General features: G+C 35.4%; 3 protein-coding genes across 4 annotated transcripts; 2 read left to right on the forward strand and 1 right to left on the reverse strand.

Moving 5' to 3' along the window:
- Nucleotides 1-22,136: 22,136 nt before the first annotated feature.
- Nucleotides 22,137-23,035, reverse strand: LOC128856543 (uncharacterized). 2 transcript variants are annotated; one of them, XM_054091848.1, is made up of 2 exons: nucleotides 22,610-23,035; nucleotides 22,137-22,501 (listed from the first exon to the last, which is right to left on the reverse strand). In XM_054091848.1, the coding sequence occupies exons 1-2, from the start codon at nucleotides 22,998-23,000 to the stop codon at nucleotides 22,299-22,301; spliced, it is 594 nt and encodes a 197-aa protein (XP_053947823.1). In that variant the 5' UTR covers nucleotides 23,001-23,035; the 3' UTR covers nucleotides 22,137-22,298. The 2 variants fall into 2 exon arrangements, with proteins under 2 accessions (XP_053947823.1, XP_053947822.1); XM_054091847.1 differs by having other exon boundaries at nucleotides 22,140-22,504; nucleotides 22,610-23,034.
- A 2,228-nt stretch (nucleotides 23,036-25,263) lies between these two features.
- On the forward strand, nucleotides 25,264-39,230 carry LOC128857544 (uncharacterized). The gene is made up of 9 exons (XM_054093296.1): nucleotides 25,264-25,381; nucleotides 28,834-29,675; nucleotides 36,019-36,147; nucleotides 36,393-36,749; nucleotides 36,868-36,936; nucleotides 37,416-37,481; nucleotides 38,052-38,129; nucleotides 38,199-38,258; nucleotides 38,474-39,230. Exons 1-9 carry the CDS (start codon nucleotides 25,264-25,266, stop codon nucleotides 38,834-38,836), a joined length of 2,082 nt encoding a protein of 693 aa, XP_053949271.1. The 3' UTR covers nucleotides 38,837-39,230.
- Nucleotides 39,231-49,785: 10,555 nt separating this feature from the next.
- LOC128857545 (uncharacterized) lies at nucleotides 49,786-116,534 on the forward strand. The gene is made up of 6 exons (XM_054093297.1): nucleotides 49,786-50,486; nucleotides 90,791-91,060; nucleotides 109,552-109,644; nucleotides 109,724-110,089; nucleotides 115,659-115,853; nucleotides 116,192-116,534. Exons 2-6 carry the CDS (start codon nucleotides 90,893-90,895, stop codon nucleotides 116,354-116,356), a joined length of 987 nt encoding a protein of 328 aa, XP_053949272.1. The 5' UTR covers nucleotides 49,786-50,486; nucleotides 90,791-90,892; the 3' UTR covers nucleotides 116,357-116,534.
- Nucleotides 116,535-144,179: the final 27,645 nt, after the last annotated feature.

Here is a 144,179-nt window from a genome sequence, read left to right on the forward strand (position 1 = left end):
GGGTATGAGTGAAAATATGATGAAAATTCGCTTGCTTTAAGTTTATGTTCAGAAAGTCTTTTAAAATAACCCAAGAGTCAATTATAAAAGACAAAGTTAGTTCAAGGAATGAAGCAAACATTATAATAATGGATTTAGTCCAAATTTACACATCTAAACTGAACAAACTTCGTTTGTGAAATTTGGTGGCGATCGCATAAAAAGAGTTGCCACCTATCCGAAAAATTAACAAGTAATTTAATTAAGCAAAATTTTACAAGATCGGCATTAAACGGTTGCTGATTAAAGAATTTTAAGTCCAAACATATTTCTGAAAAAAGCTGCGCCCTTAACTAAAAGGATTTCGCAACTAAGTTCTCGCTGTTTGTCAATAGATCCCACCAGCAGTGTGTGCTAGTCGATTGTAACATAACCTAAACGTCATAAACCAAGCTTAGACATATGGTAAACAAACTGCTTCAACACATTAGTGATATTGTTTTGGTATCATATACTTTGGGTTTTGTGAAAATGTCTGCTTTTGTGCCGAATAATCGTCATTTGGGGAAAGTGTTGATTTTCCTCTTTCATTCGAAAAAAACGGCGGCTGAAGCGAGCTACAAAAAATTTATGAAGATGCTGCTTTAAGTGAAACAACGTGGCGAGATTGGTTTCGTCGCTTCAAAGACGGTACTTTTAATGTTGACGACCGTCCGCGTGAAAGAAGGCCAAAAACCTTCGAAGACGCTGAATTGGAGGCATTGCTCAATGAGTATCCGTGTCAAACGCAAGAAGAGCTTGCTTCAGTATTAGGAGTTACCGACCAATCCATTTCCAAGCGATTGCATGCTTTGGGAATGATTCAGAAATAGGGGGCTTTGCAAGACAGCAATTCAAAGAAAAGAAAGTCATGGGGACTGCCCGGTCATGCTTCTACGTTGTCGCCTCGGCCGAATAATCAAGCTGCGAAGGTAATGCTATGTATTTGGTGGGAGCAAGTTGATGTTATTTATTATGAAGTGTTAAAACCAAACGAAACCATCACTGGGGATCGGTATCGACTTCAATAGATGCGATTGAGCCGAGCACTTCGAGAGGAGCGGGCGCAATACGCGGAGAGGCATGAAAAAGTGATTCGATCGGCCTCACGTAGTCAAACCCGTTAAAACCTACCTGGAAACACTGAAATCGGAAATCCTACCCCACCTGGCATATTCTCCAGATATTGCGCCGTCCGACTATCACCTGTTGCGATCGATGGCACATGGTCTAGCTGACCAGTAGTTCCATTCATTTGAAGACATCAAAAAGTGGGTTGATCCGTGGATAGCCTCAAACGGTGAACAGTTTTACCACGATGGTATAGGAGATCTACCAGAAAGATGGGGAAAAGTAGTAGCCAGCGATGGGCGATACTTTCAATGATTCACTTGTAACCATTTTTTCAGAATAAAGTTGTATTTTCATAAAAAAAAGCGAGAACTTATTTGCGCACCTAATAAAAATTTAAACTGAATTAGTTAATTAATCTATAAAAACTACCGGCCTCGGTAGTCTAGAGTAAGTGCACTAGCTTGCCATCCCAGAGATTGTGGGTTCGAACCCCACGTAAAGCACGGTCCTCGCTCTTTTCCAAATTAACCTACTTTCCTTGTTTCTAAAAAAAAATCTCATTCCTCAAACCCTCAGCGCATTATTTGCATTGTAGCTGCTAAAACAAGCAACAACAAACAGGCGCAGTTACACACTGCATCAGTAGCGCCAGCAAGATTAAGCAGGCAACCGCGGTAATAGTGCAGACACACTAAATTTAGCGAAGTCCTCAACCATCTGTGCGATTCTTCTGGCAGAAAAGTGTGAAACACAGATGGCGCTCCAAGCAGTAAGAAGGCGTTGTTCCTAAGCAACGATAGGTGGGCATTCCTACTATTTAGGACTGGTAGCGGCAGGCTAATCACCTACCCTGTCAGAAATCTAATAGATTAACGAAACCAAAGCAAGACAATTCTTGTCGAGGCTCTATGCTTCCGAGAGCAGTGAACAAGACAAAAAAACTATGTGATTATGACGAAAGTTCTTTAAGAACATTTTATCGCAGATGCATTAAATAATGACTGCTGAAGGATTTATTGGCATGTTTTAATCATGTTAATTAATTTGCTTACTATTGGATTTTATCATGATACTATTATTATTATGATACACTTTTTTTATAGTAATGAGATTTATTCTCTTTCAAAATCCATATATATATCCCATTTTAAAACATTATGCAGTTTAACGAAAAACAATTATTTTTCATCAACTTACAGCTTCAATGGCTGGGAATTTTATAAAAATTGGAATTTTATGTAGTGTTATATATATATATAATTGGCACGTACACCCCATTTGGGTGTTTGGCCGAGCTCCTCCTCTTATTTGTGGTGTGCCCTTGATGTTGTTTCACAAATGGAGGGACCTACAGTTTTAAGCCGACTCCGAACGGCAAATATTTTTATGAGGAGCTTTTTCACGGCAGAAATACACTCGGAGGTTTGCCATTGCCTGTCGGGGGGCGACCGCTATTAGAAAAAACTTGTTCTTCATTTTGGTGTTTCACCGAGATTCGAACCAACGTTCTCTCTGTGAATTCCGAATGGTAGTCACGCACCAACCCATTCGGCAAGGGGGCCACCATGTAGTGTTATAGTATAGAATATTATAGTAGACTTTTTACTTAATATCTGTGAGAAGATGGCCTCGGATTAAGGCCAGTTGTCAGAGCAAAATACTGCTAAAAATGAGCTTCTAACTTGAAATAGCCTGAATCTGATTGTGAACGGTACAAAGGAGGAGTATTCATCAGTCCCGGCAGTTTACGTTCACCACTTCCAAAAACTAAGCCACCTGATAGTGGGAGTAATAAAATATGAAGCACGCTTTCTTTTGCATATACAGGGTGGGCCATATAACGTTTTGCTTTTTGAACCACCTATTTTTTTGAGAAAGTTAACACAAATGACATGCAAAATGTGTTCATAATTTACTTAAAGGTTTGACATTTACGAAATGGGACGCTATACGCTTGAACAAAATTGGAAAATATTGAAAATCTATTTCTGAAGTGGTGAGTCTTCTTCTTCTTTTCTGATGAAGCTCATTTTCACATCGGTGGCTACGTAAATAAGCAAAATTGTCGGATTTGGGGCTCAAAAAATCCACACGTTACTGTAGAGAAGCAAATGCACTCATTCTCACTACAGGGATGGAATTCATAAATTGGAATCTCCTTGGAACAAGTGTATGGATGTTCAGAGATACTGAATAATAAAGGGTATTTTCAACCATAAAATTGTGTTTTTCTTAATGAACCGCAAAACTTATTGAACAACCGAGTGTGTTTGGAAAAAAATTTAATTCTTTGTTGAAAGTTTTTGGGAATTAATTTTCTGTAGAAAATTAGACTCTTCAGGTGTAACTGCGCAGCGTTTTGAATGGGAGTACTTACTTTCACATTTTAGATCTTGGAGTAATTTAGAGAGAAATCCTGTTTAGGTATGCGAAAATGCTCAAAATATATTTGGCCTCTTAAACGAAAATCAATCACTGAGTTAAACTGATATAATTTATGGTCGGGGAAAGGGGCCCTTCAAATTCTGTCAGCAGATATAATATATGTAATTTTATTGAAAGCGTTTGCTGTGTAGGTATTTACCTACCCACGAAAATCCTATGTATAACTATTCACTACGTAGTATATTGCCAGACCTGATATTCACTCTCTTGTATGTATAAGAATATTAATTGCACTGGACATTCACCTCTGTGGACGTAAGATATATCCATTTGAAAGGATAATATGGTAATATTTTCGAAAAGATTATCTTTCTTGTATTTTACATAGAATTCTTGAATATGCATACATATTATACAGCTCAGGAGGCAAATATCTTGTGCTCTGTTATGCCGTGTCATCCTACATTCCGTGAAGCTTTGACTTTCAAAATAAAATCAGTTATAAGACCTAAAAATGTTGTATGACAGATAATTTTCTCTGGACTCCTTGGGTTTTGTTTGTAAACTATTAATGATTAGTAAATGTAATGTTTACTTTTATTTTTATAATTTATAATTTTCGTTTTAATTTGTCACTGATATAGGTATTAGTATAGTTTATTGTAAAGTGTATATTTAAAAGCTATTAAATAAACCAAAATAATTCCAGTCTGCGAGTATGAATTTAAAGTAAAAATGTGTACATGTGTGTATTCGCCTTATTCAGTTGCGGGTTGGGTGTGTTTTTTTTTTCGATTATATTTCAAGCAAATCCTCTTCTTATGTCTATGCTCTGTGCAGCCTCGGTCGTTTCAAGGGAACTTGTATTATCAGTTGTTGGGGTCGTAAGTGAGTTTACTACAGCTGTTGTCTGAACTTCCTGAGAATTTGTTATTTTTTCGATTGGCGACGTAATTCCCTCGCTTATCGCGGTAGTTGCTATTGTAGTTGGAGTCGTTGTTTCTTTTGCGGTGCCAATAGCAGCTGTTGTTGAATCCATTTCCGCATCCTTCTTAGGACTACCCCCATTTGTATCCATTGGTTCTAAGCTCTCCCGCCAGTTATTACCAGGTGTTTTCACTCTGTCAGCAATTGTGTCCACCTGCTCGTTTTCTTCATTTGATTCGTCATAATCCGGCTTAAAGTGGCCTGCAGGCCACCTGCGATGATGAAACCTGTGCCTCCTACAAGGTGTTTTTGCTATGCCAGTAGCAGCTGTTATTGAATCAATTTCCGCCTCCTCCTTAGGACTACCCCCATTTGTGTTCATTGGTTCTACACTCTTCCGCCAATCATTACAAGGTGTTTTCGCGCTGTCAGCATTTGTGTCCACCTGTTCGTTTTCTCCACTTGATTCGTCATTATCCTGCTCAAAGTGGCCCGCATGCCACCTGCGATGATGAGACTTGTGCCTCCTATGTGGCCTTTGCACACGCCATGGATGATGTTGATCGTATGCGCCTATTTCTGTGTCCAAAGCATTTCCATTCAACGTCGTTGCTGGAAACGATCTGTCTCTATGAGCGAAACCATGGATAGGAGCATTAATGGTTGCTCTCGATTCCGTTCGGCATTGCACACATTCTTCGGAACTGGATTCACTTGTCTGCGTTTTGATATTCAAGTTGTCTTGGTGATGCAATGGTTGCCTTTCCCAAGGGTGTTGCTCCCGTGATGGCATTTGCAGGTATTCGCCATCGTTGCTATTTGCTATCAGAGCGCGTTGGTTGTGTGGCGGGTTGATATCATAACTAACGGGCAGATTTATGTATAACCCAGGCGGATGTGTAGAAACGATCGTAATGCATCTGAGTACGTAGTATAGCAAAAATATTGCCGAATAATTTTTTAGATTTGATTTCAGTGCATACATTTGAACCGCTTGAGTGTTGTTTTCACGGATGCTGTGTTTTGACTATTTAAAATGCTGACATCGACTTATTTGAAGCACTTCTTAACATTAAGCTGTTATCAGTTTTTTAAAGCGAACAAAAACGTGATTGAGATCATGAACTAAATTATTGAGAATGTTTACAATTATCTTATGCAAACATATATAGGTACATACATATATGCGGCCTACAGTGTGTGAGCGCTTCACAAATGGTTACTTTAGCACACCAATATTGAGATGTTCGAAAAATTTGTAAGACGCCGGGTCATCTCGCGTTCGGTTATTAGTTGAGTAGGTAGGTACGGTACATCTATCTTCCTATAAATAATAACAGAGTAAACGTCCAATGTAACGAATGTGCGTAAAAGCGAAAAATTCGTTAAATCGAGTAATTTTTTACCCATTATACCATCAAATTTTCATTTAAATAAGTAAATATATTCATTTAAAAAAGTATTTATTGTCTTTAAATCAACGACAAAGAATGTCCCAGAATGTTTTAATTTTTTTTACTGAAAAAGTCTCCATCTCGCATTTGCTTCTTAACAGCTTACAGGCTTTTCTGCCCTGTGATTGCTTGCAAGTCTCTTGGTACCAAAATTTATTGCTTTGTCCCGCCTATATAAGTAGTGGAACGCACACTATCTTCATTTCCGCTTTCACCTCAAGCTGAAAAACCATCAGCACAATTCCGTGAATATCCTCTATTCGAACCGAACATTGGCACTTAATGTGGAAAACAAAACTGATCGCTATTAATATAATTAACAGCATGGTTTTCCAATTGGAAAAACTGCTGCTATCAAAGTCAATATTGATTCATGGAAGGATGTTGATTTGCCGTCGCGCCTAATCAGTGCGGGAAGCATTTCATTTTCACTTGCATTGAAAACTGCATCGTGGGAAATGTTTTTTTCCACACTATCTGCATTCGATGACAGTTGTCCAATCAGTCGTCAACACGTGTATAGACTTTTTCCTATATCACCAACATAATCTCAGTTTTTTCGTAAACGAACCGCTGTTATGACCCACATGACGTCAGCCAATTGACGGTCTGATATTGGCTACACCTCCGAAATCTTTTCACCATCAAAAATATCAGCGAGATAGTTTTGATGATTCTTCAAACCGAAAATTCATTATTCCGAAAATTAATTATGCTGGACGTCCACAGTATATGAAATAAGTATAGTATATTTATAAGTTTTCTTAGAATACTTATATAAGTATAAGAAGTAAAAAAAACTTGAAAGTATCATACATATTCAAATACATTACTACACATGTGAACATAAATATGATAGAAATAAAAAATATGATCAACGTTCTACAAAAAAAGCATAATAAAATAACAAGAAAACACGTTTTTTAATAAATAAAGGGTGTTTTTTTAGAGGTTGGGTTTTCAAGATGAAATAAAACGTATATAATTTAATGTTATGGCTAAGAATTTAGCTTTATTATAAAGATAAGGGTTTGCCATTATGTTCTAAAAATGATTTCGGGCAAGTGGCCGCCGCGGCTGGCTCGAATACATTCCAGCCGAGAGGCCCAATTTTCGACCACTTTTTGCAGCAATTGGGGCCGTATGTCAGCAATAACGCGCCGAATATTCTCTTCCAAGACGTCAATCGTCTCGGGCTTATCTGCGTAGACAAGCGACTTCACATAGCCCCACAAGAAATAGTCCAGCGGTGTTATATCGCACGATCTTGGAGGCCACGCCACAGGTCCACGGCGCGAGATAATGCGCTCACCAAAAGTTTCCTTCAATAAATCGATTGTTGCGTTGGCTGTATGGCATATAGCGCCGTCTTGTTGGAACCAAAGGTCGTCCACATCAACATCGTCCAATTCAGGCACGAAAAAGTCATTAATCATGGCTCTATAGCGCTCTCCATTGACTGTAACATTATGGCCGGCTTCATTTTTAAAGAAATATGGACCAATGATTCCCTCTGCCCATAGAGCATACCAAACAGTGACTTTTTGAGGATGTAACGGCGTCTCAGCAATGGCTTGTGGATTATGTTCACTCCAAATGCGACAATTTTGCTTATTGACATACCCATTCAACCAAAAGTGAGCTTCATCGCTGAACAAAATTTTCTTGTGAAAATCGGGATCGGTGGCCATCTCGTTTTGGGCCCATTCACCGAACGTGCGACGCGCTTGATGGTCGTTCGGCTTCAATTCTTGCACGAGTTGGATTTTGTAAGCCCGCAAACCAAGATCCTTCCGCAAAATCTTCCATAAAGTGGATGGGCACATCTCCAATTGCTGCGCGCGATGGCGGATGGACTCATTCGGGTCTTCTTCGATACTCTGCTCCACAACAGCAATAGCGTCTTCGGTGCGCACTGTACGACGTCTCTGAGGATGCGTATTATCCACTAGAGCAAACGGGGTGCGAAACCGATCCATGGTTAATCGAATTAGTGACTCTGATGGACGATTATGTCGACCGAATATTGGACGCAGCGCGCGATGCGTCGCGCCAACCGAACCATTATTTTCGTAATAAATTTGCACGATTTGAAAACGTTGTTCAGGTGTAAGTCCTATCATTATGAAATGGCAAACCAAACTGAGCATAAATCAAGTGACAGCTGTCAAAAAGACCATCTACGAAAAAAGTAGTGCCAACTTGAAAACCTAACCTCTAAAAAAAACACCCTTTACAAACTAAATCCAAATCACAATGGAGCAAATAAAGACAATTAGTCGCATGGAAAAAAAGGAAAACAATAATTTGGCTTTGACTCGTCCATTGTGTTCAGCAAATGTTTGTAAAATTCTTTCACCTGTGAGAACTGGAGTCTTCATAGATATGGATATGTGCCATGCAACCGGTCTAGTAACATCGTGCTTCATATATACACTACATATCACTTGATTAAGGTAGTAGTCTGGTAACTTACACGTTTTTTGAGGCCATGTTTGGGACATTTTTTGGAAGGGTAAATAAAATTCAATCGGTTTGATTTTCTGATATGTTATTAAAGGTATCAGAAGGAGTACAAAAATTTTTTTTTTAATGTTTTGATACTATTTTTGTACACTGCAGCAAGCGGCAAAAAAAAGAGGTACAGTGGCTGGCCGGCGTGATTTCGTCACTTGTCGTCATCTGAAACAAAAAAAACAAATTGCTTATTAATCAGTGTGCTTGTCGTTCTGGCGGGTAGTAAAACTAAATGATTTTGACAAAAAATAACAAAATGGCGGACTTCGTAACAAAATTGCCTTTTTTAAAGTGGAAATCGGACTAAAAAATGGAAAGTTAGGGACGAAATAAATTAAATCTACCAGCCGCCAGAACTATTGATGTGTAGAAAAACATATCTAAACTTCAGCTCAATCAGTTAGATAGAAAATTTGTTTTCACGACGGCCATCCGGAAAAACGTTGTTTTGAGAAAAAACGCGTTTAAGGTTTTAGCAATTGAGCCGCGCAAGTACGAGCCGCTCTCATGTATATGCTATAATTTCGTCAATATTTCGAATTTCGGTCTAAAATTTGTCCGGTATATTACCAATATATCGCACTTTCAAAATATGTAAAAACCGAAATTCGAAATTTTCAAAATAAGTTACCAGACTACTACCTTAAGCCCGAATATTTGGCATTGGTATTGGATATTTGGCGTTGGATATTTCTTTTCGGAGTCCTGGAAAAAAAATAAATGTTTTTGCCAAAATAATTTCTTAAGAAAAGTATTTGCTAAGAAAGGCCTCTTAACCCGCTAGTAGTTCTAAATGAAAATCTACTTTTTCTGAACAAACGAAAATTTTTAAGTCACACGATTAAAGCCGCATAGAAATATAAAAATGTTATTCTTTACAATTACTTGAAAAATGCAATTTGATATAGAGTCATAAAGGGATGTAGGTTAGTTTAAAGAAATCAGGTATCTACCTGCTTTAGTCACATCAAAGTAAATCAATTACATCCCAATTGTTTTCCGTTCCCATACACTTTTTCCTTCATTCTTGCAAGTTGCTGTGTTTGGAGCTACTAGAATATTTGTTAAGCTATACGCGGCGGTTTATTAAGTCTCCGTGTTAGAAATGAAGACACCTTTTTAAAAATTTTTTTTCAACATAGGTCTCTTTTAGAAAGATACACTTCCCCCAACGCTCCGGCCATTTATTAACCCTTCCAAAAAATAGGATTTGTCGAACTCTTCAAAATACGCCTCTGTCTTGGCGATGACTTCCACGTTTGAACTAAATTTTTTTCCCGCGAGCCATTTCTTCAAGTTAGGGAAGAAGAAATAGTCCCAGGGAGCCAGATCGGTGAACGGTGAACAGGTGGTGCGGCAGCAATTCATAACGCAATTCATGTAGTTTGGCGGCGACAACTCCGGATGTATGCGCTGGTGCGTTATCGTGGTAAAACAGCATCATTTTTTCGCCAAATGCGGCCGTGTCTCCTTAAAGCTTTTGTGAAAGTGGACCAATAACTCACTGTGGTATTGTCCTTCTTGCTTTTCTAAAAAGTCCATGAGGATGGCGCCATTCGCATCACAAAAAATTGTCGCGATGACCACTTCGGCTGATGGGACTGTCTTCACCTTCATTGGAACAGATTCACTGGGAGAAATCCATTGTTTTGATTGTTTCTTAGTTTCTGGTGTGTAACGATGAGTCCAGGTTTCATCAACGGTGACAACTCGACGGAAAAATTTCTTCAGATATCGCTTAAATTGCTTCAAACACTGATTCGAAGTGAACAGCCGCATCCGCTTGTTGTTGCATGTGAGCAATCGCGGGCCAAGAATTTATTCATTGCCAACTTAGATATCATGTAAAATATTAATTGCCTTTCCATGCGAAACACATATGGCGGGAATCATGTCGTGCACTTTGTGAATGATTTACTCGGTAACCACGTCAGCCTGACGTCCTGGTCGCTCCTCATCAAAAACAGATGTTCGCCCACATTTAAATTGGTTGAACCAATATATAACTGTGACGGTGTAGCGTCCCTATAGACAGCATCTAACTTTGCTTTTATCTCCTCGCTTTTTTCCCCATCCAAAAGGGAATTACAGAACGATACTCGAATAACTACCAAATCCAAACTAACCTATAAATCAGTCTGAAATTTGCTTTGTCGCCATTTGATAGATGACAGCACACGATGCTAATACCAACTTCCCTCAGGAACGCCCTCTGTCAGCAAACACGGGTATTTATTGAACCCTCGTACATGTCGATTATTCCATCCTCGATATGTAATGATTCGCCGGTACCTTCACTATTCTATACCTCACTTCGTTACCGAAACACACTCTTCTTTGAATCACCAAAACTTCAATGATCCAAAGTGTACTTTGGAATAATAATTTATCAGATGCCATTGGCTTTTCATAGTATACTTCCTATAGTGCGCTTTTCATCATTTTCTATGTTTTTCTTCTTATTCTTCTAGATTGGCGATTTTGGCTGAGTTTAACAAAACGTGCTAGTCGTTTCGTTCTCGTGCTAACCAGCGCGATTTGAACGTACCAAGTAAAGTCAAGTCCGTATCCACCTGATCTTTCCAACTCAGAGGAGGCCTTCCTCTTCTTCTGCTGCCACCAGCTGGTACCGCAACGAATACTTTCAGAGCTGGAGCATTTGTATCCATTTGGACGACGTGAACTATCCAATGAAGTCCCTGGATCCATATTCGTCGTAAAGCTCAAACAGCTTATTGTTCCATCGCCTGCAATACTCACCATTGGCAATGTGCAAAGGTCAAAGAGTCTCCCGCAGAATCTTTCTCTCAAACATTCCAAACTACGCCTCGTTGTCAATTAGGGAGCGGTAACAAGAATGTCTTTTTCTTCATAGAATGAAGTTGAAGTTGGTCGAAGTAAGTCGTCGTTATGTCACTGTAAGTATCTCTTTTAATTTTTCTTTAAATAAACTAATAGGACTATGAATAAGTTCGTGCGGTTTTTTTTCGAAATTTGAAACTTTATTGACGTAAAATGGTTACAAATTTAATATTCAAAATATTGTCCATCGCTTACTACTACTTTTTCCCATCTTTCTGGCAATTCACGGATTCCCTTTGTGAAAAATTCGGTCGGTTTTGCCGCAATCCACGAATCGATCCATTTTTTGACTTCATCGTAATTACGGAAGTGCTGGTCAGCCAGGCCATGTTGCATCGATCGGAAGAGATAGTAATCGGATGGCGCAAGGTCTGGACTATACGGCGGGTGGGGTAGGACATCCCATTTGAGCGTTTCTAAGTATGTTTTGACCACTTGTGCAACATGTGGCCGAGCATTGTCATGTTGCAAAATAACTTTGTCGTGTCTATCGGCGTATTGCGGCCGTTTTTCTCGCAGTGCTCGGCTCAAACGCATCAATTGTCGTCGGTAGACATCCCCCGTAATCGTTTCATTCGGTTTCAGTAGCTCATAATACACAACACCCAGCTGGTCCCACCAGATACACAGCATAACCTTCAGGCCATGAATATTCTGCGCCGACGTCGATGTTGAAGCATGGCCAGGGAATCCATACGTTGCCCGACGTTTTGGATTGTCGTAATGGACCCACTTTTCATCGCCAGTCACAATTCGATGCAAAAAACCCTTTCTTTTGTGCCGTTGAAGCAGTTGTTCGCATGCCATAAAACGGCGTTCAACGTCTCTTGGCTTCAATTCATACGGCACCCAATGGCCTACCTTTCGGATCATTCCCATGGCTTTTAAACGTTTGGAAATGGTTGATTGATCAACTCCCAAAGTTTTTGCAACCTCTTCTTGCGTTTGAGCCGGATCTTGATCGAGCAATTCCTCCAATTCGGTATCCATGAACTTTGGCGGCGCACCCTCGCGTTCTTCGTCTTCCAAGCCAAAATCACCACTTTTAAAGCGTGCAAACCACTTCTGGCACGTTCGCTCAGATAGAGCATGCTCACCATAAACTTCCACCAAGATACGATGACTTTCGGCTGCTTTTTTCTTCATATTAAAATAATGAAGAAGAATTCCCCGCAAAAACACATTATTTGGCACGAAATTCGACATTTTCAAGTGTGGTAAAAATATTGTTGTTTACGCTTCAAATAAAAAACTTATACTGACGTTTGTGCCTTACGACAGTAGCTCTCCAATGAATGTTTGGAAATGTGGATCGATGGAATAATAATCAAGTTACGCCATCTGTTGTAAAACCGCACGAACTTATTCATAGTCCTATTACAATCTATCAATTTTACTTTAAAATATAAACTAACAAGATGCTTATTATAATCCATTATATCTTTCCTCGAACTTCATATTGCGAATTATTTTATATGAAAGATTTAATTTCATCTGAATTTCTGGAACATAGTATTTTAGGGCATCACTATGAAAAGTATGAAATTTTTTATTTTTAAGGCTTGCGTGATAATTCTTTCTAGGCCAGATCTGTCTACTTACCTCAAAAGTTGGCTTCAAGCTTCATCTATTCTTGAACTGAGCAATGTCGATCGATCTGATCCAGAGTATGTTTGAGGATAAAGTATCGTTTATATACTAGGTAGAGATGACTGATTAGAATCTTTGTGTATAGAATCCCAAGCAAGGTTTGTGTTGCACCGTTAAGGCAGCTGATTAAGAATATCTCTACATTCAATTGCTACCTTTTAGCTATTAACTCAACTTGAAAGACGCTGCAGTAGTCAAGTAGCCGTAGACCTAAGGTCAGCTGCAGCACTTCTGAGCGAACGACACTCCTCATCTATTGTTGAGCGTTCAATAAAAATAAACACTGACCCATTCACATCTATCTGGAATTCGTGTGCAGTTTTTTTTGTTTTTCACAACAGAATTGTGAAGCAGCTTAATCTAGTTCGCTATGTGTTTCCGAAAGAGTTACGGGAATTTTCGAGTGCCCAAATTTGAACTATTTTCAAGGGTGATTCCGTTGTAACTAGCCTGAAACTTGACTTGGGTGCACATAAATGTTGATAAAGGTCTAAAAGGGTATAAAAGGTCAAAGGCCTGAGTTGGGGTAGAAGGCAGCGCTACTGTGATAATCATAAATGATGCTTTTAACGCTTTCCATTTTGCTTTTGGATGCAATATTTCCCAATTTTGGCCACCAAACAGTAAGCCCATAGAATAAGATAGGCCTCATAACCGCACAGCCTGTGTACTATGCGCGGTTTTAAGTCCCATCATTTACCTATAGCCGTTTGGCATGCATACAGAGCTGTGAGCGCACCTTTTGGCCTGCCTTGGATGTTTCGGTGCCGTTGAGTTAACGGCATAGAATAATAAGCCCCACCCGACTTAGATAAGGGGCTTTGCTCTCTTACTTTTCTAGTGCTGTTAATGCAATTTGTCCGAATAAGCGATGACATCACAACCACTATTTTGTAAATTAATGAGTAGAGTATTTATAGTGTGACTCCACAGTAGGGGGAGCAGACCGTACTCAGATTCAAATTCAATACTGCGGATTCATTTCGACAATCCTGTACAAACTTATATTGATATGCACCTCAAATTAAAGAAATGGCTTCAGGAAAATTTGTTAAGATTAAAGTTTTAGTTATATTATCATTATTATATCTCTTGTGATATATGAACACTTTATTTGTACATTTAAAAGTCTCACAACTTTAATATCGCTTGAAAGTTAACAACTAATTAATTCATTTAAAATTAATTATACAATTTATCGTTGACCTTAGGTTTAGTGGGGAGAGGGTCGGGAAACTGTATCTGTGGATAATTGTGTCTTACTCTTAACACATTCCTCATGGCAATTTCATTTGAAAAATTGGTTAGACCTTGTTGCACACCCTCCGTTGTAGTCTGCTTTAATGGTACTTGAGTGGATGTATTCAAATTTGATCTCCTCCCCCAAATCCTTAATGGATCTATGGTGGTTGTATGAATAAAGGTGTGGCGCACAAAAACTTCAAATAAGATACAAATAACAATACAAAGCTGGAGTTTAAACATTTTAATGCACACTTGAGCTCAGTTAAAATTATTTAAGCGGCTGCAGCACCGCGAATGAGAAGAAAATGCAATCGCATTTTGACTTGAACTTTGCTGAGACGTCTATCAGAGCTTCGCTAATTGGACGCTGTTACTTAATTCCTTTAAAGATAGCACTGACTTTTCGTTTGCTTCTCTTATTTCATACTCAATTTAAGTCTAGTAGATATTTTTTATCACCTCGGTCTGTAGGCGCCAACGCAAGCTTCCGGTATGCATTTCAGGAATATGATAAAAGCCAGCCGACTACTGATTAATTTCATCATAAGATCAAGTTAACCTCTTCAGGGACATCGGCACACATGTGTACGTTTAGGATTTTTGAAATCTTTCCATTCATAGATGAACTCTACGCTAAATGGCCACATATATGGACATAATTTTTTTTTGTAAAATTACTATTTTCTATATTTTTCTTATCTTACTGAATTGTTATAAATGTAAGCTTAATAGCTCGTAATAAAATGAAAAATAAAATTAACGTTTTTTCACTTTAAAAAATTCGTCCCTGAAGAGGTTAATGGGTCTTTAAGAAAATGAGTTTTGGGTATTTGCCATCTAATCCACACTCGCTGATAAATGTGAGTTTGTTTGTTTGCTCGCACATAGTTCACGCATAGTTTACATCCCTATGTGAATCTTTTTTAAGTCCCGAAAAATTACGGGATTTCCGGGACTTGTATTTTCTTACAAAGCATATGAAATGGAGGCTGAACAATTACGGACTAATCCTGGGATCGCGGAATTGCAATAACGGTATCCCGAAAAACTCCGGGTCGTAAAAATTTTCAATTATAATAAAAATTTGATGATTTTTAAACAAGCGACTTCATGAGGTTGAAGCCTCTACTGGAGCTTGGATCGAGAATAATTCAAATATTTATATTTATATATGTACTTACAGGGTTTAATTGAAAAGTAATGAGCCTTATTTTTTTTAAGCAGTTTTATTAAACCTTTTTGGCTTATACAACTAATATTCTTCAAAATAGGACCCTTGAGCGTCAATACACCGCTGGTAGCGGTCCTTCGACTGCAGGAAACATTTTTTAAACTCATGCGCCGGAATCGCGTTTAATTCGGCTGTCACAGTTTTTTGGATCGCCTCGATGGAGTCGAAACGCCTCCCCTTCAGCTTCCTTTTCAGGCGCGGGAACAAGAAGAAGTCCGGAGGGGACAGGTCTGGGCTGTAGGGAGGGTGGGGAAGCACCGGAACCCCCATCTTGGCCAATGCAGAGGTGCAGAGGTAGACGGTGCGAGGCGGCGCATTGTCGTGATGAAGGGTCCAATTGTTGAGGAGGTCGGGCCGAACCCGGGCGACGCGGTTTTTCAGCCAATGTGCGGCTTCTTGGGTCGTGGCGACTGGCTCGTGTGCCACTCCGCACTCTCTCTCTTACCCTCAGGATCGTACTCAAAGCACCAGGTTTCATCTCATATGATACAATTGTCTAAAGTATTATCCTGTTCATTTAGCTTTACGCAAAATTTGATCGAGTAACGTTGCTCCAACGATCGCTGCATTTTCGCCACTGTAAAATCCTAACACACTTTTAAAAAAGCTTTCACGCGCGGAACGATGTTGACTGCACCGCTGTTGCCAGCGAACTGGGACCGGTTTCTAGTGATAGGGGAAGGTCCAACGATCATTTTCCCCCACCAGCCGATTCGGTTGATCGCTTGGCAGACACTCCACGAGGGAAGGCTCATTACTCCAATATACTTATATGGTAAGACTGAACAAACAATAAAATAATCAAACGTTGAATAATTTTGCCTTTCGACATAAGGGAAGAAAAAAAGTAAAATCGAAGCATGTTAGAGGATTTATTTCAGCTTTTTATTGTTAAAATGTATTAACATGGGGCAAAACTAATATTTAACCCAAGAAAATAATAAATCTTGAGAAACAACATAAAATAATTTTTAATAGCTTGTGTGTCCTTTGTTATTTATTTTAACTTATATTAATCGTCGTGGCATCGAATTTATTCGTGACTGAAGGACAATAAAGAGTTTTTTGGCGATTCCTATTGAACTGCTGTTTTGAGCTGGAGTAAGCTATATTAAAAACTTGTGTCAGCACAGGAATATTTTTCGACGCGAAAAACTCCTTTGTAGTCCTGTTGATACGTCTAAAACTCACCGTGAAATTTTTCGTCAACATTCAATCCAAGATCTCTGAGTAATTTTCTGCGTTCACCTTATGCGAAATTAAAGAAATAAGGTATTGCTACGGAAGCTAAAACACCGCAGGACATAATGCTACTACTGTTACTTGTCGTTCATCTTAGTCTTCAGACCAAGTCTCTTGATTTTCCATCAGGATTTTTCAAAAAGTTGAGGATAGTATTCTTATTTCGATTTATTGTACTTTCAGCTCTATTTTGCGAACTGAGACTCCCGATTTACTATACGATAGAATACTAGCTCGGTAGATAGCTGCGTTCCTCTTGGCATAGTGCCTTCAGAAGATATTTTCCCCGCATTTACTAATGGAAACTACTCAACTTACTGTAATGAATCTTTTGAATTGTGAAATGTGTATACAAATATTATGCAATTGCCACAACAAGAAAGTAAATCTTAACGAAAGACTTGTCTCTGGAATCTCTTGTGCTTTGCTGCTGCATTCCATACTGATTGTTGTCCATAAATAGCACACATTTTTTGGCTCTTGCTTCGACTCTTCACCTTCGTCGTAGTGGTGTTGAAGATCGTGGATTGAAGATTATTTCTTTTACTTCCAATTTGAAACGCTGAACTGGCTTTATCACTTAGGAAGCTGGGAAGAAAATTTTCTTTAGCGTATTATTACATTTAAATCTCCGTATCTATAGTGTGAGCCAATGCGATGTATACGTAGTGAGTTATGGCTCATTAAAGACATGTGAGAAAAACACACAGCTCTTTTTAATCCACCTAATTATTCTAATAAACTTTTAATAAAAAGAAATTTATTTTAAAAGCTTATTATGTTTGAACCTGTTTGACTAATAAATACAATTTTCTTCCTTGTAAAAATAATATGGTTTTATTACAATGATGAATATGAATAATCGTTCTTCCTGAATTTCATAATTTTTTTGTTTGTTTTGCGAATAAATCATTTGGGATAGTGTTTCGTTACTAGTCACGGAGAGTAGCCATATGAAATAAAGTGAGATATAAGCAGAAAAAATGAATAATTTCATACATAAACTTTTATACTAGGCTTCATTTAGCGTATAACTTACACGGTTGGGTTATAATACTTCATTCTTTTATCCCATTAGGGGTAACTTCGATTTCACATTTTAACTTTTGATTTAACCCCGGATGGTTGGTGTAATATTTATCTCCAAGGCGACACGCAAAAGATAATCTATTGGAGACTTAGGATGTGTCTTGAGGTGGTTAATTGATATTGCTGCTTCGGTTAATTATTTGATTTTCGCAAAGAGAGTGCGTAAAAACTCGAAAAACGCTTCCGCAATTTTTACCGAGCTTAACAAAGCGCGCTAGTTGCTTCTTTCTCATACTAACTGGTTTGCACTCCGATCTTATGGTCTTTGGTGCCCTATGCTCATCACAGTAGCACATCCAGACCCACTTCAATTATTAAACTCAGGATAAAGCTGGGTTGGATTAAGCGTGAATGCCTTCATCTGGCTGCAATTGGTGCTAGTTGGACATACAAAGTCAATTCAAATTTCTCTGTACCTGATACTTTCAACGCAACGGAGACCTTGCTCTTCTTCTGCCACCACAAGTTAGTACCGCATCGAATACTTTCAGAACCGCAGCGTTTATATCCATTTATTTGAAAGCTACCCAGAGGATAATTGAGAGGGGGAAGCCCGGAAGTTGTAGCTGCCAGAACCGTATGCACCTGGCCACTCCCAGGTGAATGGCAATCAGAGACTTTTCTCGATTGTGCGGACTTCGCTTTCCATATCAAGGTATGGTTATTACCACCCTAAAATTGGGACATTTTGTTCGTTAAGAAAACCGTTTAGGTGGAAAAGTGCTTCATACGAAAAGCTCAGCTTCAATCAAACATTCGGCAGTCCATTACATGAACCAAAAACGCATTAGTACCAGCAAAAAGTGGAACATTTTGAAAATGTCTAGCTATAAATTAAATTTCTGGCACCTTACAGTTGCCCTGCTAGCCGTCCAAGTTAAACAAATCGATAGTTCGAACTTCAAACACTAGGTTGTCCACGCTGTAGCTTATACGAGATTTTTGGAATTTCAAAGTTATATGAAGGTATTTAAATATCTTAATTTTTGGGACACAAATCCTGAGTTACAAAAAAGTCTCCACACTAGCATTGCCTTGATTTTGCTTTTTTTTTTTAACTTTCATGCTGCTGATAGCCTCTGATGCTAGCGCTGCATGTTTTTAGGTTGTACATATGTAAATTTACATTGTATAAGCTTATATAAATAAATAAATAAAAATAAATAACTTTCATGCTTTCAAATAGATTATACCACATTACTGATTACTGCTTTTAGATCTCTCCAAACTTTCTTATGCAATTTCGATCGCATAAAACAGTCTGCATCAACACTTTGATTGGCCCAATAAATATATCAGCTGTTTATTGTCCACACAAGTAGTTATAATAATACAAAACACCAATACCTTGATTATCTTAAATCAGTTGGAAATCGATACCCAGCAGGGAGAGACTACAATGTTAAGCACGTAACGTGGGGATCTAGGATAACCACCACGAAAGGAAGACACCTAGGCCAGGCCATTAAGGCAAATAACAACAGCATATTAATCACAGGAGAACCGACGTATTGGCCAACTGACACTAAAAAACTTCCTGACTTAAGGGGTTAGGGGTAGTCAGAATTTTCAAAAAATCGATTTTGTTTTTGCATTTTCTTAAAGTATAATGTTTTAAAAATATTGTGTAAAAATTTGAAGTGAATCCGACAAATACTTTTCAAGTTATTCAACAATTAACAAAGGGCGCTCGGCCGCTCCGGAGCCGATAGCAAAACTTTAAATGCGTTTTTCTCAAAACTATGTTTTTCAAACTGGTGAACACTGTAACTTAAAAACCGCTACGTAGATTTCAATAAAATTTATACAGCTTTTGAAAAACATAAAAAACTTGTGCCTGATCGAAGGATTTTTTTTTTTTCAAAAATTTCGATTTTTTTTTAACAATTAACTGTTGGTTTTTTCCCGAAAATCTGAAAAATATTTTCTGAGGCCGCCATTTTGTTCATTTTGAAAAAAAAAAACAAGCTTCGATCCGGCTCGAGATTATCTATCAATAAAAATAATTTTTCTCATCCGATTGGTTTTAGATGAGCCTGCAAGGACTTGTGATGTTCACCGCAAGGGACTTCTGGAGAAACGGGCTTCACACAAACAGCGATAACTTTTGCAATTATTAATTTTTTTTTTTGAAATTTTGGTGAAGTCAAGTTAAAACATGATGTTTTTATGCTATGTTTTTATTTTTGTTAAATAAATTAATTAAGTAGCAAAAAAAAATTCGTGAAAATCATCATTTTTTCGGGCCTCTGACTACCCCTAACCCCTTAATCGACTTCTGTCTTACGAAAAACCTGACTCATGAAAACATTGCAATAAAATCATGCATTGACTTATCATCAGACCATTCACCATTAATAATAACGCTCCTGTTAGAAAAATCATCACCTCGCTATAACCATAAGACGAACTGGAATATATTTCGTGATGTCATAAAAGAAAACATAGAATCTCGAGTCTATTTGAAATCCTCCTCCGAACTGGACAATGAAATCGTATACTTAACGACAACATAATAAAAGCAGTAACACATTCGACACCAATATTAGTTACCTTAATAACAAAGAAAATCCCTGCTTTTATTTTAGACAAAATCAAACAAAAATGCAAACTCAGGAAAGACTGTTCCCTATGGAAAGCAACTAAAAAACTCACTAAAACAACCACGCACAAGCCTCCAATAAAAACAAATTCCAACACATGGGCAAGAACAGCAAAGAGAAGGCTGAAACATTAGCTGAAATATTTACAAATAGCATGGATAATAAAGACATTGAGGTAGCAAACACAATTGAAAATGCAGACCACACAATACAAAACACGACAAAAGAAGAAACCAAATATTATATAAAGAATCTTAAAGACAAAAAGACATCGGGATATGACCAAATAAATGGAAAAATACTAAAGGAGCTACCCGAAACTATAATAAACGACATACGAGACCTCTTCAACGGAATAATTAGGCTACAATACTTCCCAAAAGCTTGGAAAGTTGCACAAGTTATAGCGATCCCCAAGCCAAACAAGAACGCCACTGTTGCTAGCTCGTACATACCAATTAGCTTGCTGTCCATCCTCTCCAAATTGTTTGAGAAAATACTGCTTGACAGAATTGACCCGATTCTAAAACAAAAAGACGTTATCCTCTCACACCAGTTCGGTTTCCGAAAACAACATTCAACTGTGCAACAGATTCCCAGAGTAGTAAACAAAATTACAGACAACTTCGATAAAAAGAAATATTGCATTACCGTGTATTTGGACATCGCGAAAGCTTTTGACAGAGTATGGCACAAAGGGCTTCTATATAAGCTAAAAAACATTTTACCACTTAACATATTTAATATCCTTAAAAGCTACATGACTAATAGACACTTCTTCATAAAATACGACGATGAGTGCTCTGCTATCTTGACGGCGTCAGGTGGAGTACCTCAAGGAAGCGTACTGGGCCCCATACTACACTTAGTATACACAGCAGATATAGCAACGCAAACTACTCGAGGATCAATGTTAGCTACATTTGCAGACGACACAGTTTTAATGTCAGCTAAACACAATGAAGAAGCGTCAACAAAAACACTGCAAGATACGCTATCAGCTACTTCACAATGGTTTGAAAAATGGGGCAGTGAGGTCAATAAAGACAAAACACAACAAAGAGAAAATCTTCAAGATATCCAATCCAAATTAACGGAAAAGACATAAAAATACACTCAAGTGCCAAATATTTAGGCATAACGATTGACTCAAAACTCTACTACTACAAACTCTACTGGCTACTAGGAAAACAATCAACCCTAAACTTATTTAAAAAACAAATGATATACAAATCAATAATCAGACCGACATGGACCTACGGACTAGAAATTTGGCGGACTGCCAGTAAATCAAACCAACAAATCATACAGAGAAGTCAATCTAAGATGCTAAGAACAATCACAAACGCAAATTAGTACATAAAAAATGACGATATTCACCGCGACCTCGGCATAGACACTGTCACTGAAACAGTAAGAAGAAGCAGCAGTAAGCACATCTTGCGACTATTAGAGCACAAAAACCAGGAAATGAGACTGATACCGGAAATGGAACTTGAACCAAGAAGACTAAAGCGCAAAACACCCGCAGATCTTGCTCGTACTGTATTATAAAATAAAATATAATAATATAAAATTATAGAAAGCTATGTTGTATTAGTAAATTGTAAATGCAACACAACAAAAACCACAAACAAATGACACTATTCCGATAACGGATTCGGGTAGAAGGGTTACATGGATCGGCATCCTTAAACTTTACGTGTGATTTTTGTTTTAGGGTGAGTCAAAGTTTTCTCCATTTGCAACTTTCGAAATGCAACTTAAGTGCCAGAAATAAGTCAAGACAAGAAATGTATGAGCTTTAATTTCTTTAGTATGTGGGGAGTTTTTTTTTAAATATAGTATATACTTATATATAAGTTCCAGCACACAAAGATATTTATAAGTTACAAAAAAGACTTCCCCATTTATTATACTCTATTCTTTCGATACTTGGTTTCATTAAACTTAAATTTATTCTCATACTATATTAACATGCTGAAGTACATAGCAACAAAATTAGTAGCCGCCATTTGTTTTATTTTTAATTGGAATAACATCGCGACTTCTATTTGGGTCACGTGGCCGAGTTTTAAAATTAATTCTTGGGGCCACATTGATTCTTGTAAGCACTGCACTCTCGTCTCGCTCAGTTTGTCTTGCTGCCTCAGTAGAATTAATAGTGGAATGTCTGCCCCAAATTCTTCTTTCATCTATTGGTACTGCTGAGTATGAGAATCAAAACACATTCAAGTTTGATTTTAAAATTTCGCGAGCATATCTATTTATGTCCATATGTATGTGCACTGAATTATAAAAATATCTCATACCTTTGGGCTTATCATCTTCCGAGCTAGACTTTTGCCTTTGCTGATACCCCTCTCTTCTTGCATGCCAGCCGACTGCTCCGATATATGTTGGTGAACTCAATTGGTTTCCATTTATTTCTCGCTCTTCCTCGCTTTCTGCTCTCCATGCAACGGCTTCGGAACTTCCCCTTCCAGAAGCATTATTACTAACATGTATTCTATCATTATGCCCATGAACTTCTCGCTTTTGTGGCGTGTGGTAACTATTCACCAGTGGGAGCACCACTTTTGTTTGAGGGAAATGCGTTGAGGCGTTTGCTAAGCTTGTTAAGATTGCGAGTAATAATAATACTGAAGCGCTGGTTTTGTGCCTTACTATTCGAGCACAAAATATAAGTACACCCGATTCCATATTGTTTTATTGACGTGAACTATATGACTGAAATATAATATTAATACTTTAATGACAAAGCTTATCAGCTGGTTTGTTGTTTTCAAAATGATGAAAATACTTTTAGGTTTGCTTATCTGTTAAAAAGTCAAAAGAAAAAAAAACCACAACTAAAAAATGTGGAAAATTGTAAATAAAAAATTTTGATATTGAATATTTCGGGATTTCAAAGAATTTATAAAAAGCAAACCCGAATCTGATTTTGCAATGCACATAAACACATATACGCGAGTATTACAAAAATGTGAGACATTTGAAAAAAAAAAAAATTAAAAATGCTTTTTTGTTTTTAAAGAAATCATCATCATTTAAAAACTGTTTTGGTTTGATTTTCCAAGGAATATTTTATGATGAAATTCAATGTTAATACTTGAGGGGTCAAGCTTAGTGGCTTAAATCGGGTATTTTATGAAAAGTATAAAAAATATATATTAAAAATGTTTTTTTTTTCATGAAAGTATGTACAAAACTACGAGTCGCAATTACTCAATAAGCTGTGTAGTCTCCATCGTTGTTGAGTATAGCCTGGCTCGTTGACAAAGATTGACACAGATTGTATTGTTTACCATATAATAAGAAATGAGGTAATTTACCTATTAAAGTTTCTAAGAACAAGAATGAATGACCAGTTGCGAAAAATGACAATAAAATTAACATATTAACTGAAATTTACTCTTAATCTTCAGTTCCTGAGCAATGGAATAAGTGATCATATGCGATCCGGCTCCATGATTCTTATTAAGATTTTTTACGTATGACCCCCAGTGTGTGGTCTACTCTCGACCATTATATTACTAGGTATTGAGTGGAAGCGTTTATGCCACAACTTTGCGTTGCATTCGAAACTGCTTTTTGTCCATAAACTGCATAAATTTGTTTGACCACCTGCTAAAACTTACTGCCTGATCGTAATGGTGCAGAAGAATGTGTAAAAATTTCTCTTAATTATTTTTACAGCCATTTTCGAATGCCGTAAACACAACTGGCTTCATCAAATACAAAATTGGAAAATCATTTTTTTTTTAAGTATCATTTATACTTTAAATTACAATTCCGAATGATAGTCACGCTCCAATCCATATACTAGGTGGCTGTTTAATATAGGCTGGTTCATATAGGCCACCTAGTCTATGGCTTGGAGCGTGACTACCATTCGGAAAGCGTCTGTTGGGGTTTTCGTGCATGAAACACAAAATGCTAGAACAATTTTTTCTTAAGGGAAAATCAGAAGCAGCATTGTTGTCTAGGTTAATAAATTCAATTCGAGCCTGAATATAAACTTATTATTGTAATATTTGTTAAGTAATTTGTTTATTGGAGAATTGAAAATTTCTCTAAATGATCAAAAAACTAAAAACAAAAAAAAAAAAAACATTCTTAAACATTTTAAAATTAGTAAAATTGTTTCCTCAAACATGACTCGTTATTTTTAATTCAATAAATATATTAAAACAAATGCTTCCTTGGATGTATGTCTGTGCGGCATATAATCAGATAAAATTTTACTGTATTGCTACAGGCATTCCAGGGATGGTTCAGAAGTTTATTTGAACCCGCTAGGTGGCGCTGGAGTTGAGATGTTTCTAAAAGTCGTGTTCCCGGTCCGATTTAGTTCGGAATATCAGCTTATCTGCTGTATGCTTCTTATATATTTGAATACGATTACAACAATTACTCGGTGAAAACCAAACACGCATTTTGCGTTGCCCAACATTATTGCAGTGACAATTCTCAATAGTAAATTAACCATCGGTAGACGCAATGGGGTGTGAGCTACCCCACAAAATGTTTGATGTGTTGTGGTTTGTTTATTTCTAATACCTGAAAATATACCCTTTAGCTGTATTCTAGCAACATTGAATTTACTCTTGGAATTCATGCAGTAAGTACTCAGTAATTGGTCCGCACCGAATTAATGCAGATCTAAAAAAGGGATTTTGTGAAATTTAAACCAGTCGGTAGTTAAATCTTGATAGCCGAAGTTTGAAGTCAATGCCAAAAAGTAGTCTCTGGTTGTTTACGAGATGTCATAAAGCGAAACAAAGTAATGAGCACAAAAAGCAAAGTAAGGGTTTATAAAACTCGCGTTCGACCACTAATGACATATGCCATTCTCACACGTGCAGGCATTAGAGCTACAGAACACACGTTCGAAATGTGAACTCTTAGAACTAAAACCAGCCATACTCTACGAGATCTTATGAGGAATAAAAGCATAAGAGAAATGTGCGAAAAACTCGATATAAATAGTAAAAAGGAGCCACAAAAGAAGACGAGATTGGAAGCAATATGTCCTCAGAATGACCGACGACCGCTTGGCAAAACTGGTGATGGCCGGGAAAGTAAACACTACAGGCCCGCGAGGGAAACCACCAAAGAGATGGAAAGAGTGCTAGACATCGGCATCAACTTTCGATCAGTAATAACACTGATTTTTGTATTGCATATTAATAAGTACAGGGTGAACGATATGAAGTGTTACCTATTCAAAACACCATAACTTTTTTGTGTGAAATTAGTTTTTATTGATTTCAAAGACAAAATTGTTCAAAAATGATTACAATTTTAACATATGTATATAAGCTTTTCGTAGAAACAGGATAATAATCATAAATAAAGATGGAGAAGAAGAAGAAGTAGTGTGGTTTTTTGCATATACAGTCAACGTCAAAAGATATATTGATTAGCTTAGGGTAATATCATCATTATCAAAATCACTTATTTTATCGTCTGAATCAGATAAAAAGTTTTCAAACTTGCTTTCTTATATAGGCCGACTTCTAGACCACATTGTGCACTCTTTGTAGAAAAGACATTAAAAAGACAAGAATTCACCTTTGACAAAAATAAGCTAAAGATATGTATGTAAGTACATACTGGCAGCGTCAAAGGGAAGTGCGCACCAGTAAATTGGAATATTCGTGAGTTCCCTTCGGTCTGTTGAACTTCGTTAGCAAGCACAAAGCAACTGCCTATTCCCTATCCTATGCAGGGCTATTTTGGCTATTTATTTATTTTTTTATTTAAATTTATTTTGTACAAACATATTGCAGCTAACTAATAATTTAGTAACTTATTTTTATGAATTTCATACTCTTACTACATATTTACTTTAGTTTTAGTTTATATAGTTTTCTGGAGTCCAAGATAGTTTTGCGTCCTAAAGAAAAAAAACATGTATGTGTCTACTGATGAACATAGAAAAGAAGAAGATTTATATGATCATCTCCAACAGGCCGTTTGAGTTCACGCGCGTATAGTTCCCCGTTCGTCTTGCTTTCCCCATGACAATAAAGTATGACAAGTATGGAATCTAGAAAATTCGTGTTTTTCGCATATCCAGTTCTATGCAGCATGCTTTCGAGTTGAAATTCCAAAAAATATATATATTTTTCGAAAGGAGATTCATACAGCTATTAAAATGTGTAGAATATCCCATGGCTTCTAGTACTCATAGAAATTACTGGAAACGAAATGTGAAATATTTAGTCAGATCCGGGAGCATACTCCAATTTGATTTCTGGGTTCTGTGGGGAGGAAGATGAAATCGCTATATATTATGTGCTGGCGTCATGCCCAGTACTGATGTATAAACGGCACAAATACTTGAATAAACATATTTTTAAATAATAAAATAAAATTCAATAAAATAGTGAAACTACTAAAATTTATTGAGGAAGTTCGGCCGAAAAAAATACTCGGAATCCATTAAGTGAGCACAATATATATTTTAAGTCACAGTGTTAAATACTCTCTTAAATATAATATTTGGTATGGGAATAAGTTTCCGCCCTCGTAAGAGAGGTGCCGCTGCTGATACTATTTTTGTGTTCGCTCTAATAATATACTGGTGATTTGAAGATGTATATGTGAGGTCTCGATCGCAGTAGTTGACATTCGTTTGAAGCGTAAAGATCATTTTCTATCGGGCGTCCAAATTGTCTACGTTCGTCCCGAAAAAACAGCATTTGAGGGAAGTTATGCTTCATTATCAGCTTCCATAGTGGCAATTTCGACGTGAGTGCTAAAGTCCGCGAAGGGCACCGAAAAAATTCGAAGATACTCAACGACAACAATTATTGAAGCGCATGTCCAACCCTTGATGATATGCCAAAAGAATTGGATGATAGAATAACCGTCCGGAAACGTTTGCACGCGATGCGATTGATCCAGTAAGCAGGTGACTGGGTACCACATCAATTGAAGGGGGGGGCGGGGGGGGGGGGATATCGAGAGACGTTTGGTGATGTGTGAGATACTTCTTAAACGGCATAAAAGAAATGGTTTTCTGCATCGCACCACGGCGATGAAAAATGGATCTATCTAGATAACCCTAAGTGGCGAAAATGTTGGAGCCTGCCAGGAGAACCAGATCCATCGACAGCGAAAAAAATATAAATGCTTCAAAGGTTATGTTGTGCATCTGGTGGGATCAGAAGGGTATCAGCTATTAGGAAATCCTTAGATGATCTGAAACCATCACTGGCGATCTTTACCGACTTCACCTAATGCGTTGCAATCAAGCTCTCAAAGAAAAGCGGCCGAAATGGGATGGTAGACATGGCAAACTGATTTTTCTGCATGATAACGCCGGGCCAGACGTTGCTAAATCAGTCCGAAAATATTTAGAGGGACTCAATTAAGAAATATTGCCCCACCCCCCATATTCCCCAGATATTGCACCTTCAGTTTACCATGTGTTCCGATCAACGCAGTCAGCCCTTATTGGAGAGCTGTTCACTTCTTACGAGAGCATCGCAAACAGGCTCAATGAATGGACCATGTCAAAAGAACTCGAAGTTTTCGTCAGAGGAATCCGTATGCTGCCTGAAAGATGGAGTAAAGTTGTAGCTTCCAATGGCACATACTTCACATAATATACTGTTTTATTTAATTGTTTAAATAATTCGAAGCTTTGGCTAAGAAAGGACGGAAACTTATTCCCATACCCAATAATAATAAATGTGAATACTTTATTTCCCAGGAGGAACGCTCAACTTTTTTTTTCAAGAAGAACGAAGTTGAAAAGTGAACACAATATTTTTATAAGCTCCCTTTCGTTCAATATCAATTAAAAATATAGGGTGGCAATAAGTGAATAGTATTTAAAACTATTTATTGAACATTTCGTCCCTTGAAAGTGTGAAGTCATTTAAATACTTAAATTGATGAGAAATAGAAAACTGAGTATTACGTGCATATGACATTTTCTTTTCATGATAGCTTTTACTTTTGCACTGTGTAATCTGTAAAATACAGGAAACAAAATATTTTTTTTTTTTTTTTGAAACTTGCCATCACAACATGGAAACATCGAAATTTCTCAGTTCAATATCCTATGAACCGATTAGTTGTTTTTAATAAATAAGAAGACATAACGTAATACCAAGGAATCAGCGAAGCGTTGCCGCACTGGCGCATTAATGCAGACAATGAAACACAATGAGCGCTACCAATTGGTGACTAAATTCATGTCATCAGTTTGGTAATATGTTTTGTGGCGCCTAAATTATAGCTTCCGGCTGTCTTTTACGTATACGAATGTACTTGTACATAAGACCATACCTATATTGTTGCACATGTTGCATGATTAAAGAAACGTCCAACTATTAGCCAAAATGATGCGCTTCATTGCACCGCACCCACTAAGCGTAGAAGATGCGGTGGTCATATAAATTGACTTGCTGAAAGCCGCACTAATTTAGTGCCGGTATATTGAAGAATAGTCGTGGTCATTTCAAATATTTTATGGTAATATTAGAAGGGATAATTACGCCTCAGCTTACTCCTTCAGATTTTCTACGTGTATTCGAAAAAATCGCAAAAATCGCGCGTCCTACCGCCACGCAACCGCTAATAGGCGCTCTATTGCGTTACTGGCGCAAAATGCAAAAACCCTTTCTTGTCGTAGTTGTAGTGCTACTGATAGTCCTGACGCAGGTTATCATTAGTGCGCCGGTTCGCAAGTCTATGCGCATCCAGCTGAATGCTGATTACTTACGCGCCATGGGTGCCTACAAGCGTCTCGAGTCACGGTTTCCTCGTGAAGAGCTACAAGTCATCACCACCATTGGAATTTTGAATGGAGCACAACACGCGGAACAGCAAATGGAACGTAATCTAGTAGCGATCGTTAAGGAACTCCTGTTTGGGGCTAATGAGTTAAGTGATGATGAGCTCGTCGCTAAAGTTGAAAATATTGAAAAGCAGCTGGTGCGCGATCATCGAGCGCTTCTGATACTTACAAGTGCAATGGATTTGGTGACGGGTGCAAAGGATGTGTACGATTTCAAGTCGGATATGCAGCAAACCCTACAACAAATACGTAGACACTCCGAGGGTGAAAAAGAGGAGAGCGATTCATCGCAGGCCACCGAAGTGCCTGACAAAATTAGCGAAGCAAGCACTGCGGCAGAACGATTAGCGGCGTTGCGGCGCCTAATAACGCAAAAAGTACGCGCAATGAAGATGTTGGTTGAAGAGAAGGTGACACACACACTGGACTACCTAATAGCAGAGGCAAATGAGGGTAGCCTCTTGGAGCAGGCCAGCAAGAAAGTGGTGCGGAAGCGAAATGTGGAAGAAGTACGCGAGGTGCCTGCTGAGGTGCGCATGATTAAGTCAATTTTGACGGAGGTGAATAATATACAATATGTAGTTGGGATTTTATAAAAAAAAAAATATAAAAAGAAGCTAAATTAAGTGAAAAGAATAATAAGAAATAAAAAAAATGTTATTAAAAATAAAAATATAAAAGGATATAAAGCAAAATAAAATTGAAAATAATAAAATGAGTAATAAATAAAATAAATAATAATAATAATAAATAAATAAAATAATGAATAAAAAAATATAAAAAAACTTAAGAAACCAAAATAATAAATTAAAATAAAACAAAATTAATAGTGGTATAAAAAAAACTTAACTACACAAATCATTGCTGACAAGTCACGATACCCCCTTAAGCACATTGCTGACAAATAAAAAAAAAAAAACTTCATTGAGAGTACTACAACTAGTGATAGGAAATATACTCAAAGTCACCAAGAAATAGAACTGTCAACAAAAGTTATTATGAAATTTCAACCTGTAATTAGGATACACTTCCCTGTTACCCTTCAAAAAAAACTCGCATCTACTAGTATTTTAGACGAATTACGAAATATGCAACGCGTACCCAATTACCAATTAATTTACATGGATATATTTACATCATTTAGTGCATATACTATATATATAATTGTCATATATCCCCCGTATTAGGTGTTTGGTCGACATCTCCTTCCTCATATTTGTGGTGTGCATCTTGATGTTTTTCAACAAATGAAGTGACCTATAGGTTTAAGCTGACTCCGAACAGTAGATGGTCTTTTACGGCAGATCTACTTGGAGCTCTCAGCCAACATAAGAAACGACCCAATCAAAAAATTCCTCAAAATAATGTAAAAAATGAAAGCAATTGAACAGAATGATACCAAACTGACGACTGATACTTACAAATTAACCACACAAAAACACCGACAAAATATTTCTTAATACTGAACAACAACTAAAAAATCAGACCAGACATCGTGAGAATTGAGCGTCTCCAGACAAAACAAAAAATTTGACCCATAAACATCAAATGACAAAGTCGAACCCAATATCCAGCCCAAACACAAGTCACCACATCCTCTAACCCTGTCCAAACTACTCCTTCCCTAGAAACAAAATCTACGATAATTGAAATCCATGACTTTTTTATCAAATTTCTCCGCAAATCTGTTCATTTAGTAATCAAATTCCTAAAGTACACAGACTTATACCACCAGATATAGTGAAAACAATTGTATTTTAAAAAGTAGTCCTTACTTCAACTTTCTTTTTTCCTAACAAATATGCACATAGCTTTAAGTTCCTCGTAGTTACTTGAAAATTTTCTTTTATAAGATAACCAATAAAAGTAAACCAAGTAAAAATAAAAAAATAAAACAAATTAATAAAATTTATTTAAGTGAATTAAAATTCAAGTATATAACGGAAAGTCAAAAAAGGACAAAAACTAATATAAAATAAAACCAAATGCAAGAAATAAATGAACGAAATAAATTGAAACTAATTAAAGTAAAATATAATTAAAAAATATTTTAGTTTAAAGTAAAGTGAAACAAACTAAACTAAAAAAATAAAAAAAAATTAAGTTAATTTAAATAAAAAAAAATAGTTTCACGTCAGCCTCGTAAAATAAAAAGATGAACAGAAAGAATAAAAACAATTAAAGTCAAATAAGGAAATAAAATCATCAAAAAAAAAAAAAATTGGAAAAAATTGAACTAAATTAAGATAAAACTAAGTAAAATAAGTCAAAATTAGTAACACAATATAAAATCAAAGTTACACAAAAATTATAGTTATTAATTCAGACCACTTTAGGTTCAATGGAAATAAATAGCAAAACCGGACAAAAAATTAAATAAAATAAAAAATTTAAAATATAATAAAAAAAGTCAAATTTAGAAATTATAATAAAGTAATAAAATAGAACGAGGAACCCTTTCTTAGGACAAATCAAACGCAGAAAGTGGCGATGGATAGGTCTCACACTGAGGAAACCACCAGATAGCATCAAGAGGATAGCACTGGACTGGAACCCGCAAGGCAGCAGAGGTCGCGGTCGTCCAAAAAACATAACAGAAAACAGAAGGTCGATGCTGCGCGAACTAACAGACGCCGCCATCTCATGGGACGGTGCAAAATCAACAGCACAGAACCATGTACGATGGAAGAGTCTTGTCGAGACCCTATGCTCTCGAGAGGAGTGAACAAGGAGCAAAAAAATAAAATATAAAATCATTATAAGCTAAAATAATATAGACTAAATAACACAAAAAATAGAATAAAATGAAATAAAATAAAAAACGGACAAATAATAAAAAAATGGAAAATAAAAATATGTGTTATTTATATGACCTTGCGACGTCTACTACAGCTGCCATGTAAAGGAGCGCAAATCCGGTGTCGGATTTGTTGTGGGAGAGAGACTTCGTCGCCAAGTACTGCCGTTCACTCCGGTGGACGAGCGTCTCGCAACAATTCCCATCAAAGCTGGTTTTTTCAACATATCGCTAATTTGCGCCCACACCCCGACGGAAGAGAAGGACGATGCGACCAAAGATTCCTTCTATGAGCGCCTGGAACGCTCCTATGAGCGCTGCCCCCGCCACGACATAAAAATCGTGCTTGGCGACTTCAACGCCAGGGTGGGCAAGGAGGGAATTTTTGGTCCCACAGTCGGAAAATTCAGCCTGCACAACGACACATCCGGTAACGGACAGAGGCTGATCGACTTCGCCGGGGCCCAAAACATGGTAGTCTGCAGCACCAGATTCCAGCATAAAAAAATCCACCAAGCTACCTGGCTGTCCCCTGATCGAAAAATGCGAAACCAGATCGATCATGTTGTGATAGATGGAAGACACGCTTCTAGTGTATTAGATGTACGTACGATCCGAGGACCCAACATCGATTTGGATCACTACCTTGTTGCAGCCAAACTGCGCACACGCCTCTGTGCAGCAAAAAACGTGCATCTACCTACGCAAAGAATGTTCGACATCGAAAAGCTGCAATCACAACAGACAGCCAGAAGATTCGCCACTCGACTCTCACTCCTGCTCTCAGAGAGTACTGCCCAACAAACCGGCATGCATGAGCAATGGAGCAACATTTCTCGTTCTCTACGTACCGCCGCCGAAGAAGAAATCTGATTCCCGAAAAAAGAAACAATTGGTACGACGAGGAATGTCATGCTACCGCAGAAAGAAAGGATGCCGCCTATAGAGCCACGCTGCAATCGGGCGCAACGCGAGCCATGTGGGATCGCTACAGAGAGCTGAAAAAGGAAGAGAGACGTATTAGAGATTGATTGATATTGAGATGCTGGCCAACAGGAACAACGCCCAAAAATTCTACCAGAAAGTTCGGCGGCTTACAGAAGGTCTCAAGACCGGGGCGTTTTCCTGTAAGAACAAAGACGGCGAACTGGTGACTGACGTACAGAGCAATCTTAAATTATGGAGGGAACACTTCTCGAACCTGTTAAACATTGACAGCTGCCCATGTCAGAGAGAATGTGAAGATCCCGATACCCCAATCGAGGACGACAGAATTGACGTTCCGCTACCCGACCATGACGAGGTGAGAATAGCGATAACGCGGCTAGAGAACAACAAAGCCGCGGGCGCCGACGGACTGCCGGCTGAGCAATTCAAACATGGCGGTGAGGAGCTGGTAAGGTGCATGCATCAGCTCCTATGCAAAAAATGGTCGGATGAAAGCATGCCTGCCGACTGGAATTTAAGTGTGCTCTGCCCAATCCATAAGAAGGGCGATCCTGCAATTTGTGCCAATTACCGCGGGATTAGTCTTCTAAATATCGCCTATAAGGTTCTAGCGAGCGTATTGTGTGAAAGGCTGAAGCCCACCATCAACCCACTGATTGGACCTTATCAGTGTGGCTTCAGACCTGGAAAGTCTACCATCGACCAAATATTCACAATACGCCAAATCTTGGAAAAGACCCATGAAAGGAGAATCGACACACACCATCTTTTCGTCGACTTCAAAGCTGCATTCGACAGTACGGAAAGGAGGTACCTGTATGCCGCGATGTCTGAATTTGGTATCCCCGCAAAACTAATACGGCTATTTAAGATGACGTTGCTCAACACCAGCAGCGCCGTCAGAATTGGGAAGGACCTCTCCGAGCCGTTTGATACCAAACGAGGTTTCAGACAGGGTGACTCGCTGTCGTGTGACTTCTTTAACCTGATGTTGGAGAGCATCGTACGAGCCGCAGAACTTAATCGCTCAGGCACAATTTTTTATAAGAGCGTACAATTGCTGGCGTATGCCGATGAACCGCGCTGTTAGTTCTGCCTTCTCCAAACTGGATAAAGAGGCAAAGCGAATGGGTCTGGTGGTGAACGAGGACAAAACGAAGTACCTCCTGTCTTCAAACAAACAGTCGGCGACCTCGCGTATCGGCACCCACGTCACTGTAGACAGTTATAATTTCGAGGTTGTAAAAGACTTCGTGTATTTAGGAACCAACATTAACACCGATAACAATGTCAGCCTTGAAATCCAACGTAGAATCTCTCTTGCCAACAAGTGCTACTTTGGCCTGAGGAAGCAACTGAGCAGTAAAGTCCTCTCTCGACGAACAAAACTAACACTCTACAAAATTCTCATCATGCCCGTCCTAACGTATGGCGCAGAAGCTTGGACGATGACAACATCCGATGAAGCGACGCTTGGAGTGTTCGAGAGAAAGATTCTGCGTAAGAGTTTTGGACCTTTGCACGTTGGCAACGGCGAATATCGCAGACGATGGAACGATGAGCTGTATGAGCTTTACGACGACATAGACATAGCGCAGCGAATAAAGATCCAGCGGCTTCGTTGGCTGGGTCACGTCGTCCGAATGGATACAAACGCTCCGGCTTTGAAAGTATTCGATGCGGTACCAGCTGGTGGTAGCAGAGGAAGAGGGCGGCCTCCTCTGCGTTGGAAAGATCAGGTGGAGAAGGACTTGGCTTCACTTGGTGCGTCCAACTGGCGCCGGTTAGCACGAGAAAGAAACGATTGGCACGCTTTGCTAAACTCGGCCAAAATCGCGTAAGCGGTTATAGCGCCAATTAGGAAGAAGAAATAAGATGAAAAAAAAAGAAAATAGAATGAAATAAAATAAAATAAAATAAAAAAAATAAAATAAAATTCAAGAGAAATAAATAATAAAATATAAATATAAATAATATAAAATAATAATACAATAATAATTCCAAGTAAATAACGTAAACTGATGAAATGGATCAAAAAGATTAAAACAAATAAATAAAATAAGGTCAAAGAGAAAGTAAATCTGAAACATTTAAGTAAAATAACATAAAATAAAATAAGATAAATGAAATAAAGGATGGTCAGTAATAAATATACAATAAACGAATAAACTAAAATAGAATTAAACAAATTCAGTTTAAATAAAATAAAATAATTTAGTTAAAATCAATTGACAATTTTAAATATTAAAATAATTTAATTAATTGGGATTAGATAACTAAAATGGAAAAAATTATAAAACTAAGAAATAAAGTTAAACAAAAGTTTAATAAAAAAAATTGTATTAAAATTAAAATACAATAATTGAATTTGATTTAATTAAATAACATAAAGGAGAAAATTTGACAGAAATTAAAGAAATGGTAAAAAATGAAATGCAGTTATATAAAATTAAAATAAAAAATAAGATAAAAACTGAAGCAATATTAAAAATTAAAGAAAATAAATAACTTAGTATCAAATGAAATAAAAACAAGTTTCAGTTTAAAAACAAACAAAATTGAAGTAAAAAAATTAGGGAAAATGGAACGAAATAAATTAAAATAAAATGAGTCGAAATTATATTAAATTAAACAATGTAAAGTAAAATATGGAGAAAAAATAACAAATGAAATATATTATAAGAAAAAAATGTAGTTATATGAAGTAAACCAAATAAATTAAATAAATAAATAAGATAAAATAAAATAAAATAGTTAAAAAAAAATATTTAAAATAAAAATTAAATAAACTATAGTTAGACAAATAAAGTACAATAAATGAACAATACTGAAATAGAAGATTAATATAAAATGCTATTTTATAAAACAAAATAAAATAAAATATATAAAGAAATAAAATGAAATGAAGTCGAAATAAATTACATAAAATAACGAGAAGTAAAAAATTAAAAAAATGATAAAAATTCAAATAAAATTATATAAAATAAAATACAAATCAAAAAAATAAACGAATCAAACGCAAAAAAATTAAATATTAATGAAAAAAATGTTAAATAAAGTACAATAAGTAAAGCGGAATAAAATAATACAATAAAAAATATAATAATAATAAAATAAAATAGAATAAAACTTTCCAAAACAATTTGTGACTTTCAAAGGCTCGCCTTTTTCAATCCCAGGAGGACTTCCGTAACAATCTGGTAGACACACAACTTGAAATGCGAAATAATGAGCTCTTCGACGATTCGCTGGAAGATAATTTTGAAGCGCAATCGAAGGATAATAAAGTGAGTGCGGAAAAGGTCTATATACAAATACCTACCTACATGTGAATGAACCGTCCAGCCCGTTATTGTTTGTTTAGTAGTTTTTGTGGCTTGTTTCGCTTATACTAACCACTTTCAAAGCATATAGCCTGCAAAAGAAAATACCATATATACACAACCACTAAAGATGCTTACATACATACATAATCATTTATGAAAACAACAAATTTAATCATTTAATTTTCAATCTCAATTCAACATTAAAGTTTAAGATTGTAATTGCAAATCGCAGCGATAGCAGTAGACCTCAAAAACAAAGCACTGATCCAACAGTAATAACAACAACTGCGACAACAACAACAACATTACGTGCAGCAAGAGCGACAAAAACGAGCAGTGCCCGAGCAGCAGTCACCAAATCTACTCCAATTGTGAGCCCCAGTTCAACAACTATCTTCATAAATTCCACAATTGAGGTAGATGGACTGAAGTTGGATAAACAGCAGGAAAGCTCCTCGCCACTTGCACCTCTCGAAGAAGATGAAGACTTTCCAGATGCTCCACCACCGCCAGATGGTGCTGGTGGTGGCGGTCTGGTGGGAATTATTAGCAGTTTGAGTGGAGTAAGTAAGCCAAAGTGGGAAATTTATAGATTCCTTATATTAAAAAAAAAAAAAAATGTGAGATGCAAAAATTCTACGCAACTGTATGTAACTGTTTATATGCTCGTTAACTTTGTAGGGCGAAGGTGGCTCGGATATTGGCGCTTTAATTGGAGCTTTAACTGGCGTCATTTCAACCTTGTTTGGGGTGAGTATATGGGATGGAAGCAAAGTAAAAAAAGCACATCGGAAAAGTTCTTTAATTAAAAAGTATGCAAACACATGATTGTTCAAAAATAAATTTTTTTTTTAAACTTTAACTAAATTTTAAAATAAAAATAAGTGGTTGAAAAAGACATATCTTTAGGCTGGCAACTTCAATTTTATTACCTACATTAACCGTAAACCTTTGAAAAAGGAGCTTTTTGCTGTCAGAAATACTCTCGATTGTTTACTATTGTCTGCCGAGGGGCAACAGCTATTAGAAAAAAATGTTTATGATTTAGTATTTCGAGCCCGAGGTTTCGAAGCCGGGCATTACCGAATCGTCATTATTGTGGTATCCAATTAAACTAATTAGTACGAAAGTTTTTTTATTAAGTGAAAGGAATCTCATATATCTTGAATTTGGATTTCTCAATTTATTTTATTTGCATAACCATCGCTTAACATTTTATTTTATTCCAGCCAGGCGGCTTAGATATCGAGTCCCTAATCAGCACAGCTACATCACTAATTTCCGGACTGTTAGCGGTAAGTAAAAATAGCTATCACGCATTGAAATTAAAAATAGTCTATTTTTTACATTTATTAGTACAAATAAATGTGAGTATATATTGGGTTGGGGAAAAAGAAATGTCGTATTTGTGATCGAAATATGACGCTTTATTTAATGTACTTAGAATTATCCGATTCAAGTCAAATATGCCCCGTTTTGTTCGCAAGGCAACTTCATTATGCCCCCTTTATAAACCCCCCCTCCTTATAAAATGTGTGCTTTAGCAAAACGAGACAGTTATGTTCTATATTTTAAATCAAAATTAAATGCAAATACATTTGTATTTTTTTAACTTTTATTTAACATTTCGAACGACCTTTAAGCCAAGCGAATGCTATAAATGCTGATGCATTCGATTTAGCTCTTCCACAAGAGCAAGCAGGTGTCGCCCGAGCCACAAGGCTTAATAATTTAATTAATTCCAAAAAAATTTTAACTAAGTTATGTTAACAAATAATTGATATCATTTTTATCTGACATTTTCGATACCTATAAATAAAATATTAAAAAATTTTAAATCTATCTTTTTTTAAAAATCCTTACAGGGCAACAAAAACTTCGGCACAGTGCTCGGCATTTATATAGGCACTGCATTCGATGGTCTGTCTGGCGGTGGTGGCGCGGTATATATCAGAAATTTACTATCTCTAAATTATTTGAAAAATGTTTAAAAACTCTTAAATTTTTTTTAGGTGAACAATGGACAATTTCTCGGAAATCTGCTCGGCACAGTTTATGCCCAACTCAGCGCAGTACTTATTATTCATTTTTTAAATTTATTCTCTAATAATTTATTTTGGTTGCATGCCATTCAAACTCTACAGCTTGACACTAATCCATAACTGTAAATAATCGCACGTCCATATGAATAACATTTGCGCCTAATTCTATAGAAACCAGCTATTTTGAAAAAGTTTATACTTTCGCATTAAATATTTTTCAATCTTACACTTTCCTTCTTCACTAGGACCCCGAAGATGACGACTTGCGTCCCAACCCATTACTCTTTGCACGCAATCTCATTAGCAGTTTTATGGAAGCGAAAAACCGCAAAGAGTCCGACGAGGAGGGTGACGATGAACGTCGCTCAGATTCACCACAAAAACATGGCGATAAACATAAGGGAGATGCGGGCGGTGGCTCTGATTCGGGCGGCTTCATCAAGCACATAGCTTCGCATATAGTTGGCAGTCTTGTGAGTCTGCTGTTGAATGCTTCGTTGGGTGCTTCCGGCGGCGCATCACATGCCTCCGCTTCGTTGTTCGGCAGTTCGAGCCATAAAAGTGGTGGCGGCGGAGGAGCAGGGGGAGGCGGTGGTCATAAGTATTAAGCGCTGTGCTGAGTCTGTTACTTTTTTAACTTTTTTTCAATGGGTGGGACTGCTGTTAATTTTGTTATTATTGTTGTTGTGTGTGCAGCAACACGATTTGGCATTAGTGGGATTATGAAACGTAATTTTTAATTTAAGTTCCGTGTATATTTTATTATTTTTTGTCTGGTTCATTTACTACGCCTTTTTTGTATTTTCATACCTACTTATATACATAATTTTATCTGTTTTTTGTGCAATCATCTGTATGGATAACCGGCAAGTGCACTTGTATATGCGGAGAGTTGAAAGTAGTCATGTAACTTCTTTGACCTGTAAGGTGATTCAGCATTTTCTTAAAATTAATATTATTCGCACTACCTACGAAAATGCGTGCGTTTTGATTTTTTTTAATTTTGGCTATGTATTTTGGTTTGTAGATATATATTTAATTGATTTAGATTTTAAGTTTTAATACCATTTAGATGTAAGTATATACGTTTTATAAAATAAACAATTAAATAAATTTTCTTTAAAACGTAAACTCTTTGAATTGCTTTTGAATATCACTGCTCAACCAAAGCGACAAAATATAATTCCAGGCTTCGGTGTTAAAACAAATTTCAAAAAATTTTCAGTTATCCGCTCGTAGAGCGCGTAAATACCGAAAAATGTGCTAAAATCAAGGAAAACTGAAAAAAAATGTATTTAGATAAAAAACACGCAGTAATGTCCGAGGCTTAAAAGCTAACAATTATTTTCAAATTTCACTTCCTAACTACCATACATTCGATGGAAGCATTGAATCGATGCCCTGCCAAGGGATCTAAGTATTAAATTTTTCGGAAAATTGCTTTATTTGTAAGCTCGAGTATAAAAAGATGTTAACAGAAAATATTTTGAAAACAATTTAATTTCGAAACTTTCTTAAGGTGGGGTAGGGTTAATTTCACTAAAAATATGCACTTATTTATGAATTTTTTTGGAAAGATGATTCATGTAAATTTGTTTATCCAATTAGTATACTGTAAACTCATATTTCAAAAATATTTTCAAAAATTTTCACAACAAAATATACAAAACTGAGCCGTTGACAGCAGATCTACGCAGACGTCTCGAAAAAAAGGCAATTAGCCGTGGACAGTTTTTCTCAGCATTGGATCATCTGAAATCAAAAAATCAAAGAGTTTTCATTAGGTAATCAATTGTCCGAGGTAACCCTGTCGAGTTTTTATTAAAAAATTTTTTTTTTTCAATTTTTTTTAACATTTGAAGTAGAAGTGGATAATCTCGGGTTCTTTTTAGTATTTCTTAGAATTTAAAAAAAATTTTAATTTCTTATTTTTTCATATAAAATATTCCTTAAAAAATTTTTTTATGGAAAAACTTTTGTTTTCGTTAAAAATTTTGGGAACAAATTTTGTTTGATCAGTTTAGAAACCTCCGATTTTTTTGGTTTTTTTTTCTTAAATTGGAAAATATACCAGCAATCAACTTTTATATTTGATATAACACCTTGATCAAAAAGTTCCCGGAACAACCGTCGGGTGACTCCGGTGTTCAAGGAAACGAAATTGCCGATGAATTGGCCAACCGTGGATCAGCGGTTCCCCCATAAGGGCCCGAGCCAGTAATTGGAATCAGTTCCGCAGGAATCATGAATTAGATCAGCGATTATGTAGACAATCTAGATAAAGAGCGATGGTCCGGTCTAGAACGCTGCAGAACTGCAAAGTGTTTTGTGACAAGTCCGAACAGAAAACTGTCAAACTTTCTACTAAAACTTGAAAGGAAAGACGTTCGGCTGATGGTCAGTATTGTTACAGGAGACAACCCATGTGGTCAGCATATGACCACCATTGGAATAATCGAGGACTCGATTTGCCTGTCTTGGCATATCTGTGATTAACACCCCTTCCAAAATTTGATCGCCATTGATTGGGATTTTTAAAAGTTACGTCGTTGCTCATGGATCAGTTCAGGACATTGCAGTTAATTATTTTGGTTTCCGCCGTGCTACTGCAAGGGTGGTCCCAAAGCATCTGAATTTCATGCAAAAATGGGACCGATCTTGTCAAAACACTCCTTCGGGAACGTCTTTCGACACCCGAAAAGAAGTAATGGAAGTACTGCAAATAGAGTTTCAGAAATGCTTCGAGAGCAGCATCAAACACTTTCACAAGGGCATTGCAGTTGAAGGGGAGTACGTTGAAGGCCATAATTTACTTTTGAGGATGTATTTGGAGTTTTCTAAATATATTCCGGTAACGTTTTGTTCGAGGTGGTATTATAGACACATTTTTGTGTGTTTGAAGATTTTGGTATTTTATATAGGGTTTTCCAGTAACAAGTGTTACGAGTGTTGGTGAATGGATTGCGCTATCGAGAGATGAATAACGATTTTTTATGGCCGGAAATGGATGTTATTGATCTGGACAAGGTTTATTTTCAACAAGACAGCACTACGTGCCACACAAGCAGCGAAACCATTGATCTTTTACGGAAAAGGTTTCCGAACCATGTTATCTTTTGAAGACGTGATCACAATTGGCCACCGAGTTCTTGTGACTTAACACCTTGTGACTGTTTTCTTTGGGGCCACTTGAAGGAGAAGGTCCACGCCAACAGCCCAGGGTCGATTCAAGACCTCAAAGATGGAATTCAAGAGGCTATCAAGGACATAGGGCAGCCACTTTGCAATTCGGTTATAGAAAATTTCATGAAAGGGGTATTGTCCTGTAAGCGTGGTCGTGGGGATCATTTGCCTAATGTTATTTTCCACTATTAACGGCATACCTTCCTCTTTATAATGAAATAAATATCTGATCATTTATATTAAAAAATAGCATTTTTCTTTGAATATCAAAACAACATATACCCTATATTTTGACCAAAAACCATAAAATAATCATATCTTAGCCAGCATATGCAGCCGACTTGGCCTCTGAAACTATTTCCCGAAAAGACCTGCGGTAGAGTGTAGACTTAACCCGACTTACCACCATCAGAGTGGTTTTATTTGTATACTTTTATAACATTCTTTCAGAGATCGAAAACGTGTTTAGTATGAGATTTGTTGAAAAAACGGGCTTAATATACTTAATGTAGATAATGTAGGTAAATGGCAGATAAATTAGCCAGTAAGGAGCTGCTTCCTCATTTATAGGCTCAGAGTCATGTTATGGTATAGGAAAGGTAACTTCTTCCTATTATGCAGGAATCATCCTATAATGAATCCGAAGCATTAGAAATAGGCAAAAGGGCGATCTTCTATGCTATTCTGCTATTCCAGGGGCAGGCCGCAGGCATATGAACTAACACGGGTACATTTAAATCCTGAACTGACCAGTTGTTAAGAACGCCACGAGGAGACATATTCAGAATAACGTCAACAATAATCGGCCACTTGCTTTTTGGAGACCATGCAAACAAAACGGGGTGGCTGTACTACGATAGATGTAGAAGCTGCAATCAAGGAGAATCTACGGAAACAGTCTTTCACTTTGTGTGTGAGTGACCAAGTCTGGGTGCTGTGCGTCATAGAATGCTCGAGAAATTATTGATGACTTCGGCGGCCACCGTAGCCGCATGGGTTGATGCGTGATTACCATTCGGAATTCACAGAGAGAACGTGTGAAACAACATGAAGACGCACACCACAAATAGGAGGAGGAGCTCGGCTAAACACCCAAAAAGGGTGAACGCGCCAATTATATATATATATACTTGAAAGGAATTGCAGAAAGGAGAATAGAAAATACAGGCACATTCATACTCAAATCAATACAATTCGACTAATTAAACGCTTTGGTTCTGGAAGTGGTGTATCAAAATAGTATCCGTTGTGCCAATTGGTTCTCGGCTGTGCCATTCAGATATCACCTCCTCCACCACCTCTCTTATTCAGAAACTAGCAGAAATACAAAAAAATCATACCAGGATAATCTATAGCTTTAACATAAACCGACTTAAAGATTGTATGGAATTAAATAAGAATAATTTTAGCATCATAACAAAAATTGTTTCAGTGCATTCTACATTGAAATATTTTTACTAGACTGGAAATAAACTCCGGTTGAATTTAAAGGCTCTGTAGGGGGGAAGATGAAACTGTCAAGCATGTGCAGGTATCTGATAAGAAACTTAAGTTACTTATTTAGTCCAAGTATGCATAATGCATTTAGTTTTTTTCATTTGCAAAATCCAATTCTTTATTCAATATTGACTTGTAAGTGATTGAAATTAAAACGCAGAAGAAAATTCAATTGTATCGATTAAGTCCAATTAACGAGTGAATGACTGTTACGTGAGTGACACAAAACAATAAACTGAAGAAAGTATGAACTAAATGTGGCGATGAAAGAAACAAGCATGAAAAGGAGAAATAATAAAATAAAAACGAATCGGTGAGTACAACTTATACCATATCGGATGAAAGAAATCATTCAAATGCAACGATGAAAATAAAGCGAAAGTAATATTGTGAGTGAGCCAACAGCAGAAGTGTACAGGCGAGAGACACAAATAATACTTTTTCTCTTTTATTTAAGGCAAGAAAAAAATAGGAAATAAAAAAACCAAGTCCATTGAAAGAAGTGTATGAAAATGCGAAATTAAAGATGATAATGGGGAAACATAAGTGACAGAGAGGAAGCGATGAAGAGAGGGAAAGAAAGAGAGAGAAACAGGCGTGAGCAAAAGAAAGCTAAGATCAAAATAAACAAACGTTAGCGCCACATTAAATTATAGCTGGGACAATAAAAGCAAAGCTGTGAGTTCAGAGCTCAATTTGCTGTATTCAAGCGTTCATACGCGGAAGTTGGTTTGGATGAATACGTGAATTGGTACGATATGGCTGCGCTTACAATCAATTGTTGTTAGAGATGAAAGGTTGCAAACCCATAAATAAAAGAGGCAAAGAAAATAGTTGAGACTTGTTGCTTAAATGAAGCGTGGATAATTAGTGTTGTGGAAAATGAGGTGGTACACTAAGAAAATGTAGTAATAAGCCGTTAAAGCTGTGCGAGTATATGGAGTACTTGTAAATTTTATAGCAATCACATTTTGTACAACTCGCGACAAAATGAAGGCACGGCAACATTTTGACCAATTTTGATAATTTTCCTTTTTTTTGAATTTATATTAGTTTTGTCTAAAAATATAGCTCATTGTCTACAAAAACCATGCAAATTCAATTTTTAATGGGGTATGCATTTTCTTCATATAAAAAAATTTCGTGCAGTCGATATATGAAGAAAAATATTAGAAGAAAATTAAAAAAAAATAAAAGAATTTTGCAGTAACTTTGAACTTTAACTTTATTGTATTAAAACCTAATAAGCTATAAAAGTGTATACCAAAAATTTTGCTAGAAATTCTTATTCAAAGCCGTGGAATTGAAATGGATAATTTTTGGAGATTTTCTAATTTTTACACAAATTTTTTTTGTTAGACATTGAGCTTTATTTTTATTAAAAATTATTTTTATACAAAAACGTGTATTTATAACTGTTTTTATAAAGTCAAAACGTATTCTGATAACGTAGTGGCAATCATTAAGTGCTGCTCATTTATAATTATTCATTTCCCTAATTGTTTCAGTATATTAAAATTTTAAAGAAAATTGTAAAAATATTACCATTCAACTATGCTATGAAAATGATTTCAATAGTTACGAAAAATGTATTTGAAAATAAGTTTTATATAAGAAATGAATACTTTATTACAAAACATAAGTTTATAAAATGTCTCACACTAACTTCTTCGAGCCCGATCACTGGATTGTGAAATAAAATGTCCCAAACTAATGGCAACACAACTCGCTTTACTTACTGAATCACTTTGTCACTTTACTTCACGTTTGCACGCTGGACTCTGACTGAATACCCTTTAGGAGTACGCCTCAGCTTATATATATGAGCTTAAGGGGGGAGCCTGGTTTATAAGGTCAAAAAAAATCATTTTTTTTTTCGTTTTAAGCGATTCCTAATATATTTCAAAATATTCACACAAAGTTACAGAGCCTAATTCTCAATATTTCCGTAGATACAAGCCAAAGGTAGGCGAGCGTTAGGTAGTTACGCTGTGACCGGACAGCTATAGTTCAAACTTTATCTTCTTTTCTCGACTTTTCATTTTTACGATTTCTTTGAATTGGCGTACATGAATGAAAAAAACGAATGAACCTTTTGAAATGAATCATAGATTGTTCCCTTCAGTATTAAATTCTCTTCTATTTGAACTAACAAAATAGATAAAAAAAAATTGTCAAGATTTTTATACCAAGTTGAAGTGAATTTTTTTTTATAGAAAGGCATATTTTTCTTTAAAACCTCCAAAAAGTTGAAATTTTGGAATTTCTCTCAGTTTTCTTAGTTCATCTAGAATAAAAAATCATGATAATTAAAAATCCATTTGAATTTTTTGCTTTAGATAATAATTACGAGCTGTATCTTGTACGCCAGTTGGAAACTCCAGCGTTGCAGCGCTCTACTAATTTCTATGTTAAACATTTTTTTCAACTTATTTTAACCAGTACAAAAATTTTTTATACTTTTCAAATGTTCATTAAAAGATAGAAAAAACTTTGCAGTGCTAAATTAATTTTTTCCTTAAAAAAAAATCGGAAAGAGATGCAATTTTTAGACCTCATAAACCAGGCTCCCCCCTTAATAACTATCATAATTTCCAGATTTGGCATCTCGTATGTTCTGGCGACTTTTGCCTCGATTTGTTCCAAGGAATTCCAAACAAATTTCAAGTTTTTTTTATTTCTATTGATTTTTTATTTAAGTTTCTGTTATTTTTTAATTTCTGTTTTATTAAAATATAGTTTACACTACCACAAAAGCCATATAACTTAAAGTTCCAATATTTGTGCAAAAAAAATAAATTAATTAATTTAAAAAAATTCAAACAATTCAAAATATGCTAGCTCAGAGGTTAAGTTCATCGCATGGAATAGTTCATAGGCGCCTGGTTCAGTTGGGTAAGGCTTCAAAGCTGGGAAAATGGGTTCCGCATAGAATTTCCGTCGCCAACCTTCAGCAGAAAGTGAATGTGTGTTCTCAGGTGCTGCAACGGCTTGAAAATGAAAGTTTTTTGAACCGTTTCGTTACTCTTGAGCTAATGCCGCATCCACCATACTCTCCCGATATTGCACCTTGTGATTATCACCTTTTCCGTGGACTTCAATCCCATATGAATAAGAAGAACTATTCCTCAAAAGAAGCTATAGAAAGGGATATCGAAGCGTATTTTGGCTCCCAGGATAAACAATTTTTTGAGCAGGGAATTAAAAATTTGCCTAAACGTTGGTAGACATTGTAAATAATGAGGGAAAATATATAATTGATTAATAATACTTAAACATCCTTTTTATTAATTTTAAAACCAATTTTCAAAAACGCACGAACTTATGGACTTACCTGATAAAATTTTACACTATAATGGATGAACGACAAAATATTAATTATTAATTTTAATACGCTTTTTTTATTTTTTTCAAAGCAGAGTCTTCTCTACATGGATGCTCATAGAGAACTAAATTTACATTCTATAAAAAATTTATTTTTTTATTTTATTTTATGCACTCAGAAACAATATAAAGCAACATATTTTGATTATTTGAATATTTAAATCTAATTTGTGTTAGGCTTTAATTCATCTATGTATAATCCGTTGCAGAATTATAAGACCGAACGATTTTACAGATATTATTTTCTATGCAACTTGAGTATTGCGACTCTGGTAATGCTCAACAATTTTAATAACATAATGAGATAACTTTGAAAAGTGGAAGAGAAATTGTGGTCAACTAAATAAAAAATATTTAATTTTGTTGTTTAAAAATCTTGAATAAATTGATATGGAATTACTCAGCTGTAATAGCGCAAATATTTAAATTTTGAAAGAACCACCTGATCGGGTGATGTAAGCGGAGTCATGACAGCGGTACGATAAAACTGAGATTGTGTTAGTGATACACGAAATAATAAACTTAACGAATGCTTATGTCACTTCCCTGCTGTCTGAAAAACGCACGGTGGAGAGAATAATGAGGTGGTGCCTGTCGTGGTGCCGTTACTTTGCTCTCAGCGAATTTACCAATATCAGATCTGATTTTCGTGGCCTCACTCTAGTTCGTTTAGTGATCAGTGTGACCAGATTACTTTTTTCGTAACTTGATGTGACTTTTTTTTTCTGTAGCCTCGGACTTTTGGTTTTTTCTTCTTGAAATTTTTGAAGCCTCTTTTAATTAAAATGTGGTGCTTATAATTATGTAAAATATAACTTTTTTTTTTAAATTAGTTTCATAATTCAATCAGTTCTATTTAGCTTTACTTTTTGGCTTGTCATCTTGTTACAAGGTTGCTCTTCTTCTTTTCCTTCGAGCAGTCAAATATTTCTCACTATAACGTGGCATAGTTTTGAATATAAAAAAGCAACAAAATGCCCATATAAAGAAAAAAAAAAAATACCAGTCTCTGTTTAAATTACTTAAAGAACTTTGTATGCGTGACAAATTGAATTTACTGTGTGGTTTTTTTAATAAATGTTTTATGTTTATTTTCAATAGATTTTATGAAGAAAACTTAGCCTAAAAAATGCATCCTTGTGATTAGATCCTGTGTTAAGAGAGTTTCTTCAAAAAAAGGGGAAAATAAAACCTTTTTCTATGTTTGAGGTCATGTAAGAAGATAAAGTACTCCTTTTTCAAAAAGGTCGTCAGGGTTTCTGCAACATTATCTTGTATTTAATTTTTTTTTTTACAATTCTTGCACCAGCTGTGTTTTGAAAGGCTTCACACCTAAATCCTTTGGCAAAATTTTCCACGTTGCTGAGTAACAGAGGCCCAATTGCTGCGAACGGCGACGAATCGATAATTGATGGCCATCATTAACACTGGCCGATGCAGCTGCGACATTTTCTTCAGTTCGCACTCTACGTAAGCGTGTTGGTGGTTTGATGTCCAGTAATGTAAATTTGGTTCTAAATTTAATCACAATAGCTCGAATAGCCGCTTCAGTGGGTCGATTAAACTAACCATAAAATGGAAGATGCGCGCGAGAAACTCTCTTAACAGAACACGCATTTTTATAATAAAATTCAATGATTTGCAAGCGTTGTTTGTTTGTAAGACGATTCATGGTTAAATTATAGACCAAACTGAAGATGTTTGACAGTGAAACAAAGCACGAAACGTGCATCAGCTGTTTAAACCAACTGTTTAAAAAGATATTAGCTAAAAAATCACTCGTTATAAAGTAATTTTTGCTTTGCACATTTCTTATAATGAGTTAGCGTATAAAGTCCCGTATCGAACACATAGATGGCTCTAATTTTATTGCACTCACCACTTTTTCAGTTATTAGTAACGTTAAGAAACCAGCTATATAAATTGCATGCTATTCTATTCATTAGTACGTGAGTTATTTCGATAAGAGTGACGTGACTTTTGTTATTTTAAAAAAAATGGATGCAAAAGAATTTCGTGATTTAATTTTACATTGCTTCTTGACGAGAAAAAATATCGGCCAAACGAAGAAATGGCTTGAAAAGTTTTATGGGGACTCCGCTCCATTAGAAACAACAATAAAGCGAAGGTTTGTTGACTTCAAATGTGGTCATAGAGACACCGATGATGCACAACGCAGTGGACCTCTAAATGAGGCGGTAACACCAGAAAACATCAAACAAGTATGCAAAGTCGTTTTGAATGATCGAAAAGTGAAGTTGCGTTAGTTAGCTGATATCGTGCAAATATCAAAAGAATATCTTGGTTGTATTCGAGTATTGCATGAGCATTTGACTATGCTTATTCTCTAAAGCTCTTTTCAAAGTGCGTGCCGCGTTTGTTCACTGCACCGCGATTGCACGGTGATTGCACCGTGTCACAAACCAACCAAAATAATGATAAAATTACATGAATTGAACTTCAAATTGCTCCCACATCCACCGTACTCAAATCTAATGACTCCCAGCAACTACTAACTATTCGCTGGTAAAAAATTTCGCTCGAATGAAGAAGTTATCGCTAAAACTGAGGCCTATTTTAAGGCAAAAGATAAATCGTTCTACTAAAGTGGTATTGAAATATTAAAGCCCCGCTGTAAAGATTGCGTTGAACGTGATGGAAATCACGTTGATGAATAATGCTAATTTTGAATAAAAAAACGTATTTTCTTTGTTAGGCTCGGGACTTTTTAGCTCACGTGTTACATAGCGTAGCCATATAATAATCCGGTCGTAAGAGCAGACATTAAGAAAGGCAGGTCTGCTAGTTATAAGTGAGTTACATTACAAACATTTTCGATGGCTAAAGAAAACAGAAAAGCAAGTGAGACAACTATTCAATGTTAACCCTTCATCCGATATAAGTAGACTGCGCATTCCGAAAAACATGAAACGATGAACTGCAAAAGGCAAAAATTAAACAGAACAAAAGAATAACAGACAAATTTGTGCCCATTCTACTTTTATTTTACTTGTAAGAATCTTCAAAACTTCATATAATTTTTGCCGAAATCTGTGCCATTACAGAAAACAATTTGCAATCGAATGTACACTCCAGTGGCATCAGCTATATCGAATTCCACCACGCGTGTTAAACTCATTATCGCTCTCGCTCTTAAATATTTTGTTTTGATTTTTAAAATTATTCTGATTATATTTTCTACCTCATCATATCACGTCTTACTTTCTCTAGTTCGTTTTGATTTCACCATACGCATTTACACTTGGCTGAGTCTTTCTTTGTCATTATTTTCTTTATTTGTATTTCTCCGCTCCTCATACGTATGTATGTATGTATTTACACAAGTATGCATTGTTGTGAAGTAATTACCTACATTCACATATAACACGTTTGCCACTATACCAGCATATTAACTTTTCACCCAACAGTCCTCACTTTCATTGAATTGTCGCATGCGCATGCGCAATTTGTTGCGCGCTGAAGTGGCCTCAGTTATACGTCGGCCTTTCACAAGTGACTACGTCACCCTTCAAACATTGACACGCCGCCAGTAACTGCAATCGTTAATGAATTTGCCTTAAAATTGTTTATTTATTTACATATTTATAAATTCGTGCAACAAAGTGGCGAAAAACTAAACGCGCCCCGTTTTTAGTTTGTTAGTTAATTTTGCAATGCGCTTGACGCTCTCATTTCATTGTCATTAATCCGTTTCCCAGGCATTTGGACAAATTGACCAATAAACAGCATTCAGCAATACTGTCAAGATATCGGTCACATCTTCAGCGTCATGCAGTGTTACATATATTTGTGCATACATACCTACATATTTATATGAATATATGCTCTAATAGCTGTCAAAGTGTGCTCGGACTTGTTTGTTGTTTGTGCCCAATTTTTGCCTTGCCGTGATAAATTGTTTTATTTTTATTTTTTTAAGGTGCAGTTAGTTACGCGGATTTAGTGTAAAAGGTTGCGCCGATCACTCGATTCAGGTGCGGAAATTTTAGTGATTCACGCTTGCACAATTTCGTATACAGTCGCGCGTAAGTGCGGTGTGTTTATGTGAAGCTCCTTTTTAGTGTTTATGCGTTGAAATGCAATAATACGCATCCATATTAGTGTTGTGCAAAATTTTTATAGTAATCTGAATATTTTGCGGTGATAGCAAAACTGCTTTAAAATACTACTGTGGTGAGTAAAGTCACATCGTATGGATATTAGCGATTAGTTAATATACTCATAATATCTGTAAATGGCGGTTTTTATATATTTCTTTTTCTTAAACTAAATATGGATACAAGCCCAATTCGATCATTAATAAACAAAAAAATTGCAAATTCTTTAGGATGTTGTCATTTCTGTGTGGGAGTCACGCTTAACGATGAATATTCGAAATACTTATGAAAAGAACTCGATTTAATTTTTCAGCTGATATTAGTTGCAAAAAAAAAAATTATATGTTTATATATACATATGTTTATACATATATATATATATATATTAAAAAATGCGCAACATTACAAAAAAAAAAAAAATATGAAGGGTGGTTAAATTTCAAGGGCCGATGTTGAATGTGAACCACACCTAAACGTCAACGACACCCTTGGACTTCTTTCTTTGGGGAAAGAAAAGGTGTACGCCGTTAAGCCAGCAACAATTCAAGAGCTAAAAGATGAGATAATTCGGCACATTAACGGCATAGAACCTCAATTATGCCTCAGCGTCATTGGACCATCGGATGGAGGTGTGCCGCCGAAGCCGCGACGGCCATTTGGCCGATATTTTGTTCTATACGTAATTGAGCCATACCAATATTATCATAATAAAGAGAAATGACAATAATTTCCTAAAACAATTGTATTTTATTTAAAATCAACACCGGCTCTTGAAACTTAACCACCTTTTATATTTCTTAAATCACTGTTGAGTGTGTAGGATATGTATAACTTCCTGACGCGTATGCCCCTCCTTATATTTGTGGAGTGTGTCTGGAAAATTTTCCACCTATGGAGTTGCCTACAGTTTTAAGCCGACTTCGAATAGCAAATGATTTTTTATGAAGAGCTTTTCGTGCACTGAGAGGTTTGCCATTACCTACTGAGAAGTGACCGCTTTTAGAAAAACACCTTTTCTATCACTTGGTGGGCCCAGAGTATCAACCTGTGCACCTGCGAATAGTAGTTACACACCAACCCATTGCACTTCGGCGACCGCAAGATAGATACTTTATGAGGTTTGCACTTTGACCTCATTGTCTTTTGTGTCCACAGCGACCGCTAGGTACCGGCAAGTGGTAATGGCAGTGTAATAACTACTAAATAAATAAAAATTAAAAATATTTTGCTGAAGACTACAAATATTGTACCAAATTAACATTTTAAATATTCAATTAATAATGCCATCAAATTCTGTAACTGATTAACTAAAAATTCAATATAATTGCATTTGAAGAAGTAGATATTCATCAAAATATGCTATGGGTCTAAAATAAATACAAATAAAAAATCAAACATTTATAGCCGCTCTTAAGTAAGTAAATGACATAACTAATTTTATTGCTGATATTTGCTAATAGATTTTGTGGACAAAGCGTCAGTTGCGAAATATGTAAAAAGAAGAGGCGAAATGTCGAAAAGAAGTCAAGCATATGAAACATCAAAGCAGAGATGTCGTATAGGTATATCTTTTTAATGAGAAAAAAAGAAAAAAAGTTGCATGAACCCTCGCGATATCACGCCTAAAATGAAAATTTTGCAATGTTGCAAATTTTTTGCAGAAGGTCAAAGTAGTTTCTCACACTTCACACACATATATCCATATATACATTTATATATCCATAACATTCCATAGAGACCTTAATGTCAACGATTTTGGTGTTAAAAATAAAATGGAAATTTTTAATGAAAATATGCTTTATTTCGTTGACATTTCAAGAGCAATGCATTTGAATAAAAATTAAATAATAATAAATTAAATAAGATGCGTGGTATAACTAATCAAAAGATAGTTTTAATTAAAGATGATTGACCGAAGTGCTTAAACTAACTGATATGTCATTTAATTATTTTGAAAATGGTATTCAAAATGAAATGGAGACAAGTACAAATCTAGTTTAATGGAATCTGATAAGCATCCCAAGGCTTTTTAATTTGTGCATGCGCACGCACGCAAACACTGCATGAAATCATTTTCGTTTTCTTAATGCTGAAGCTGCCATTTCAGGTAATCAAATGCGACATAAGCGAAAAAACAGGTTGCGCCTGTGAGGTCAGGAAGTTGACAATGGAATATTTACAGACAGGGAGGATGGATTTCAAGTGTAAGACATCATATCACTTTCAAGAACTGTTACACATACATACTGTGCATATTCATTCATGTTCGTAATATGGAAATCGGAGAGAAAAATCATTAATAAATTACTAAAATAGTTGGGTTGATTAATTAATAATGTTACAAAATATTCTCAAGAAATTTATGTTGTACATTTTTCCATTTTTGAAAATCATAATTCATTACAGTTTTACAGAAACCCAATCGACGTGGTCAACTTTCAAGGCCTTCAGATAGACATGAAGCCTAAACATTTTACATAAAGCTTTAGTACAATAAAAGCAATGGGTTGAAGTACGAAAAGTGTCTACATAAATTGCAAGATAATTATTTAAAAGTAATGTTTGAGTAAAAGTGCATAGTAATGCTATGCTGGATTCCGGGACATGAAGGACATGAGGGAAATGAAATGGCTGATGACCTTGCAAAACAAGGAGCAAATATGCAACTTACTGGTCCTGAACCTTTCTGTGGACTGATAAAAGGCCACATTAATGAATTCCTTAGGAAATGGGAAGAAAGAAAACTTGCCGCACACTGGCTAAACTGTGCCGGTCAGCGTCAAGCCAAACTATTCCTAAACCCTAACAAAGGAATATCTGACAAACTTCTCTCACTAAACAGAGTAGATCTGCGTCTTTTAACAGGATATCTTACAGGTATATGAGGTATCATCTAAATAATATTGGTCTATCTGAGACCAATGTCTGCCGCTTTTGCGAAATGGACATAGAAAGCTCAAAACATGTGCTTTGTGAATGTCCTGCGTTGGGCAGACAGAGACTTCATCACCTTGGTGGTATCGTAGTATCTCCATGCAATCTTTGGAACAATAAACCCAAAATTGTGCTACAATTTTTAAAAAGCCTAAAACTCTAGGGTTACAAAATAGGCCTTTCACAATAGATCAGCTCTGGTCGCAGTGCGTAATGGACTTCTAATAATAATAATAAAAGTGCATTCGTATTTATAACTTATATTTATAACTTTTATTTTCTAAACACTGCGTTAAACGACTATAGCAATAAGTCTTATGGATAAGATCGGGCAATTTTTGGCTTCTTATTTAACTTTAATATTTTTTTGGTGAAAAAATAGTTCATTCGTCTACAAAAACCACGTTTTAAACTTCGTGCAAAAAAAAGAAAGAAAATTTAAAAAATTTTCATCTAAATTTCACACATTTTAATAATAAATTAAAAAAAAAATCAAAAAAACAAATTTTACAACCCATTAAATTCTGACGCAAAAATGTATAAGTTTAAAGCAATAAAAAATCGTATTAATTACACTAGTCTACAAGGAAAAGTATCCGAAATAATTTAAACTAATATCTGCTTCTCTGTCCATGCAAAATTCGGATTGATAACTAAAATTAATTTATTAGTTTGAGTTTTCGAGATATCCTAACCTAAAAGTACAAAAAACCCCATTTTTGCCCATATTTGAGGTTATGTAGCCTTGCAGATGTTTTCTTTCACCAAAATTAAAGGATGGCATCTTTAAATACAATCCTTCTTTTTTCAAATGGCGTTTTGTTTGCTCAAATATCATTTTTTTTTCGAAGAGATATCGCATTTTGAAATTTTCATGTTTCGAAATTTTCCTACACCTGAAAATCGATTAAGATAACATAGACATGATATAGTCGATTACTAATTTTCTTGGGTTTGAGGGCCTGAAATATATGGATTAATAGTACATATGTAAATTTGGAGTTTGTGGGTTAGCCTGCTCGCGGTATGAAAGGGGTGGTTTCTAGGGGTTAGGGCTGTGTGTGACTCGGTACCCAAAGGTTAGATAGTGTAGGGGTGTGGTGAGTCAGCACACTTATGGTGTGAGACAAAATTTTAAGAAAAATAAGACTCAATTCAAATTAGTAATCGACTATATCATGTCTATGTTATCTTAATCGATTTTCAGATGTAGGAAAATTTCGAAACATGAAAATTTCAAAATGCGATATCTCTGCGAAAAAAAATGATATTTGAGCAAACAAAACGCCATTTGAAAAAAGAAGGATTGTATTTAAAGATGCCATCCTTTAATTTTGGTGAAAGAAAACATCTGCAAGGCTACATAACCTCAAATATGGGCAAAAATGGGGTTTTTTGTACTTTTAGGTTAGGATATCTCGAAAACTCAAACTAATAGAGCAATTCTGAGGCCAGATTTGGATTCAGCGTATCATAAACCTTCGGAAATATATAGTCTGGTTTCTGGGTCTGAATGTTGGTTAAATTTTGTCGGCCTGCGTTATTGAACAATGGGCTCGAACATCATCGACTCATCAAGCGACTTATTTAGCTCAACATTTTAAAAATATATATTTCAAAATGAAAATAACACCGAACTCGATTTGACTCATACAACTATTGCTCGTACACGATCAAATCATCAAAAAAACCTCACCATTTCATACGTAAATGTGTATGTTCAAACTCGATAATAAAAAAAAAATTAGTTAAAAAAGTCAAACCGCTTGTGTTTTATTCAAAAAAGTTCAAAAGTTGAAGCGCTCTTACTGAAAAATTCTATATATGCACATATGTAAATTCACGAAGGAAAACTAGAGTTTCTTTAGTGCATTTTGATGCCTCTACGTTTTCATGCGAAGCTTTTCCATGGCGATTTGGCATTGCTTGCCAAAAATTAGGATTTGAATTTATATATCCACAAATGCCATTAAATTTGGATCTAATCGATTCGCATCGTATAAATTGTATAAACCTACTCAGTCCTGACAATGACTTCAATCAAAGTGTTATCAAAAAATTGTTCAGTCGGTGCGAGTACCCGGGACAAACTGGAAGAATAAAATTTAAAAGTGCATATTTAAGTTTTGCTTATTTACGAACGACCACATACGCGTAGGTTAGGTTAGGTGGAAGCGGTTGTCCTGTGGGACACACTCTGGCTCTGCTAAAATCAGTGTGAGCCTTTTAAAAATTTTAGAATATCTCTGATTCCTGCAGAGCTGAGATCTTCCAATTCTTTAAAAAATTGTCTACCTAGAATAGTAAACCTGCGTCTGGATAGAGCAGGACAGTGGAGCAGTAGGTGCGAGATCGTGTCTTCCTCCTCCTCATGTAGATAACTTCTACAGAAGTCATGTGTTTGCACACCTATTCTTTGGGCGTGTCTACCTATTAGGCAGTGCCCCGTTATGACTGAAATCAGTGTGCTAAGACCATGATTATTTTGGCATAGCAGAGCTTCTGTGCGTTTAGCATTGAGAGTCGACCACAGTTGTCTGCCGACTCTGCAGGTGGTTTCATTACTCCATCTTTCGTTCGCTGCTCTTACAATTTCTTCAAGGATAAGTAGCTTGCATGTTTTTAAGGGTATCCCTACCACCAATGTTACCTTAAGAGGAAATGACTCTGCCCTCGCGTTAATAGATGTGCGGCACTCGATGGCTACCTTGGAGGTTGTCGACGGATTTTATCACCGCTTGGCTATCAGTGAAAATGTAGATATCATTTCCGGATATCGCATCACACTGTATCAGTGTCGCAGCTTTTATTTTTGCCACAGTTCAGCCTGAAACACACTACAGAAGTCAGGGAGCCGAAAACTGAAGGGAACCCCAGATGTTCAGAGTATACATCTCTTTCAGCCATCTATGTATACATGGATGTACTCGCCCTTTCTAACATCGTTCCATTCCCACTCTTCCCTGGAGGGTAGAAGGGTCATAAACGCTGTAATGGCCAGTGTAGGTGGGAGTGCATAGTCCACCAGTCCAGGAAGCCCCAAAGTGCCAGGCAGGATTTTACCGTGACCATAATCCGTGTTTGATCAATTACTTAGAGTGTTGAGCCTTATTGCCGCACTGCTGATCTACCGGAAGGAAGTTTAATGTTGCATAAAGCTCCATTTACTTTCAAATCACGTACTTACAATTCAATCATTAATTGTATACACTCGTATAGATGCAGTTGCAGTCGTTGATTTTATAAACTAATGGTGTTTTCAACTTCGAAGAACTGGAAAATAATAAGCCAGGTCTAACAACGATTACATAAGAGGAAAATGGCACTGTTAATGAAATAAAACTTAAGTAGACTGTCACAAAGCTATTGACATACTTACGTGTACGTAGATGTGCATCTTTTCCAGTCAAAATAGCTGATGCTCCAGTTTAAAGTGGCACTCGGACTTTTTTTACTGACTGTCATACTTTCGTTTTAGTGACATTGTGCGACAAATGCGAAATACCAAAAAAGAAAAAAAGAGAAAAAATACAAAATTTTACCTGCGTAACTATCGGTTTTACCGTCTGCAGCGTTTTACTATACACACGCATACGCACACACATCCGCGCACGTCTTCGGTGCTTACGCGCATTCGCCGAATTCACTCATTTGCTCGACGACCTTGAGACCATTACCGTTGTTTTCGTTTTTGGTTGGTGTGTTGTTGCTTGCTGCTATAAAAATGTAGGTACCTATGTATTTTTAACTGTTGTTGTCAACACAAATATGAATTCGTGTTCAAATTGTTGTTATAATGACTTTTGATTTTGTGTGGTCTTAGTGTTAGTGTTGGCAGCAATTCCAATTTGTTTTTATGCAGTTCATCTTCGAATCTACGTAACGTCTCGTCTATTGTTTGCTCATTAAGATTGGCATGTTAATCAATTTGTACGAATAACATAACCTATATTCACGAAAGTGATCTGAGCATGCATTAATACACCTACACTTCGCGACAAAACGATAACACACCAACATTTTCACTAGTTTCACTCTTAATATTAATTATTTTCTACTTATCAATTTAATTTAATTTTTATTTATATATCTGACAAACAGCATATAAATTAAGTTTCACAATTTTATAAAAAAAAATTGGAAAAAATCCCCAAACTTGCTATCCCATTTCTCCGGTTTTTAATTATAATTTCTAGAATTTTCTTTTATTTTTTTTATTTTATTTATTTATTGTCTTTGAATGGATACATTCTTACAGACTATATTAAGCTAATGTACAATAGTTTAGTAGTTACTAAGAAAAGAACGATTTAAGATGATTGACTAAGATGCCATACGGCCATGTAAAATGAGCACCAGAGGAATTGAAAAACATATTTAAATCTGCACATGCCCTAGGAATCGGAGCATTCACTCCATAGTTGGTTCTTGAGAAGCCAATTTTAAAGGTTTCCTACTGTCGGAGCCTCATATTGGGTATATTAAATTGAATTTTACTTAAAAGGGAAGGACAATCAATAGATCCAAAAATGATACGAATAATAAATGAGCACGATAGAATAGATCGTCTGCTATCAAGTGGTTTTAAGTCAATTAATAAACATCGAGAGCGGTACGATGGGACTGGTTCAGAAAAGTTTAAAAATCGGAGCGCAAAACGAAGAAAGTCTTTCTGAACTCTCTCAATCCGATTAGACAGACCTATTTTGTACGGTCTCCAAATAACAGCGGCATACTCTAATATTGATCTAACAAAAGCACAATACAATGTTTTGAGAGTGTGTGGGTTGGTAAATGCAGAACAATTTCGGCGAACGAATGCTAGCATCGCAAATGATCGTCTTAAGACATAGTTAACATGGCTGATGAAATTCAGCTTAGAGTCGAAAATAACGCCTAAGTCTTTAATTTCCTCAACGGATTGCAAAGGTAAGCCATCAATACTATACGAAGTATGCAAAGTATTGTTTGATTTAGCATATTTTACGTGAAAGCATTTGCTAATATTTAGTGACAAACGGTTTAAATAGCACCAGTTCCGGACATTGTGCAAGTCGGTTTGCAACTTTTCAGAGTCCCTAACACTGTTAATCACCGCGAATATTTTAAGATCATCAGCATACAACAAGTGTTTTGCAAACGAAAAGCAAGAACCAATATCGTTAATAAAGAGTATAAAGAGGAGGGTTCCTAGAACACTTCCCTGTGGTTTTTATCAACGACTACAACGCAGTGCCTGTTGGACAAATATGATTTGATCCACGACTATACATATATGTATACCCAATGATGCAAGCTTCGACAAGAGTATTCGGTGCGATACTTTGTCAAATGCTTTAGAGAAGTCGGTACGCAGTTTTATATAGATATATTTATAAAATTGGTGCGTACAACCTTATGGGGTGTTTGGCCGAGCTCCCCATCCTATTTGTGGTGTGCGTCTTGATGTTGTTCCACAAATTGAGGGACCTACGGTTTCAATCCGACTCCGAACGGCAGATATTTTTTATGAGGAGCTTTTTCATGGCCTGCCGAGGGGCGACCGCTATTAGAAAAATATTTTCCTAATTTTGATGTTTCACCGAGATTCGAACCGAATGGTAGTCACGCACCAACCATTCGGCTACGGCAACAGCAGTTTTATAGCTAGTTAAATTTTAGTACAACAAAGTACAAGTTTGAAGTTGTTGAAAAATCCCGTTGATTTTTTATAACTTTTCTCTTTGACGGTATTGTGCATCTTATCCATGTGACAAATGCACGAATTTTTTTAATAAAATGAATACCCAAAGAAAAAAGAAAAAAAAGAAAATAGTCCAAGCCGGTAAAAACTATTGTCTGTCGCAGGCTGTATGTGGTTGTTGCTATGTGCTTATCTATGCCAAATTTTGATTTGCAGATTTGAAATGCAAGAAACGGGTGATATTATTTCTTTTCGCTTACTTTTCGTGGGTGTTGTAAGCTTTAAGTTATGAATAAAAATTAATGTATTTCACCATTTCAGCGCTATTTTTTAATACACATGCACATATATATTCAGTTTGGTGATTTTCCAATGCGATCTCGATTTTTGCACTGCAGCATTTTTTATTTGATTTAATGAAAATTATCTGCATATATTATATTACATTATGTGTTTTGTGTCTTTTTTTATTTAAATATTCTCTTTTTGCATCTTTTTGCACATCACTCACACGTAGTTGAGCGTTGTCTTGTCTGTGCGTTATTTGTTTAATTTCGTTGCTGATTGCTGACGGCGATGAAGACATTATATTTGAGGTGAAGGTGGAATTGTTGATACCATCATCGGTTATTACGAAAATAATTAATTATCTGTTTAATTGCAAATGTTTGCCCCTCTTCTTGATTATGAAGTCATCGCCTAAAACAAACTGATGCTTTTTTTTGTTAAATATTTTTTTTTAAATGCTCCGCTTATGAAAGCAGAGCTAATATGATTTAAAATCGTGTAAAGCACACCGTAGCATAAATTCAAAATGGTAACACTTGTTCAAGCACTCGAGAGGACTGAATCGCCCCATAAGTGCATGCACCAAAATAGTTTAGCGGAGTTGTTGGATAATCAGGGATATCATAATATTTTTGATACTAAATGACCGCCAATGTTTTTGCTAAATCTTGGGCAGAAATTAAGTACTTACGTATTTACTGATAGAGGATAATATTTTAGTATTATAAACGCATGAGCCGTTTTTCATAATAAGATGAACTTCCACATTTCGGAGATGAATATCTTTAACAAACTCGGCTGCCACTAAAAATGGCACAAATATATAAATCTATTATGCAACGTCTCCGAGTGTATTTCTGTCTTGAAAAAACTCCTCATTAAAAACTATTGGCCATTCGGAGGCGGGATAAAACTGTAGATGCCTCCACTTTGAGCAAAAAACATGAGAACGTGCATCAAAAATAGGAGGACGTAAGCGCGAATTGTATGTAGTAATTTGGTAACTCCCACAATAGGAAACTGCAAAATTTGACCTTGAGCTTCGTGAATTATTATGGTAAATGCAGGAAGGAAACTTCTCTCATTTCTACATTATTCGAACTTTATTAGGCATATTTTGTTTGGTACTCACATTTGTACATGTACGAGTATATATGTATGTAATATATATCGAGTTATTTTATTTTTCCTTGCTAAATAATTATTTAAAAATTATTGAAAATACACTTGTTTATTAAAATAAAGATAGTAACCCTATTCAAAAATATCTCAGTGTGTAAAGCGTACCCTTCAATGGTATGTTATTTGGCTTAAAAACTATTCAAATAACTTAAAATAATAATAACATTATGAATTGCGAAGTGAAGGATTTTTCACACGAAGTTATTTATTTGTATTATGAGCAGCGAAGCGAATATGCATTCGACAAAATGTGATGAATGCGCGACGAAAGTAAATTTTAGATATCATAGCTATTTGTGATTGCTTAACTGGGATAGATTTGTCGAGGGTTGGACAAGTTCAAGCACTCAGTTTAGAAGTTCATTGTACGAGGGGTGCCTTTTATTTGACAGGATTTGGCAACCCTTGTGTTGCAATCTGGCAACTGACAGCTGTATCGCAAAGTTTGCCATTTTTTGGCTTTTACGTACTCAGAGCGTTTTGAAATACCAGCGTTATTTGTGTTGTTTACAGTAACTTAAAAGATTCATCTCGGTCCAAAAATGGAATTAAATCGTGAAAATTTTCGTGTGATTGTTTTTTACAACTTTCGACGTGGATTAACTCAGCAACATTGCATGGATGGATTTAATTCATTTTTTGGCAATGAAGCTCCATCAAGGACGAGTGTTTATCGATGGTATGGTGAATTCAATCGTGGTCGTAGTTCACTCCAAGACGAATTTCGTGAAGGTCGTCCAAAATCAGTTGTTGTTCCGAAAACCATTGATGCTGTGCGCGAACTGATATTGCATATTGGTCGAAGGAAATGCTCAGAAAATACGATCGCGGGGCTTCGAAACACGTCTATGACATCGTGACAGGAGATGAATCATGGATTTATGCGTATGAGCCCGAAAGTAAACAGCAGTCGACTGTATGGGTGTTTCAAGATGAGCCAAATCCAACAAAAGTTGTTCGCGCACGAAGCACTTCCAAGCAAATGGTCGCCTGTTTTTTCGGAAAAACTGGACATGTCGCAACCGTACCACTAGGACAGCGCAGAACAGTAAATTCTGAGTGGTACACAACCATTTGTTTGCCAGTTGTCTTCCAAGAAATTAGGAAAACCAATCGCCAAAGACGGATCACTCTTCACCAGGACAATGCGAGCTCTCACACATCGGCTCAAACAACTGCATTTTTGAGCACCCAAAACATCGAATTAATGGGTCATCCGCCGTATAGTCCTGACTTGGCACCGAATGACTTCTTTTTATTCCCGTACGTAAAAAACAAACTGAGAGGTCAACGTTTTTCGACACCTGAAGAAGCGGTTGCGGCATTCAGAATGCATGTTTTGGAGGTACCTCATTCAGAGTGGCAAAAGTGCTTCGGCAATTGGTTCAAACGCATGCATAAGTGTATAGATCTTCATGGAGAATATTTTGAAAAACAATAAAGTGATTTTCGATGATTAAAATTTGTTTTCGTTCTCTAATCCCGAAATATAAAAGGCACCCTCGTACTACACCTGGATAGACTGCATTAGACAGATTAGAAAAGAGCGAATTTGACGGAAGACATTGGTTTGAGGCAGCCATACCACAGACACTCTCAGGCCAGTACTCTCGGATCCTTCCTATTAAGTTTCAAGAGATAGGTCACTAATTTCCTGTTTGGTTCTTTCATAAATCACTTAGCTACTCTGCAGGATTCCAACTCAGACCAACGTCTTCTATAAATAGACCTCATGCAGTCATCAATCCATAGTTGAATTGATGCAGAATTGACACCTAGAAATGGTTTAGCACTTAGTCGTATGCTTGCATAGCCTTCATTAGCCGGTTTGTCAGCCAACTAATTCCCTGTAATACCACAATGTCCAGGCACCAAATAAGACAACATTTCTTATGTTTTGCAACACTCTTCAGTTTTGTCATACATCACCGACTAATTTCGAAAAGCAGCGTGGGTTAGCAAGGGCTTTCAGTGCAGCTTGACTGTCACTACCAAGTTCAATACTACTACTCCGCCACTTTTTTCAGTTAGCCAGTATGCTACATTCAAGACGAGATAGACTTCCGTTCAGAATACCATAGCCATCTGTCCTACACCGTAGCCGAACCTAGTGGCTTCATCGAAGCACCATTCAAATCCACCACCATCACTAATTTTGGATCCAATGGTGCATAAGTCTGAAATTCCGTTAATTGGTTCTCTGGACTTAACCATTGATATCTATCTGGAATCAAAATATAATACTTCCTACCAAAGCTAACATAAGGCACTCGATTCTCCGCGGGTACTGAGAATAGTATTTACCGCTCCGACAACAGGTGGTATATCTGACAGTGGCCAGTGTTTTCCTCGTTTCTCCAGACTCCGTTTAACTTTAGTCCGCGTTCTTCGCTCCCATTCGAATTTTAGTTGCAAGTTCAGGGCATCGTCAGATGTCGTACTCATAGCATCTGTGATATCCAAGCACATACTTCTATGCAGCCTGGTAAGGGATTCTACTCTTGATTTAACCATAATAGTCTTCCATCAAACAGCAGCGGCCTATGTAATTATGGGTCTAGGGTGATGTAGAATCAGTGTACTATCGCCGGTCTTCGAGCCCATGCCGTGCCACAAGTTCTCTTACACTGTGCTCGAGACATCTTCTGCTCGACGTGCGTCTTTCAGGCCAGCTTACTATCTATATTGTTTAATGCTCATAATATATATTTCTTGCTCAGAATAATTTGGCTTTGGTTTTGATATATACAACCAACAGCAAATACACGCGAATGTGTTCATTAGCCTTCATAATGCTCAGAATTTTCAAGTGAGCATTTGCTTCTCGGTACATTTTGGCTTTGCAACTCATAGTAACTCTTTAAATGGTGGATTTTTACGAATATTCTAAGGGATATCATCTAAATAGATTTGCCTTTTTTAATTTCTTTCATTTATTATCAACGCAATTATCGTTACATTTTAATTAAAAAAAAAATATTAAAGTAAATATGGTAATTTAAAAATGGGCTGGCAACCCTATATAAAATCTCAATTAAACCTATTGACCTCGAATCCAAGATTGCAACAGTTTCTTTACTCTGAAAATAATTTAGAAAAGCTGGGAATATGAGAGTCTCCAAACAACTATTTAGATATAACTTTTGTGACAGCTACGGATGCATGCCCAACGCACGCGAGCGCTGTTCGTTCAAAATCATTAAGCGGTTAAAAGAGGTGGTAACCTTGTTAACGTATATATTCATCCAGAAGAGCCAAGAACAAATAAAGCACGCCAAATTCAATCAAATGTCAAGGTTTTGCTCACGGTTTTCTTCGATTACCATCGCGTAGTCTATCAGGAGTTCTTACCACAAGGCCGTATGGTAAATAAGTAGTATTACCTTGAAGTTATTCGACGTTTGCGTGAAGCAATACGAAAATAACGCCCGGAATTGGGGGAAAAAAATCTGGCTTTTGCATCATGATAATGCAACTGCTCCCTCATCTTTGCTTGCGAGAGATTATTTGGTCGAAAACAACACCGTTATCATGCCAGATTTGGTCCCTTGCGACTTTTTCCTGCTCCCAAAATTGAAGAGACCCATGAAGGGACGAGGTTTTGTGACGGTTGAAGAGATAAAAAAAGAATTGCTGAGAGAGCTGAAGGGCATACCAAAAAGTGCATATCAGAACTGCCATGAGGATTGAAAAAACCATGGCACAAGTGTATTATATCTGAGAGGGTCTACTCTGAAGAAGAGAAAATAGAAACAAATGATGAATAAATAAATATTTTTTGAGAAAATTCGACTTATTTTTTGAGCGCACCTCTTATAGTATAAACAATAGTGGGTTTATTAACTATAGCAAAGGACTTATTGACAAGTTTTGACAATTTATTTTTAATAATCGTTAAATCAAATTATAGTTTTTTCTAACAAAACAACAAAACAATGTAAAGTCGTCTTCAATTTAATTTAATTTTGTAATCTGAGGAAAATACATAAGACCACCAGGAGAAAAGTGGGCGCTAAATAAAATTTTCTGTTGGTGGTTGTGTGCGTTGCCTGTATATAACAGGTACTAGGCATTTTGTATATGAAAGAAAGCATGCAATAACATCAGCAATATTTTGGTTTAATTATATAATAAAAATAACCAAAAATAATGATGTTTGCCATTAAGCCAATAATCAAATATAACCAAATAATTAAAACTAATCAAATAGTAATTATTTTTTAATTCCTTATTATTTCTAATTAATTTACTTTGCTGGTTTTAATTGGTGTCCCAAATAGATGAAGCTGTATTTGGCATGCAAATTTGTGTTATGTAGTTAAATTCCCCCTACGAGTAAATCTTTGCACTGTGTTTTAGAAGCATGAAATGAGTTTTTACAGACCTTATCTGTATTTACTATTAGTATAATAACTAATTCTTGCATATAAAATTTTGTGAATTTTGTTTTACGGACTATTTAACACAACTGTAAGCAAAGTTATGATCAGAAATAAAATAAAATAATAAAAAATGTTTAACATCAAAAAATTGTGCAGGAAATTTACAAAAGCTGGTTTAGTCAAAGAAAAGCCCATTGCAATATTTTGGGGTTATAGGTATATCGAATTTCTGCATAATTTTGGATGAGTAAATATTGATTACAAACTCGGTTTGAATATTGGTTCAATATAAGGAACAAGAGGTTCGGAGACTGCGTTTCGGAATATTAATACTAATCCTTTATAAAAGATAAGGACACTTTAGTATTCTTTGAATAACATTCGGGACATAAATTAATGATGATGTAGACCTACGGTTTTCGAGAGTTTTCCGGTGCTCTGTTTTGTTATGTAATTTGTGGTCAATTTTGAAGGTAATTTCATGAATCCTTTCTCATAGAAGTCTTAATCGTTATTAGCGCAAAACTCTAGTAATAGATTTTCACAATATTCTCTTGATACCAATTTCCTATCACTCAGGAAGTTTTGCAATGAGAGAAAAAGGCGGTAGCCACTTGGTGATAGGTCCGAACTATATGGTGGATGTAGTTAAAATTCGCAATCAAATTCTCGAAGGTTTTGTGGTTAAGCCCCTACATACGTGTGTGGCCTTGCGTTGCCCTAATGGAACACAACACCTCTCATGTTGGCTAATTCTGCCCGTTACTGCTCCATCACTTGCTTCGAATGGTCCAGTTGATGACAGTAGAGATCTAAATTTAGAGTTTGACCATACGGAAGGAACTCACAGTAAATGGTTCCTTTAAAGTCCCACGAAATACACAGTAGACACTTTCTAGTCGTTATTCCTTGTTTAGCCCCCGTTTGAGCAGCTCCATCACGCTCTGACTATGATCGTTTTCACACAATATTTTCGTATGTGACTCATTCTCATTCTCATCCCCAACCACCATCCGTTTAAGAAATGGGTCGATTTTATTTCGTTTGGTCAAAGCTTCGCAGAAGAAAGCTCGATGCATCATGTTTTTGGTGTTAACTGGTGTGGCGCCTTAACAACGAGCTTATTTTTGAATCCAACTTTGCGCAAATGCTTTAAAACTGTTTTGTGGTCGATCTTTAGCTCCTGGGCGATGCTATGATTACGAAAATGTAAGTAAACTTCGATTATTTTTGTGATTTTGTGATATTTGTGCATCTTTAACACCAAAATGCTTGTATGGAAATGCAAATTTGCCCTTAATCAGCTGTTACAGTATCGGCACCGTAAACACCATTCACACTTTCAGCGACCTGGCTTTGCATTTTCGCCTTTATCAAAGAAAAACTGTAAAATGTACCGATTTTTCTCATTGTTGACTTCCATTGTTAACACCCTGTAAGTCACAACTGAATGTAACAAACAGTAAAATAATTTTTTTAGTGCGAAATGCCACCTTGGCAATGAGCATAAGCTTTAAATTTTTGATCAATACTTTACGAGATATCGATCATTACAGCCATCTACCGACGTTTATTTATTGTAAAAATATTTTATTTGTGTAAAAGAGTTGAATGAAATCAACAAATGAAAAAAAAAAACAAAACGAAGTCTGGTTTAAATAGCTGCTTGTACAATTTTATGCTGCCTTTAATTTTTCTCTCCAAGGATTTCCATTTAATTCGATGCTTCCAATAGAAGTAGGGTATCTGCCATTGCAAAGGTACGAGGCAGTGCTCTGGTTACCTCAGTTATAAAATTCTGAATCCAAAATACTTATTAAATCGATATTCTGTACCATTGGCTAGTGAAACCTTGGCCTGCTGACTTTCAGCGAACTCTTAACTATAATTTTCTGTCATTGGCCGTCTGTTTTTGCCCATTTTAATGTAGCGAGCCAAATCATGTCTTTCTCATGCCCTTAAATGAGTTTGATATGTGTCTGATGGGAACGCATATGGGAATATATTTTGTTCACATATCATAATATACATATGTCTTTTCTCATATAACTATTATGAATTGGTTATCATTAACATTTGCTCTTTTAATAATATTTATGCTCTTCTAAGCTACGTTGCCTTGGAAAAGTAATAATAGATCAGAAATATTTTACACACTCATTACTAATATTTTATACTAACATTAAGGTGCCTTATCCACCTTACAATAATCGAAACTGCTTTTCCAGGCCCATCATAAAATTTGGGCTGTTATTTTGCAAGAATGATATTGGCAAACAAGATTTTCAGTGAGCTGCATCATGTGGGAAATTCCATTGAAAATAAACCGTTTTATGAATAAATTTTTTGTCGCAATTTTTTTGGTCTCCGATAATAGAAAAATATATACTTGAGAGCATATACCAAAGTATTAACCCTTAATGTGGACAAGCGGTCTCACAGACTGAAATGACCTCATGTCGAAGAAGACTAAAAATGCTGTGGATGCTAATATTGATAATATTTTTTCGCTCCTTAAAATAAGAATAAACTATTTCAACATTAAATATTTTGCTTTAAGACCTATTTACCGCTCGCATAGTCCCCTTTTTCCAGAAATTGTTGTCAGTGAAGTCCATGAGACCTCACGTTCTAGCAAGTGGTACGATAAATGATATTTCAAGTTAAAAAAATCCACCGATTTCAAATTAGTTGGATTTTTCACAATATTTTTAACTTGGAAATTTTGATACTTTGAAATGGAGCCCAAATAATTTTGTCGAGGCCAAAAAATTTCAAATTCAGCGAGCCACTTAGAAAAATAGTACCAACTGTTTTTTTTTTGTGAGACACCTTAATGTACATACACACACACATATTTATGTACCACAAACTTAGATGCATTCGTGTATATTCGTATATATTCAATTAAGCCATACAAAAATATGCGTGGAATCAAAGGTGAAGGTTCTGCGCGCATTGGTGTAAAGCATGTTGTTGTTGGGGTTACGCCTCAGTGCTGTTGCCTCACAAATCAATTAGCCTCAATGATTTAAGTAGCTGGCGTGGCAATTACTTTGGAATACTTTTCAATTGATCTTGTTAGGTCTTACAGGTTTTGCTAGACAAGATAAAATTAAAAAAAAAGACTGGAATTGTAATATATTTATTATTTATTATTAAATGCAATATATTTAGAAAACTAATTCGTTGTCGGATGTTTTTTTGTTTTTTTTTTGGGGTAAAATGCCTTGTTGAAAGATATGAGAATTGTTTCATTAGTTTTAATTATTGCTGTGTAAAATATAATGGTAGTGTAGTTTGAGGCTGTGCCAACAAAGGCTGGCTCAATAGGGATTTGAGATTCTCTTGTATGTAAGAGTATCAGTAATAAAAGTACTACAAATTACATATAATATGCTTTTATGTATATTACATACCGATGACTGTGTAAAATATTTTCATATTCACTTTTCATTATTTACTGGAAATTTCCTTAAAATTACAGCGGATATTAATTATTTCATTAACAAATGATATATAATTTATATGTACTGGCCTCGGTAGTCTAGCGTAAGTGCACTAGTCTGCCATCGCAAAGATTTTGGGTTAGAAATACACATAAAGCATGGTCCTCACACTTTTCCAAATTTACCTACTTTCCCTGTTTCTCAAAAAAAAAAAATTGCATTCCTCAATCCCGCACAATAGTCAGCGCCTTACTTGCATTGTGGATGCTAAACCAAGCAAAAACAAACAGTTACACATTGCATCAGTGGCGCCAGTAAGAGGAAGCAGGCAACCGCGATAATAGCGCAGACACACGAAATTTAGCGAAGTCCTCAACTATTCGTGCGATCCTTCTGGCAGAAAAATGGGAAACACAGATGGTGCTCCAAGCAGTAAGAAGGGTAATCAAAAGATTTGCGTTGGGGCTGTCTCACCACTGCTATGGAGCTTGACGGTCAATAGTCTCCCTTAAGATCTTGAATATATTGGAGGAAAGATAATCGCATACGCCTATGGTATTGTAATAACATTCTTGGCTAAACACTTTCCAACATTGTGTGATCTTCTGCAAAGATCTCTACTATCCCTTTGTTGTAAAAGAATAAATGCAGACAAAGCGTATCTGATACTGTTTAGCAGAAGACCTTGTGCTGAATACGAAGCTAAACTGGGGACTCAGAGTTGCAGCTATGGTATGCAATCAACGACAGCTTTAAAAATTTACATAAAAAATACTTATTGCCATTGCATGCTTTTTAATGTATTGCTTTTCATTCTTATAAATTCAACAAAAACAAAATTTTCCAATGTTGCCATTTTTGCTATAAAAGTAAATTTTGTATCCCTAATTCACATGGTTCGTAAAAAATCATGAATCCCGTAAATCCCCTGATTGACATCCGTAACGTATAGTACATAGTATAAGTACAAAGAGATAACAGGACGCGCAGTAGTGACTACAGCACTATTAGACTATTATGTTTTAGACCTTACACAACACAAGGTCCGGTACTCGAATTGTAGCTAATTAAAAAGGCCATAAATTTAGTTTGGAAAATTACTTTTACGCGGGTAATGCTGATGCCCGAACCTTGTATACCTCTTTTATGTAACTCTGGTGATAAATTAATTTCTATAGAGTCTTTCTTTCAGAGGAGCTGGAATTAACACATTAAAGCAATACCAATACAGTCAATCAATCAAAATGACGCTGTATCAATAACGTTCATATGAAAATGAAAAGAAAAAAGATTTTTACAATTTATTCAGTTCTTAAAAAATTTGGCATACAAAAATATTTTTAATATACACAAACTGAAATAGTTTTATGGTATACTGAAGAAATTTTTTTTTGTAATAAAATAATCTAAGATTAAATCTTTTTACCTTTCGGCATTATTGAAAAACCCAAACAAGAATAAATCATGTTAAAATATTTATTTCAGGCTTTTATTGTAAGCATTTAATAATTTTCAAGGGCATAAATTAAGAAAAACATTTTTCAAATAGCGGTCGCCCCTCGGCAGGCAATGGCAAACCTCCGAGTGTATTTCTGCCATGAAAAAGCTCCTCATAAAAATATCTGCCGTTCGGAGTCGGCTTGAAACTGTAGTTCCCTCCATTTGTGGAGCAACATCAACACGCACACCACAAATAGGAGGATCAGCTCGGCCAAACACCCGAAAAGGGTTTACGTGCCAATTATATATATAAATATATATATATAAAGCACACTAACGTTGATTTTTGCCCATTCTTAGTGAATAGCTTTTTTAAGGGGGTAGTATGGTTAATTCGGTGTAAAACAAGCATATTTTTCGAAATTTTTTTTGTCGACACAGTTGATTTATTCAAAATTTTAAAATTACTTCATTATAAAGTCATATTTAAAGAATATTGTGTGAAATTTTCATTGATTTTTATGAAGAAATGAGTTGGTGGCAGCGAATCTTCGCGGACGTCTCATAAAAAAGTTTTATTGTGGTGTCCCTCAGAACTCATTACTGGATCAACTAAAATCAAAAAACCAAATTGATTTCATCAGCTAATAAAGTTTCGCAGGTAACAACGTCGAATTTTTTTTTTTTTTTTTTTTTTTTTAATTTTTTAAAGCGCTTTGAAGTCAAAACACCGATTTTTCATAAAAAAAACTTGAAAACTTTGTTATTTTAAAATATGACAAAATTTAAAAAAAAAAAAAACTCGACGTCATTACCTCGTGAATAAAGTAAAGAAACAAAAAAACCAAATTTGAAAAGAATCGGTGCAGTAGATATGAATCTACAGTGGACACCGACCGTAAAAAAGGCAAGTGTGAGAAAAACGCGTTTAAAGATTTGTGAAGATTTTTACAGCGTGAAATCCGGTTGGAGAGGTAGATACTTAATCCTTTGTGTCTTTGTCAATTTTACTCTAATGCACTTCAAACTTTCACACAATAATCTTAAGATGTTATAGAATAATTTAAAAAAAAAAAAAAAAAAAATGAAAAAAAAAAAAAAAAATACCATACTACCCCCTTAAAGTAGAATAGAATATTGAACTGGCGTCCATCTTAAAAACTTATGCGCTAAGAATGCTTCAGATGTTCTCCATTTTATTTATATTAGGTCTGGACCAACTGCGGGCTACTTCAGCACAAGTATATTTATCGACACGAAAAACTCAACTCCTTTGTATTTTTAGCGCTGTGGATAGGAGTATTGCGCTGTTAATATTTATATCCAACCATTGCCGTTGAAATTCTTTGGCAAAATTCAATAAAAGATTACCCACGATGTCTACGTTCTTTCATCTATACGAAATGAAACAAATTGGGCTAGCTGACAGCACCCCAGGTCATGAGAGAGCCACCATGGAACTTTCGAGAGTGACGCATTTATCCCGGTTCGCGAATATCTCTCCAACACTTCTGACAAGCATCAGGTCTATCGACATTACATTGTGTTTTCATCGCTAAAAATGATGGATTGCCATTCACCAACCTAGAAATTATGATTACCAGCGAATACGAGTGTAGCTGCTTTGTGTCGTGTAGCTTCGGTTTAGAAAGTCTATTTTTGATATTTTAAATAAGCACCTTCACTCAAAATATGCTGTACATTTCTCCTCGTGAAATTGGAAAACTGTTCACATCTAAATAATTTGGTTAGGGCTGATGTTCTTATTGACACCCAAGCGTCCTATCTCTCTGTTACACTTGCCGTCAATCGTAGGCTTTGGACCAGTGCTTTTCATTTCTCCATAGCCATTAGAATTTTCCCGAAGGTTTGGTTGATATTTTCTTATTTTAATTGACTTTTAGCATCTTATTGCGTACTGGGCTTCCCGATTCACTATAAGCTAGCATACTAGCTCAGTCCTCGGTAGATCTTTGCGTTCCTGTTGGCATAGTGTTCTGAAAAGTTGTTTCCCTCGCATGAAAAATATTTATTTGCTAATGGAAGCCACTCAACTTACCTTAAAGAATCTTTTGAATTGTGAAATTTGTACAAAAATATTACGCAGTCGGCACAACAAGAACTAAAATCTTAACAAAAGCACTTAGCCCTTATAACTATTTTCTTCAAGAAACTGAAATTTCAAGGAATGTTCAAATATTAGGGTTTAGGGGTTGTTAGAACTTTCAAAAAAATGAAGTGTTTTTTGCATATTCTTAAATTATGATATCTTACAAATATTGTGTGAAAATTTGAAGTGATTCCGATAAATACTTTTAGAGTTATTTAACAATTAACAAAAGGAGCTCGGATGCTCCGGAGCTCTCGAGAGTAAAACATTAAATTCGTTTTCCTTAAAACTATGTTTTTTAACTGGCGATCACCGTAACTTAAAACCACATGGAAGATTTCAATAAGATTTATGCAGATTTTGAAAAACATAAAAACACTCGTACCTGATCGAAGGTTTTTTTTTTCAAAAATTTCGATTTTTTTAAACAATTAATTGTCGACTTTTTTCTCGAAAATCTGAAAAATATTTTCTTAGGCTGCCACAATGTTAATTTTGAAAAAAAGAAATCGTCAATGACGCACAAGATTATCTATTAATAAAACTAATTTCTCTTGTCCGATTGATTTTAGATAAATCTCCAAGGATTTGTGATGATTCCCGCAAGGGACTTCTGGAGAAACGGGTTCCACACAAACAGCGATAACTTTTAGAATTATTAATTTTTTTTGTTTGAAATTTTGCTGAAGTCAAGTCAAAATATGATGTATTAATGCTATGTTTTTATTTTTGAGAAATAAATGAGTTGACTAGCAAAAAAAAAGTTATACTTTTTTCGGGCTTCTGGCTATCCTTGACTCCGTAATGGGGTTTAAATCGAAAGATTAAATAAATTAAACCTACCGCTAGTTCGTGTACACATTTAAATACATTGTAAGCTAACTCAAGAAAATATTATGTTGCTATTTTAGAAGAAAAATTACGAAGTTGGTTTGTCCTATAGAGCTTTTTCGCTTAGTGTATATTCAAAAGCATAAGAAAGGTTGCTCGGCGAATGCTTTTGTGTGTGCTTATTGTTAAGATTTAATAGTATTATTAATATAGGTTTTTACAAATTGGCTTGAATATATATTTTGAATACACATTGAACTGTATTTAACTTTAAATAGTGTACAACCTTTGCTTTTTGACACATATCGTTAACTTTTAAAAATTACGGCTTAGCGTCACGGCGTATGAGTAATAAAATATGTTTTTTTTTAAATAATTGCAACATAAATGCAACGCAAATTTAGTTTTTGCTAAAGTTTGCATGCAATTCCTTTTAAAAATATTAAAAAAAACAATTCTGCAATATAGCTTTGCTGATCTTTTGAGCAATGCCAGCTCAAAACTTTTTTATCATATTATTTGGTTTTAATAAGTGACAAGTTATCATGCCGCCAGTCCGGTTTTCTTTAACATACATACATACATTCTATTCAAATGCGACTAGTTAGATACGGTAGCCGGCCAACTTGTAATCAGTGTCAGTTGAAAAGTAGACAGTGATTGCAGCAATCACACAGCAACACTCATTTTAGGTTCTTCTTGGAAAAATTATGAAATGTATAAAATGTGTATGCATATAAAAACGAGTCATTTAGTAAATATACATACACACACCCGTAATAGTTATGTGCATGTACACATACATGTATAAAAAACCTGCGTTTGAACTTTGTCTTTGTCGATTGCTTAATTGTAGCCGCTATATTCGTGTCAGGGATCTTATGTGAGTTAAAAATTTGCATGAAATGGCAAAGAGTTTAATCCAGCGATAGTGTGCAGAAATATGTTTTGTTTTTGTCTGCGGGTAATTATGAAATTAGCCTAAGTTATTTATCATTGATTGGCGGCGACGAGGCGGTGTGTTTTTTCTCTTTTCTCACTGAGTCGTTTTGTTTTGACAATCAGTCGGTTCAAGTTTATATTTGTACAAGCAATAAAATGAGTGTTTAAATAGAGTGCCAAGACTATAACTATTCAAATAATAGACGGAATTTCTTATAAATAATAGTTTTGGCACTACTTCTAAAGACAGATTAAGGTTTTTGTATGCAAATACTGAGGCGTACGCTAAAATATTTTCTATTATTAAGTACAAAGTTGTGTCTATGCATAAATTTAATCAAGATAATTTTTTTTCTTAGTGAAAAATTTCGTTGTTGGAAGATTGTTCAACTCTTAATTCAGAACATAATTTTTTATTGCATTTTTATATGTATGCTTATGTATATGTGTGCATATGTACATATGTATGCGTGCAAAATGATGTAACAAGTAAAAAGTCTAAACAACTAACATTTCCGCTTGCCATATGACCGAACTATAAATTGTTTTTACGAGCACAGATCAAAAAATTAGTGAGCCTTGAGTTGTTTATTACGATGCTGAATTACACAAAGTAGAATAAAGTGCATAGGAAATAGAGCTTTGCCGGCATTTACTGCTTGAGTTAGTTAAAAATTTAATAGAGTACGGCAAATGAGCATCAAATGCGAATGGTATTTTATACAACCCTAATCCAGAAATATTATGAAATATGGTTGGCAATCATTTTAAAATAGTAAGTCAAGAATAGACTAAAGATGGTTTAAATTATTTCGTTATATCTTTCGAAATAACTGTGTTATTTGGTATTCGATGTTCCATAAATGCTTTTCCAAGCTCTACTACAAAATCTATTCTTGCGGAGAGTGGTTTATTCGGAGAGTAGTTTATTACTATACAATACAAAAGAAAGAGTATTTGAGTTGACCATGCAGCTTGTCCCAAAACTATTTAACTCGTTTAATGGAAATAAAAAAATTACCAAAAAATAAAGAAACAACTCCCTCTATTTGTGGAGTAATATCAAGACGCATACCACAAATAGAAGGAGCAGCTCGGAAAACACACAAAAAGAGTGTAAGCGCCAATTATAAATAAATAATGGAAATATTTATCTCTACTCATCATCAACTCTATGATGCAACGTTCGATTGTTTATGCAAAACATCTTTGTACTTATCTAATAGGTCTATTTATAAGTTCGTGCGGTTTTACAACAGATGGCGTAACTTGATTATTATTCCATCGATCCACATTTCCAAACATTCATTGGAGAGCTACTGTCGTAAGGCACAAACGTCAGTATAAGTTTTTTATTTGAAGCGTAAACAACAATATTTTTACCACACTTGAAAATGTCGAATTTCGTGCCAAATAATGTGTTTTTGCGGGGAATTCTTCTTCATTATTTTAATATGAAGAAAAAAGCAGCCGAAAGTCATCGTATCTTGGTGGAAGTTTATGGTGAGCATGCTCTATCTGAGCGAACGTGCCAGAAGTGGTTTGCACGCTTTAAAAGTGATGATTTTGGCTTGTAAGACGAAGAACGCGAGGGTGCGCCGCCAAAGTTCATGGATACCGAATTGGAGGAATTGCTCGATCAAGATCCGGCTCAAACGCAAGAAGAGGTTGCAAAAACTTTGGGAGTTGATCAATCAACCATTTCCAAACGTTTAAAAGCCATGGGAATGATCCGAAAGGTAGGCCATTGGGTGCCGTATGAATTGAAGCCAAGAGACGTTGAACGCCGTTTTATGGCATGCGAACAACTGCTTCAACGGCACAAAAGAAAGGGTTTTTTGCATCGAATTGTGACTGGCGATGAAAAGTGGGTCCATTACGACAATCCAAAACGTCGGGCAACGTATGGATACCCTGGCCATGCTTCAACATCGACGTCGGCGCAGAATATTCATGGCCTGAAGGTTATGCTGTGTATCTGGTGGGACCAGCTGGGTGTTGTGTATTATGAGCTACTGAAACCGAATGAAACGATTACGGGGGATGTCTACCGACGACAATTGATGCGTTTGAGCCGAGCACTGCGAGAAAAACGGCCGCAATACGCCGATAGACACGACAAAGTTATTTTGCAACATGACAATGCTCGGCCACATGTTGCACAAGTGGTCAAAACATACTTAGAAACGCTCAAATGGGATGTCCTACCCCACCCGCCGTATAGTCCAGACCTTGCGCCATCCGATTACTATCTCTTCCGATCGATGCAACATGGCCTGGCTGACCAGCACTTCCGTAATTACGATGAAGTCAAAAAATGGATCGATTCGTGGATTGCGGCAAAACCGACCGAATTTTTCACAAAGGGAATCCGTGAATTGCCAGAAAGATGGGGAAAAGTAGTAGTAAGCGATGGACAATATTTTGAATATTAAATTTGTATCCATTTTACGTCAATAAAGTTTCAAATTTCGAAAAAAAACCGCACGAACTTATTCATAGTCCTATTACCTAAAAATCATCCAAAAGTAAGCGACCAACCGATATGGTTTTTAACAATTTATAGCCAGTAAAAAATCATTCCAGCAAATGGTTTTGGAAATGATAAATAATTATAAACCTCTGGATTGGACGCCTAACATTCCTCCTCTCGGGACCACAGGGGCTCGACAAGACTCAGTCTTGCGTGGATTTAGCCTGCCGCTAGATGATTAGCCGGAAGGTGATTAGCCTGCCACTACCTGTCCTAAGTAGTGGGAATGCCCACCTGTCGTTGCTTAGGAACAACGCCTCTTACTGCTTGAAGCGCCATCGGTGTGTCACATTTTTCTGGCAGAAGGATCGCACGGATGGTTGAGCACTTCGCTAAATTTCGTGTGTCTGCGCTATTACCGCGGTGGCCCGCTTAATCTTGCTGACGCCACTGTTGCAATGTGTAACTGTGTCTTTTTTCTTTTTGTGTTTTTTTTTTTTGCTTGTTTTAGCAGCCAGAATGCAAGTAATGCGCTGACTTTTTGTGGGGGAGTAAGGATTGGAGGGGCGATTAAGTTCAGCGGCTCGTACGATGCTCTCCAATATCAGGTTAAAGAAGTCACACGACAGCGAATCACCCTGTCTGAAACCTCGTTTGGTATCAAACGGCTCGCAGAAGTCCTTCCCAATTCTGACAGCGCTGCTGGTGTTGAGCAACGTCATCTTGCAAAGCCGTATTAGTTTTCTGGGGATACCAAATTCAGACATCGCGGCATACAAGTAACTCCTTTCCGTACTGTCGAATGCAGCTTTGAAATCGACGAAAAGATGGTGTGTGTCGATTCTCCTTTCGTGGCGATTGTAAATATTTGGTCGATGGTAGACTTTCGAGGTCTAAAGCCACACTGATAAGGTCCAATCAGTTGGTGGGCGGTGGGCTTCAGCCTTCTACACAATACGCTCGCTAGAACCTTATAGGCGATATTTAGAAGACTATTCCCGCGGTAATTGGCACAGATTGCAGGATCACCTTTTTTATGGATTCCAATAGGCAGGCATGTTTTCATCCGCCATGGTTGAATAGCTCAGCCAGCAGTCCATCGGCGCCCGCGGCTTTGTTGTTCCTTAGCCGCATTATCGCTATTCTCACCTTGTCATGGTCGGGTAGCGGAACGACAATTCCGTCGTCAACGATTGGGGTATCGGGATCTTCACATTCTCTGTGACATGCGCAGCTGTCACTGTTTAACAGGTTCGAGAAGTGTTTCCTCCATAATTTAGGTATGCTCTGGATGTCAGTCACCAGATCGCCTTCTTTGTTCTTACAGGAAAACGCCCCGGTCTTAAAACCTTCTGTAAGCCGGCGAACTTTCTGGTAGAATTTTCGGGCGTTCTTCCTGTTGGCCAGCATCTTCCCAATCACGTATTTCGGCCTCTCATTTCTTCTTTCCAATAATACGTATCTCTTCCTTTCTAAGCTCCCGATAGCGATCCCACACGGCTCGCGTTGCGCCCGATCGCAGCGTGACTCTATAGGCAGCATCTTTTATTTCTGCGGCAGCCTGACATTCTTCGTCGTACCAACTGGGTCGTTGGAATCTGATTTATTCTTTGTCGGCGGTACGTAGAGAGAGAGAAATGTTGTTGGTCCATTGCTCGTGCATGCCGAATTGTGGAGCAGTACTCTCTGAGGGAGAAGTGAGAGTCGAATGGCCAAACTTCTGGCAGTCTGTTGTGATTACAGCTTTTTGATGTCGAACATTCTTTGCGTAGGTATATGCAGTTTGGCTGCAACGAGATAACGATCCGTATCGATTTTGGGTCCTCGGATCAAACGAACATCTAAAACACTAGAAGCATTTTTTCCATCTTTCACAACATGATCGATTTGGTTTAGCGTTTTTCGATCAGGAGAGAGTCAGGTAGCTTGATGTATCTTCTTATGCTGGAGTCTGGTGCTGCAGACTACCATAGTTCGGGCCCCGGCGAAGTCGATCAGCCTCTGTCCGTTACCGGACGTTTCGCTGAATTTTCCAACTGTGGGACAAAAAATCCCTTTTTGCCCACCCTGGTCAGTTATTAGGCCGTAATAAAAAACAAGCACAGTTGAGCTCTAAACTCTTTAATTCGTTAACAAAGTATTTACTATACATGAACATACAATCACTGGGATCTAGCATTCATGTACATTAACCCTTAGTTTCAAAAGATGTTTGTAAAGGCAAAAACATTTTAATAGCAAGTTGATGGCATCATTACAAATATACACATATATGCACACATATACGTACACATACTTACATACATATGTTGTAATGTGTACAACAACCTCTACAAATTGATAAATATCATCCTCCTGGCACATTAAAAGGGGCTTTACGGCTTAGTGGCCGGAGAGTAATGAAAAATAAAGTATATTCGGAAGCAAAAACATTTGAAATTTTATACATTGCCATCCCAACTCTTTTACTAATACGACATTCTCTATAACTAGCTACTGTTTTTTATTTGACTGCCTTCTAATTCGAAAAAGACTACTCCATGCTTTAGTACATAGTAAAGCCTTTATAGGTTTGCAATTGCTAAAGTGATTGAAAGTGTACGTAACTTTATGAAATGCAAATTGAGGGCTTTTGTTCTGAGGCGGATATCTTTAATGTCTTGCACTGTTAAAGATTTTGTTTATTATTTTTGAATAAGCATTTATGTAAGGCCTGCAGTAAAAAAAACAATGTTGCTCATGTGGTCCTGAAAGGTATGACAGTATATCATTTTCTAATCTCCCATCATCGTTAAACGGACGCAACGAGTACGTGCCTCCAGTACTACCTGGAGGAGTTCACGCTAACTCAGATTGGCTGTTGTTGAAGATAATACCGGCGTTGAGTTCAGCTGTTTGGCCGATTGACCATTCAGATGCCAGCCATTTTTGTCCGGAGAAACAAGAAGTAGATGAGCAAAGCGCAAAAATTAAAAAAAAATAAAAGGTTTACATAAAATTACGCGATTTTTATAGCGCCATTCTCAATGTATCAGGAACGAAATTTGAAAGTTTTGGCGAATTTAATTTTCAGTCAGGAGTATTGCTTTTTAATGCAATCCTATTTGAATTAATCATTATTAAATCGCTATTCGAATACTTTACGGTTATTAAAGGTACACATGTGTATGTAAAGGGTGGTTAAATTTCAAGGGCTGATGTTGAATGTAAACCTCACCTAAACGTCAATGACACCATTCGACTTATTTCTTTGGGGTTATTTGAAAGAACAGGTGTACGTCGATAAGCCAGCAACAACTCAAGAGCTAAAAGATGAGATAATTCGGCACATTAACGGCATGTAACCTCAATTATGCCTCAGCGTCTTAAAAAATTTGGACCATCGGATGGAGGTTTGCCGCCGAGTTCACGGCGGCCACTTGCCCAATATTTTGTTCCATATGTAATTGAGCCATACCAATATTATCATAATAAAGGCAAATGACAATAATTTCCTGAAAAAATTGTATTTTATTCAAAATCAATACCTTACACCACAAATTATATCAGGAGTTCAACCGAACACCTAAGAGAGGTGCACAAAAAGAAATAATTTTTTATATGTAAATCAAACTGTAACTTGCAATGTGAGAAAAGATTTAGGGATTTTTTTTCAAAACTTAATTTTATCATGCACCTAAATTATTATCCAATTCTCTTGCTATGCTCGGTTTTGTTAGACGTCACTCATCGCACTCCACTGACCCATATACTCTTAAGATTCATATTATACTCGGCGTTTATTCGATCCAAATTAGATTATGCTGCTTTTATTTGGAGACCTTATCGTGCACTCCATTTAAATCGAGTGGAGAGGATTTAAAAAAATTGTGTGCGTTTCGCACTACATTCACTCAATTTCTCAGACCCGAAACCATCATACGAATCCCGCTGTCGTTTGATTAGTCTCTTTCCATTAAGTGACAGAGGTACTTTTCAGGCAGTATCATTTATCTTTGATCTCACTAATGGACAAATTGACTGCCCGGTTCTTCTAGAAAGAATACAGTTTAATGTTCCTCGCTGGCATTTTCGCTGTTTCAAGATTTTTCGCGTTGGCTTTAGTAGTGCCAATGCGCCTCTCGTTAGAACCTTGTCTGATCTTAATTATATCTCAACACTTTTGGCTTTAGACCTTTCTAGGGCCAAACAAGTATTTAAAATGCAATTAGAAAATTACTTTCTATGTAAGAAATCAAAATAATACCTTGTAGGTATATATTAGGTAGTCGAAAAAGTCTTTTCGTATTTTGTCAATAGATGTCGTTGGAGTCATCTATCTTCAGTGCTACCAATCAGATTGTGTTATATCATTTTAAGCTTCATTTAACCAAAAAAAAAAATTAATTCAGAGAAGTTGAAAAAAAGTTATAGCTGTTCAAAAATGAGTGAAAATATTGAAGAAATTCGCTATATTTTGAAATTTTTGTATAAAAAAGGGAAGAATGCCACGCAAGCCACCAATAAAATTTGTGAAGTTTACGGAGACGATGCTGTATCAGTTCGTGTAGCACAACAATGGTTCGCTCGCTTCCGTTCTGGAAATTTCGATGTGAAAGATGCACCTCGCTCCGGTCGACCTATCGCTAAAAAGTCGATGAAATTATGGAAAGATTGACCAGCACCGTCACATTAGCTGCCATGACATCCCCAAGGCACTAAAAATCAATCATCAAACGGTTTTGAACCATTTAAAAAAAGCTGGTTACAAAAAGAAGCTCGACGATTGGGTACCACAGGAATTGTCTGTGAAAAATTTAATAGACCGAATTAATATCTGCGATTCTTTGCTGAAACGAAATGAAATCAAACCATTTCTGAAGCGAATGGTAACAGGAGACGAAAAGTGGATCAAATACGACAATAATGTGCGAAAAAGTTCATGGTGCAAGGGTGGTGAAGCTCAACAAATGGTCGCAAACCAGGATTGACGCCTTGAAAGGTTATGCTGCGTGTTTGGTGGGATTGGAAAGGAATCATCCACTATGAGCTGCTCCAGCCTGCTCGAACGATTGATTCTACACTTTACTGTCAACAACTGATGAGATTGAAGCAAGCAATCGAAAAAACACGGCCAGAACTGATCAGCAGAAAGGGCGTCGTCTTCCATCAGGACAACGCTAGGCCACACACATCTTTGATGACTCGGCAAAAACTGGGAGAGCTTGGCTGGGAAGTTTTGATGCATCCACCATATAGCCCTGACCGTGCAACATTGGACTACCATTTGTTTCGGTCAATGCAGAACTCCCTTAATTGAGTAAAGTTGGCTTCAAGAGAAGCCTGTGCAAATTAGTTGTCCGAGAAACCACAAAAGTTTCACACTGATGGAATAATGTCTCTAGAAGAAAAATGGCAAAAGGTGATCGACCAAAATGGTACATATTTGGTTTAATAAAGTTCATTATAAATATGAAAAAAAAATGAGTTGAAGTTTGATTAGAAATACGAAAATACTTTTCCGACTACCCAATATTTGTTATTTTAGTTTCATAATTACTGATTTCGTTAAAACTCAATTATAACTTGTAAATATTTATAGCAATTTAATGCTTTCTTATGTTGGTAATCTAATTTTTCTACACTTCTTAATATTAAATATTGTAAATTATATTTTCGTTTTGAATTTATATCTTAAATGTCTGTTCTGCATTTTGTTAGACATTAATGCATAAATAAATGTTACATATGTTAAATAAAAAACGCAAAAGTAATTGAATTCTTCAATATTTCAAAATTTATTTGAAATTTTTTTCTTTCTAATAATATATTTTTCTTTAACATGATATATATTTGATATTGAAATCATCGCCCTTAACAATCCTGTTATTAATTCTCCTTTTCCTGGATAAAGAAGCAAAGCAATTGACCTTGGTGATGAACGAAGACAAAACAAGATACCTGCTGTCATCAAATAAATAGTCAGAAAAATTTGGTAGTTAAAAATTAAAAAATAGTATTTGGTTTAGTGACTTAAGAAGTTTACAAAAAAAAAATTATTGCTTGCAAATACTAGGACTCCAGTTAAAGGCCTCGAAAGATTAGTATGCAAATCTTATTTGCATATTTGTATATTTCCAATGAACAAAGAAATGGCGTGAATTGTGAACACCTTGCTACAATTTGGCAACAGTCGCTGCGGCAAATAATAATCAAAAAAGACAAAAAAACAAAAAAAAAACGGAAAAAATAAAGCAACTCTCCTGCAGGCAGCGGCAATGAGTGCATTTACCAAAAAGTATGCGCTCATGAGTCGAATAGCTGGTTACATTCTCGCGCTCCGCATTCATTAGCGACTCGGCTCAATTGTGAGAGCTTCACTCATGTGCGCTCCGCTTATCATGCTTTGTCGCTGCGCATGCGCTTGCGGTACACAACCACTAACAAATGCAATACCAACACTTTGACGCGGTCAACCATCAACTCGCTTACCTATCGAAGAGCTTGTTTAAATGTTTTAACGCCTGCGTATGTAGTTATTCAGAGCATTTAATACAATTTGATTACTGTGATAATTTGTTGTTGCTGCTTTGCTCACTGTCAACCGTAGTACACTCTTTTATACTGCGCTGGACAGCTCTTTAACTGCTTGCCGTGGTGTTGGTTGTAATCAGCTTGCAAATAGTCATGCAATTCATACAATACACACACACATACGTACCTCAGTGCAGCCATGCCAAGTATTACTACTTGTAAGTGCGGCTTGCTTGTCCACCCATGGTAAGCTTAGCTAACTTAGCATTGCTCTTTTGCACATTTGTTCCTCTTGGACACCATGCGGGCATAAAGTGGTACAGAAACAAAACAAAACAAAAAAAAAAACAATGCGCTGCGCCAGCTACTGCCAGCCACCAATAAGCAAAAACTGGCTGCCAATTGCTAACCAACACCAAGTGCCAATGTAAGCCACCATCAGCATACACACACGCACACACACACACATGCACTCATAAATATTTGTAAGTACAAACAACACTGCGTAGTAGTGGTAAATATTATCAAGTTGTATTGCACCGCTTCGGCTCTTGATCGACTAACTTACCTTCATAGTATATGCCGTTGTTGTTGTTGGCTGTATTTGGGGGCTGTTGTAAACGATTTTTGGCCACTGCTAAATCACCGAAGTTGCTTTCGTCTGCAGTCATTTGCTTAAAGTTAGTGAACGCGCTAATATCGTGTGCGTCCTGTTATATCGCTGCTGTTGCCGTTTCGCTGACGAGTTGAGTGCGCTTTGATTTTGTGGTACGAGTTTTGCTCATATAAAAATATTATTATTGGTTTCGGTTTCATCTTTTGTTTGTAGTTTTCTATGAACTTCATGGCAGGCTTTGGCCAAAAAAATTATTATATTATTTGCGTCTAGTAGGCGTGTTAAAGTTTTAAGGAGGATTACGGAGAGCGAACAAGAAAAATTGTGTGTATGTGTATATGTAATTTTAGGCTTGTCTTTCTACTAAAGTGAGTTAGTACCACTTGGTTTATTTGTTTAAATTTGTGTAATAAATGTATTTTTCTTTGCAAAGTGTTGCGGTTTGGGCGTACGTAGTGAGTGTGGCAACATTAAAAATTAATTTATTAAAATAATACATTGCAGAAGCCTATTATTAAGAGGAATTTAGTTACTTACCCTAACCACCATTAATTCTTACCGCTTACTGCTGCGCCCAGTTGCAAAATGATAAACACATCATTATTTTTTATCAAAATATATTTCATGCTACAACAAAAACCATATAACGCAAGTTTCAAACCTTCTATAAAATATTAAAATTGCTTGCTAAATTATATCAAACTCTTAACTTTATAACTAGAATTTTTCTTAGCATCCAGTTCCATAGCGCATGGAATTTCAGTATACAAAATTGCAAGGTTCAAGTGACTAGAAAATACCGTTGATTTTTGGTATTTTTTTTGTTGAGTAGGCATTTTCTTCGATGTGAAAAAATTTTGCGTGTAGTTTATATGGCAGAAATGGCGGGATTTTTGTTTTTGTTATAGTATGAAACATATTAAGGTTAGGTCAAATATATAAGTGTATTTTTATTAAAACATTTAAGTAACTAATTTGCAATTATTTAAACCTTTTTCGTTCTTTCACTTATATCCGCTTCTTTCTAAAAAGCCTGAAACTCTAGGGTTACAAAATAGGCCTTTCACAATAGATCAGCTCTGGTCGCAGTGCGTAATGGCCTTCTAATAATAATAATATATCCGCTTCATTTTCTCGTATACATATGTATATAGCATGTATTTATATATGTGCAATAAAAAATGCATTTTCTGAAAATTCAGATTTGAAAGTTTTGAAAAGTTCAAATAAAAACTTAGCAAATACCTGTTACCCCAATGAGAAAAAAAATGAACTGTCGGCAGAGGTGTACTGAGACGTAAAAATTTAATTTTTTTTATTGTGATTGACTCGCTTCAATCAGGGTTCAGAAAAATATTTAATACTTCAATTAGAAGTATCAACTTTCATCAATTGAAAAGATGAGAACATAAAACAAGGCTGTTAATGATAATCTTGCTGCAAGTCAATCAATTTTTGAAAGAGTTGTTGCAGCCTAGCGAAGATATTATAATACTTGAAAGGTTTTGTACCTGACCACCATTTGATAGGGCCCAGTAGAAGGAAATAAGACTCGCACAAAAAAAAAAACAAAAAAAAAATGTATCTGCCCTTCGTAGGCGGCATAAAATAGTTGTTTGTGAATAACTTTTCTACTATGGGTTATGATGATGGGGATGGAAATCTTTATTTTGAACTTTACGCGTTCTATTGCTTATTCGTTTGCATGGTGCAGCTGACTAGTTAGCAAGTGTCAAATGACTGACGTCCGACACCATTTGAGAAAACTGCAAGTATTCCGATAGGGTGATTAATTTTGCGCCACCTTGCAGAATGTTTTTTGAGTTAGAATTTAGTTAAATTTATTTATTTATAAAATTTTTAATTCCTTATTTAATTTAAGTTTTATTTAACCTCGGCCAAACACCCAAAAAGGGTATACGCACCAATTATATATATGTATATATATTTATTTAAAATTAAGATTTTTATTCTAAATAGAGTTAACTAAATACAGTTATTTAAAATTAATTAATAAATAAATTTATTTAATTGCTTAAATTTTTAATTATTTTTTTAACAATTTTTTTAACATTGTTGATGCATTAACCAAAACAATATACACCAAGCAAAATTTAGAAAAATTTAATAAATTTTTATCCAGAATTTTTAAAATTTTTAATATTGTAGATTTTTATTAAAAATTTTTAAATTTTTAATAATTTTTTTCATAAATTTTTATCCAAAATTTTTAAATTTTTAATAATTTTTTTAATAAATTTTTATCCAAAATTTTTAAATTTTTAGTTTGCATTTTTTTAAATTTATACTCATGACTCATAGAATTCTAGTAATCAAGTGCTAGTTTTAAGCGGCTAAAAATTACCCTGGATTTTTATTAAGTTTTTTTCTCTAAAGCTCTTTGAGCTTTGTTCCATACATATAATTGAATTTCTTTCAACACCGATTTTAATAAATTGCATTTGTTAATGAAAACGCTACCAGAACCATCAGCAAAAAAAATGTGTAAACATCAACGCGATTATTTAGCCGCTTCAAGCTTGAAATTTATTATACCAAAATTCGATGAACTGTAAAACTGCATGCTTGAACTTTTTCTTAAAATTTAGTTTAAAAAATTGAAAATTTTAATATTTCTAGATGTTGTATTAAGTATATATTATTCACATAATATCAAAAAAGAAGGTAAGGTAAAAAAATTTCTAAATGAGAAAATTGTAAACTATCTACATCTACTTTTTGCATCTTTTTTACATCTACTTGGAGGGCCAGATTAGTAGAAAAATAATACACTTAAATCACTGAAGAGAAGAAAATATTCCAAAGACTGTGAATGAGTATTTTACAATATATTCTTTAAAAAATTGCACTACATTTGAGGTGCCCTTATTCGACAAAGAAAAAGATATTAATTTAACAGCCAAAAACGATATTACGACATTATATTAAGTTCAGCGAAAACCGAACCGCTTAAGACTATACAACTATCAGACAAAGAAATCTTTGTTTTCCAATTGCTGTTATTTTGCCAACTATTGATTGGCCTAATTTTTTGTCAGTAATGCATAAGTGTCTAGAGCGGCCAGAGGTGGGCTTACAAACTAAGTTTAAGATAAAAGTAACAGACTCCGTTGCATTATGCTATTTGTGAATATATGTATAAGCACTTGTGTGCACAAAAAAAGCAGCGCGATATGTTGAAAAAGTTTTAATTCCGAATTTGACTTTGATTTAGCCTACTTTTTTCAAATATAGTTTACACCACAAAATTAAAAAAAAAACTTTTAAATTTTCATCAAAACTTCAAACTTCTTATTACACATTTTTTATTAGCTGTACACAGTTTTATATCGAATTGAATTTTGGTATGATAAAGTGGCTGTTTGAGATGGTTCAAAAATCGCGTTGAGTTTACTGGCGAACGAATGCCTGACATTTTTTAAACAAATAAAAGGCACAACCGCCAGCAAAAAAATTAAAAAAAAATTTCAAAAATCAACGCAATTTTTAAATCGCTTCAAACTTGCACTCGATTACTTCATTTTTAAATGGGCTACAAAACTGGATACACAAAATTTCTCAAAATATTCTGTCCAAAAATTGAAATATTGATGAACATTTGGTAAAAATTTAATTTTTTTTTAATTTAAAGTTTGAAATTTTGAGCTACATACATCGGTTTTATTGTACTATAGACCTAAATTTTATAAAAAAATATAAAAAAAATTGTCATAACTTGGCAATATGTCGCACTGCTATTATTATGAGCACTGGTGTACAGTACGTGGTGGTACGTTTGTATATGTTTGAAATTTGGATACTACTAGTAGTTAATAGCTTATAAAATATCATAATTAACAGATTTTAGTTGTACATACAAAATGTAAAAGGTGAGCGTTGCCATGAACTGGTTACACCTTTTACAACATTAATTTTTTAGAGCGAACTGAGAATGCATGCACAAGGTCAGTTTGCAATCGAAGTAGAACTTTCCAAGAGACTGGCATATATGTATGTATGTTTTAAATATTTCATAATCTATATAGGACGATTTTTACAAATATGTATATACATATAGGTACTTATATATATGAGGTCGTTATTAACAAAAAATTTTTTCGAACGAGTAGCAAAGTGTACGGGGCGGAATCAAACTTGAAGCCAATTATAAAATGTTTTCCAATAACAGGTGTTATTTTGAATAGCCCGCTATTTCGGTAGATGGGAGAGACGGTTCGTAAAACTCGAACATTTTTGGGTCATTGTCAAGCACCTTGTGGGCCGCAATACAGAAATTGGTGAAAAAATTCGAGGTATTGGGACAAGTTAGTGATATGAAGAATAAAACCCGTGTACGTCGCTCACGAACAGCCGAAAATATCGCTGTCGTAGCCGAAAGAGTTGAAGAAAACCCAAGTTTGTCCATTTCGTCGTTCTTTGAGATTAGGCATTCCACAAACGTCATTACGCCGTATTTTGCATAAAAGTTTGGGTCTTAAGGCTTCTAAAGTCCAGTTAACAAAAGAACTCAAGCCGGTGGATCATCAACAATGTCGTGTCTTTGTTGATTGGGTCGTTGAAATGCATGAAAATGATTCGAAATTCCATTGAAAAATCATCTTGAGTGATGAGGCCCATTTCCACCGCGGTGGCTTCGTCAACCAGCAAAATTGTCGGATCTGGGGCTCAGAAAATACAAGAACTATTATTGAAAAGCCTCTCTATCCTCAACGTGTGAGGGTTTGGTGCGGTTTATGGTCCGGCGGAGTCATTGGTCCTTACTTTTGCGAAAATGAAGCTGGAGCAACAGTTACGGTGAATAGATTGTGCTATCGAGAGATGATTACCGATTTTTTATGGTCGGAATTAGATGGTATTGATCTAGACAACGTTTATTTTCAACAAGACGGTGCCACAGAAGCAACGATACCATTGACCTTTTACGGGAATAACACCTATTATTGGAAAACCCTTTATATATGTATATACATGTGCATATATACAAAAGATCGAATGCTTGTTAGACTGTGCGGCATATTGTGCCTTTATACAAAATAACTATCGTTGAAGTTCATATATCGAAATGGCGTTTCCAGCAGCATTTAGGAGAAAGAACCCATGGTGGCTTCATATCCTCAAAGAGCTCATTGACTTCTATACAAACACTTGCAGTTTTTAAAATTTGTAAACGCTATTTGCTGCTATGCTTCGACATGGTGCTGAGCTGTTCTCACTTTTTCGAGTTGGAATGAGCCATCAAAGCCTTAGTGGCTTTATTTATGGTTAAAAAGTTTATGCGTCTTCCGCAGAATTATGTTTTCGAAGAATATTCGCCTCACCGAAGCTGTGCACCATACAAAATAATGTGCCGATATTGAGGAACTCATAAAATATGTTTTTTGTTCTAAGACAGAACTTTACTTCTCAATTTCTGACTTTGTCTATTGTAGCTTTTGCTGATTTCTCCCCTTATAGGTTTTTATTAATTCTTTTGATTATTATTGAGTTATCTAAATATTTCCAGCATAAAAGTATGGGATATAGTTAGTTAGATAGTTTGTTTTTGTAATACTATAGCCGTGAGTTTCCAGAAGAAAAATTAAAGCGGCAAATTATTTGACCTCTTTGATTTTTAGAAAAATGTTTTACAGATCACTCTGTGATTAGAAGCACCAAAAACCTTTGGCAACATTATCGTCTTCTGTATGGAAAGCATGACAAATCCAATACCGGTTTCGTCTTTTTGCGGAATTAATTGGACAGCTTTTAGTAAACAGAAGAAGGTCTGTACTGGATTTTTCTCGACTAAAAGATACGTAGTGAAGGTATATAAGTAATGCTAAGGCACTTTTTGACACGGTCGTCGATTATGTGGTCAGACGCAAGTCAGTTCTCAGAACCAAATAGGAGGCCTGCTAAGCTTATGAAATGCAGTACGTACGTTACAAATACGAGCTGCCACATCTGAACAAATCATGTTTTGTGATTTGTCTACCGAAGTAGCACAACTCATCCACATCTCTGATAATGAGGCGTTTTCGTTGGTAGTAAGTTCATGAGGAAATGTGTTTGTTGTTTATATTCTCATAAGCTTAGTTTTTGTGAATTTTTTTTAGACCGACCGCGCATGCATTCATTTGTATTCGGAGAAGTTTTGCAGTGGCGTCAGCTAATGTATGAGTCATAAAGCAGATGTTGCCAGCGTAATTTCGGTCACTCACTTTCTGGCTTAGCCTCCATTGCAGTCCTTCTGGATCCTCTGCATTTGTGAGTTTTAAGAACCCATTGAGAACAAAAGCAGCGATAAGAGGCTTTCCCTGTCCAACGCCTTTGTTTAGGGTAAATTTACCGCTGAGTTTTCCTCTAAAGCGTACACTTAGATTGCGTTACTATACAAGGCTTCGAGAATGTCGATGATTATCCAGAAACAAACTCCATATATTCAGTCAGGAGAATGGCTTGCAAATATCTTTCTATTTCTCCATCTTTACCAATAGAGGGTACTGGTTGGAATTAATGTGATTTAAACTTATCCCTTTTCCTCTTTTTCTTCTTTTTTTTAATAAAAATACCGTATTTTAAAGTCAGTGGTTGTTTATTACTTGAACCTTTGGAAGTGTACGGTTCAGTTTTGGTGGTTTTAGGTGGTGCAAAATTAATCGTCCAATTTTGTTTGCCAAAAACTATTTTATTCAATATTTATTTTATTTTTTAAATATTTATTTTATTCAATAAAAATGATTTCGAATAAAGGAAATCTTTATTTTGAACTTTTCCACTTATTGTTGTTGTTGTAGCAGTAATACAAGCTCTGTCAGTACAGTGTATATTACCAGTCGTCTTCGTCTGGCTCATCTAAAGGTAGGCTCAGGAAGCATGCTGTTTCGGCAGAATGGGGACGGAGAGAGGGAGAGGGGTGTTACATGAGTGGGTTTTAAGGGGCATGTGGAAGGGTGGTTAGTGTCGTGCGTGGAGCCTTTACATGCCGGACATATGATTGGTATGTCGGGGTCAATTCTGGATAAGTAGGAGTTTAACTTGCTACAATATCCAGAACGCAATTGTGCCCCCCATTTCTACCTCTCTGTTTGTGTACTGTAGCTGTTAAGTTCATAATTGCAAAATATGATTGATGTACAAAAAATATAAATCTTGCGACAGGGTAATTCATTTTGCGGCACCTTCAAATTTTTATTAAATTCTTAGAGTTAAATCAATATTTTTTGTTAGTAAAATATGTGTTGTTAGCCCTGTGCCACAAAATAAAAAATGCTAATTATATACTTTCATTTTGTGTACGTACAAGCCTAAGCCATATGCATTTAACGCAAGCTCAAATTTGCATTAAGAAAATGATAAGTAAGTAAAAAAAGTATAGCTTCAAATTTCTTCACGACCGATATTCTCGATCGCTAGTAACTTCCCTATTCTATTCAAAATTATTTATAATTATATTTTATTTGTAAAAAATATACACAATAAAATGAATAAAATTGCTTTACTCAAATTTCAACACTTTCATCTCTTTCTCTTTCAGATTTTCCCCTCATCTCCATCTATTTGTGCATTCCGAAGGCAAATTAAAAAAGTAAATCCGCAATAACCCAGAAACAAAAACAAAAAAAAAGAAGCTTTAAAAATGCAGTCGCTGCGATGCAGTTTGAGTATTCTCCTTGCGCTTGGCATTTGTCACTTGAGTCTGACGTTGCCTGCCGTCCGTGTCAAACGTCAACCCGATGACCTGCTCTCACTCGAGGCGGAGAGTGCGGATGCATTAAACAGTGACTTGAATCCCATCAATGCAGAGGTAATATACAATACAACAATACGGATAAGCAAAAAATCCAATAAGAAGCAGAGAAATGCTCTTAAATAATTCGTTATGCATCGTCATCATGCAATAAATTTACCTCGTGGCAAAAGCATGTTGATGCTGCATGCAACAAAAGGCACATTTTGCGTTAGTTTGTGTGCCAGTCAAAACTAGTTTTCACGCTCCTTTGCTTTTTGGTGATTTTTACGTATACAAAAGCGTTCATACTAACATATTTTGGTTGTATGTATCATACAAACGTACACTTATGCACGTCGTTCAACAGATTGCTTGGTTGGGGGTTATTTCGGCAAATGCGTTTAATTTTTTTTGGGATTTGGCGCTTGCGATTGTTAAAGAAGGAAATGTTGAGTTTATTATTGAACGTTTACATACAGGCACTTACACATAAACATAAGTATACAGCTACATACACACCTATATTTACTGATCGGTATTTATTTGCACTGCAGGAAGCAAAAATCTTTAATTCGCATTGTTATACCGCTTGGCGCGCCGTTATTCGTTTTGTTTTTCTTGCTTTCAAGATTTTGTGTAAATCACAAGTCGGCTATTATTTTACTTTCTTTCAATTTTGTGCTCAATTTGAATCTACTGTTTGATGGAAAAGTTGATTGCTGGATTTTTTTCAATCTCAATTGTGGCATATTGAAAACTTGGCTTAGTTGGAATCGTAGTGAGGTGGTGCACGAAAGTAGGAAGTTGCGGTTGAAAAGGGGATACGTTTTCAGAAAGTAAAAAAATTATTTTTTGCTCTCTTTTGATGTTGAAACTTGGTTATTTATTCTTTCTCCGTGGAATAGTCGTTACAAATAATATTCACATCATGGGCGATGTATCTTCAACAGTTAGCTGAGAGAGGGATTTAACAAAAAAAAAAAAAAAAAAAAAAAAAAAAAAAAAAAAAAAAAAAAAAAAAAAAAAAACATTACTTCCTGCTTCCATAACAAAAGCAACGAGTTAAGCCTTTCTTTCTTTCTAGTTAATATCGAGAGCTTGATAAAGCATATAAAATGCCCCGCTTTTCCAGGACTTTTAATAAAATTAAGAGACTAAAAGGTTCATTCAGCGTAACCTGAAATGAGCTGGTTTCGCTCCGTCTACTTTTCTGTGTCTCACAGGTTTTCGGTTAATGGCTTTTCCTTTATGATTGCCTTGCAATAATCTCATCTGCTTTATGGGTTTTCTGCAACCTTTACTTTCATTCTCTCTTATCATTAGCTTACAATGCCAATTTTCGTTTGAGTTAGACTAGTAGATAATACAGAAAGTTTTGCTTACACATAGTTGTGAGATGTGCAGGTCAGGCCCGACGAGAGGGGGGGATCGGGTACTTTTTCCCCTGGGCCCAGAGTTTTCAGAGGGGCCCGGACTCGAGATTATACGTATTTATATGAATAAGACATCATTTGAAAGGCCCCGCATTTGCAATTTTCCCCCGGGGCCCGGATTTTCCCCCGGGCCCGGATATGCTCTGCACTGCCCTGGTGCAGGTCCTTTCTTTATCACAAATATCAACTACTCTGCATTAAATAACTATAACACACGGATTTTTCGACCAGTTTTGATAATTCATTGGCTTCCTTTTATTTACTTTTTTATACAATTATCTCACAAAAACCATATAAATCCTGGTTTCAAACTTTGTGAAAACTAAAAAAAATAACGCAAATTCTCATCAGTATCTCGTACGTTTTAACCAGAATTTTTGGAAATATTTGGGTTAGTAAGGCGTAAATTTTATGAGGCTCAAAAATGATGTTGTTCTTTAACAATTTTTGTTCCTCGCGTGGTTTTCTGCCATATGCAAAAATATCGAGTATTCATTACATGGAGAAAATGCACAAACATGTTTTTAGAAATCAACAAGATTTTTGAACCAATTCAAATTTGCACTTTATTATACGAAAACTCAATAGGCACAATCTAGCGTATTTAAAATTTTCAAAAGATTCAGATTAAAATATTTGAAATTTTTTATTAGCATTTTTTTATTGTATAATTTTTTTTTGTAACCTGGACCAAGTTTGAAACTTGGATTTATTTAATTTTTCTAGAAGAATTAACTGTATTTTTATAAAAATGTTACTAAAATTAAATGAGAAATAATGTAATTATCCAAACTCGTCAATAAACCCCTTTGCTATAGTTATTTAACAGAGCATAAATACACCCTTGTTTCATAAATTTAATATTCATAGCGCAAATTTTTTACATAACCAAGAGTAAGGTCTGGCAGCTGGACGATTGAGCTCACTGGGTGCCCCCTTCTTCGACAGCCTGGGGCAGTGCGCCAACCTAAATCCCATCAATCTTCTCCATTATAACTACATCTCTGGTCTCTGTAGATATCTGCCTGTTGGAGGTCTCATTATGGTATCAACACGGCGCTTTAGTGCTACTTGAGGAGTGCCAGACTGAAGTGCCAGAGTAAGAGTAAGGTCAACTAACTGATAATTGTAATAATATTCTGACACTCATTTCTAAGTTGCAAAGCTAGTACATGCTCTGCCATTTAAAGAGTGATTTCAAGCAATAGCCCCGCCTTAAGTAACTATTATTTTTAAAGATTTCAATACCTCTTATTTCGAACACGTAAAGAAAAGCCTTTGCTTCCAGTTCAGCACACAAAATTAATTTAAATAATTTTATTTAGCTAAATTTCCTCATGGATGTGGTGCAATAATACTTATAAGCATTTCTATAATATTTGTACTATTATATACCTTGATAAGCGGTGAAACAAAGGTTCGCAGATTAAAAATGAAGGTGTGTGAAATTAAATTCGAAATTATTTTACCATTTCCACATATTTTTCATATTTTAAAACATGGAATTCAGTTTAATAATGCTACAAAAAAAATTGTATCCAGGCTTTCAAATATGCAGGAATAGCTGACTTCAGTTCATCATCAGTAATTTTTTTCTTTGAAGCATTTTGTTCATTTTTTGGTTTTAATGCCAGGCATACAAATTGACATTAACTTAGCAGAAAAAATTCTTTATTGCATCCATGTATCAGAAGATGTTGTATGTACGTGTGGTTCTTTAGGCTGGAAGAAAAAGTTCGAGCTAAAAACATGATTTTGCGAAATAACTTGAGCTATCTTCTAGCCAGAAATCTAAATAATCTACATCATGACAAAAATAATCTTGTAATTATTTAAAATAGTTTATTAATTGCGAAGAAGGATGCTACCTAGAATTGCGTATTAATCTTGTTTTATATTTCATTGAAACAGATGTGCCTACATTTGTGGTCGCTTTTTTTAACGTTTTGGATTTTGCAGAATTGAATGTTTTTTGTTTTTAAAACAAATCAGTATGTTAGCTATAGCTATGATTTCATTCCTCAACCTCAACAATGTCTCCTTCCAAGAGGAAGCGGGCAATCGCGCTAATAGCGCAGATACACTAAATTTAGCGAAGTCCACAACCATCTGTGTGATCCTTCTGCCAGAAAAATGTGACACACAGATGGCGCTTCAAGTAGCAAGAAGGCGTTGTCCCTAAGCAACGACAGGTGGGTATTCCCACTACTTAGCACTGGCAGCGGCAGTCTAATCACCTACCGTGTCAGAAAGCAAAATAGATTAACGAAACCAACGCAAGACTGAGTCTTGTCGCGTGCCTATTCTGTGGAGTGGAGTGAACAAGGGGGAAAAAAGTATGTTAGCCATTAACGATATAAATATTTTTCAATTTTTACGATCCCGAGATTAGTTTATTCTATATTCTTTATATTGAAATGAACTAGCTTGAAAAAACTGAATGAATATTTTTTGCGAAATGAAAATAATAAATGAACTAGTTTTAAATGCACATGCATTTTTTATTTGAAATGAAAATTTTTTCATTAGTAATAAAATAAAAGATAATAGTTATTTTAAACGCATTTGGTATTACTCTACCGTGCATATATCTGATAAATTAACTTAAGCTATGTCGAAAATAGCTCGATGCAAAAACTTAAAAGGAAAGTAAATGTTTGTTTCAAAAACCTTCAAATATATCCATATTTGCGCAAAATTTAAAGTCAATATTGTATTTTTTTTGCTATAAAAGGACCTATTTCTGCTTCCACTTCGTATGCTTCTCACGAAATTAAAAATTCCGATAGTCTCCGATAATTTTTGGAAAATAATCCTTAGATTTTCGGAACTCAATAAATAGCGACGTAACTAATACATAGTTACTAAAAACACACATTTTTAATAAAACCAGTGTTTTTCGCGTTACTTACAATAGTTTTTTCTACTTAGCATTTTCAATATACAGGGTTACGGCATAAAGTCGTTCGATATAGTTAAAGATGTTTTTACTTAGGTTATTTCTGATTTATTTGGTTAGCTGAAATGATATGAAATGAAACTTTACCGTTTTCGGGATATTCGACTTTAAAAATTAAAAAAATAAATGTTTTAGTTCTGCTTGCTCCACATTTGTTTCTAAATGTTAGTCTAGATAGTCTGATTTTTTCTGTTTTTAGTTAAATAATAAAAAAATTAAAAAAGGTCACCAGTAAAATTCGAACCAAGCCCTGACAGCTAAAAATGGCTGCTTGATACATTACGATTTTTCGCTAAGTGTTTCTTACTTCTCAAAATTATGGTTTTGAATGGAATCTAATCTGCAAATTATAATGAAAACTAGCTGTACCTGGCGCGCGTTGCTACGCCACCAACTAAAATAAATTTAAGAAAAATAACTTTAATGAAAAATCAGTACACAAATATTCAATTCATTCTAAACCATTTTACTGATTTTGTTTATTTCGAAAAAATCGGTTGAAGGGGGCAAAAGTTGTTGCCCTGCAGTGCCACCTGCTGGCGAGTGGTAGCAATGAGCATATTCTACAAACCTTCTCCGTGGAAAAATACCTAGGTATATATACCAATTTTTATAATAATCGGTCCAGTAGTTTTTGAGTTCTTCGATGACATACAGACAAACAATCATTTTTATATAATAGGACTATGAATAAGTTCGTTTCGGTTTTACAACAGATGGCGTAACTTGATTATTATTCCATCGATCCACATTTCCAAACATTCATTGGAGAGCTACTGTCGTAAGGCACAAACGTCAGTATAAGTTTTTTATTTGAAGCGTAAACAACAATATTTTTACCACTCTTGAAAATGTCGAATTTCGTGCCAAATAATGTGTTTTTGCGGGGAATTCTTCTTCATTATTTTAATATGAAGAAAAAAGCAGCCGAAAGTCATCGTATCTTGGTGGAAGTTTATGGTGAGCATGCTCTATCTGAGCGAACGTGCCAGAAGTGGTTTGCACGCTTTAAAAGTGGTGATTTTGGCTTGGAAGACGAAGAACGCGAGGGTGCGCCGCCAAAGTTCATGGATACCGAATTGGAGGAATTGCTCGATCAAGATCCGGCTCAAACGCAAGAAGAGGTTGCAAAAACTTTGGGAGTTGATCAATCAACCATTTCCAAACGTTTAAAAGCCATGGGAATGATCCGAAAGGTAGGCCATTGGGTGCCGTATGAATTGAAGCCAAGAGACGTTGAACGCCGTTTTATGGCATGCGAACAACTGCTTCAACGGCACAAAAGAAAGGGTTTTTTGCATCGAATTGTGACTGGCGATGAAAAGTGGGTCCATTACGACAATCCAAAACGTCGGGCAACGTATGGATACCCTGGCCATGCTTCAACATCGACGTCGGCGCAGAATATTCATGGCCTGAAGGTTATGCTGTGTATCTGGTGGGACCAGCTGGGTGTTGTGTATTATGAGCTACTGAAACCGAATGAAACGATTACGGGGGATGTCTACCGACGACAATTGATGCGTTTGAGCCGAGCACTGCGAGAAAAACGGCCGCAATACGCCGATAGACACGACAAAGTTATTTTGCAACATGACAATGCTCGGCCACATGTTGCACAAGTGGTCAAAACATACTTAGAAACGCTCAAATGGGATGTCCTACCCCACCCGCTGTATAGTCCAGACCTTGCGCCATCCGATTACTATCTCTTCCGATCGATGCAACATGGCCTGGCTGACCAGCACTTCCGTAATTACGATGAAGTCAAAAAATGGATCGATTCGTGGATTGCGGCAAAACCGACCGAATTTTTCACAAAGGGAATCCGTGAATTGCCAGAAAGATGGGAAAAAGTAGTAGTAAGCGATGGACAATATTTTGAATATTAAATTTGTAACCATTTTACGTCAATAAAGTTTCAAATTTCGAAAAAAAACCGCACGAACTTATTCATAGTCCTATTATAAGAAGAAGATAGTGTCTCTTTTTGGCTATCTAAAAGGGTATAATATTCTAAGAATAATGCATTTGAATATATTCATTTGGTTATACAATAAGATCCGTCTGTGTCTAGAATGACTTTTCAGGTAATTCTGTATATTAGTAAAATAGTTCTTAACTCTTTCATAAACAACTTCAGTTGATTTTTACTTTCGTGCACGATACTTTTTCTTAGAGTGCCATGAAATATTCTCTCAAGGTATCATGACAAGAAAGAAAATAATGGAAAATGAATGAATGGTAAACATTTTTTTGTTTCATGTGGATCAACTAATTTCAACCTGTGATTATTAGAGCCGATGTAAAATTAGACAAAAGCTAATTCTTGTTTCAAATATTTTTTAATATATCTTCGTCCATGCGGCTAATGCAATGATGCTTGCGTTTCAAAAAGGTATCGATAATTTAGTATAGAGAATTTTGTGCGAATGTTAGTTTAGCCCATACCCTTTGTATCGGCTTTTAGTGCACATAGTTGAATATTAAAATAAGTTAAGAACTGTTGTTTTTTTTATTTCAAGAATTCATGGAATACATATATCTTGACTAATAAGACAACAACAATTAAGGCCCCTTCTTTTATTATTATGTCTTCATCTTCACATCTTCTATTATTAAATTGTACAATATATATTTATAATCGGCCCTTACAACCTTTTTGGATATTTAGCCGAGCTCCTCTCTTCTTATATTATTCGAATCTTTTTACTTACCTAACCAAATATCCAAAAAGGTTGCAAGGGCCGATTATAAATATATACCTATTGTACAGAGAGGAGCTCCTTCTTATATTATTCGAATCTTTTTACTTACCTAACTTTTTGTAATATTTGTTGGCCTTTTACGTTAATAATTTCGAGGTTATTAAATGCAGATTCAAGTCCTTTTAAGTTTCAGCAAAAGGCTTATGCAAGATAAGTACATTTTTGCGGCTCGACATTATTCTTTACAAATTTAATATAATCTCAATTGAGAAAAATATTTCAGATGTTTTCATAAAACTCTGAATTTAGTGCCATTTTGGTCTGAATAGGTTAGGCGCCTCTCCCATTTGCAGCGACACTCAGAAAGCTGTTGAAATTTACTAACAAGTAGATGAGATGAAAGGCTGTTAATTATAATTTATGTCACAGTGATCTGCAATTTTCGAAAGTACAAATTGAGCAAACAAATGTAAATATAAAAGTCTAAATAACTAAAAAAATGTGTATAATATTATAAGGAAATAAATTTGGTCAAGTCAAATAAAGGTTTCTATGACATCTGTATACAGAAATATTTTTGAGTCATATTTATTTCATAATCAGTGAAATATTCCCCAGTAAATCTATTAATTTATGGTAGTTTCATAAATGAAATAGTTAGTTAACTAAGTGCAGATATGAAAGTCACGTTCATGTATGCCTATACCCTAAAATAATACAAATCATTGAATCATAGACGAACATCAATCACAAAAGTCATTAACACTTGTTGGACAAAAATGCAATACACAACAACAACAACGAAAACAAATATGGACTATTCAAAAATATATGACAAACTGAAAAGAGCGAAAAATTGTAGGTATAAATAATATGTAAAACAACAAAAAACGAAATGGGCACGCACGACCTTGACGGTCGCCTAATATTGAAGTTAAAAAAATATTGGAAAAAGACATACCTAAAAACAAGAAAAAAAGCTACTGACTTGAATGTCTTTGAATTTAAATTTTTAATTTAACATTGAAAAACTAACACATTTCTCACACTAACTAATGAAGTGGCAGAGATAAAGCGCTATAAAAATATAAATAAAAAACCCACACTCATAATGAAGTGAAGGCATGCATGTATGTATGTATGTATGCGCGCACAGAAGTGACCAATGCTGTAATCGCCTTCAAAAACGACCTATGCCAACAAACAGAGAAACGAAAGCGAAAAAGTAAAAAGCCACAAAGTAAAATAGAAAGTAAAACAAAGAGAAGCAGACGTACGCCTTTGTAGGCTTTGCAGAAAGGGGCAAACGAGGAGAGGTTGTAGTGGTAAAAGGCGAATGGCGAGTGGCGAGTGAATGTTGTGCTGCGAGAGAGAGCGCTGCGAGTAGATGAATTACAAGTATATTTACAACAACTGCATTGGCACAACAACATTTGGTCATAACATACGATTCAAATACGCGCATGCACACACCCATAAGCATGTGCGATCTCACAGACGTTATAAAATATATGCGAGTATTATGCAATATTTTATGATGCGATGCCGGGCTACCGCTAAACTCCTACACACAAGTGGACAGTCTACGAAACAGTTACTGTTGATTTAAACGAAGCATGGTTTGCCGAAAAAGAATAAGTTGCAAATTACGCTGACATAAATGCAAGTAAACGAGTAAACAAAGAAAAAAAAGAAAATAATCGTAAAAAAAGCCGCTCAAAACCAGTCTTTGACTTTTCGTTACTCATTTTATAGCATTTGCCAAATTATGTTTTGCATAAACTTTAACCCTTCATTGCATAATTTAATATTTCTTTGTAAAAAAAAACATACACATGCTATTAGACCTCTAGGTAATGGGAAAAATAATTAAAAAAATCTTTGATTTATAGAAGTTTTTTTTTTTTATTAAAAATGGTTTGATGTAAACTTCCATCATTATGCAGAATGAACATATGAACTTAGTACAAAATTGAAATAATAAATTAAGTCACTAATACCTTTCATTTATACCTTCAATTTTGGTGAAAATGAACAAAACAGTTATTGTTTTTGTTCAGGCATAAGTTAACCTTACATTTGATACAGCTTATTGTTGAATAGCCTTTACAATGTGGGTATTTGCATCGCAGAGAAATGCCAACTTGTGGCCAATGGTCACTGCCATCCATTCTTAGGTCTTTTGGTGGAGGAACAACTGCAGGTCCTCTCTTCTTTTTTGCCTGGATTTCATTTTCCACAAAGCTGGAACTAGGACGTCCTCTTCTGACCTCTGTGTTGGATCCTATTGAGCACAAAACTTGAGCTAATTCATTACGAAATTGTCCCATGGAAAGCATATCCTTTTTTGATATATTTCGAATGATTGCATTTTTTTTGTAAATAATCCAAGAATTTATGACTGTAAGATCAAATAGATGAAAGAATATGCGTAAATACCATTTTTCGACCTCAAAGGAATATGGAACCTCCCCAAAAAACTGTCCATTAAATCAACTCCCCCCATATGTTTGTTGTATTCTAAAACAATTTTTGGACATGGAATTTCAACCTTTTCCTTCTTTGCCTTGTCATACCTAGTGACACTAGATACTGGTGTTGACCCCACATATGTTGATAAAAGTGTCACCATTTTGTTGTCTTTCCAGGTGACACAAGACATATCAACACCATCAAATGTAGATGTTCTTTCGACATGACTTCCTCGTGGTACAGACAACAGGTTTGTGATCATCATTATTTTGAAAGTGCAATGAGAGCTTCATTCTTTCAAATTTGTTGACTGGCATAGTGGATAAAACTGGACCATAACCAAAGGCAGGAGACCAATATGATCTGGTATTTGGAAATCTTTGCACAGACATGAATAATAATATCCCAAAAAACTTCTTGATATCTAACGCAGTATAAGTTATTTTGCTGTTGGTATCTTTTTGCATGATATATAAATTAGTTTGATCAACAATTTTCTGAATAAAATCATCATCCAAAAAATATTTGAAACATTGGTATGGAGTTTCAAGCTGGGATATTTCTATAGGAAAGGCTGACCTGCCTAAGAATGTAATTTTATCCTCATCAAATTCCATGTTTCTCTTTTTCCAAATCAGTTTTCTTTTGTCCAATAATGTGCTGAAAATAGCACCACAAGGAACTCTGCTTTGGCTTTCTTGTTCTTCCACCATTTCTTCAACAAGAGGAGAGTCATTTTCATTAACATCCTGCCAGTCTTCATCATCATTTACATCATCTAATATACTTAGAGGTTCGTCTCTTGTATAGTGAGGATCTGGTAAGTTATCATCGTCAGAATCTTCAGCCTCCATTCCGTCTTCCGACAGCCAACCATCCTCCAGCTGTGTTAGATATTCTTCTATGGCTTTATCTGTCAAAATATTCTGAAAGAACAAAAAAATTGGTAAACAAACTGGAATTATGTGAACCAAAATTTCTCCATACTTCACAGATGACAATACTGCATAATGATGTAAATTTACACCATACCTATTTGACGTTATTTTAGTAATATTTTACATGTTTTCTTCACAAATAATAGCAGTTTCCGAATTACTTACCCTATTTCTATGCATAGTAAATATTTTGTACGACTTCTTTGGACAAAACCATAAAAAAACTTGATAATTATATGCACCGTTAGAACAAAACACATAACATAACCTTGACCAAATTTTGATTGTCATGTGACAGTTGACGTTTGCTTTTTTTTTTATTAGGTGCGTTCCGTTTCATTCTTAAATGTTTTTAAAAGTTACCAGAGGCAAAAAACCATGACTAGAGGCCTGTTTTGGGTGCATTTTTTCCTTTCGAATGGTTTGATAGAAATATCCATCACGATGCAACGAAGGGTTAATAAAAAAATTTTATTATTTCTTTATTATGAAATGCACACAAAAATATACTCTCAAAGCATAACAGAAAGTATGTCGTTCCGTTCAAATTGCTGTTGCGTATACGCTATGGCCTACCCTTCATTTACGTTCTGTCCTTAGCAGTGCATTCACACTAGACATACTTCTGCGGTAATTTTTAAGTATGTAGGCAATAAAAGAATAGCTATAAACATTCTATAATATTAAAATATTTAAGCCAAGATAAGACAACATTTACCATCAACAAAGCCAGATATGTTCAGCGTTAAACAAAGTGCCGAAAACAAAGCCTAAGTAGTAAATTAAAAATCACTCTTCAAGCGAGCTTAGTAACAAATAACAGTAGTTAGATATAGGCTGCTAGTTGACGGTCGAAAATACTTTATGCTCAACATTTTTTAAATTCCAGCTGTGACTGGCAGGTAACGAACAAAATAAAAACTTAAGCATCTACTAAGCAACTTGCTTAATGAGCAGTTTGTATTGCAGACACATTCAGGTGCCATTAAACGCTTAGCACATAATAGTGTTATTATTAAAATTTTGTATGCATTTACATTCACTAACAGTTACACTCATAACTCATTTTTAATGTGTAGCAGTTTTGCTTGCTTCCTTTCGTTATGTCTTTGGCTGCATATGCGCCTCGTTTTTTAGGCTGGCTGATTTTAAGTTTAAAGGTCACCTGTCAGTTAATCCACTTGTCGAATATTAAAAAATGCAGAAGATATTTGGGTTTGCGTGTATGTTTAAGTTTTACTTGTACTAATATTTTTAAAACAAAAAAAAAATTGATTTTCTGTTCAAATAAATAATTTTGTTAATGGTAAACGGGGAACATTCTTTCGAGCGTTCTATGCATTTCAAGCTTTATTGCTAATACATATTTTTACATTTATTTCGCTTCTCAATATATTTATCATTTTCTATAATTATTTTCCCTCTTTTCTACCTGTGGATTCTTCTTTTTCCACATTACTAATATTATTGCTATTATTATTACTTTTTATTACAAAATAAGAACACAGTTATGCCTTAACAATTTGGCTTGAGCTTGGGTAGTAAGCTAATTAGCTTTACATAACCTTAACTCACATAATGCAATAACATAATTTCTTACTAGAATTTTCCATTAACCTTTACAATTTAATTTGCAAAAAGGCGTTTCAGGAATAATTCTTTTACTGACTGAAGTCTATAGAAGGTTACCAGAAAGTCATCCTAAGTATTAAAGCATATTATTATTGGTCACAGGTGGCTGCCGTAGCCGAATAGGTTGGTGTGTGACTACCATTCGGATTTTAGAGTGAGAATGCAGGTTCGAATCTTGGTGTAATACCAAAATGATGAAAAAAGTTTTTTCTTATAGCGGTCGCCCTTCGGCAGGCAATGTCAAAGCTCAGAGTGTATTTTTGCCATGAAAAAGCTTCTTATTAAAAATTAACGGCAGAAACGGGAGTAGGTTTGAAATTGTAGGTCCCTCCATTTGTGGAACAACATCAAGACGCACACTAAAAATAGGGGGAGGAGCTCGGTCAAACACCCAAAAAGGGAGTACGTGCCAATTAAATATATATATATTTATATATATATATATATATACTAGCATCACCCAGTGGGCTTCGCACCACCATACATAAAATGTTTTTTTTATATCGCAAGAAATTTTTCATATTAAGTTTTCTTTATAGAACTCGTAAAATGTTTAAACAGTTGAATTAGTTGATTTTTTTCATTCAACATACTTTCTAAAGATGCCTCAATAGCCTTTTCTGTACTTTTTTAAAATTTGATTGTGGTGGTCACCTATATACAGGTAAGGTGAAAGAGCCGATAAAAACTTGTAATTAAACTTTGATTCTTTAATTTCCATTTCAATTTTTTACGCTAAATAAATTATGCTAAAATAAATGAAGTTAAAAATGTTTTTCCAGTTCTTTCAATGCTCCAGTTTTTATCATATTTTCGCCCAAAATTAATATTAACATAATACATTTACAACCACAACAGTACAACAGAAACGCTCATAAGCGGTTGTGTATTTGTTATTGTTTTTCCCATACAGGCATTTCGTATGAGAGGAAACCATTACTCACATAAAATATCATAACTCAGGAACGGCTGCACCGATTTCAATCAAACTTCACACAAACCTGAAAGATGGAGAAGAACTCGAAAATGTTTGTGTCAATCGGTTCGGCGGTTCTTGAGTTATAAGATTACCAAGGAAATGTAATATATAACGACAACTTGAAATAATCCAGGATCAGCAGTGTGGTTAGGAATTTCAGCTGATATAAGGCTATCGATTTGATCCGGAGTTATTTTATGTACCAGCCAAATTAGTATATGTGCGTGCGGCAATCCCCTTTTCTGCCATTCGATGGAGTACATATGGCAACGCACCTCCCCAAATACATATAATTTCACAATTAAATCCATAAGTGCTTTACATTTTTGCCGAAATGGATACTCATGTGGTTCAAACACATCCTAGGGTTATCCAGGTCCACGTTTTGGTCTATATCTCGAGACCCTAGTTACGGAGGGGCATTAAAAATACTCTATACTATAGAATCATCAGCAGCTTCCATTTGCTACCCATATTGTACAAACACATCCTAGGGTTACCCGGGTCCACGTTTTGGATTATATCTCGAGACCCTAGTCGCGGAACGGTATGAAAAATACTCTATACTATAGAAATCATCAACAGCTCCCATTTGCTACCCATATTGTACGAACACATCCTTAATTTATCTGGGTCCATATTTTGGGCGATATCTCGAGACCCTAGTCACTGAGCGGCATCAAAAATACTCTGTACTATAGAATCATCAGCAGCTTGCATTTGCTACCCATATTGTACAAACACATCCTAGGGTTACCCGGGTCCACGTTTTGGATTATATCTCGAGACCCTAGTCACGGAACGGTATGAAAAATACTCTATACTATAGAAATCATCAACGGCTCCCATTTGCTACCCATATTGTACGAACACATCCTTAAGTTATCGGGGTCCACATTTTGGGCGATATCTCGAGACCCTAGTCACAGAGCGGCATCAAAAATACTCTATACTATAGAATCATCAACAGCTTCCATTTGCTACCCATATTGTACAAACACATCCTAGGGTTACCCGGGTTCACGTTTTTGCCTATTTCTCGAGACCCTGGTATCCGATTCTTAAAATTTTAAAACATAAACCATCTACTAAATAGTCCAAACACAGCCTAAAAATTTGGTTTGGATAGGTGAGCCGGTTCTTGAGTTATAAGATTACCAAGGAAATGTAACTTCTCTTTATATATATATATAGATATCGCTCATTGCTCTGTGAAAATCGTATTCTAGGGATCAAAATAAGAAACTTTGCCGAAGGAACCATACCTTTAAAACGAATTCTGATGTCACCCAATTTAAAAATATCACCATTTTTGGCATTTATATGAAGAAATCAGCTAAATGGTTATGTGTTTTCTTTATTTTTATTTATTTATAGTAATATTTATTTTTTCTTTTAAGAAATTTATTTAATCAGAACATATGTAAATGAAAAAATTAATTTAAGTGAGTTATAGAAAAGTTCGACCCAAATTGGGGGACATCAAAATTCGTTTTAGAGGTTTGGTTCCTTCGGCAAAGTTTCTTATTTGGATCCCTAAAATATGATTTTCACAGAGCAATGGGCAATTTTTTTGCCTCCCCACAAAAGACACTAAAAGTTCGACCCAAATTCGGTGACATCAGAGTTCGTTTTAGAGGTCTGGTTCCTTCGGCAAAGTTTCTTATTTTGATCCCTAAAATATGATTTTCACAGAGCAATGGGCAATTTTTTTCCCTCCCCACAAATCGACCCAGCCTAATATATATATATATATAAAATATTATTAGTCATTTCTGATTAATTTGGTTATATAACATATATCTTAAACTTAACCTTTTCGGTATATTCGATTTTTATTTTTATTTAAAAAATGTTTTTAATATTTTGAAATAAAATTTTTATAAATTTGTCCTAATTTTATTTAAAATACCAGTTAATAAAAATCATCAATACAATTTGAATTAAGCCTCAACATTTAAAAATGTCTGCTTGAATAAGTTTTGAATTTAGGATTTTTCACCAAATGTTCCCTGTTTCACATCATAAACATTTTTCTTTGTATGGGAACTACTCCCAAATTTTTTTTTAAAACTCTCCAAGCTATTTAACTATACAAAAAATTATAATTTTCTAATTATAACGTAAGTTGATAGATTCAACAAGTAGTCGAAAATAACGAACCATCGATTCATCGATCGATCAACACTACCTGTTTAGTAACGGGTATTTTTTAAGAACTGGAAATTTTTTATCACAATCTTTTAGATAATTCCGGGGTATGATACTTTTTTTTGAAATATGATGCCGGAAGCTTATGTTCAACGCAGCTGCGAGTTACTTGGTCCATTCGATCAGTCCAATTGTGAAATACTCTTTTCAAAGAATCTGGCTATGACTTGAATATTGCAATAAATCGATAGTTAAGCCCACAAGCAGTTTGCGCCGAAAAAAAAAATGAAAAAAAGAGTATTTGTACCAAGAACAAAGGCTGAATAAAAAATTTAAATTTGCAAAATTTTTTGTTTACTTATGTATTTTTACTATTTTTTGCTTCTTATGAAATTTTATCCGCTACTACTCCCTTAATTTTCGTAGTGTACCTTTCTGGTTAGCTTAAAAGACATACTAGGCTTAAAATAATTTGCTCAATAGAGTTTAATTGCACTAATACTGCTTCGTTTGAAATACTTGCGCCAAATTGCTAAAAAATTGTGCGTTGCAAAAGAGAAAAATTCCTTTTTTATTTCTTTGTTTGGCTAACCTTTTGGATGGGCTTAAATTAGGTAATATTGATGATTAATTTGACATCGCTGAAGTGCGAAATTATGCGTCCATCACAATTTTTGCCATCGTATTTGTCCTTGTTCCATTTATGTGACTGCTGACACTATTTATATTCAAGGTGAATAATTTCTATTTCGAGCTAAACAACTTCGATCACCATTGAAAGCACCAGAATTTCAATCATTTGTTCAATGATATATGGGTTTATGATACCACTAGGCCATGTTGAGCTCCATACAATGAGTTTCTGCAGATGGAATAGCTTCGCAGCAATCAAATGTATATGAGTTTAGTTGGAAATGGAGATACACCACTTGACCGATTCAAATTCTGTGCACGCAGTGGAACTGCTAAATTTGAGTCTATCTCCATATTTTCATTTACAGCAGCAGTTCTTTCAGCCAAATGCACATTACGATGTATTCTTCTTCTTCTTATTCTTTTATTATAGGTTTTCACCTGTTTTTCTTCACACAATTACATAGTTATAAATTACAAAGTATTATTAAAATTCAAAATGACGAAATCTTATTGTCCTTCCGCTGATGTCGAAATCCAGCTTTCGCACCATCTCTTTGGTGGTCTTTCAGGTCCATATGGTATATAGTCCCTCGCTATTCGGATAATTCTGTCGTCACTAGCTCTAGAAACGTGATCATTCCAAGCTCGTCTTCTTGTTCTTATAAACTTTACTACGTCATTAACGCCAGCTACGTCACGAATGAATGTATTCTTCCTCAGGCTAATTGGCGTAAATTAGAAGCACAAATTCAAAGTGAATGAAGCCAAGTTCTTCTTCCCTTAAAGCAGGTCTTTCTCTGCCTCTCCTACCTCCTGTAGGTAGTACATTGAATACTTTCAGGGCTAGGGCATTTGCATTCATTTATATTACATGACTTAGCCTGTTCAGCGGAACAGCTTCATTTATATTCACCGCAATATGTAAAGGTCGCTTTAAAACTCTTAAAATTCATTGCTTCATCTGCTGCGATATTTTCCGTCACCACAGCAAATTTATATTCATATTTATTAGAAAAGCCACATAAAAGCATAAAGGAAATTGATACAGAGACGCTAAAGTGCCTCAATATTTCGCTATCTACACTCAAAGCAAAGTGAGTGACATCACATTCGTAATTTGAGACCCCGCAAGCCCCCCAAATACGAAGTTTCAAGTCGATCCGTTACGATTTCAAGTTTTGGCCACTTTTGAAGTTCGCTGGCCCATAGTGCACCGAAGGGAGAGTTAATGCATTCGAAAAAAGCACAACTGCAGCAGCCTTGTAATTTAACCGTCACACCTCAAATTTCAGTGTCAAGTTCAATTATTTTAATAACTCTTTAGAGTAATTCAGAATATTTACATTATATTTAATATATAAAAAGGCTTGAGTTAGTGTGCGATCGATGACAACAATTTAGTGCTGCTAATAGCCATTCATTACAAATGTGGACACAACTAAAAAATCATGTTAAAGCATATAATTAATTTACTTATTATTACAAAGAAAAAAGCACCAGAATTTAATAGTTGTTCTAATTAAATTGCAAAAATAAAGAAATGTTACGCTTACATTCACAGATTATTCTCGATGTAATTACTTACATACACAACTGTGACACTCTGAAATTTTCACTTAGCGCGTCATTGTGCCGCAGTGGGCTTGCCTTTGCTAAAACCACACGACAATGTTAGGTTTTTCAGCGGTATGGAAACTGTTTAGGATCGCTAAATAATGCTTTTCTGTTAACAATTTTTTTAATTGTAGTGTTTTTTTTGTTGTTTACTTTTTATTGGATTTATATTTATTTGTACTTTAACTGGGTCAAGTCGAACGCGAGTGGCGCATATTATGACACGAATCAGATCAAAAGACAATATCTTAACTTAAATAAATAAAAAAAAATCTAATGAAACATACATAAATGACACATGCGCATACATAGTCACACTCACATACACACATACCTATATATGAACGATCATGATAATTTGTTCAAATGAATGTGAACTTGAAACCGGATTTTTTTGAATTGCTGCTGAAGGTAAAGTTAGTGTGACATAGTCCAACAACAAATCGGTCAACTAGACATTCATTAAGTGACCACTTCTTATCTGCCAGAGATTACGAGCCATTGCAGCCAAGTAATTCGCTTGAGACGAATTTTGAACTGAACGCGGGCTTAGAATTGAGAATTGAATTAAGAATAAACATGAAAAATAAAAAAGGCAGTTTTGTGTGATTACTTGCATCGCTTAGCGAAATATTTCTCAAAAGATTTTGCATTGATTAATATTGGACAATAATTGCAAAATTGCGCCACGACGACCTTAATCGCTTAAAATCTGGCTAATCAAAATTCATTTATGTACTACATACATACACACATACATACATTTAAAAAAATCCATGTTGGTATGCCCGTATGTAGACATGTGCACATTAACTTACGTATACACTCTTTGCTACTTGCGCTTGTGTAGAATTCTATTGTATGCGCCTTCGATTTTTTTTTCTTCTTTAAAAGCTTTTCGCATTTTAAGCAGATAATAGAAGTATAAATATTCCATACACAATAACAGGCATGTGAGTTCGATGCAATGCGGCTTAATTTTTTTCTATACTCTTCTCCATTGTCCAACATGACTTAGCTAATAATGTTATTACCAATTTGCAGGCAGTTTCAGGTGATGAGCTCGAGCGCAACAAAAGAAAATTACCCGATGCGACATTCGAGGCAAAAAATGCAGTGCTTGGATTTGTTTTTGGTGTGAGTAGTGCCACTCAAGACTTTTCTTAAAAATACTTTTATTTTTTCTAATATTTAATAACTCCTTTCTTTTGTATAGAAAATCGACAACTTCCTCGACACGAAAACGCGCGTAATTGAGCAATTGGATCGCGCCAATATCGAGAAGAACAGGCAATGGGACATTAGGCCACCAGTACCGATTAGGGATTTCCAAACTCTTGTCACCGCTGTGGTTTCGCCTAAGATACGTAGTCTGGGCAATATTGCCAACGATCTGACCACTGGCGTATTGACCACCATTACCGCTTTCAGCGGCTCTTCAGCTGGCAATGGTAGCGCGAACCCAAATGCTGGTCTGGGTAATATTGTTTCTAAGTTCCTGGGCTTCTCTGGACCTATTCTGCAAGGCTCCGCCGCTGGTCCTGCTGGTGGTGGCACGACGCCAGCGCCAGATTCCGATGAAGCTGGCTATTAAGGAAGAGCAAGGCTGCTAGAGGCTGCTGTGATGCTAATTACATACATACATACATACATACATATAAACAGTTTCGTGTATGCATATGTAAATAGGTATGTAGCGCATACATACATCCCTATGTACGTATGTAGCTGTGCACAAAATTAATACTAAATACGCGCTACAACTAAACTAAAACATCCATACACACACACATTTGAGAATGCACTTTCATCGAAGAACACACATCTGCACAGACACATGTGCAAAGACATGGCGCGCGCTCTCGTACTACTAAATCGAAAAGATTTTTTACTTTTTCCGCACACAAATGTGCTTTCAATTTAGAAGCAATGAATTTCGTTAGCGGATATTTTCCTGAAAATAATATATCTACAATTATCTTAAAAATACTGTTTGTTAAAAACTCCTCAATATTTTACGATTTTCGTCATTTAAAATTTACTTCTTCATTTTCTTGATTTTGTAAACCCAACTTTCTTTTATATCAGCTAAACTCCTTTACGACTAACTCTAAGCTTGCAAAAATACATAAAAACTATATTTCTTGATGTAAGCGAAAATTTGTCGATTTATGTAACATTTGTTTTAACGAAATTGAAAAATATGTTTAGCTGGAAAAATGTACTATTTTTTTGCTTTTTGTTTTATTTTTATTTTTTACTTTAGTTTAAGTATTTTTTATGTAGCCCATTGCACTCGATTGTAAACCCATATCATAAATATGTGTAAATAATTGTACAGGATTGAATAAATCATTCGATATACATTTTGGTTTTCAGAAGAAAGTGTTTTTATTAATTTTAATACAAGGTGGCGCAAAATTAATCATCCTATAATCATCCTTCTATAACTTGTTTGCTGAAAAAACGATCTGCGTGATAGAAATTTTAATTTGGTTTGTTTAACTACACTGCAGCAGTCTAGATCCCAAGTGTCAAATAACGGGTGGTTAAGTTTTAAGGGCCGGTATTGATTTAGAATAGAATATAATTGTTTTAAGAAATTATTATTATTTTTCTTTATTATGATAATGTTGGTATGGCTCATTGACGCATAAAACAAAATATTGGCCAAATGACAGCCGCGATCTCGGTGGCACACCTCCATCCGATGGTCCAAATTTTCGATGACGCTGAGGCATAATTGAGGTTCTATGCCGTTAATGTGCCGAATTATCTCATCCTTTAGCTCTTGAATTGTTACTGGCTTATCGACGTACACCTTTTCTTTCAAATAACCTCAAAGAAAGAATTTCAACGGTGTCATTGACGTTTAGGTGTAGCTCACATTCAACATCGGCCCTTGAAATTTAACCACCCTTTATGATTAATGTGCGACTTTTTTTGCACAAATGAAAAATTCCCCAAAAGGCTGATTAATTTTGCGCCACCTCTTAGTTTTCATAATGACGGGTGATTAGGGCGCTGGGATGGCCTTTCCAATTATTAGTTTCTTTCGATACCAAATTCGGCATCACCAGCCATAAATCCCAATCAAGAGCCTAAACGAAAATTCGCGCCCAAAGAGAAGAAAAAGCAAAAAAAAAAATTACATGCCCAAAATTTGCCATCACTTACAAAAACTTGTATAAGAATTCATATCAGCTGAATTTGTTTACAAATTGCCATAAATACACACATCTGCTCATCTATACGAACGTTTTTTGTTGTTACATTTTCTTTTTATGGATTCTGAAATAAAACAGAAAATTACAAACCGGCGAGCGTTGGCTTTTGCCAAAGCTTTCTGGATGATGAGGTGGAATCATCTCAGCACCGTCTTCTCAGCTGCCCTGCTTTCTGGTTCTCTCACTTTTTCGCTGCACCTGCGGATATTGCGGGTTTAAATACCAAACATCTGGTGAAATTCATCAGTAGCTTGAAGCGGTTAATACGGACGTAAAGCGCCACCGTTGGTCATCGTCCTATAATCCAAGCCTCTTCTGCCTGTGTGGTTCCTTCCTTTCTCCTTTTCACTCCTCTCCCCTAGTATGGTATCACAACTGACAAATTTTGAATATTTGTGCAAGTGCGTCACTCGCGTGAACAACCAATTATCCTAACCTAGGACAGAATTGCACAAACTACCAGATTCCACAAACAAATTAAATTTTTTGCTTACAATAAGGTCAATCATATGTCTTCGTTATGGATTATTTTTGCCGTCTAAAATTTTCCCAGAACAAAATGAATATCTCTCTTGTTTTATACTGTCACTTTACTCTCCAAAATGGTTAAGTTCTGGATAAGTTTTTGGCGTTAATGAAGGCCTGCTTGCAAAAATTGGGAAGAATATCTTTTTTTTTTGTTTTGTCGGGACAGATTAGCAAGTACAGAACTCAGACACAATTAAGTAAATTGTACTGCACTGAAGTTCCCTTTTCGATTTTGCCATCGATCACAGCTATTATGCGTCAGCAGCTGGCAAAGTTACCAGTAGCATTTAGGTGTTAAGCTATTTAGTAAGGTTTGTCGATTCATCCAGCATCATCTCACTGTTGCCGAATGTGTGGGAATTATTAAAAAATGTCACATTCCGGCTCAGTCCAATTTTTGGCTCATCGACAATTTAAACAAGCGAACGCAATGCCAAAATATTTCACCAAGCATCAATGCATCCACAAAGTTTTACTGTCTGGTGCGGTTATAATATGAAGAAATCAAATAGTAATGATGTCAACGGTTATGTTTGTTCTACAAATTTTACTTTTGCTCCACTTTTACTTACGATTTCTTGAGTTAGCAACACAGTTTCTTGCTAAGGGAGCCGATTCGTCAAGAGAGAACGAGGAAGCTGTTTACTGAGCAAACCTTTTATCATTGAGAATCATGCTACCAGTTGGGCATTAGCAGCTTTCGATGTTAATCAAAGCAAGCCTACATTGAGCCACCAGATGTACAGACTTGCTAGTTTGGGATATTTTAAGAAAAAGCCAAAGGCCTCGGTAGTGAGTGCTGATTCTAAATCTGGGGAAATAAATATTTATTAGGACGGCACTCCATGCCGATAATAGTTTTAATTGTGTAAAATAATCGTTTGTAATTTTATTTCATTTCGGCTGCCGTAGCCGAATGGGTTGATGCGTTACTACTATTCGGAATTCACAGAGAGAACGTAGGTTCGAATCTCGGTTAAACATCAAAATTAAGAAAAACATTTTTCTAATAGCGTAATATCTAATAGTGTATTTCTGCCATGAAAAAGCTCTTCATAAAAAATATCTGCCTTTCGGAGTCGGCTTGAAACTGTAGGCCCCTCCATTTGTGGAACCACATCAAGACGCACACCACAAATAGGAGGAGGAGCTCGGTCAAACACCCAAAAAAGGTGTACGCGCCAATTATATATATACAGTCGAACTTCCATATAGTGAATTCGCACGGGACCTGAAAATCACTTCACTATATAGAAACTTCATTATAAAGAAACATTGATTTTTTATGTAATTTTATTTAAAATAATCAGTGAGTTTTGTTTGAATTACAGCCTTCCATTTTTCATTTTCAATAAAAGCTTCCAAATCATGTAGAGAGTTGAAAACATTAATCGGCACGTCACTCCTCATTTCCACAAAGGTTCTAATTACGCTAATGGATGAAGCAGCTTGTATCAACGTAGGTAATGCCTCCTCAGTTTCTGCCAATTTTTCAACGGTCAAATCGTGTTCATCGTTATCTGAAATAATATTTACATATTAAATTTTTGTTTGACTATAAAAAGATAAATGCTTACCAGGTTCAGCTGGAACTCCGCGACTTTCAAAAATGCTGTTGAGAATATCTTCTTCGGATGGGTTGTCCGAAGTCTGCACACCATTATCAACATTTACGTAGTCATCAAACGATGCTTCGATATTTGCTACTTTTTTAAATGAAGACTGTAAAGCAGCCAAATCTGATATTGAAAGAAGGTCCTCTTCAGCCCAATGCTCAAATGGAATCTGCATATCATCTTTTGAAAATCCAGCCTTTTTAAAACAGTTGGCAATTGTTTCTGGTTTAACATAGACATTCCATACATTGCTAAGATTTCGAACTGCTTGCAGCAAGTCTATGGCCATAACAGAATTTCCCTCATCCACTTGAGTCAATATATTCGTTAAAATTCGTTTTCTGTAATGTTGTTTCATATTGTAGAGAATGCCTTGGTCCATTGGTTGCAGTAACGAAGTCATGTTGGGAGGAAAATCAGCGAGATGAATGTTTCTCAACTTGTCTCTTACATCTTTAGGGTGGGCAGTGCAGTTATCAACAAAAAACAACACCTTTCTGTTTTGATCACAAAATTTTTTGTCGAGTTTTACAATCCATTTCGTAAAAATCTCACTGGTCATCCATGCTTTTTTGTTAAACTCATAATCGACACCTAAAGATTTTATTCCCTTGAAGCACCTCGGATTTTTGGCCTTTCCGATTACCAGCAATTTTAGCTTTTCTGATCCAGTCATATTGCTTCCCACCAGGACAGTTATTCTCTCCTTGCTTTGCTTCCCACCAAAGCATTTTTCATTTTTGAATGCCAGTGTTTTAGTTGGCAAGCATTTGAAAAACAAAGCAGTCTCGTCGGCATTAAAAATGTCGTTAATGTTGTAATTTTCAATTAATTTCGGTAAGACGTTCGTTACCCATTCATCACGGTTTTCTATGTTGGCGTCAGCACTTTCCCCACATAATGTCTTTTGAATAACGCCATGCCGACTTTTGAACTTGTCTAACCAACCTGTACTTGCCTCAAATTCGTGGTGTCCTAGTGCTTCCGCAAAATCTTTGGCCTTTTGCTTCAATAATGGTCCAGATAAAGGGAGATTCTTACCACGTGCAACGAGTAACCATTTCAGCATTGCTTCGTCAATATCCTCAAAATGACAAGGTCGAAGTCTTTTGCGTTTGGTATTTACTGCCACATCCTCCGCATTTTTTAAAATCACTTCCTTATTTTTTAAAATATTTGATAAAGTGCTGGGAAGAACTCCGAATTCATTGGCAATATCTTTTTTTTTTTCTTTCCTTCATTAACTTTGTTAATCATTAATAACTTTTTTTCAAGCGAAATGCTGCTTCGATGCGTCATTTTAACTTCAATCACTGAATAAAACTGTAATAGCTCAGCTTTTTCTGTTTTAATTTTGGGATTCCCCTCATTACAGTTTGTCCACATCTAACTGTAATTTTTTGCAACAGAAAACTTTTGAAAAAATTCACTATATGGAGACAAAAACTTAGGACGCTTGAATTTCCAGCTGTAAAATTTGTTCATTATATAGAAAACTTCACTATATAGAAATTCATTATAAGGAGACAAAAATACACCGAAAGTAGAACGAAAAAGCAGTGTCTTCGAAACCAGTTCATTATAAGGAGAGCTTCATTATATGGAAGTTCACTGTAGAGAAGTTCGACTGTACATATATATAATTTTATTTCATGCAAATAAATAAATAAATGAGCCAAAATAAATCCAAAAATATTATAGTTAGGAATATGTATATATGCCCCATTCGCATATTTTATATAGAATTTTGTTTATTTATTTTTTTTTTTGTTACTTGCAGCGCCGTGAATTTTCGCATCTGGCAAACAGTCGTCTCATACGCCCGGCACGTGCCACTGATAACTCCAATAACAAATATGACGATGTACCGGAGTTCGATAGGAAGCAAGTGTCTTTGGATTTTCCTGATGAGCTTTTTAACAAATCATTTGCAACTTTAACGAATATCTCCAAATCTTTCTCACGACTGATTATGGTAAGTTTAGTGCAGAAAAGTTTGTTTGGTTGCTAACCAGAGTGCGCTAAGCACAGTTTAACGCTTTTTTCTTAACTGTAATTGAAAGCATAGACTGAAGCTTTTTTTGAGTTCTCGTTATAACCGAAAGCTTGCGCCGAGGCTGGCTTGCATTGTGGCATACTGACTTCCGCATTAAATTTTTAAAAGCTTTTGCTCTATGCTTAGTTAATTTGAGAAAAGCTTTAAAAAGCACAAATTGCTTTCACAAACTGTTATGTTTGAATTTAATATAATAAATTGATTAATATGATTATTGCATTTTTTATTATTCCTTCTTTTCATATCTTTTATTTCAGAACTCTGCACGTCGTTACTCTCGTTTCGTTTTATTCTTCAAACCTGTATTTGGCGATGCTCTAGTCGTCAAAGGTTGGGAAGATCCAACGACGACAACAACTACACCGAAAACAACTACCACTAGAACTACATCAAATCCGCTCGATACGTTAAATGAAGTTTAATTCTAATTTTTATTTTTTTAGATTTCCAATCAAATTAATATTTAGCACCACGAATTTAGTTTTATGTTACTTATTGTCACTACATTCCCTCACAGTGTTTTTTCTAGCACAAGCAATTAGCAGGGTAAAATAAAATATAAATATGGCGCATTAGTTCATGAATGCAGTTTTTTTTTAATGTATAACAAAGACCACTTAAACCCAAGTTCCAAGCTTTGTATATGTATTGTATATTATATGTATATAATTGGCTCGTACACTCTTTTTTGGGTGTTTGGCCGAGCTCCTCCTCCTATTTGTGGTGTGCGTCTTGATGTTGTTCCATAAATGGAGGGACCTACAGTTTCAAGCCGACTCCGAACGGCAGATATTTTTATGAGGAGTTTTTTCATGGCAGAACTACACTCGGAGGTTTGCCATTGCCTGCCTGCCGTGTTTCACCGAGATTCGAACCTATGTTCTCTCTGTGCATTCCGAATGGTAATCACGCACCAACCCATTCGGCTACGGCGGCCAAGATATATACAAATTTAAAAATATCCTTAAGCCTCTCCAACTTTTAATTAGAATTAAATAAAAAATTGGGGATACTGTTGAGCAACACTGTCAAGGAAAAAAATTATCAGTGATCAACGGGAATTTTTAGTCACTTGAAGCTTGAAAATAATTAAATGAGCTATAACCCTGATTAACAGACCCCTCTCCCCATATTATAACGTCTATGGTCAATTTTTTTCAATATTCTCTGTTATGTAAGAACTAATATTGCAGGTGCAAGCTTTTGAATGATTTTAGAAAAAACAATAAATACAACAACAACAATAAAAAATTGTAAATTTGCTCATTTCTTCACTCGGGCAATTTTTACGCTGAATGAAAAGTTTTATAATAATAAAAATATTCCCAATATCGGCCTAAATATACCAAACTAATTAAAATAAAGTCATTTCCTCGATTGAGTCATCTTAGAGAAATTAAGCAAGATTGTATTTTCTCTATTTATTACTAAGAATTATCCGTCTGACAGCATAGAAAAACAGAGTTCAGCGAAGTTGTCAGTTTACTAGCATTTTAGTTCAGTTTTGTTTTTAACTAAATGCAGTAGAAATAGGAATAGGCTCTAAATATAAGGTGAAATAAATTCGAAGGATTCTAGAAGATAGATAGGTATACAGATAGTGACACCGAAAACATTAAAAATTCAGGAAAAATTATTCGGTCATGGCTGAGTGAATTAGCCAACAGAGAACATCACCTAAGACTTCACGGTTATCTTACCGTCTGGGGAAGAGTGGAAAATTAACCCAAAAAGGGCTACATGATGACTCGGAAAAATGGTATACAGATGGATTCAAAACGTTTCAGAGGGTAGGAGCAGAAATAGTGGGGCCTAGAGTACATGAATATTTAACAATGAATACAGATACTAAAACTTTCCATGCATAGCCTTTCACCATTAAAGAAACAGTGGAAATCGTATCCAAAAGAGGGTTTGAAAAAGTTAAAATTATAAACCTTTTTGACAGTCAATCAGTCCTCAAAGCCTTAGATAGCTTTACGTTTCATTCAAATGTCCACATAGAGTGTAACAATGTACTTAACAAAAACAATCTAAAACAGGAAAGCAAGAAATGAATCCAAATAAAAACCAATTAATACTGGGACGGCACAACCGGTCTTAATCACACTAGAAAGCTCCTGAACTCTAACACCAACAGAGCAAAATCTGCTCTAAAAAAGGGCCACAGATGAGTTTATAGCACCTACAGGTCACTTTGCTTGCACTAAATATTTCAATACAATAGAACTTAATAACCAATTGTAAAGCAATAGGTCACAGGAGACGTAGAATCTTGGGCTAGTGCCGACTAGAGGATGAAGACTCGTTGTAATGCAAAAAGGCCTTTGCCTAACCCGTACAACTACTTGCATTACCATTATCATTACCAAGACCTTTAATGGAAAGAAATTCTTCGACTAGCACAAATCTCGAGGAATGATGCAAAACTTGTTCGGAAGCTGTTGAGGCAATTCTCTTAGAGCCGAACAGGTAAATATGGAATTCAAAATATGCAGCAAAGCCTTTTGTCTAACCTGTTTCAATGAAAATCATTAAAAAATTCTACTCTATAATAATTTCATTTAATTGCTAAGACGTAAATAAAAAACTTAGATTTTTATCTTTTATTGCTACGGTTTATTGGCGCATTTACAGGCAATTATTTGAAAAACGACAATTGTTTTTTTCAGGTTTATAATTTATATAATATATGATGCCACGTCTCATACCTGAAATAGCTCGCGATATTTAAGAAATTTTCATTAGATAAAATATTCTCATATATGATACATGAGCGTATCAGACACGGCAATTAATTGGTCATATAATATAAACATATGTATATAATATATTTAAATTTATATAACATATATAATTTGCGTTTATATTCTTTTCGGATTTTTAACCGAGCTTCTCTTCCTATTTGTGGCGTGTGTCTCGATGTTGTTCCACAAATGGAAGGATCTAAAGTTTGAGGCCGACCCCGAATGGCAGATGGTTTTTAGTGGCACAAATATTATTCTATTAGAAAACACTTTTTGTATCATTTGATGTTTCATGCACGGAGAAGCTTTGCACTTCTGAATGGTAGTCACGCACCAACCCATATGGCTATCGTGGCCGCTGTATGAATCTTATACCATATGATTTATCGGACAGGTAACCTATTAAAAAGTATACAATTTTTACGAAAATTTGTCGGATTTTTTCATGGCTTTTGTTATATTATGATTTATATTTTTATGAAAAATATTTGAAAAAATAAAATAAATAAGTAAGTAGCCAAAACTTGCTGGAGCGTATACCTTTGTCAGATGTTTGGCCGATCTCCACCTTCAAATTGTAATGCGCACCTTGATGTTATTTAAAGGATACTTAGGTTACAAGTATTTAATAGTGCATACCTGGGTGTCAGATTTGTCAAAATTGCCATTTTAGAGAAATTACCTGGAAGCAGTAATGCCCATCTATAATATTCAATTCTATTTAAGAACCACAAAAACAAAAAATGATAAATAAAAAAATGCAAAGAAAGAGAAATGCACTGTGTAATAGAAGTACGAAGTACTTAGAGTTTCATTATAAAAAAAGTTTTAATGCGACTCATTTGTTAGTTTTGTGAGAAATTTAGAAAGCCTACGTTGTTTTTACAAAAAGTGTTCCATGTATAAAAAACAATTCAAAATAGTCTTCCTAAAGGTCCAAAAATATCACGTGCATCTACAGCAAAGTATTTGAAGAAGTCGAAGACGTTCATAAATAAATGAGTGCAATGATATACCGAACTGAAAAATGTTGACGACTTCCCCAGACGAGGCAAATACAAAAAAACAAAAAAAAATACCTCTTCAAAGCAAAATCATTGATTTTTTTGCGACAAAGGCAAGCTTATCGTCGCGTGAAACTGAAGCAGTTCTAAGAAAAAGTAGTACGAATTTATCCTAATATACAATTCGAGGACGTTTACGTGCAGAAGACCTCAAAGTCCAGAGCACATTTAAAAAACCGCTGTTCTCATTATTACACGTTTAAAAATATGTACATGCCTTTATATATATATAACATTTTATATTATAATTATATAATTGGCGCTGACACCCTTCTTGGGTGTTTGGCCGAGCTCCTCCTCCAATTTGTGGCGTGCGTCTGTTGATGTTATTCCACAAATCGATGGATCTACAGTTTTAAGCCGACTCCGAATGGCAATTATTTTTTATGAGGGGCTTTTTCACTAAATACACTCGATAGTTTGCCATTGCCTGCCGAGAGGCGACCGCTATTTCTTTCTTCGGTTTGGTGTTTCACGGAGATTCGAACCTACGTCTTTCGAATGATAGTCGCGCACCAATCCACTATGGTATGGCGGCCGAATAGAGAAATAGTTAAGTAAAAACTCCAAAGAAAACCGATATTGTCGGTCAAGTAGTTATCAACGCAAATTCGGCTGATGTGCCTGCACTACTTGCCCAGAAATTAGCACAAAGTAGGACTTGAAGATTTGAAGCCATTTTAATAGAGAAAATGATGGTGACTATAGATTTTATTGAATATTTTGCGTATAATACATATTATAAGACCATGCAATGCATGAAAAATATAATTAAAAATAACGCACAATAAGTTGACCTATCAAGATAAGTGCTGGCCACCTTTGGCTGAAATAGATTGTAAAAAAATGATTAATTACTTATCATCTCTGAGTTACGAAACTTAATTGAATTTTTTTTTATTCATACACAAATTAAAAAAAGAACTAAAAACGTCCCACAGCGAATACCAACTTCGAAGAATGCATTAGAGATTTGGAGTCGGCATTTAAATTTGATAAGGTTAAGCATCGGATGTATGTGAACAGGTATTTTATGTGATTATATTTCATTTTGTATTCTGGCATATCAAACGGTTTGTATAAATACTTTGCTCTTATGTCATACTTCGTAGTTTTGATGACTTCATTTTTTAAGGTACATTTCTCAACTCCTCCTTCTTATGTTCCTTACACTTGCTACATTTCCTTACAACGATCCAGTAAAAATAAACTTAGTTACATATTTATGTTTATTTGCTTACTCCTCCATTACATTTACCAACTACACTTTCCCTCAAAGCCACGGCCACTCGAAACATAAAGCAAATAGTGGCGCAAGAATAAGTTTAAGAGAAATAATATCAACATTTGTAAATGTAAAAAAAAAATGCAAAAACGGAAGAAAAAGCAAACAACTAAAAATAAAATAATATGCAAAGCAACACAAATTGTTATAAGAAAATTGCAAGTGGCCATAAACTTGCTGTGAAAGCGGAAATGGAAGTGGAAGTGGAAGCTGGACGTGAGGCAGTCGGGCAGTCAGGCATCCAGGAAGCAAGAAAGCCAAAAGCAACAGCGGCGACAGATACCAGCAGCTGGTAGTAGCGATAGCCAGTGGCAGACAACACGGTGAATGATGGTATAAAAATAGTTGTAGAGAATAGTAAGAAAGTATAAAGAAGAAGAGAAAAAAAAAATTAACAACATCAAATTTAACTTCAAATTAAACATTGAAACTAGTAGACAACAAAGTCAGCTAACCTAGGAAGGCGCAACGACAAGCTAAGAACTATGCTGCTGGTCTTCTCGATATCAAGTTTATGTACGTACTGCATACATATATTTATGCCGTACATAAATATGTCTGTAGGTGCAATTGTATGTAGGTGGAGGTGTAAATATGCTTACCCTGCAGGGAAAAATCGCAGCAGTGACACAAATAACTGGTTCGATTTCTACCATTGCCAACTACTTTGCTACTCACATGGCTAGTAGCGACATTTACCTGCAGAGTATGATAGGGATAGAGTCTAGATGTTGTCTTAAAATAAAGTATGTAAAAATTTAGATTCTTTTAGGTTTCACTATTTTTATTCAAAATACCGTTCCTAGCAATTATATCTGAAAAATGACATCAAATCAATTCAAATGCCCGCAAGAGCCCATCTGCAGGTAAAATCCGCCAAAAACTCAATTCATGAATATTTAATTGTCAAGAATGTCGAGATATCGATATTGAAGATTGTTCAGCAACATTTTGCGCTACAGCAGCCAGCAGCAATATTATCAACAGAACATCCAGTTTGTGGTCAGGCAGTCGTTTTTCTAACGTAGACAGAACTAGTTTCTTCAAATTTTGTCACGTAGCTTAGAATTGCCGACACATTCGGACCAAAACAATAACGAATTTTGCCATGACATTTTCGTAATAAGTTCCAATAATTTTAAAGCGTTATTTTATCATGTAAAACTGTACCTTTGTCTACTTGACAAATGTCAAAGATGCCATAGAACGAAGTTACGATCTAGGAATTTATTTATTTATTTATTTAATTTTACCAAATTTCAGAACAGACATTTAAGATAAACATTTCACAACTAAAATACAAATTTACAATATTTAATATTAATTTTCCACTACCGGCATCAGGGCAACACTTTTGAGAGACCCTTAGTGATTGCTAAATTGTGAAAACTGCGACTCATGTCGAGGTAAGTGGTTGGTTCAAGGCGAACTGTAAGATAATGTTTTCTTTTAAGTGAATTGAAAAGAATAAAATGTATAAATTATAAATTATTGAACTAATTTTCTTCTTCTTCATGGGCACAGTAATCTTTTAGCAGAAATTTTGGCAGAGCTCAGTAAAATGCGACAGTCGTGTCTTTCATGTATTAAAGGCAGACCATTGAAAACACGAAGTGAGGGCAAGTCATCTTCAATATAAAATTTTGAACGCGGAAAAGGCTTTCCCCTACCTTGACTAGCAGCATTCATCATTCATCAAGTAGCGCATCGAATATTTTCAGCACTGGAGCGTTTACATCCATTTGTACGATATCGCCTCGCCAAAGAATTTGCTCGGCCACTATTCACTGCACAATTTCCATGCCACTGAAAAGTCGCCTTATAAATTTGGCTTACATTTTAAAAAGATGCAAGTTAAAAATTGTTGTTCAAGAGGTGACAGTTTTGATGAAAGTTTGAAACATTTTGCGCATCGTTAATAGGAATATGTATAATTGGCGAATACTCCCTTTGCTGGGTATTTGGTCGAACTGCTTTTTCAATTTATGACGCGCGTCTTGGTGTTGTTTCACAAATGGAGATTTCCAAAGTTTTCTGCCGCTTCCAAATCGTCCCCTTGGTATTAAAATATCCTATACATTTTTTGATGTTTTGAGAAAATGAATTTCAAACTTTTTGTCGAAAGTAGCTCTCACTCAAATCTCGTTATGTCTGTAAATATTTATTATTTTTTGACTAACGTTTTGACCCACTTTGTGAAACTAGAATTTGACAAAATTTTGACTACATATAAAATCGACGATGGAAAATCCAAAAATTCAATAAAAAAAAATAATAGCCTATGAGCACATAGGCTATTGTTATACTAAGGGGACGAAATGACAGATGGTTTTTATGATAAGATTTTTTGGAGCAAAACACACTCGGAAATTTGTGATTATCTGGCGATGGGCGATTGATAATGTATAAATTTTTCTATCATGTGGTGTGTCATGCCCAAAGTAGTGCCCTACACAATGGTTGTCAAGCACAAACTCATTCAGCCACTGCGACTACACAAATCAGTAACACATTAAGGTTCACAAATGTTTCTCTCGAACACTTCAAGATCCCCTCATCGAATATTGTCAACATCTCATCACATCATAAAATGTGAGTTATGTTCACCGAGAAGAACATTTTTTACTCAATTACCAACTTAGTCAAAATTATCTCTTGTTTGGAAAAAGAATCATCCGGGAGATTTCATAGTTGAGTTTATTAACGGTGGTACTACTGGTTCGTAAGTAAATTAAGCACACTACTACTCGTATCTCAAAGGTACGAGTATAATTATCAGCAGCGATTTGGATGCCAAGGTGCCGACTGTTTGTATGATGACGGGAGATACTTTGTTTCTGTTTACCTCCAGTTTCATTCCTTATATTCAGTTTACAAAATTCAAAAAGTAACAGCACAGTTGCTGAGGCCCAAGGTATCAGTAATGTCGGCATGTATGAGCATTTTTACGGTGAGGGACTTCTGCAGTTCGAACAATCATATGATGAATATCAGGTTATGAATATTAAATAATGATAAGGAATCACCCTATGTGACACCTTGTTTGGTATCACAAGCTCAGAAAAATCGCTCCCAGTTCAAGCAAATCAGTGGACTTTGTGACTATTTCACTCAGTCTAAATAAATAACAAAATGAAAAAAACTCCTCTTCGTTCTATCGAAGGAGGCCTTAAAATCGGTAAGATTTTGTGTGCTGGCAATATCAGACCGATGGTACATCCAGTAGACCTTAAGTTTCTGATAAGATTCAATAAATTTATATATGGACGACTTTGGTCTCGTAACTTGCTTGCTGTGTAGAACTTTATATATTTACAAAAGAGGCTGATCTGATTTAATTAGCACAGCCTGCCCATCATCATCCTTTATGTGAATTCGGCAGAGCATACATAAATTTCAATCTACAGCATAATAAATTTCTTTCACATAATTTCATATTTCACAAAGCAGCTGATGCTTGCATCTTAATAAAGGGTGACCAAAGACTCCAAATTGATAGGGTGATCTTTATTATTTTTGTGTAGAACCTTTCATGATATTTATTCTTTAAAGATAATCCCTTTCAAATGTTGGCCGCAGCTGCTCCGTAATTTGTCCATCCGTAAACTCCAATCGTGAATAACTGTAGTAATGTTGGCTTCCAATGCCTCAATCGAAGCTGCATTTTGAAGGTATGTAAAGCCCACAAATAAAAGTCCAAAGGTGTAATATCACACGATGTTGCTGGTTAATCTACTGGTCCGGGACGGGAGATAAATTGTTCACCGAAAGGACGACGCAGTAAGTCCATTGTTTTACGAGCTCTATGACAAGTAGCGCCGTTGTTGGAATCCAAAGTTGTGAAAATTACGGGCTTCAACTTTTGGCATCAAAAAGTCGTTTATCATGGCGATGTAACGTTCACCATTTACTGTTATATTGGAGCTAGCCTCGTTTTTGAAGAAATGTGGGCCGATGATTCCTCCAGCTCATAGGCCGCATTCAACGATTGTTTTCAGTGGATGTAATAGCTGTTCTTGAATGGCTTCGGGTTGCTCTTCACCCAAAAAACGGCAATTTTGCTTATTGACATAGCCATTAAGCCAGAAATGGGCCTCATTGCTGTACACGTTATGGGGTCCCGGTAGTCTTTTCTTTTCAGAAAGTTTGTTTTTACAATAAAAAAATGAAAAACGATATTTACATTTTTTCAGGTATTTTTATTTAACTTCTTTTACATACAAAAAATAATTTTTTTTTCTAAATTTTAATAATTTCAAAAGTGGCGCTGAAGTTGACCCTCACGAAACCTGGACCGAAGATCTTGGACGATGTTTTCCATTTAGGCTTTTCTATCTATCTGAAACACAAAAGCCAAAAAACGTTTTAATCAGAATGACTGTAGCTATGCCCCGTACTAGAATAAAACAAGAAGAAATTTGACAAAATGGCGCGGTTTGAATTTGATACTCTAAAACTCGGATCTTTTTTCAGTTTTTTTATCAACAAAATTCGAAATAATTGAAATAATAATATGATTCTAGTACGGACAATAGCCATTGATGTTTTGAATAACACATTATTTTAGATCATTCGGTTAAATATCCTCCCAAAAATTTGACAATATATTTTATACCTACTTTCGAATTATCGAAAAAACAAAAAAATCGAGTTTTTGAAATTTCTACACTTTCGGGACCCCTTAAGTTGGCCTGAGCGCGCGATGAACACTTTCACAGAGCATCAATTTTCGTTATACAATTGCACGATTTGCAAACGTCGTTGAGGCATAAGTCTTTCCATAATGAAATGTCAATGTATACTGAAAAAATATTTATTTAATATAATTTGACAATATTCACGAATGATCTGACAGAAAAACCCTTTTGGAAAAAGTCCCTGCAATCTGATCACCCTTCAGTATTTGAATAGTTCGGCCGGTAGTCCATCGGTTTCTATAGCTTAATTGCATGTTTGGTTACATAGTAGGACGTCAATTATATGACCAGCGATTGTTTTACTGGGATTTTCAAATCTTCTGCCGCCTTTTAGTCGCTGTCATTATGTCGTCGGTTGGAGAGGTATTCCTTCATAATGGAAGTCTGCTCTGAGCATCAACCACAGATCTATCCGGTCCATGAACTTTCTCGAAACAACAAATATATTTATTCATTTACTTGAAATATAATTATAAATGATCATATTGCAAAATCGAGGCAACTAGCTGCAGAGGTTATCAAATTTATAAATTGATATATTGAATCACAATAATATACAAATGCTGCGGATCAATACATTAACATGTAAAATTTTAGTTTAAATAAAAAAGTGAGGTAATAACAACTAGGAATGGACTTAAATCCAATAGAAGCGCACAAATTTCATCCTACTACATTTTCATGCAGGGTATTTCCGCGCCATTTCGTTCACAAGGATGTTTAACAATAAATGAGTCAAAAAATAACATCAACGAAATGAATAATATGCGAGCGTGTGGCTTCTAGAAGTGGAATAATGCGGACGTGGCTGGCGGAGGTGTTAATATTTTATTAAAATTCAGAGAAGAAGAAGAAGAAAAATAAGACATAACGCTGTTATACCAAGTGGATTTCATTGTACAGTGCAATTACTTACTGTTGCAAGTAAAAGTTTTATGAATAGTGAAAATGTAAAATAACGTAGATTGAGAAAAAAAAGCAGCAACAATGTAACTCAAACATCATAAGTATGTATGTGGTAATTACGTGTACTTATCTACCGGGATAACTTTGACAACCACTTAACTTTAGAGCGATTCCATGTCAAGCAATCCAAGTATTTTTTAAATTGTTGTACATTTTTTTATAAAAATTAGTTTATTTGTCAGCTTGCGTATATAAGAAGTAAACTGAAAAAAGTTAAAACAAAATTTTATAATTTTGAAATTTATTTTGTGCTGAGAATTTTGGTTAATGGTTAATGGTTGTAAAGGGTTAAGGAATGGCCCTTTAACACTGAGACTATATTGATCTATTGTGCAGCCTATGCTGTCTATTGACTGTTAAGTATGCTTATGAATTGTACCAGCTCCTTCTGAGGGAGTGATTGAAGGTCTTCATCTGTAAGCATGAACTTGTTTAAAAACCTTTTCCTTCTATGCGTCAACCCCGGACATTGGATAATGAGATGTTCTATAGACTCCTCATCTTCGCAGCAAAATCTGCAGGTGCTGGTGTTAGTTATGCCTAATTTCTGTAAGTGTTTGTTGCAGGTGAAGTGACCCGTGAGGGCGCCTGTGAGAGTGCGAATGCTCTTTTTGTTTAACGTGAGGGCCATGTTAGCTCTTTTAGCGTTGAAACTTAGGAACTTTTTGGAGTGTCTAAGACCCTCTACGTTGTTCCAATGCTGATTAAATAGAGTTTTGGCCCAGTATTTTACTTTTTGTTTTAGGCTGTTTTTGTTGAATCCGAACGTGGGACTAGGTCCGATGAAGTTTACATCTGCCCCTTTTTTGGCTTGAAAGTCTGCCTTTTCGTTGCCGTCATATCCTTCATGTCCCGGTACCCAAATTAATGAAACATTGTTTTTGGATGCCAGGTTATTGAGTGCCTTGTGGCATTCTAAGAGGGTTTTTGAGTTGCAGGTTAAGCTATCTAAAGCTTTTAGAACTGATTGGCTGTTCGAGAGTATTTTTATCTTTACTCTCTTGTGGTTTCTACGTTGCATGATGTTTACTGCTTCCATTATTGCATATAGTTCCGCTTGGAAGAAAGTGGTGTCCCTGGTGAGAGTGTATGATTTTTGGATTCTGGACCCCACTACTCCTGCTCCTACACCATAAGGTGTTTTTGATCCATCAGTGTACCATTTTTGTGAATCACCATTCATCCATTTCGGGCTTGTTTTCCACTCGATCCTCTCAGGAAAGGTAAGTGTGTATCCTTTTGTGAAACAGAGGGTTGGGTCAATGTGGTGAGAATTTTGGTATTGCATTTTCTAAAGTGATTTATTTTCATGCTTAAAAATTTTAGAACAGTTAAAAAAATGTTATTTAATTTTTTGAAATTTGGGAAATTTTGGTTTTACCATCTCTCTCTTTCTGATTCTTTTTTTTTTTTAATTATTTTCCCTTCATTAATAGCTTAGACTCTGCTATGTAGACCCTTAAAGTGGTTTAGTGGGTTTTCCATAACTTTTAAAATTATACTCAAATACGTAAAGTTGATCAGGCAAAATACGTGATGACACTTTTATCGATTTGAAAACGGACGTAATTCAAGAATGCGTTCGCTAGAGCTCTGATTTTGCTCTGATTTTTCACTAGCGAACAGCAAGCTTTCGAATTTCCGTGTGTGTGTAGAGTTGACTGTCTCCTTTCTGTTGTCCAGAAGGCGGATCGGAGAAGGATCATCATCTTGCAGGGTAAATAAGAAATAAAATATCACCAAGCTAGCGTAGGAAGACAAGCAACTTACTTACCTAAAACACATAATGCTAACGAATCGACAAACAATCAGCCCCGGATAACACAACCAATTCAATCATCGACGACATTTGACTACCGTAAAAGGACTAAGATCGGACTATGAACGTTAGGACACTAAGAGATAACAACAACATCGCAAACAATATGAGCGCGAGATTTGAGCAACTACTTTTTTAAAGATAATCCCTTCTAAATGTTGGCCACAACTGCGCCGTAAGCACCAATTTTGTATTACCCGTCGGTGTGTCTCGTGAATAGCTTTAGTAATGTTAGCCTACAATGCCTGAATCGAAGCTGGTTTATTCGCAAAGCATTTAGACTTTACATACCCCTACAAATAAAAGTACAAAGGTATGATATCAGACCATCTTTGTGGGCAATCCACTGATCCGAGAAGAGGAATAAATTGCTCACCAGACTACGAATTTTAAGATATTAAGCGATGTCGACAACATCGCAAACAATATAAATGCGAGATTGGAGATGGTCGAATGTGAAATGCTGCGATAAGGTATTGTAGTTCTGTGCTTTAGTAAAGTACGATGGACCGTTGCTGGTGAATTTCTATCTCCCAGAGTAGTAAGCATGAATCGAAAGTTGGCTTTCTACTTAAGACTGAAGCTAGATGGGGGCTAATATCGTGGAGACTAGTGGTGCGCTTCAAGTCTAAAGAGGTTCGACTGACTGCGAAAAAAAGGATTGTTATAGCCACCCGAACGCGGTGTATGACTCATCTTATATGCTGCAGGTGACATGAGTGCGAAAGTTGGCAGTCATAGCGCACAACTCGAGCATATTATGGGTAGACCTGGGCACTCGAAATGACAACGGCGAGAGATATCACGGTGTCTGCAACTCAAAAAAAATTTGGTAATAGGAGACACCCTTTTTGAGCATAAAGTAACCTGGTTGTTTACGGACCAGCACTACGCACCAAATCAAATTGCCTACATCGTATTGAGCACTTACTTGATGTGCGAAACAGAAGAGGCGCAGAAATAGGCCTTGCGCGCGATCACCATCTTGTCATAGCGCCAATACGCCTTTGTACAGCAAGCATCGAAAAAGCAGGACTACGCTCCCGGCTTTTGAAATAAAATTGTGAAATTAAATTCTGCGACTCGCACGAGCTTTTGCCGCATAAGGTTAAAGAAGTTGCCCGACAGCGAGTCATCCTGTCTAAAACCTCGTCTGATATCAAACGGCACGGAAAGGTCCTTCCCAATCCTGACAGCGCTACGTATGAGGGACGGCATTTTGCGTAGTCGTATGAGTTTTGAAGGGAAACCAAATTCAGACATCGTGGCATACAAGCAACTATTTTTCGTGCTGCCGAATTCAGCTTGGTTGTTGGTGGGCTTCAGTCTTTCACACAATACGCTCGCTAAAATCATATAGGCGATATTTAGAAGACTGATCCCGCGGTAATTGGCACAGATTGTAGTATCAATCTTCTTGTGGATTGGGCAGAGCACACTTAAATTCGAATTACTATACCCACACTCTAAAAAAAAAAAAAAAATATCCCAAGTTTGCAATTGATGTTGAGAAGATGAGAGTTTTCATCGCGGCTTTTTGGTTTTTATTGGTTACCATAAGTTATGAACTGAACGTTCATACTGGTCACTCGGCGAAGACCTCGGATGGCCTTTTGTTTCAGAAGCCATGACAAGGGACCGTTTACTGAAATTTGAAAACATCTTTATCTTGCAGACAACACTGAAATAAATACATTGACGAACAAAATGTGAAAAACAAGGCCACTTACGACTATGTTGATTGGGCGTTTGCAATAATTTCGCTATTTTCATTCAATTTTTTTGATGACGAATGAATGACTAAATATTGCCTGTGTGACCCTGTGCGCTTATATAAATTTCAATAAAAATAAAACCATTTGCTTTAGATGCTTTCCATTTCAATTCAACCGGGGTATTCGGGACACGTTCTTCGATTTCGATGTAACTCAAATATGTAGCTCTCTGGTCAAAATAATGAGATACATATTTTTTTGTTTGTCCGAAAAAAAATTTTTTCAAGATTTATCGGCAATTTTGTTTTTTAGCTCAAAATCGTTTTTTTTCATTATACAACAAATTTTTATTTAATTGCTCATAACTTAGTCAAAAATGAACCGATTTTAATAATTCTGGGTTCTAAATGATTATCATTACTTAGATAACAATTTTTTATTTTGCAAAAAACAAAATTCTAAAATGCATTCCTCAAAAAAAACTGATTTTAGCTACTGGGCATTCAGCTCAATTGAAGTCTGAGATGTCCTCTTGATTTGTAAAAAGTTAAAAAAAAATACACTTTTTGAAATATTGAATTTCGAGCCCCGAGGCTAGTCTCGGTTTCCTCTCTTAATGGAAGTTGCCGAAATTCCCTGTTAGAATGATTTAGTAAGCGATTTGTGTGTCTTAAGCTGTTATTGCGTATTTCTTCATGGACTGTTTTTCTTTTAATTTCTCGATAGATATTATCATCAGTATATACCATTCTGCTTTTGGTATTATACGAATTATATTATTTTGCGTTTGTTTTATAGTTTTCATATTTAATTTATACGTAACATTCAGTCTTCTTTTCGAATACATTTAATTCGCGCGAATTAAAGAGCTCATGTGTTTTGGGAGAATGAGTGGGACGGTTTTTTAAAAACAAGGCGAAAATTGTCGAATCTACACGCGTAAAGTGCAATAAAATCATGCTTTTAGAGCACAAAACTCAAGTCTGCAACAATTACTTTTGAAATGTATTCTTGAAATGTATTGTAGTTTGTTTTAATTTTTAATTCATTTTGTCATTGCTATTTGGTGCGCAACTAAGATCCCGCTGTTTGTCAATAGATGCCGCCAGCAGTATGTGCTTTCTCCGAAAAAACAGTGGCTGCAGCGCATCGAGAGCTACAAAAAGTTTATGGAGATGCTGCTTTAAGTGAAACAAAGACGGTGATTTTAATGTTGACGACCGTCCGCGTGAAGGAAGGCCAAAAACCTTCGAAGACGCTGAATTGGGGGCATTGCTCAATGAGGATCCGTGTCAAACGTAAGAAGAGCCTGCTTCATTATTAGAAGTTACCCGCCAATCCATTTCCAAGCGATTGCATGCTTTGGGAATTATTCAGAGACAAGGGACTTGGGTTACTTATGAATTAAAACCAAGGGATGTTGAGCGCCTGTGAACAACTGCTCCAGCAGCAAAAAAGGAAGGGTTTCCTTCAATGCATCGTGACGGGTGATGAAAAATGGATTCATCACAGCAATTCAAAGAAAAGAAAGTCATGGGGACTTCCCAGTCCTGCTTCTACGTTGTCGCCTCGGCCGAATATTCACGCTGCAAAGGTTATGCTGTGTATTTGGTGGGACCAAGTTGATATTATTTATAATGAACTCTTAAAACCAAGCGAAACCATCACTGTGGATCGGTATTGGCTTCAGTTGATGCGATTGAGCCGAGCCCTTCGCGAGAAGCGGCCGCAATACACGGAGAGGCATGAAAAAGGGATTCTACAGCATGACAACGCTCGGCCTCACGTTGCCAAGCCCGTTAAAACCTGCCTGAAATGGGAAATCCTACCACGCCCGCCATATTATCCAGATATTGCGCCATCCGATTATCACCTGTTCCGATCGATGGCATGTGATCTAGCTGACCAGTAGTACCATCCAAAAGTGGCATCAAAAAGTGGCATCAAAAAGTGACATAAAAAAATGGCTTGACCCGTGGATAGCCTCAAAAGATGAACAGTTTTACCACGACTGTAAACGAGATCTACCAGAAAGATGGGAAAAAGTAGTAGGCAGCGATGGGCGATACTTTCAATGATTCACTTGCAACCATTTTTTCAGAATAAAGGTGTACTTTCATCAAAAAAACAGCGAGAACTTAGTAGTGCACCTAATAATTCTTTTATTTATGCATTCATTTATTTTTTACACCTGATCCCAAAAGAGTTTCCTTTCTAAAGTATTTTTAAAATTTAATTTTTAGAATTTAAGTAATAACAAAACGGCAAAACTTTTATTATATTATACTTAGATTAAATAAATATAAAAATATATTAAAAGATTGTTGATGATTTATGCCTAAGTCGAATCGATTAAGAATTAACATTTTCGCGTAAAAAATAGCATAGTTCTCTGAGGTTGATAGGATAATTGTACCTAGAAAGGGCTTAGAGGCCATCAGAAGGCTTACATATGCAGTTTGGAGTGCGATGCTCTGATTGGAATGTAGCATCGGCGGATGAAAGAGAAAGAGTGCTGAGCCTGTAGGCTAAAGAAGGTACCATTCATTCATTTTTTGAGAAAAAGTCTTGCACCATTACTTTTTATTTCCACACAGTTCGGTAATTCTTTTTAAATCTAATCAATTATACCGCTGAATAAATTACGCACACCAAAAGAAAGATAACATAATGAAATAAATCTAATCACGTACAACAAAAAATGAAATTTATTTTGTAAACAAGTCTGCAAGCAAATAAAGCGAACCGTAAAAAAGTAAATACTGAACACCAAATCAATAAGCCAAATGAAATTAGTAATGGGATTTGAAGTTGAAACATGAAGAAATCAGGTGCGTTCAGTAAAGAAAAAAAAGAGAGTCAGCGAATTTTTTTAAATTTTTGCATTTCCAAATATTCTCACACAGATAAAAAATAATCAGCCAAATAAAAAAAAACAATATACATATAAAAGCGCGTGAAATGTTCACACTCACATACACGTGCATATATATGTGAGCACAGACATGAGTACAAAATTCAAAGAAAAAACAACGAAGTAATTGAGCGTGTGACAAAATTATGTGCATTTATGCCAGAAGTGTGCGTGTCAATTCGTATACGCGTTTGCTCACTTGTTTATGTGTACGCTCAAATAAGCATGAGTGAATTGCCTTTTGATGCTTAATCACGCGAAAACCGTGAGATTTGACACAAAATTAATGTACACTGGCAAAAAATGCAAATGGTGTAACAATTCGATGCAAAAGGGATGCTAAAAACTTGGTTCGCACAACGGATTTCAACACAAAAGTAAAGTAAAAAATAATTGATTGATATTTCATCATTTTTTAAAGAAATGCTCCGCAACTATATCACCAATTTACTAACTAGAGCTGAACATGATAAGCACATATATTCTGTCAAAAAATATCGGGGTTTGTTGATTTAAAAAGCACCTAGGTCTAAAGTTTTTTTGCTGGTTGTTGGTACAACTGTCCAACAGAGTTTGAGCGTAATCTGGCAATTAGCTTCTTTTTGGCATTTAATTATATCGGTCAACCGCAGAGAGATGTTTTATGTTTTATATACTAATTTTTGTAATTTAAGTGCTGATAAACAATATGTAATTTTTTTTATATAATATTTATTTCTATTGATATCCCTTCTAAAAACAGTTTTTCTGTTTTGGCGCGGCTGGACGTATGTAACCCCTTAATGACCATTGCTTTTCTATATACAAGTATAGCTCATTGCCTAATAAAAACCATATAAATCCATTTTTCAAAGTTTATACAAAATTTCACAAATTTTTCATTGCAATTTCACGGTTTTTAATTAGAATCTCAAGAGAAATTTTTTTGTATGTAGTTTCACGGTTCATTGAATTTAATCAATTTTGAGAATTTTACAATATTCCGTTTATCTTAAATATTATGTCCCAAATTCACTCAAATCGAGAAGAACTGACGGAGATATAGAATTTTAACCGATAAATTTAGGACGCATAGGAAACATAAGAATTTAGGATTTTAAGAATTAAGGAAATTTTAAACTAGTGGAACTTTAAACACATGTAACTGATTTATTTTCTAAAAATCGAGTTTTTGGATTTAACACTTTCATTTTTTTTTTTTTTTATTATTTCTTCCATAAAATATTACACCTGTCGTTAGACAATAAGTAATTTGATTTACAAAAAGATGGAATGAGAGTGATATTGAAGGGTCAATGCCCCCAAGCTCATTTAGAAGAAATATATACCTATTATTTAAGGGGGGATTCTACTGTAAAAATCAAATTTTCATGGATTTTGTTTTCATACTTGTAATTATTAATTTAATTAGTAAAAAAAGGTTTAGGGTTACATAAACACAGGTCTTGAGTGTACAAAAAAATTTTTTAAATTTATTTTCATTTCAAAATGGCAGCTGTACAGCCGCTCCCCCGAAACGCCTTTTGAAATCTGCCCACACTGTCGCGCATTTAAAAAAAATCTGAAATGAAAAAAACCAAATTTTTTTTATTATATATCATTATTTTTAGTTGTTAAGCCTATTACTTACAAAAAAAAATTTTTTTGTAAAATTTTTGAAGTTTTTTAAAAAATCGACATTTTTTTGTTGTCATTTTGTTATTAAAAAAGGGGTTATAAATAATAAATTTTTTCCCACCATAGCTTTAAAAACTAGTAAATATTGTTAAAAATATACTATCAAAGTTTGAGCTTGATATGTTAATTTTTCACGGAGCTGTGATGTGGGCAATTTTGAAAACGTGGTTTCGAGAAAAACACGCTTAAACAATTTTTCATACTTACAGCATATGACCGTAAACCGCTCGAGCGCTCAGTTTATACCTGCTTTGCTAAAACTTTTATAACTTGAAAACTATTCAAGATTTCTTTTTAAGATTTTCATGGAACATTCTGGAGTTGTTTCTGAGTATGTTTCAACAAAAAGTAAAAAATCGATTTTTTTTAAGTTTTACAGTAGAGGCCCCCCTTAAAAGCAAGTGGTTAACAATGACATATACGATTAGTTGACAATTGATTACATGGATTTTGCAAGATCTGTTGGTGTTTGACGGTTAAGCCGACTTTGGGTAGATTTTTCTTTATTTGGTAGTCTTCTCATCATAGGATTTGTGTGCGTTAATAATCTATTTATGTGTCTTCTGCTAGCGCTTTGTATTGTTTCATAAATAGTATCGATGTCAAGGTCGCGATGAATATCTGCGTTAGGTATGTACCAAGGTGCATTAGTTAAGGTCCTAAGTATTTTAGACTGGACTCGTTGAAGTATACTTAGATTACTTTTTGCAGCAGTGCCCCAAATCTCAATTCCATATTTCCAGATTGGAGCAATTATCGTTCGATAAATAAGTACTTTATTTTGCAATGATAGATTGGACTGAGGTCCAAGTAGCCAGTACAATTTCTTAAAACGATTTTTAACTTCATTTCGCTTTTTCTTTATATGCTCCTGCCAGTTTAATTTCGAGTCGATCGTAATACCCAGGTATTTCGCTTTGGTGTCAATATTCACGTCAGAATTACCAACGCTAACTGGTTCAATGGTTATCCTTCGGTTTGTGTAGTTTACTTGTATTGTTTTGTCAGCGTTAATTTCGATGTTCCATTTTTTGAACCAGTTTAATGTCACATTTAATTCGTTTTGTAAATTTTGTTTTGCGACTTTTGTATCTTTATGAGATACCATGAGGACTGTGTCATCTGCAAATGTTGCAATCATGCTGTTTTCTGACTTCGGTTCCGGTAGATCAGCCGTGTACAATAGATACAATGTTGGTCCTAAGACACTGTCTTGGGGAATGCCTGCGTTCATAGGTTGAATGTTTGAACATGCGTCGTTATATTTAACATAGAATTTCCTACCTTGGATGTAACTCTTAAGCATATGGTAAAAGTCATTAGGTAGTTGTGTTTTTAATTTATGGAGTAACCCAGGGTGCCACACTTTGTCAAAAGCTTTAGCTACGTCGAGGTATATGGACATGCACACTCTTTTTTTATTCAGGTCGTCATTAATTTTGTGAACTACTCTAAGAATCTGTTGGATTGTTGAATGCTTTTTCCTAAATCCAAATTGGTGTTGGGGTATCAGATTCATGCTTGTTATAATAGGATTTATCTGGTCAAATAATATTTTCTCGAAAATTTTTGATATTGTCGGTAGTAGGCTGATTGGTCGATATGATGTCGCTAGTGTAGCGTTTTTGTTAGGTTTCGGGATCGCTATAATTTCAGCTACTTTCCAGGTACTAGGGAAATATTTGAGACTTATAGCAGCGTTGAAAATATTTCTTAGATAAATTATTGCCTTGTCAGGCATATGCTTTATAATTGTTCCCGAAATTTGATCGTATCCAGGCGATTTATTGTTCTTTAGAGTTTTTATGAACTGTTTTATCTCCGTAAGTGTGATTTTTTTAATTTGCTGCTTATTCTCGTTTGCTGCATAAGTAAGATTTATGTCGTTATTATTATTTTCAAAAGTACCTTTAAAATGTTGAGCTAAGACCGTTGCTTTTTCTGAAGAGGTTCGGGCCCATTTCTCTTTAGTTGTTTTTATTGGTGGTAAATGTATTGTGGCGCCCACCACTTTTTTCGTCGCCTTCCAAAGTGTGTAGTTTGAGGATTTTGTTGCGTCAATATTTTTGAGATAATTGCTAAGTTGTTTGTCTTTTTCCTTTTGAAGTAGGTCTCTTATATCCTTTCCCAATTTGTTTAGCTTTTTCTTGTCGTCTGGAAATCTTGTTGTCTGCCATTCCTTCCTTAGCTTTCTCTTTTGTTTTAGTTTCTTTTTTATCGTATCAGGTATGTAGTCATTTTTTACTTTAGTTGGTGGAGAGGGTGTAGATTTACTAACTGCCTTAATAGTTTTGTCGTTAAAAAGAGCTATAGCTGTCTCAATTTCATAAGTAGAATTCTTCTTAAATATTGCGTCAAAATTTGAAGCAAGAGAAAATCTGACGGGTATATAGAACTTCAACTGAAAGATAGTGTTTAAATTTTCTCATTGTAGACTACTTCTAGCTTAATTTTTACATCTTCGAAAAATGTGAAAAATAAAAAGATTGGGTTTTAGAAAACAAGTCAGTCGGGAAATTAACGCATGGGATTGATTTATTTTCTAAAAACCAATTTTTCGTTTTTCTACATTTTTGTAAAAAATCGGGTGATTTTGTTTTTAAAGTTTGAGAGCTTTAAATGATAATACTAAACAGAAATATGTATTGGTGGAATGAATTTTTTAATATTATAATCTGGCAGATAATTTCATGGAATTTATTTTTTTAATACGATATCTGGCATACATAGTTATATGTTCCATTCGATTAGTCCAATTTGCGACTACTTATTCTAATAAATCTTACCGTATGGTGTTTTGAATATTCGCTGACAATGCTTCAATGGTTGCTGGTTTATCAACATAAGTCACTGACATAGCCACATAAAAAGTAATCCCGAGGCGCTAAATCACAATAAAAAGAAGTTGTCACCAAATTGATAATAAATCGATTATGAAGCGCGGGCTTGTTAAGTTCGCGAACAGATTTATTTTATAATTTTCAAAGTAAATTTGAAAGCGTTGTCCTGGCGTTAAGCTCGTCGTAGCACTGTCTGCCGTTCGAAGACATAAAGAGCTGTAGGGCCCTCACGTAAGATGCATATCACAAACAGAAGGAAGAGTTCGGTCAAATAACCAGCATAGGATATAAGAGCTTATTATATGTATATATATATTATATATATTGTATATCGTATATCCCAAATAGTGTACTTACAAGCAAAAGAAGTATTTGTTTAAGATAGATTATAGATATATTTTTATTTAAGTAGACAAAAGATGTTACATCAATAATTAAAGCAGAACTTACAGAATATGGTAACTAAACCTTAATTCTACAACATATTTTTGTTATCACGGATTTTCGTCATTTTATAGGTAAATTTCGGAGGAAAAGAACTACTATTTAAAAAACTTCCACTATGAATAAACAAGCTACTTTTCCTCCTTTTTATATGAGTAAATTAATTAATATACATTAATTAAAAAGATTTGAGATCAATGTATTGTCTGATATACTACAACGAATTTTAAACCGTTCGGTAAATTTTTCAATTTGTTCGTTTACCATGTTTACGTTTGTCTCGATATGAAGCCTTCTAGTGGAAAAATCCCAGGGTAGCCCTAGCATCATTTTGAGAATTTTGTTTTGACATACTTGCAACTTTTTAATATGAGATTTTGCAGTTATACCCCATGCTGGGCAAGCATTTAATATTATGGGTAGGAAAATAGAATTGTAAATTACCAATTTATTTTCTTTGCTCAAATTGGAGTTTCTGTTAATCAGCGGGTATAGCATTTTAATAGCTATTTTAACTTTTTCTGTTATATATTTAACATGATCACTGTTAGTGAGTTTTTTATCAAAAATTACCCCGAGGTACTTAACAGATTTCTCCCATGATATTTGATGAGTGTCTAGTCTTAATCTGGTGCTTGGTAAATAACAAGGACTTCTTTTCCTGGTGAAAAAGATGGCTTGTACATGTAGTCAGAAATACTACGTAACGCACGCTCCAGTTTTGCTACAATTTCATCGCAGATTTCATGCAAGTAGAATATACCAATATCGTCAGCGTACATAGCATATTGGCAATTTTCAACTGTTTAATTTATGAATCAGTCCATCATGCCAAATTGAGTCAAAGGCCTTTTCAATGTCCAGTATTATCAGACCAGCAGACTTTCTGTTTTCAAAACTAATTTTCACATAGTTTGCTATGCGTTTTATCTGATGCGTAGTACTGTGAAAGTGCCTAAATCCGAATTGCTCATTTGGTATTAATTGGTTTGCATTAAGAAATTGAAATAATTTGTGTTTTATGACTTTTTCAAAAATTTTGCTTAGGGAACTTAAGAGGCTAATAGGTCTATAACTCTCAGCAATATTGTTAGGTTTACCTGGCTTCCAGATAGGTAATAGTATTTGTTTAAATAATTTTTGAAACCAAATATATCAAAAACTGTTAAATTTGGTCATCATGTTATGTAACTAAATGAAACGTCAATGCTCTAAGTAATAATATCCTTATCGTCCCAGATATGACGTTCCTGGTAACCCGTATATATATGTATGTAAAAGTACTTCTGTATGTACTTACTATGTATTTCTGTCTCATACTTGCCTGTGCACTTACGTGTCGTGTTCTATTATTTGCCTCAAGTATTTATTCTACTTACTTACCGTTTGATGGGCCGTAGTTAAGTACCTTCCACACTAACACCTACATCGGCTTTTACTTCCTCCCTCTTTGCTGATTTATGCTATTACAATTTATACGTGACTAATGCTGATGGCTTTAAAATGTTTAAGTAGGTGTCATTGTTATTTTTCTGGCAGACACATTTGTGTTTATTTTCCTCTATTTACATATGTATGTATGTACGAAGATGTTGCATAGAGCATTTTCGGTTTATTTTTATTTTATTTTCCTTTGCACTCTGGCACCTTAGCTGTTATTTAAACTTTAAAAGCTTTTATATTCATTTTGCCGTGTCTTATTACCGTGTCTTTTAATGTTTAATTTTTCAAAAAATATTTATTTGTATGTTTTGAATTAAAGACTCACACACATACATATATATGTTCGCCAATATATTTAAATCTTCATATAACTTAAGGGCTCATTAGCTTTTATTGTTGGATATTTTTGTGTATTTAATTTCGTAGGTACTTAGTGGTATTAGAACTAAGGCTGCGTGTGAATTTGAACACATTTCTCGAAAACACAATGGGAGTTATTAAAATAATATCATTAATTTCTGCTGACTACTCATACTGGGCGGAAAATAAGCTCTTGGAAGAAATATTTACAGAATGGGCCAAATATTACCATAAATGAATTCCATACAATAATTTATCTTATTATATAAGTAATAAATGTTACGTATAATTACATACTAAACACTTTGTACCGCCACCTTGAGGTTCTTTCAATAAAAAATTGGTATCAAAAATAAATTCTCAACTCCAATTTTTTTTTTTGAAGCCACATATATAGATAGTAGCCCTCATATCAATTCGTATTAATTAAAGATAGCTTATTTTAATAATTGAGGGGCTTGAAATTCACTATAGAGCTACGCTAAAGCAGCAAAAATGATAAGACTGGGGTCTTACCTCCAGCAAACCTTACAATTTTTGTTGATAGTCAAGCAGCGATCAAGGCACTGGTCTCAACGCGCATCAATTCAAGATGTGTTTAAGCATGAAGCAGTTCGCTCTCGCTTATCCAAAAACACAACAGCACACTTTGTTGGGTCCCCGGCCACGCTTGAGTGGAGGGAAATGAAACAGCTGATCAATGTACACGGACCTTGACCTTCAGCGAGTAGTAGGGTAAATGAACATTCCTCTAAACGAACTATACACTGCGACTGACTAGAAGATGGTCACTGCCTACTAACTGCAGGGTATCTAAAGCACTGAAAAACTTAATCTTAAAAGGTCAAAATGTCAGCTTGAATTCAACAGATTGTAAAAATTTTATTTTGAGTCATATATTTCTATTTTGAATCTTTTTCTAGTGGAGGGAAATGAATCATTTTATGGCTGAGTAGCATAATAGTGCTGTTTGATGAAATGGGACATCTATCTCGACATGCGTACGCAATCTTGTGAAGGTGAGGATAGTCGAATTCTTATGCAGAGTTCACTCGATGATCAGAAAATCCCATTTGGATGCGTGGAAAAAGATTTCCTCTACATGTTTTTAAATAATCCTGTTTTTTAAAAGTCTAATCCAATCAGCTTTATGTTTTACGAAGGAACCACGAGAAAATATATGTACATATTATATATAATCTAATCAGCACATTGAAGGAAACTACAATATATTTAAACTCCGCAATTCTCCGAAGGATTAGAGCCTAGAAATCTCATTTCTATGGAGTCGAGACAATGTATTTTTGTGTATATCTTTCTATCATCACTATCGTTTTCCCAAAAAGCATCATAGTTATAGGATTAAACTTCAAACAGCTGGGCAACTCGCACTCGCAGCACGAAAGTGTGAAGATTATAGTGATAAAGTATCAAGAATAAATTAAATTGAATTAATAGTTATGTACTTACAAACTTTTAAACTTTGCTATGATCGCTCACATTCAGTAAATGGAATAGGCAAATAAAGAAGACGAATAGGTTAAAGGATCAATAGTCCAGTGAACTATTAGTATTGTTGTTAGAACCTTTATTTTAAGTTCAGTACAGAGATTCTCAGCTAGTCTCAGTCTTCTTCGTTCTTTGAGTGTTGGCCTTTGCGAACGCGATTTTCTGCAGCTTTCGAGATTAGGTCATTCCTTGTTAGTTAGTTTGTTAGCCAGTTAGTTATTCAGTTAGGAAAACAGGAGTTTTAGAGAAGTTCATAGGATTGGGCTCGGTTCCGCAAGTTCTGTTTCCGACCTTCACTCGCGCACTTGCCTACTTCTATATTTCTCCCTGAACCCTATATAGGTTGAAGAATTTAGGGAAGTTCTTCCAAAATAAGTAGTTGTGATAGCAAATTCCGCCGCTTCGCGCTAAATTATTGAGTAAGATCGTCAAGTGACTTAAAGTGAGATTGGGTATCATTCGGCATTAGCACGGGGAGTAACAAAGGTGGACTAGCGTTGGATCCCAAAAGTGGTTCAATCAAATGCAAAATTGTATTGGTCATGAAAAACCAAATTTAGGAAAACAATAAAACCATTTTTAATCACAAATCTAAAATGTGAACAACAATCCCCATGTAAATATAGCTAACTTTTCAAATTAATAAAAATTATAAATTTTATTTTTTTGTATATGTATTCTATTTATGTGTACGAATTAAATGCCATAGATGTGGTTAATTTTATAAAATATTTTGCAAAATTGCAATGCCAGGGTTTAAAGAAGAAATTAAATAAAAATAAAAAAAAATAAATTATGTTCAATCAGTTTTGAAGAAAAACTATCTTTACTTTAGAACGGCGAAAAATAGTGGATATTTTTCTTTACATTTTCTCCTTTTCACATTCTCATCTCGAAAGCGACGTTAACAAGAAACATTTCCATATTTGGGTATTGGAATGGCCAATGGTACTGAAAGCGGCGTCAGTGCATCCAAAGCGCGACTATGTGACATGGTTTTCAGAAGGTCTCCTTCTTTAAAAACAAGCTACGATCTGCAGAAAACACTGGAGAGGTATTTTTTTATAGCTCTGATGCCGTTTTAGTGATTTCAGTTGGTTTGCACGGTTTAGTGAAATTACACCATAATAATATAGTCTGTTAGAAACCATTAAAGAAACCAAAAAGAAACCATTCGTGGGCAGCTTAGAGATGATTCAGGCACTTAAGGGGCTGAAAAAAGTGAATTTACCAGAAGTTTTTCTGAGAAAGCTTCTAAATTTATTGATCTAAAAATTTGTACACATATTGTTATCCTTTAACTGTATTTTAAGATTTGGTATTGTAAAAATATTTATTTGGAAAGGAGCTACAGGTGATCTCCTGGAGCTCCTCTCAAAAAAGACCTTTTGAGGTGACCACTACAGGCATATCTCTGAACTGGAATCTATGAAATTAAAAAAACCAAACAGATTTCATTACTGTATCACTAAATCTAGTAATTAATTGAAGGAATAAGCAAAATAAATTTTTTTTGACAAAATGGCGGTTTCCAAAAAATATCGGTTTTTAACCAAATTTCGGCCTTCAATTGTCTTGAATTAATTACTAACAAATATATTGAAGAAAGTCGTGTTGAAATTTGAGATTAATCGGCTTAGCCGTTTTCGAGTAATGTCGGTCATTGACTTTGAAAACACCATTTTGAGAAAAACGCGCTTAAAGTTTGAAAAACACTTTCAAGCACTCTGAAACGCCTTTTAAAATTTGCGTGTAACTTTGAAAATATTCACCGGAAAGATATTAAATGTTCTGTATGTATTCTTAAATACATCTACATTAAGAAAAAAAAAAATTAAAATCCATTTTTTTGAAAATTCTAATTGTATATAACCTCTTAAACACACTATTGCTCAAAAAGTGGCCGAAAGTATTACAAATGTACTGAAAAATTAGTTGACCGGACGGGCTACGGCAGAAAAATTGCATGTCATGTGATCCAAGTATTATGGACATTGTGCTAAATTTTTATGAAAATGGGCTTAGTCGTAGTCATAAGTATATAAGGAATACAATAAAAAGTAAACTGAACACATTTTGAGAAAAAATTTACAATTATGAGTTTTACTGAATATTGAAAATTTTGGTGTAGATTTTTTAGAGTGAAATTTTTTTCGTTTCAATGCGAAGTACTAGTCTGGCGATGTCATTTTCAAATCCATCGATACATCGCTGCCTATATTAGTAAGCAGATACACGGAATTTTTCATTGGATCATTGAACGTATTTGAATATAACTCGAAGTGTTTAGAGAATACCAGTAGTTTACTGAGTATAGTTCCAGCTTTTATTGGAAAAAAAAAATTTGAGGTGGGTGTTTTGCAAAAATGATACTAAAAATTTGTCCCAAAACTTTTAAATAAAAAAATTAAATATTTTTTCCGAAATAATAATACATTTTTTAAGCAAATTTGTTCCAAACTTTTAAATAACTAAACTAAATTTTTTTCCAAAATAATAATAATATACCTGTGGGCAAAAAGTAAGGTGAATTTATTTGTCAAACTTGGCGGGATTAAAATTTCGCTCTAGTTATTTTTTTCATGAGTTGGCAGCACTGTTAATAACATTTGGGCCAACTTTCATGTGAATGTCATTATCAGTAATATATTTACGCTGGTGTTTACCAAACGACCAAGAGTGCATTTTTCGATTTTTACAATGTCTGATTTGATTGAGCAGAGAAGTGCCATCGAATTTTATTTGCGGAATGAAATTTCGGCTGC

The sequence above is a fragment of the Anastrepha ludens genome, chromosome 3 (genome assembly GCF_028408465.1).
Source record: "Anastrepha ludens isolate Willacy chromosome 3, idAnaLude1.1, whole genome shotgun sequence".
NCBI lineage: Eukaryota > Metazoa > Arthropoda > Insecta > Diptera > Tephritidae > Anastrepha > Anastrepha ludens.

Excerpts from the sequence above, each read along its gene's own strand:
- LOC128856543 (XM_054091847.1), bottom strand. The coding sequence starts at position 23,000 with ATGGAATCGGGTGTACTTATATTTTGTGCTCGAATAGTAAGGCACAAA. Across the intron at positions 22,505-22,609 it reads GGAAGATGATAAGCCCAAAG|CAGTACCAATAGATGAAAGA; the intron begins GTATGAGATATT and ends TCTCATACTCAG.
- LOC128857544 (XM_054093296.1), top strand. The coding sequence starts at position 25,264 with ATGTGCGAAAAACTCGATATAAATAGTAAAAAGGAGCCACAAAAGAAG. Across the intron at positions 25,382-28,833 it reads AACTGGTGATGGCCGGGAAA|ATTTTCTACGTGTATTCGAA; the intron begins GTAAACACTACA and ends TTACTCCTTCAG. Across the intron at positions 36,148-36,392 it reads CGCAATCGAAGGATAATAAA|TTTAAGATTGTAATTGCAAA; the intron begins GTGAGTGCGGAA and ends TCAACATTAAAG.
- LOC128857545 (XM_054093297.1), top strand. The coding sequence starts at position 90,893 with ATGCAGTCGCTGCGATGCAGTTTGAGTATTCTCCTTGCGCTTGGCATT. Across the intron at positions 91,061-109,551 it reads TGAATCCCATCAATGCAGAG|GCAGTTTCAGGTGATGAGCT; the intron begins GTAATATACAAT and ends ACCAATTTGCAG. Across the intron at positions 115,854-116,191 it reads CTTTCTCACGACTGATTATG|AACTCTGCACGTCGTTACTC; the intron begins GTAAGTTTAGTG and ends CTTTTATTTCAG.